Source organism: Eulemur rufifrons, chromosome 7, assembly GCF_041146395.1.
Source record: "Eulemur rufifrons isolate Redbay chromosome 7, OSU_ERuf_1, whole genome shotgun sequence".
NCBI lineage: Eukaryota > Metazoa > Chordata > Mammalia > Primates > Lemuridae > Eulemur > Eulemur rufifrons.
In genome coordinates this window covers 36,151,528-36,295,706 of record NC_090989.1, presented here as the reverse complement: position 1 = coordinate 36,295,706, position 144,179 = coordinate 36,151,528, and positions in this window count along the sequence as shown.

Here is a 144,179-nt window from a genome sequence, read left to right as displayed (position 1 = left end):
CTCCAAATAAGAACGCAATATGATTCTGATGGAAAATAAAACTTAAGGACTACTAACTTAGGAGTTTATAGGGATGATAAGGAAAGAGAACAGAGAATGTAGGTGAAAGAAAAACAGGAAATGACCATTCAATTTTAAGATTATCCTTCCCATTGGTCTATCAATTTGACAGAGCAGACAGTGAGAAAATCACAATGAGGGGGGCGAAGAATCATTGTTATGAGAGAAAATTTGCTAATTACTACTATACATACAATCAAAGGCACACATACCAAAAACTCTTTAAAACCCAGCTGGGGCACCACACAAAGGTACTGGCATACTGTTAGCATTTTAAAAGTCCTTCTTATCACTCCAAACATAAAAGGTAAAACTAATAGTAGAAAAAAAAATTTAGCAGTCCAGATTCCCTGATGATTAAACAAAGACAATAAAGTCAATGTGAAATGAATGGTAAGTAGACATTAACTATCTAGGAGAAATCATGGATTAGTAAACCTTATATATCGCTACAGAGTGGACTATACTATAAGGAAGAAAAAATTCACTGAAATGTTTAAGGATCTATATCAACACATTTACCTATACCTGGAAATAGTTCACATGGATATGTGGCAGAAATATTATGCTGTTCTAATGTAATAAGTATATAACATTATTTTTCAAAAACATAACAATTACACTCACTGCACTAACACTTTAATAGATACATGGGTATTCTGACATGTTAAATATAGGTAAATTAACATCGAACCCAAATTTAAAAATCAAATACATTCTTACCTGATATCCTAGAATGCCCAGAAATATTTAAGAAGAATCTGTCTTTCTGTACAACAAACTTAATTAGACAGACATCAAACAATTCACATTGATCTCTCCCCTCTCAGATCTATCTCACTAATAGCAGCATAGAGTTTACTACTCAATGTCCGATTGAAATCACAGAGATTTGGAGCTTGAGGATCCTCTAGAGAGCATCTGTCCCGACTACACAACATATTGCAAATGGAGACAGTAAGGCTGAAACGTTAAATGACTGTTGTGCAATTTTGTAATTGGGCCTGTGCGTTAATGCCTACTACTCACCTGCCAGGACCAGGGCTTCCCAGATGTGCTCGAGAAACTCCAGTGCTGCATAGTAAGGCAAAAAGAGTATGGAGAAAAACAAATGTGTTCACAGTTGGAATAATTTTGCTAAACTGAATTAAACAAATTTGAGTAAGTTTCTATAGCACGAGTTTTCAAACAAATATGATGGACCAAAGAAGTATTAAGTTAATAAATATAAACTAACATGTATTTGTGAAAAATATGCTTATATGAGTTTGGTTTCTCTAGGTAGACGATAAGCTCCTTTTAAGATGAGGTCTATTCATTCTCCATAATACCGAGTAACCTGTGTCAGAAGTATTTATGGATCACTGTATATCATTAAGCACATATCCAATCATGCAAATAAGCCAGGTGTCTTGGTGCCTAAAAACAAAGCAATGAGAGAATGTCATATAGTTTCTTTGTGAGCCTATGAGACAAATTTGACCCATCAAAGCCAACCTAGGAATGTGACTGTCTAGCTCTAAATAATTGGACCATACCATGGAATACATACTTGAAGAGAGGTCCTACTTTAGATTATTTTCTCTCAATCTCCTCAAGTCCCATTAATGTGCTTTTTAAATGATTGCAAGGACCATATTTTGATGTTCATTCACATACCTAGACTTTACAAGACCATAAAGGAGTAAAATTCCATCTTTCCTGCCTTTACATTTATAAATAAAATGTTTTTAATGATTACTTTGAAAACCACATGTAATTTTTAAAGTTATTAATAGCCATTTATTAAGTATGAGTTTCCATAGTCTCTCAGTAATCTACTGAGTAAGAATAAATATATTTCAAGGAGGCATCAAGATATTGTTGTCCAGTAAGTCAAGAATTCAGATATATGGTCCTTTAACAGTCTGGCACATATTAATGCTTAATTTATTTTGGAAGCTAATCTACTTTTAAAAACATTCTCCCATGAATATTGGTACCTCATTTTTTTTTAATAGTGAATAAGTAGCTATTATACATTCTGGATAACACATTTGATACAGTAGTTAATATGAATGGCATTCTGACCTTGTGCCACTAGGGATAGTCTTATCATTTAAATGTATCTTTGAGCAAAGTATGCCCTTTTGCACAAAGTTCTGAAAGTCAAATTATAATTCCCTAAAAGTTAGTGATTGCATGCAAAATATGAATTTCATAATAAAATTGCTGATCAATATTTGTGTGTTATTGTTTTATATTTCCCAAGCTGATATTTAAAGTTACCATCATATTAATGGAAATTCAATGACACTACAAACCTATAATCAGCAAGAAAATGTCCTTTGCAGTATTTTTTTACATTTCCCCTGCAATAAACCACAGCAATGTTGATCTCTACTATCTCGCATTTCTGCTTCATATATGTAGCTATATAATGATGTGTGTAGATGTATGTGTATACATATATATAAATAAATATACATTTATAAAATTATTGACCAGCAGAAAGGGAATAATTTATTCTCATGACAGAACAATATTACTAGGTGAATATAAGCTTTGAACTCATTAAAAATTATGTATTAGGTAATTATTTTTGTACAGGTATAATGATTGCATATGTCCCTGAAAGGAACTTATTTATAAAAGAGTTTTTCAATACATACATATTTGTTTACTGTTAGAATTGAGAGATTAAATATGAGCATACTCTAGTCTTCTCACATTTCTACATTGTATCAGCTCGGGTGAGAAGTGTGAGTAAATGTAGGACTCTACTTTAACAAACTTGGCAGACATCAAATTTGCTTCATTATATTTCAATTTCTTTTTAAATGGAAACCTATTACACCAGTGTACAAATGGGGATATCACTTACAGATTCATCTCAGGAACTGCCCTAGAAGCACCTCTCCTCCCACCTAGCTTTGCTAATTACCTTACCTTCAATCTTGTACCTGTCAGCCATCCCTCAGGAAAGAACTGGTTCCCATCCTCCCCCAATCATCAACTTCTCTCCCAGCACACTTACCCTCCCGAAGGAAAATGACTTTCTGGAAAACCTGTCAAAATTTTAAAATAATAACACTTTTCCTCTCATAGAGCACAGTGGAAGTAGGACTTAATATAGGTATTTGATATGCAGGATTTTTCATCTAATGGAATTTGTAATAGCCATAAGGGCAATATGTTTGGGCCAGTGCTTGAAAATAACATTATTTTATATTTGACTATTTGATTTTCCTTTCATTCATAGCTTACTATCTTCACATAAATCTATAATGGAATCATCACAAAACTTAACAGTCCATGTGAAGACATACTTTCTTGTATAGATATATCTTAACCTGGACATCTGGCTTATCATGAAAGAATCAAACTCCATTTTGTATCAGCACAAGTGACATCATTAGTTACTACTATAAAAATACAGCACTGTGATTTATATGGTAGAAATGTTGGACCTATAAATATTGTCTGGGGACAGCTGGGCATGTAGCAAATTTTAAATTGATAGCATAAGTAGATGTTAGACAAAGAAAAGGGAAGAATGTTCCAGAAAGAAGAAAAGTTTATGCAAAGTTTTGGTGTAACAAAAGGCATGCAGTTCACATAAAACAGGACAATGAAGCCTGACACAACTGAAGTTTCAAGGAGGAGAATGATAGGCAAACTTGAAGCAGTAAGGAAACATAAGAATATGCACCATGTTGTAAAGTCTGCATTAATTTTAAAGGCAAAAGAATCCCACTGGAGATTTTTAAACAGTGGCATGACATGATAAATATTGTGGCTGTACGTAGGATAAATATTTGGTGGTGATAGTGGAGAAGAAATGATTTGGAAAGAAGGAAATCAAACTGTTGGAATAATGTGTACAAGAGGTGAGAGAAGTCACATTTGCAATGAAAAGGAAGCTGAGTCACAATATTAAAATGCCAAACTGATGGAACTAAACTGATGTGGAGTCTAAAGCTCTGTCTATAATCATCTGCACATCTAAAGCAATAATTTTTACATTCCTTCATCCATGTTTATTGGACACCTGCCAGATGGGCTACTTCCATCCATCAGTAGCTGTGCTAGATTCTAAGGATGTGGTTGTGGCTGGATATGTATAAAAGAAATTGTTTCTCTTTTGGCCATGATTTGAGCTCTACATCAGTTCAACTCAAACTTGATAATGACTTAAATTTTTATGTATATAATTCCAATGAATTATATAAATCTGCTATTCTTCTTACACAGAAGAAGTCACAAAACCTGCTTCCTGAAAATTCATTGAGGATAAATGCTATATTTTTCATAAAAGGACTTACATAAACTTAAGAATGGTTGTCATATTTATTATATCTCTCTAACTTCCACTTTCCACCAAAATACAAAAATGGTTTCATGCACATGGTGCATTGTTTGCATTATTTAAGAGTGAATTCTTTATAAAGCTACAAACAAAAGAGCTAAAAACAATTCATGTCTATAAATATTAAACATGATTAAAACAAAAACAATTTATTTCAAATGTTAAAATGCTAAATTTAACTAAAATCAGGCCAGATTTTGAAAATCTGGTCATATTTATAACTATTTACTAAGTTACAAGTTTTTAGGATGAAGAGATCCATTAAATTATTTGAATTAATGTTTAAATATCTTTTCTCATATTTATGAGATATAACTCAGTGGCTAAAATAAAAGCTATAACCATATTTCATGAAGAAAAATTTACAATGCATTTATTATATGTTATTTATAAGAAATATAGAGATGGGTCATTCCAAATTGTTTAGGTATTTCCAGAACAAATATTCCTTCATTTTGAAAAGAATTTTCAGCAGGTATTTATTAATTTAAATAGTTAAGAAACTTAGGCCAGTATGTTTTACAATAAATCTATTTTTAATATACAAATACAAAAGCAATTTAGATGTTATATTCTAAAAATGTATAGAATTTGGAATTTTATTTTATTCTCAATATTTTCAGATTGTAGAGAATTCTTTTTATATTCATGAGTGTTCAATATTTGAAATATTTTCTGCATAAGTCTTAACTATAGCTTTGAGTTATTATTCCTATTAATGTTTAACATATAAAACATTATTATATTTATATATAACATATAGTCCCAAACTGCAGAGATGCTATTAATATTAATATAAAGCTACAGAGTTTTTTCACAAATTATGTGTAACTTGATTATTTAGGCACCATTGAAGACCTTTCCAGATTGGTACATACAGAATATTTGACCTGAGATATTCATGGTGCCTTTGACAAGGCATTGAGGTCCTGACTATTTCTCAAGCCCCCGTGTTTCCCCATTAACAAATTTTATTTCTCAGCCATTGACACCTGTAGACTATTTTAAAATCTAATATGTATAAGAATAGCCTGTAGATTTAACAGAGTTATGGTTTGAGTAGGTCTGTGTTGTATCCCTGCAATTTGCCTTTTACCAGGCACCCCGGGTTAACTGGCTGCCAGTGATCCTTACTCACATTGTATTTTTTTATTTATATGAATATATGGGGTACAAGTGCAATTTTGTTACATGCATAGTGGCCAAGTTAGGGTTTTTGAGGTATTCTTTACCCTAATAACGTACATTATAATGACTAAGTAATTTCTCATCCTTGCCCCACCATGCTGAATCTAGAGCATATAGATCAAATGGAAACTCTTCTCTAGTTATAGAGCACAGAAATTACTACAGTTGAAGGTAGATGTTAGACAAATTAAATGTGCTCATAGACTTAAAAAATATTATTTTTTATCTTTTCTGTTTTTATTAGTGGGTAGGGGAATCCACTATTAATTTATGAACTTAATATTTCCTAATAAAGCAAAAATTAAAAAAAACAAAACCTAAGAAACATGAAAATATATTTCTATACAAATTCACTTCTGTAAATAATCATTGTCAATTTCAATGCTTATCTGGAATCACGTCAAATATTCTATATATTGCCAAATTGAGAAATAAAGTTGAAAAATACATAATGTAGGCATGTTATAATTTGCACATGTCTATTAGGTGAACATTTCTATTATAACTATTATAAATATTTTAATATTCATATAGATTATTTGGCAAAAATAAAAAGTAAAACAGAAAATTTTTAAATCAAGTAAGACAAATTTTTTATATAAACTCATATTCAAAATGTGCTAGGTATTTTGTATATAAATGTATTAGAGGTAAGTTCCTCTCTTATTCCATTTAAATATCAGCTCAATATATGTCTGGAGAAAATCTGAGATAAACTAAATGAAGGTTAAAATGGTAACATTTAGAAATGCTGAGCCATTTCACAGGACAAAAATGCATTGATAAGCAACAAGAAAATCCAGAGAAACTTCCAGTCCCAGCCAATAAAGATTTGGTAGGAAAGAGAAATTCAATTTGTTTGGTACATCAACATTTCAATGCAGGAAAAGGAACATTTTTCAATATATGAAGATAAACATAGTAAAAAATAGAAAAGAACTGTGGGCAAGAACAACTCCTGCTGTCCTATTTCACTCTGTTTTCTTTGGGGAATTAAAAATTCAAACCCAAAGCTTGTTTTTAGTACGGACAGTCTGGAAGCCTAAAAGTAAATAGATCTACTCTAATTAAGACAAAAAATGTTCTAGTTAAAGGATGGAAATAGTGTGCAATCCTTGGACCTGAAATATTATTTTCTGATAATTGAAATGGAAATCTCTCTGACCAGGTCTAATCCTTTAATATAAATTTAATTACATTTATTGAAAATCATTTATGTGAGTCAAAAGTTCAGTTGATACTGAGCTTTTGGACTAAACTGCTGAACTTGGACACAATCTGGTGGAAAACAGGCACTGAGGAAAGAATTTAAATGACTTGGATGTGAGGAATGAGGCATTGTATCAAGTTCTTAAATACCCAAATTACTTCATTGTAGTTCTGTGGCAAAATATGCCAGAGGGAAAAAATGGGGCAATTTTCCAGGGAATCAAGACTGGTCATTAGTTTGCTAGAGGAGAGAATTTAATGTCAAAATTTACTGAAAGTTATTTTTTAACAAAAAAAAAAATGCTTGAAGAACTATTTTCAAATTACAAGATTCTGCATCATCAGATTTCTTCAGAATACAGACAATCATAGATCCACAGATCAGATGAGGCAGAGGACTGTCTAAATATTGCTGCTAATGTTTCAATTAATAACTATTAAATTTAATTATACAGAAAATATAAAGCTTTAAGACTGACATTTCAGATAGTCTAGAGCTTTATATTATAAATCATCATTTAAAGTCAACAACAAATTCCCATCTCCTAATAAGTTTCTCTAGTTGTCTTATGCAACTCCCATGCTTACTAAATACTACTGATAATGACAACTCTGGGATTAAAGTGTTATAGAAGCACACATTTAATGTCAGTTGAGAGTACCAATTAAAATACTTTCTAATCATGAAATCCTCAATAGAGAGAATAATTAACTGTCAATTTTATCTCTTAATAGCCAAGTAAGTGTAGTATTATGCAGTGCTATCTTTCTTTATAAAGAAAATTTTTATGTCAAATCAGTGTCTTAGTAATGCATAATATGCCTTCTTAAAGTAATTTGATTATGACTAGGTGAGCCTTAGCTATAATCTCAAAATCTTTTTTTGTCCCTTTCTATTTATTTAATCCAAATAAAGGCCCATTTGCAGTTGTTTTCAGGAACCTATTTCCTAATCAGGACCAGTTATTCTGATCTTCCTTCTTGTGACTCTCAGGGTATCACCATATGTGCCAATATAAATAAATGGTGATTTAAGACAAACTTCAATAATAATGGCCAAAAAAGTACTTTTTTCAAATTTGTGAAAACTTCATCTACTTTTTTTGTTTTGCTTATTACAAATACTATGTTTACCACACCAAAATGCAGTAGGTGTTAACCCACAGCTTTGAAATTTGTACAGTTGGTGTTCTAAAGCATTTTATAATTAGAGGTTTCCAAAGGTTTTCATTCTTTAGATACATATGCCCCAGCTGGTTTTAGGACCTGGGCCATTATTTTTTGTGTATGGAAAATGGCAGGAACCAATATGAATTCAGTGTTTGGGCCAGCAAGCAGAATTAATCAAATTGAAAAAGTGTATAGAATCTATAGACAAAGTTGTCACAATGGAAGACTAGGTAGCAAGACCTTCACTCAGAAGTAGACAGAAAATTCGGTTTCATCTATTCAGTTCTCAGCCTTCTGTTTCCTTATGGAATAATCATCCTTCAACAAGCAAATATTTACTGAACACCATGGTATGCAGGTAGATGTGAAAAGAAATAAAATAGTTTCTGCAGTCAAACAGGCATTAACAGTAAATAAAATAATTTAAGTGTTATAGCAGAAATATATAAAAAGTAGTAAGGAAATCTTGGAAAAAATACAGAAAACTTAGTTGGTATTTGTGGTTGGGTTTCCTTTTAGGGTATGTAAGAATATATGAGACAATGTTATGCAGACACATATAATTTTTCCCTTTGACAATGGTGAATAGCTTTATTATAAAGATGTGCCCACTCATCAAATAATCACAAAAATATATGAGAACTTTTTAATATTAAGAGAGATATAAAGATCATTTATCAAAAAAAAAAAAACACAAATTAATTAGCTGTAGTCAGAAGAATGTCTTCAATATGAAGACTACTTTTTAATACTTACTTTATTTATCAAAAGAATCCTTTGTAGTAAAAATCCAAAATGAACCGAATGGGCAAAAAGAAACTGCCATTCTAATTCTATAATCTATGTGTAAGGGTGATCCTATATGATTAATAACTAAAATTTATAAACCTCACTAAATCTCCTGAAGTTTTAAAATTTGAAGTGGAATAATTTTATTTGCTTGCAAAGTCATGAGTGGAATAACTTACGGTATAAGCATGTCTATTATATAACATTTGTTTACATGATGCCAAATATCCAGATGGGAAGAAAAGAATCTATAATTAATCAGAAAATTGCTCCTATTCTATATCAACTCTATAAATATCTAGAAACATGTGGATGTCTGGCATCATGTAGCTAAAACCCTTGAGACAGTCAGTAAACTACTCACTGACCTTTCTGTTAACTGAGATTCATGGATGCAAGGATCATCTTTTAGATCTTACAAAAAGGATTACCTTTTTCTGCTGTCATCAGAAGTTTTTGACCTTTCTGTTTCTTCCCTCAAGAAACAGTTCTGGAATTCCAATTTTATCTTTATATTTTAAATGTACAAGCCACAAAACTCTTTTTTATTCTTTAACTGAAGCATCATCTCTCTGCTGGTTTGCAACGCTTTGCACTCTTATGAATCTCAGAAAACTGTACAAACATTTACAGTGTCCTCAAATACAGACTCAAATTTGCTATGAAAGCAAATTTTCCACATCAGATATAAAGTGCTTAAAAAGACCTGACTTTGGACATGCTCTGATAAAATGCAGATTCAAGATATTGTTAATAAAGTTCATCATGTTAAGTTTTGATATTTAGTCAAAGGAAATAAATATATATTTTCTTTAAATATAAATATCATCTAATGTACTACACTACAAAGCAAATGCCAAGTCCTCTTTTTCAATTATGGAAAGACTAAGGAGAGGGCAGGGAGAGGTGCAGAATTAATTCCATAAGCACCTCTGTTGACTTTCTTTTAGGCTCCTTACCAGAGTCTATATTGAAATATAGAATGCATTTTGCCTGCTGGAGAAAATAACATACATAAAAAGACATCAAACTTACTCTTTTTCCTATGTGAGCTACTTCTGGGATAGAAGGCCCCTTCTTGAGAATTTTTAATAGTAATGTCCAGTATCCCATCTTAATATTTTTTTTCCTATTTGGTACTACATTGAATTTTCCTTATTTTAAATCTTCCATTAAAATTTGGTTGCAGACAGCAGATTCTTCTTATTCTATTTGGGAAAAAGGAAAGCTATTGCCCTGCACATCTTTGTGATTTTTCAAAAAATAAAATGTAAGTCTAGACTTATTGCCATTGTGACAATGAACAGTTTCAACCCTTGCTTTCAAACACCATGCCCACCCTGACACGCTGTGAACAATTATACTTCAAATATTTCCAGGTGATCTGTATATACTGCTTATAGGTATACTGAGAAAAAGCAAGAAATAAAAGACATAACTAGGATGATGCAGTTTGGGGAATTAATTGCTGGTGCATTGAGAATGCTTAGGAGGAGGTCCCCTTTTGATATATGCTATCCCTGTTTTGTATAGTTTGTGTTTAAAACTATGGCACATGAATACGAAGAGTTCTGGAGGGTATAAGGAAGGATGAAATGGTTAATAAGAGAAAAGAAATAGATACTGGCAAAGAAAAAGTAACTGAAATATTATCTGAAGCAGCAATGTATTTCCTTTTCTAATAGTTATTATTTATTCCTAAAATTTTTTAAATATTTCAAGAATAAACCAAGAGAGATCAACCTAAGTGTCCATTAATGAAGAATGAATAAAGAAAATGTGATATAGAATGGAATGCTTACTATTCAGTCTTAAAAAAGAAGGAACTCCTGTCATTTACAGCAACATGGGTGAACCTAGAGGACATTATGTTCTATGAAATAGGACAGACACAGGAAAACAAATACTGTGTGATCTCACTCATATGTGGAATCTAAAATAGTCAGACTCATAGAGGCAGAAAGTAGAATGGTAGTTACCAGGGGTTGGGAGGTGGGGCTAAGTAGGGAAATGTTGGTCAGAGGTTACAAAATTTCAGTTAAGATGAGTAAGTTCCGGATTATATAGCATGATGACTATAGTTAATAATGTAATGTATACTTGAAAATTGCCAAGGGTAGATCTTAAATATTCTCACCATAAAAAAGGATAAATATGTAAGGTGATGGATATATTATTTATCTTGACTTAATCATTTCATACTGTATACACATATCAAAATATTACATTGTACACTATAACTATATACAATTTTTGTCAATTAAAACTTAACAAAGCTACAAATACATATTTTAAAAAACTGGAAATAATTCCAAGAGTCTTTCATCATTAAGAACCTAAATAATAAACAGCATTATAATGAAAAAAAGAATAAACCAAGAGCAACCTAATATTAAAAGATGTAACTAAAATATGTCACAGATTAGACTGCCTCTGAAAACAGGGCTGTGTAATTAAAATAGCATTCAAGCCACAAATGTAATTTTAAATTTTCTAGTAGCCACTTTTTAAAAATTAACAAAAACAGGGGAACTTACACTAAGTAATATATTTTATTTAACCCAATCTATTAAAATATTATAATTTTACCACATAATTAATATAAAAGTTATAAATGAGATATTTTACATTCTTTGTTTTGTGTTAAGTCTTCAAAATCTCAATTTTGACTAGCCACAACTGCATGGCTTGTGTAACTAGTACCTATTATATCAAACAATATGGGTTTAATATGTTCCTATCCTACTATACATAAAACAAAATATCACATGTACCCCATAAATATCTGCAAATACTATGTATCAATAAGAAAATAAGCTCCTATCCTGAAGTTCTTTTGCTGGTTTCTAAACAAATTGTTTAAGATGATAATCGGATAACAAGAGACCCTAAGATTAGGTGGTGATCATATGTCTTAAAGTGAACAAAGGTAATTCACACTTTTAAACAACAAAAACAAAATAAAATTTTCTTTTGACTAAAGACAAATTTTAGGGTAAGCATTTCAGATCTTCTATGGGGACAATAAAGAGAAATAAACTCTGGTATACAAAAAGAAAGACTTTGAAGAATTCTTTTGCTGTGTAAATGGTTTTAAAACCAAAATCATGGATCATGCTATTATATTAGCATTGACTTACAACTGCAGAAAAGCCTAAGGAAATCAGAAAGCATATCAGCTCAGCAGACCAGTCACAGAAAGAGTGACGCCTATCGTGTCAGGCAGCTTATTTCAAAACTGAAAACTGACAATCTGAAAGAGTTGAAAACAGCAGGGCATATACTAATTGGGTACTTCATTGCATGCTAATGGCTGAGGGTATATCAATAAAAGTATTTAAGGTGGGTAGAAATACAATTAATCATTATAGGTTTATTTTTTAATGGACTATTTCTTTCCATAGGAATTTCAATTCAATGCTAACACCCTTCTCTGTTTCTACAGAATGCATGTTGTGCCACTCTATGATAGAGAAACACATAAATCTGTGGAAGTTTGTGTTTACATGCCTTTATTTTGCTTGCCCAATATTCCAGCCACAATATTTAGGGACAAAAAAGAAAGACAATGAAAAAAATTACATAGGAAAATTTTTTAATATAGCTTTTGTGAAGGTAGAGAAAGACATTTTCATTATTTTCTTATTGTTGGCTTTGAGTTCTTCCAAAATTATACACCACAAGACACCCAATGGGGGATTCTAGAGTATTATTCCTTAACTGGATCTTCAGGAGTGAGAAAAGAATACACTTCATTAAGAACGGTTTCTCCTAAGGCTATGATCCCTTTATATTTAAGATCATTTATGTGAAAGGAGAAGACAGCATTTCAAAAGCAATTACAGTGTCCATAATCCTTACCCAAGTTTAAGTGAAAGATATAGGAGAAGGAAAGGTAAGGTTTGTTACATGGAATAAATTCATTCTTCATGTTATATTCTTGATTGAAATTGGATCAGAAGTTCCTCGAAGACAGACAGAAAAGTGAAGAATGGAGATTCCCGTTTTCGTTCTTTGGGCAACGTCATTTTCACCATCCTAATTTTATCCCTTTCTTGCCTTATCAAGGATAAGAATTGACACTTATATCGAACTTGTTTGAAAAATAAGCTTTCATATTTGAACGACAGACATTATATTTTATATACATATAAAATATCTATTTAAAATATGAATAAATATGTGTATGTATGAATGAATGATATGTAAACACGCAGATGGCTAGAATCAACCAAATACAGCATTCTTGAAGTTATAAAATGATACTTTAAACGTGAAAAAAACAACTTGGAAATTTTTCACGTAAACATCTTTAAAAAAAAATCTTTAGGACATATGCACTCAGTCGGATTCTGCTGAATAACTAGCATGTGTTTTAGGATGGGATGGAGAAGCTTTGTGTTTGCTGCCAACATTGCAACATACTTCCCCATAATCAAATATGCCTTTGTTCTTTCAGACTGTTTTTCAGACTACTCATAATGTGATGTGCCCTTGTTCTGTCTTTTACTGAAATGTTACCCACTGCACCTGTGCAAAAACACTGCTACCCATGTGGCTTCAATTCTACACATCTGCAAGAACACCTTCATTGTTATGTATTCAAGCACCCAGGCACCTAGTTATCAAGTCACTTCTATGTCACAGGTCAAGAAATGTGTTGAGTTTCAGAAAAGTTCAGCGATTTATGCCATTAACTGAGAGGAAAAATAACTATGAGGAGCAAAGGGCTTTGCATTTTTCAATCTGTAGTCACTGTTCTAAAGAAAGAGCATGGCCTTTAGAACTGTGAAATAACTTTGTCCTTCATAAAGAGTCGAATTATGTCCATGTATTGCAAAATAATACGCCCTGTGCATTGGAGTACAAACAAGAATCTCTCAAACTCTTTGTAAAGTGTACATGCTGTTAAATCTATCTTGCAAAATTGTAGGACATGATATTTAATAAGGCCCTAAGCAAAGTACATATTAATCTAATGAATATTACTATTTTTCCCTTTCCCACCTCACAATGTTTCTTCTCTGCCTTGAATCCCCAAGAGAGTAACCTAGTTTCAATGTTTATATAAACAAGAGCTAAATATTGACCAGATGATAGAAGACCTGGTTATGATCTGAATGTTATTTACTGATTGAGCAACGTTGAGCAAAAATTTAACTTTTTTATTTCTTATTTTCTCCTCTATTAAAAGCAGATAATATATGTGTCCCAATAAAATCTCAAAATCTTAAAATCGTTTGTGAGAAAAAAAATGTGGTGATATTTATGAAGGTTTTTGTGTAATATTCATTCTCACGAATCATTCACAATTGTTCTGCATTGAGAAACACTTAGCAATGATAGATATGAGAACTGAATTATTTTTGCCTGTTTACTCAGACTCCCTTTTGCCTTTTTTTTTTTTTTATATCTGAAAACAGTCCTTGTTTATACCAAGACAGATCTGCATCACAGACAGTGGTGTGTAATGTGTTGTGATCATTCCACGTGTCAGCTTTGTAGGCACAGGGGAGGACACTGGCCTCTTCCCCAGTGCTCTGGAGTGGAGCTATTGGACAGAAGCTGAGGAACTGGAAGAGGACCAGAAGCAGGCTTTCCTTTACCCTGTGCCTCATAGTGGAGCATAAATTATCTTCCCAAACACAAAAGGAATCACTGAGATGATTAAACCTGGAAGAGTCAGTTCACAATCCTGTTTTTTTTTTTTTTTTCCTGTTTAGAAAAGAAAGAAAATTGTTATCCACAACAATTAGAAAAATTGTATACTATTTTTTTAAATTAACTAGACTAAATTTGATAAATCTTATGCTTGGTATAAAGAAGGTATGTTTTCAGATTTTTCAACTATTCAAAATGAAGTCACAGACTGGAGGACATTATCACATTTATATCCCTACCAGGTGACATGCAGTCTGAACAGGGTTTTACATGAGGTAATTCATTTTAGATTTATCATAAGGAAACTAAGCTCAGGAAGTTCTGAAACTTGCTGATGGTCATATGGTAGGTAAATAGCTGGCAGATTTCAACTCACATATGCCTGATGCAACAGACACCAACTTAGCAGAAAAGTTAATGACTAAATATGAAATAAAACTAAAATAAAACACAGTCCAGTCAACATTATGAAGATTTTCACCAAACATAATATATGTTGCATTGTATTTTTTATGAAGAAAGGAAAAATTCTATAAGGTATTTGAGGTGACCAGAATTAAAATGATAGGTAAATAGATATCACATGTAAAATAAAGCACAGGTAAGTCACTCAGTTTCCTTAAGCTCAGAAATTTTCAATGTTTCCTCATTACTTCGAAATATTTCTAATTTCTCTGCCCTACACATATAATACACAGTCCCAAACAGTATTCTAATAATTAGTTTTACCATAAGAAGGTGAATGTTTAGGGTACGTTTTAGAAGTATATTTTAAAATATTTTTTAAAAATCTGTTTTATGATAGTAATTTAAATTACTTGAAAAAAATTTAATATAGGACTAAAACACCAGGACAAAGGGGCATAATACAATTAGAAGTTAACCCAAATTTAAGTGGATAAATCAGTGGTCATTTGAGAATTATTTAACACTCAAATATATGATAAAAATTCTTCTGTTTTTAAAGTGCCATCAGCATAAAGAGAGAGCTCAAATGATGATTTATGCTATTTCCTAAAATATTTGTATTGTATCCATTGAGAAAAAAAAAAACTGAGGTAACATCAAATTAAAATTATTATTTTGATATTTTTATTGACAATTCTGAACTTGATGTTATTAATCTCTCTGATTATGTGACATAATCTCTCTGATGTACATGACAATTGAAGCGCTATCCTTAGAATTGCCTGGACTGAAATATTATTCAGTTTTTTTGAGTTCCTACCCCTCTTTCAACACTTAAATCACTCTGACAGATCAGCTAAACAGAAAGGATATGTATTTGCTAGGATTTTGACCAAGCATGAATCCATGGTCTGCTAAAGTAACTATACAGTGAAATACTCACATAAAATAGGAGTTAAGAGGCATGTAATGAAATTTCTAAAGTTAGCCAACTTCCTATCTACGTGTAAGATTGTAAGGATTGGTCTGACCAACTACAGAACAGACCAAGGCATGAGGAAGTGTATCAGTCAAGCTAATTGATGTACTTGATTTCACATTCCATTCAGGAACTTGAAAACCCAACACTCTATAAAAATTGTATTACGATATTTGTTTGGGATATTTAAAAATTTTTTTCTTGATGCTCCAATAGTTACTATTACCTTTAAAACTTTAAAACTTGTTTTGTGTCCTCCTTTTTCATTTTTTGGTTTCCAACAGTGTATTAAAGAGTTGAAATGTAGTCTATGCATTCCTTATCATCCTTCATACTCAAGTTCATAATCTGAGAAGCTCCTGACTATGGTGATGATTTTTTTTTTTTTTTTTTTTTTTAAGAAACAGGGTCCTTCACTATGTTGCCTAGGCTGGTCTCAAACTCCTGGGCTCCAGCATTCCTCCGGCCTCATCTTCCCAAGCATCTAGGACTACAGTTACACATCCCCATGCCCAGTGGAAAAGTAAGCCTTTATATAACAAATATAAATAAAATTTGAGAATATTTTAATTAAAATTGGTGGCTTTACTATTATTCCCCAGGCTATTTTTATATAATATTTTTATTTTGGTACTTATGATAGCAAAAAAAACAGTGGGGGATGAAAGCTCCAGAAATTGCAATTTATTTATTTCAAAATATTAAGGGGGTACAAATGTTTTAGGATACATGGATCATTTTTGCAATGCTTGAGTCCTGGCTATAGGTGTGCCCATTATCCAAATAGTGTTCATAGTACCCATTAGGTTGGTTTATTTCCCTTCCTCCTCCCCTCTGGTTGTTTTCCACTGAGTTTTACTTCCCTCTGTGCACTTATGTGCCCATTGCTTAGTTCCAACTTAATAGTAAGTACATGTTTTTCAAGACTGTTTGTGTTTTACTTCACTTGGGAGAATGGTCTCCAGTTCCATCCAGATTGTTGCAAAAGGTAGCATAGCAGCGATTCATCATTTTTTATGGTTGAATGATACTCGGTAGTGTATATATACCACATTTTATTAATCCATTCATTAACTGATGGGCACTTGGGTTGATTCCTCATCTTTGCAATTGTGAATTGTGCTGCAGTAAACATTTGAGTGCAGATGTCTTTTTGATAAAATGACTTCTTTGCAATTATGTGCCCTAGGAATAATGACTATGTTCCAATCAGCAATCTCATTAAGATTTTTTCATACCAGTGTGGTTAAATACTTCTAGCATATATCTCTAATTTTTTACCTTGATATCTATTGCTTTATTTTTAACTGTGAACATAATATATAAAATATCCCTCATTAATAACCCTAGGGGAAAATACAGTATAGTTTCATGAATTTTAGGTAATCTACAACTAAGAGAATGAAGGCACATTCCCTTGGTATATATAGATATTTATATGACCATATAAATCTCATAAATCCATGTGCAAAACTTCATGTAAATGTAAGAGTTCCCTTTGTCCAGGAAAGACAGTCCACAAAATACCTCAGCCTTCCTATGCAAATGCCTGTTGTACATAAAATCAGTGTAATATATGCATTAAAATTATTTTATTTCATTAAATTATTAGATTATGGTTGTTTTATGTATATAAATGTCTGCTAATCCATGGAAATAGCTAGATTTACAAAAGACTAATTATCGGTAAAAATGGATTTTTTTTTCTTTTAGAGGATAAAAATTATACCTAAAAATCTAATTTAAGCTAAGCTTACTTGCATTTACTGTATTTTTTCAGTACTGTTAATAGTAAAATATAATCATTAAATAGACATCTATTGTGGTATAATCAGACCACTCAAAAATTCTTTTTCATATAGGTGGTTCTAACCATGATAATGCCAAAATACATTGCTAACATTTCTGTATTACATTAGATACCCTAGAAGTGCAGACTACCCAAAGTTTATTTATAAAGCCCTATGTCAAGAGTGAAAATAAAATAAATTCTTTTGATATGAAAGGAAAACATAAGGTTACAAATAGCATTAGGTGATGACCTGTATACACTTAAATATGCCAAGAGAGAAAACAGCTACATCTTTCTCTAATAGATTGTAAAAGGCTCATTTTAAGAAAGAAAGAAAGAATGGGGCATTTCAGAGAACATCTATTTATGATGCTCTTGTGAATGAAAGTTATGAATATAAAATGGGGAGACAGTTTCTGGGCTTTCTGCAGATAAGATATCTGCATATGAATACTCTTTGTTTCAGTAATTCCTGTAAAGCTTTACATTTATGATGTAATGCTACAAAAGAGTCCTTATTCTGGCTTTATATATAACTATATACAAATGTATTCCACAAGATGCTATGCTAATCCAAAATTGAACATCTTTGCTTTGTTCTTAGCTCTGAAAAGCTGGTGGGTGATCCTAAATCACAATCACAACCTTCTAGCTGTGGCAGAAACAGTGTATTTGTATTAATGCCATGTAGTTCAATATGATTTGTTTTCTGAGATATCCAGAAACACAAAGGAAGTTATATTGGTTGACTACTAAATATGGATTTTCTGTTCTTTCTTTTCCTGCAAGTCAACTTTTAAAAATAGGATCGTTTAAAGAAAAGCAGTGACACAAAGAGCTAAAAATGCTTAGAGGGGAGTTACTAGGCATTTATCCCTTGCTAAATGGATTTCTCCTACTAAGATCACTGGCAATGTTATTTTGAACCATATTTCCATATATATTCTAAATAAAATTTGATGCACATCAATTTTCATTAAAAAATTAAACAATGAAAACTGTCAATGGAGAAAAAAGTTCCAAAGATAATTTTGGGGTTTTTTTCTTAGTAGAGTTTGTATACACTAACCAAACAAGAAGCTAAGATTTTAATCCTACACAATAAAGAAAAATAGATTATATAATATGAAATAGCTTAATGGTGCTTGCCTAAAGAATAATATTTCATATGTAACTTTGTTTACTTTTAACTTTTGTTAGATAAGTTGCTTTTTTATTAACAAAACTACAGCATAGCAATTGACAAAAAGATTTTTTCTTTATAAGATTTTATGTTAAAATTGTATACATCCTCATTTAATTTGGAAAATATATTTTAAAATGTTTAAAAATATATTTAATTAGAAATTGTTAGATTATAATATATTAGAGATCTAGAGGTAAATTTAAAAAGACATAATAACTTTTTAATATATACTTATTAAATAAATTGATGGAAATTTTATAGTTTGGATTTATAAGAATATAGCCATCTGTAGCTTAAAATGAATGACCCACGATCATTAGGACAATAGTGCACATATAAAATTACAAACACTAAACAGGTTAATACCCCAACATAATGGTTATGGTAGGATTATATGAAAAATTGAGACATCTGGACCCAATATTGGTGTCCAAAGACAATTTATGACAGTAAGAAAAAGGAAATAAAAGTACTATCTCCTAATTATCTCTTACTATTAGCGCCTTAGTCACCCTTTCTCATAAAATGTTTTCATTATAATGAAATGCTTCATAATACAGGAATATTGCAAATGAACTTCAACTAGTATTCACTGAACATAAGGCAATAATTTTTAATTGCTTTTGATCTTGACCGGATGTAATAGCTAACCTCCTGGTAAAGAGTTCTTTGATCTATTAATACTTTTGAGATGTCTCCTAGCTTCCCTAACCAGAAACAACTTTAAAAGGTTTAGATTTGTTTTTCTCAAGGTATTTTAAAATACACACAATATATTATACAATTTTTGGTAAAATGAATATTTATTTCAACAGATTCTTTTTCTTTCTTTTTTTGTAGGTGGGTGGCTGCAATCAAATTTCCTAAGTTAAAATCCCACCTGCATCACTAAGGTGAACAAGTTATTATATTTAACTTCTTAGTATCTGAATTTTCTCTTTAGTTACTTGGGGAGGATAATAATAGAACATGCCCTCTATGATTTATATGAGGATTACATGAGGTAATGCATAGAAAACATCGGGAAAGCACTTGGCATATAGTAACTACTTAATTATTTTTGAAACTATTAATAGATAATCTTGACTTCTTCTTCTGAAATTTAGACCGTGTCTCATTTTGTTCTTTGCACGCTAACTGAACAATATATCCTGCCTTCACTGGTAAGCATTGCAACTATTATCATGGTAATTAAAGTCAATTCTAACATACTTTTTTATGCAACTACATTTGAAAATGTCTCTGTGTTGTTATCTAATGGAATGCATGGAAAAGTACTGCTGGTATGTAATAAGCTGTCAAGAATTTAATAAATTTTAATTCAATAGCTGGGTTGCATTTTAAGAGAATTAGCTTACTGTGCTCCAATGTGACATTTTTTCCTGAGAAATAATAATTACTTTTGGTGAGATCCATTTCTAACATGGATTTACATTCCTAATTTTAAGTATACTTTATATATGTGAATAAGCCACACTTGACTAAGTAATGTTAGTTTTAAATTGAAAGGTACCTAATTTCTTCCCCATGATGAAAAAATTGTAAAAAATTGTGCTTATTTTTAAAATTAGAACCCAGACCAAAAACGCTAGCAACCATAACAGCAACAAATATACCACAGCCTTGATAATAACTACTGTATTTTGGAAAATATTTTTTTTTCCTCAAATTCTTATTCTGGCTTCTGATGGAATGATGTTGATAAGAGTCTTAGTATTAAAAAATATATATATCCCCAGCACTTTGGAAGGCGGAGGTGGGAAGATTACTTTAGACCAGATTATGGAGACTATCCTACGCAACAGAACAATACCCCATCTCTACAAAAAATGAAATTAAAAAAAATTATTTGGATGTGGTGGTGCACACCTATAATCCCAGCTACGCAGGAGGCTGCGGCAGAAAGATTGCTTGAGCCCAGGAATTTGAGGTTGTGCAGTGAGCTGTAATGACACTCTAGCTTAAGCAACAGAGTGAGACCCTACCTCAAAAAAAAAAAAAAATCAACCATATTTCTTGGTTCTGTCATTCTGAAGTGCAAGCCTATAACTCTTTTGAATAAACTTAACCTGATGAGTATTACTACCAACATAGGTACTATTAATCATGAAATGGTTGGCAGGCAGAATGGCTCATGCCTGTAATCCTAGCACTTTGCGAAGACAAGGCAGTAGGATCCCTTGAGGCCAGGAGTTCGAGACCAGCCTGAATAAGAGCGAGACCTCATCTCTACAAAAAAATAGAAAAGTTAGTCGGTCATGGTGGCATGTGACTATAGTCCCAGCTACTTAAGAGGCTGAGGCAGGAGGATCACTTGAGCCCAGGAGTTTGAGGTTGCTGTGAGCTATGATGACACCACTGCACTCTAGCCAGGGTGATAGAGTGAGACTCTACCTCAAAAAGAAAAAAAAAAAAAAAAAAGAAAAGAAATGGCACTTCATTTTTTTAAAGTTTTTATTAATATTAATGAAAAAATTCTTTTAACAAGATCATCATGTGTCCCTAAAAGTAATTTTTAAAAGTCAGCTAATGAATAGCTTTATACTACCCTAGCATTTTTGAAATCAATAACTTTGGTTAATTAATCATCACTATTTCTCTCCATTTTCTTTTCAAGTATTCAACTATCACCTTTTGTTTAACAGAAGATGAGATACTGCTTTTTATTAGTTTCCATTGCATGGCTCATAATATATTATGAATGCAAATTATAAATGCATATAAAACAATTATATATATGTATATAAGCATGTGTATGTATAATATATATGAGAGAGAATTACAGTTATAAAGTCAGAAATTGCTTCTAGTTTCTCAATCTTAATATTTTACACATTCGTTTATTTAGTACCATATAAGGGAGAGAGTACAAGAAAAATAAGAACAAACTGGGCATATTAGGTAAATGTAACACAGGTATAAGTTAAAATGCTGTGACAACATCCCCCCAATGAAATTTTTTTCATCTTTTCTTTCATGAATAATCTCTTCTATCCATGAAATCCTGTACAAATTGTACATTTCATAAAGAAATTTCCACATTCTGCCTTGTATTACCAGTTAAAATATTTCCCTCTCAACTAAAGCTCCCTAATTGTAGGTAGTTACTTATTTTCACATCTTTCATGGCCTACAGACCTCAATTATTTATAGAAAAAAATCTAAATGTAGCAGATTATATCATTTCCAGGCTTTACTAAACTTCTGTTGGTTCAAATTATGTTTTATAGCCCCTTACAATATAAAAAATTGCTTGTGCCTGATCACCAAATTAGACACATTTAATGTATTTTACACCCATGTCTCTCAATACTGGAGCTCTTCATCATCTTAAATTCCCTATTCATTGTCTCCAATATTGTCTATGTCAATTTCTTCTCATTTATATATTCATTGTTTCCCCATTATGAAATCTGCTTTTACAGTGCTCTCTGGAGTGCAGAACCGTGCAAGTATGTACAGCAGCAGGTTGCTTACTGAGCTATGCTAAATTGCATTCTGCTCCCAGTGGATGGATTTATTCAAACTTTTTTGGAAATTTGTTTTTTGGGAGGAATCGCTCTCAATAGGATTTTTAGAAATGGAAGCAAACTCAGTGATGCTTATTCCAGTTTTCTCATAATATAGAGGAGAAAAATTTCAATCCTGAATGAATGACTTAGCTTACCTGGGGATATTAATGACAGAAGTGAGAACAGAAATTAGATTTCCTGGCTCCCTCTGCAATGCTCTCTAACACATTTTCTTTTCCCAATGGACATTTATTGTAGGAGATAGATAGCTGATTTAAACAGAATTATCCTTAAATAGCCCCTCTTCTTTGGGGTCCATTTTCCACCTGCCAGGTTGCTACCTCAGTAGGTTGCAAACCAAAACTGTATGAAGCTATTTAATTATTAATACAACAAAAACATATTGAACACCAATTACATACCAGACACTACTCTAGCTGCTCAGTATATTTTAGTGAAGAAAAGTGATTAAAAAAATGTGTTGTCATATTCAAGCTTATATTCTAGTTAGGGAAGAAAGAAAATAATCAACATTAGAGAGAGAAAGAGAGAAACAGAGAGAATCATTCATAATGTTGGCAAGAGATATGTTTTTCAAAAGATAAAGATAAGAGCTTGCCAAATGTAGAGGTGAGAGGGGAGTTATTTTTCAGTAATGGGGTCAGGGTAAGCCTTACTGAGAAGCTGATATTTGAGCAGGTTTATGGAGTTGTGGGAGTTAACCATGCCAGAATCTAGAGGAATAGCACTGCAGGCAAAGTAAAGGAAACAGACAGTGCAAAGGCCCCAAGGCACAAGAGTATATGGAGAGTTTAAGGCAGAGTTAAGGTAGCCAGTGAGGAGAGAAGTGGGAAAGAGAGTAGCGGAAAATGAGGTCAAAACAATAACAAGATCTCTATTAAATAGACTTACACTGTTCAATATGGCAGCCCTTAACCATAGGTAGCCACTGAGCACTCAAAATGTGACTAATGCAACTGAGGTATTCAATTTTTAATTGTACATTATGTTTGATTAATTTAAATATTAAAACTGAAACACTTTTGTCCCTGTGGATACAGATATTACACAGCAATTTTTGGTAGTCAATTCAGTTATTGAAAAAATTTTAAGGACGTTTGAAACATTGGTTTTGTGAATCTTATTCAAGTGTAAATTTTATAAGACTTAAATATGGATCAAGTATCCCTGCATAAAATTTTGCATCCAAATTGAGAAGTGCTGTGTGAAATACCCATTGGAATTCAAAGATAAGTATGAGAAAAATAATTTTCATTATTGATTGTGTATTGAGATGATAATATATTAGATATATTAGTTTAAATTAAACATATAATTAGGCATAATTTCATGTTTCTTTTTACCTATATTAATGTGACTACTAGAAAATGTACTATCACATGTGTCTTTCATTATATTTCTAGTAAATTACTACAGGCCATGGTAAGAAAACTGTCTTTTGCTCTGAATGAAATGGGGCTTTATTGGAAGGTTTTCAGAAAAAGAACAATAGGAGCTATGTTTTGGCTCTATTTTTTCAATAAATTATTTTGAATAGCTGTCATTTGTATCTTTGACATAAATTAATATTTAGATAGATTCATACTTTATGTACATTGCAGCATAAATAATGCATGCTTTGGTTACTTAGGGAAGTGCCTTTATTTCTTTTAAATTTTATTGCTTAGAGTTTTTATATTTATCTGAACATGACAGAGGAAGATAGACCACATAAAGGCTGTTTATTATCCCATTGTGACTCTCCTTAAAACTGCACAACACTAGCAAGTTGTGTTCACTATCTCAAGAAACAAAACTCAAAGCATCTTTAGGTCTCTACGCTAATTCCTAAGTATCCCATCAAATAAGTGCCCATACATTTTGTCTTTGCAATCCATCTGTCAGAGAAAGTAATCTGGACACATTGTCATCATAGTCTTAAATGTTCTCTACACTACAGTCAGATTGGACTTAAGAAATAAGATAGAGTCAAAATACAGTCTAAAAATGGAAAATAATTATTTACTGTATAACCTAACAAAAGGGAAGGGCTTAAGCTTAATATTATCTATACAAATAGAATACTTATCAATGTCAAGGTTTCAATGTCCTGCAACAATTCAGTAAGTAACATGCAAAATTATCACCAAATAATCACATTCAGGAAATAAAAACTCTCTGTATTTATAAAGCAATCATTCTTATAAGATTTTTTTTATTTTTTTTATTTCAGCATATTATGAGGGTACAAATGTTTCAGTTACATATATTGCCTTTGCCCCACCCAAGTCAGAGCTTCAAGTGTGTCCATCCCCCAGACAGTGCATACCACACCCATTAGGTGTGAATATACCCATCTCCTCCTCCCTGCTCACCTGCCTGACAGCCCTTGATTGTTACTACTATATGTGTGTGCACTTAAGTGTTGATCAGTTAAGTCAGTTAATAGCAATTGAATGGTGAGTACATATGGTGCTTGTTTTTCCATTCTTGTGATACTTCACTTAGTCGAATGGGCCCCAGCTCTATCCAGGATAATACAAGAGGTGCTAGATCACCATTGTTTTTTGTGGCTGAGTATACATATATACTCCATGGTATACATACACCACATTTTCTTAATCCACTCATGTATTGATGGGCACTTGGGTGTTTCCACATCTTTGCAATTGTGAATTGTGCTTCTATAAACATTCTAGTGCAGATGTCTTAAATGATGAAGACATCTCTCTCAAGTAACTGCCAATAATTTAAATGTTCTTATCATGCAGTTTTAAAATTTTTATTTAAATTCAAGTTTTTCCTTTAGAAAAGAAAGGGCATAGATAGTTAATAGATGGGAAAAGAGACTATTTCTTTTAAATGTATTTCTGTTTTATGCACTGAGCTACTATTAGTGTTAATGGCAATTAAACACATAAATCCATTGTGCATCAACCGAAGAGCGGAAACTGTAATCTATAAAATGCATGAATTAAATCATTATGAGTAATTCTTTGGCACATGACCTCTTCTAAGTTCTATCAAGTACATAGTTTGACTTTTTGAAATGGCACTTAAAAAGGTTTTATACCCTAATTGAACAGCCATTCATTGGGCTTATTTTTCACTTAGATCTCTCCTAATACCTGTGAAGTAGGGTTTTTAAAATAGGAGACTGGATAGTAAAAAAAGTTAATTTCTCATCAGGGAATATTTAATAAGTGGAAGCCATTAGCCTACTAAAGGACACAAAATACATTAGTCTTTCAAAGATACATCCTATTGGTGTTATAAATTGTTCAGTTTTCAGGGGAAAATAATCTCTGACAGTTATGTAAAGATGGATTTACATTTAATATATTTTCTTCATAATATATGGGAAAAGAATATCTCATTTTTTATAATTATTATGATTATTTGAAAATAATAATCAAGTAATTAAAGATCATCCAGTTTGGGTAATAACTTACTTCTTATAGATGGTTATATATTTTTGTTTGAGGATGATTCTATAAAAGCTAACTTTAGTACCATTATAGTATATCATTTTATTTATATATGTATATAATATTGTTATTATATAAAAGAAAATATAATCCCATATCCTATGGTTGTGATAAAAATAATAACCAGAAAATGATCTTATTTAGAGAGTGACAGTTTCTAATTAAACATGTCTTTTTCTCATACCAATGATCATACATCAACTTTTACAAAGAATCCTCCACAATACCTAATAAAAGCAAGTTAAATTTTGCTGCTGTTATTTTAAGTGTAACTTATTATACTGTAGGCTCAATTCATATTTATGTTTATAAATGTTATCAGTTATTTGGTTTAATTATCCACTACCCCTTTTCAAAATATAAATTGTCACTATTCAAAGATCTTAAAATCCAACGTACACAGGATTTTATATTCACCACAATGAAACACAATTAAGACCACCTATTGGGTAATCTATGAAAAACATTTTAATGGATCCTTGAGGACACATTTTTCAAGAGAATGTAGAGTGGAACACAGGGTTCCTGCTAGTTACAGGATAAAATTTGGGTACACTCCCGGTAATTTGATATTAATACTAGTCGTTTCCATCCTTTCATCATGAGCAAAACTGATTGTATACAAAATTTAGTTAAATGTACACACACAAAAAAAATATGTGAACTTGTCCTGGCAACTGTCCCTGAAAATCTCTTTTGTGATTTTCCCACTCTCTCATCATCCTCTCTCCTTCTCCTTTCCTTCCTTCCTTTTCTCTCATCCTGTTATACATATTTATTTTTTTAAATTATATAAATATATATTTTCTATTTTAAAAACAAAAGCTTTTAAAAGTATTTTAATATTTGTTAATCATTTAACATTCGTATAGAGAGCTTACTCCAGGGTAGTCACTGCATAAAACATTGTTAAGTATTTAAAAAATATTAACAAATATGAAACTGTATGAAGTAGGTTTACTAAAGTTATCTCCATTTTACACATGGTGACCCTGAGACACAGAGCTCTTAAGCACCTTGCTGAAGGTCAAGAAACCGAAGGGTGAGGAACATAATTCAAAGCAGTGTGACTTAGATCCATGTTATTAACCATTATGCTATGATGCTATCACAAATTTCATTGACCATGAAAAAATGAAAAAAAATATATCTTTTCAAAACCTATAATAAGGAAATTATAATTATTTTAAAATGTTAAATTATAAGTAAGATTGCTATATTAAGTAAGAGGCATGCTTGTTCCGTCCAGAAATATTTGGCTATCTTCCTGGTGTTAGCTTTAGAAGAGCCATTTATGATGTTGTGGTTTATAAATCTATTCAAAATTTTATAAATTAAATTATATTTCTTTTCTAAATCATACCTTGGGAGTATTGGTCTTAGGCATTTACTATCAATTACAGGTAGTAATACACTTCCTTTTTTATTTAACCTTACTTCATTCATTTGATAGCTCAGGATATAGTAACAAAAATTATTTTCCACTATTATAGAAGTAAATTTTATTTGAAAACTGAGCCCTTAAAAAGGTAACCTAAAATTTGTTTTACCTTAAGCTTAAGTGTTTAAAAGATAACAGATGAAACTAATTTTCCCATTTATTGCTCTAAGTAAATGGTTTCAAGCAACCTAGTGGAATAGAATCTAGTCTTTCCATAAGAATAATTTGATATAAAATACAGCCATGCGGTACATTTTGGAAGTTGTTCTAAATGAATAAAAGAGAATTTCACACTGATTTTCTGTAGTTTGTTCACATTTCACATTCAACCATTTAGGCATATGTTGAAAAAATCAATGATTTTAGCCCACACAATCACCACATTTTGAGATAAAGGGCATTTCTTAGCTGGGAAAAGAGAAAAGTGACAGTAGATAAAATCAAATAGGATGTATAATGAAAAAAATACAGTAAAATGTCAGTATTTAACATGTTATGAGCATTTATCTAACATAAAATACTTTCAGAAATAAATTTGCTTATTGGAAAATGGAAATGCAATAATTTTGAAGAAATTGAACAGCAAAAGGCATGTGATTATATTAGAACAGTATGAAATTATTTATTTTGTCAAAATAAACTGACCCCAAAACATAATGGTAAAAATCAAAATCCTGGCAAGAAATATCAGCACATAACCCAGGTTATAGCAGCCTTCTTAACATTTAGGATAATTACATCAACTTATTATTCAGATACACTCACAGTCAAAAAAATAAAATAGTGCTAACAGTTGTGTTATGTCTGGTCATTAAGAAAAATGATAGGTAGGTCACAATGAGGGTACTTTTTTACTCTCAGTCTTTACTGAGCTTTAATTTATCAAAGTTATTGATGTCTATTTCTTCGGTATCTCAGTTTACAGATAGTAAATACAGGGCAAATTACAAATAGAGATGACAATTAAAAAGTAAATATTCTAATTCAGGACTGATTTTCCAACTCATTCCTAAAAATTTCCATTAAAGGGAAATTTTGATGCTTCCTAGAAAGCTTAAAGCAGCTAAAAGAAAAAACATTTCATGTTTAACTTATGGTTTATGGGGCATCTTTATTCACGTACCAAAAAAAAAAAAGTTTGAGTTGATAATCATTTAAAATATATTTTTTTATAATTATACATGTATATTCTGAAAAATATACCTATGTGCTTTCTGGCAAAAATATATTAATTTTTGGCATAAATTAGTTTTAAATCAACAAATTCAATGTCCTAAAATTGCAGGCAAGTCACAAATTAATATCATAATTCCCTAAGTATAGTCAAGGGAATAATGATTAAGGCTAAAATACTGAACTCTAAATCTACAATATCAAATCTTTTTTTTTTCTTCTTTCATTATTCTTCCCCATGGGGAAAATCCAAGTTTTGCCCACAGTAATTTAGAAGCACTGGTCCTGAAACAGAGGGGAAAGACATCAACGACCATAATTGAGCCATTCACTCAGCTTTCCTTTGAGAGCATGTTTGATTGGCATATTATAAAAATAGAATACACATTTAGAAATAGACTTAAAACTGCTCTTGAAATGGAGACTAAATGGTTCATGAGATTGATGAGACAAAGATTCTATTACTCCAAATCACTGGCTTGAGTCCAGCTTACATGAAAGCGACTAATTCATTACCATAGAACAATCTTCAGAAAATGATGTGGTATACTAAGTTAATGTCTCCTATATGAAGAGATCTTTCAACTAACACTAGATACACACACTCTCTCTCACACACACACAGAAAACAAAAAAGCAAAAAAATGTAAGTACATCTTCTGTATCTTAGGTATTTTATAGGAGTTCTTAAAACATTTTAAATATTCGTGATTAGAAAATCATTTTTCTCTGAGCACTTGTACAAATGGTTCCTGAGCCTCTTTTATATTAGGGATGGTGTGGAAGATTATGGATAGGACTAAGTTAGATCATACAATGCCTGAGGAACTGATAGGGAGCATTATTCTTAACACGTTTTCTGACTAAATAACACATTGGGATTATTTCTTATTTTCTTAGTCTTCTAAATCCTAACTTTCTCTTTCCCAGCTTAAACATCAATCTCCAGACCCAATTTAACATATGGAGCTTTCCAAGTGATGTGAACTGATACTATACCTTACAGAGTCTCAGGTGTGTGTGCACGAAGTATAGTCTTGCTGCTGCTGTGCTCTCCAGTTCTTTCAGCTTCAAGGTGAATTTTTGACCCTTTGTTGGGGATTTGATAGACAGATAGATATATGGTGGGATAGATGGACTGATGGGTAGATTGATGAATATTAGTCTAGGTTTGTGTAGAGAGGGAATCAATGTGTAAAGAAATATTCCTGCTACAATTTCTTCATTGTTAAACTGCCAGAGAAATATTATCATTGAAGTCCTGCTCAATATTTAGCCAGGAAAACAGTTCTCTAAAGTCTGCTTTAAAAATGGTATCTAAATAAATAAAATAATATATTTTATTTTGAAGAACTTCTATAATTCTTTACTTTGTGAATTTGCTGACCTGAATCACCTCTCCCTATGCCTACCCACACTTCCTTAAAAAAGAAGAAAAGAAAAAGAAACACATAGACACACAATAACTAAGAAGACATTTGATGGTAAAAATTGCTAAATAATAGTCCTTAACCATGTCACATTGCCTTGCACACAAAAATGGCCCACATATATTTTGTTTACTTCTCATTTTGTTGAAAACTATAATAAGTAAATGCCTTGAGAAAGAAACAATGTAAATAAGTATTTCAAAAATAAAAGACAGCTTAGACTAATTCTGTCCACAATGCAGAAACTTGTTGCACTAGATGGAAAATAATTAATTGGTACAAATGCCAGAAGAAAACAGTAAATGAAAATGGAGATCCACTGACAAGCTTGAAGAAGAAAAATAAAAGAACACTCCCTTGTGATTGGACATTAATGATGCTTCAATAGAGGTAACAACAGCTACCTAAAGTAAAATTAGGCCGGGCGCGATGGCTCACGCCTGTAATCCTAGCACTCTGGGAGGCCGAGGCGGGTGGATCGCTCGAGGTCAGGAGTTCGAGACCAGCCTGAGCAAGAGCGAGACCCCGTCTCTACTAAAAATAGAAAGACATTATATGGACAACTAAAAATCTATATAGAAAAAATTAGCCGGGCATGGTGGTGCATGCCTGTAGTCCCAGCTACTCGGGAGGCTGAGGCAGGAGGATCTCTTAAGCCGAGGAGTCTGAGGTTGCTGTGAGCTAAGCTGACGCCACGGCACTCACTCTAGCCTGGGCAACAAAGTGAGACTCTGTCTCAACAAAAAAAAAAATAAAATAAGAATAAAAATAAAAATAAAAATAAAGTAAAATTAAATGGCCTACTGTGTGGCTAGATGTCACATTGTTCCCACTTTTATGGGTAAAACAGTTAAGGGACTCCTTGTCTTTATATATATATATATTTTTTTTTATAAAAGCAGAGAATTATGAATATATTCAACAAACTTCCAAGCATAAATAAAATAAATGTTCCTATTAAAACGCTTACTACAAGAATTGTTCAGGAAGCTAATACTTCATATTATAATCAAAAGCCAACAGTTTTTTGTTTCTCATTTGAAAAATATGTGTTTAGAATATATCTCTCCAAGAATAGGCAACAAAACCAAACAAACACTCACCCACACACACTTAATTAGATGCACATTGCTCCCAGACAACCATAGGCAGCACCAATAATATTAGCTGTACTTTCCTAAAAGAAGTGACACTTTTATAAAATATTGAATATGTGAAAATTCAGATATGAGCTGCTGTTAGGAAAATTCAAGCGAATACATACAATCAGTAAATAAAATTTAAAAAATGTACATAGCCAACATATAAATTAGAAAAGAAATAGAATGTTTTTAAATGAAATTTTTCTTAAACTTACTGATACTAGCCTAGATCAAATAGTTAATACCTTAAATATCTAAGTAATACTAATATAGCACTATGAAAATAAAAAAAAAAAACCTCCCTCATAGCACTGCAAGATATCAAGAAAATGAAAGGAATAAGAAAAAACAGGATAAACGAGAAGGGACAACTGTGGAATGTCATACGAGCAAGTAGTCATCTGTAAAATATACGTCAAGGTAAAACTAAATTAAGGAAGTTTACAGAACATTTACAAAGAGGATATACCTTGAAAGCAGTAAATAAGTATCAATATTTTTAAAAAATTCAATAAGCAAATGTATCTAATTCAGTTTAACTGGATTGGGATGAAAATCTTGGCTGTAACATTGGACTGTATGTGAGGTTAATTTTCAGGAGGCACAGCTGGTTCTGGTTCACAAAACAGTACAGCAAAGGAATCTAGTGCAAAGTAAAGTATGAAATATGGGCCTGTTACGTTGAAGACAGGTAATACAAAGGTAGCTATTATTATGTTAGGAAAAACTATTCAACAATTCAACATATGGTAAATAGCTGAGAATAGGAAATCTCATAAAGCATCTTAAATTCAAATAAAATATCAAGGAAACATTTCATCTAATGGTAAAACAGATGATATACAAATGGTGAGTCAAATTTTCAAAAAAATTAAATTGCTCATGTTTTAGAAAATATATTCACTATGTTCTGTTTTCTAAAAATTATTTACTAGCAGTGCAGTTTTTGCTCATCCAACCCCAGTTATGAAGCAGATGGGAGGAAACTATTAAGAAGAAATTAGATGTAGTTATGACTGAGGTGTATCATAATTTTTAGTTAGCAAAATAAATAGCCCTTATTGTACCAGAATTCCCTTATGTTATCTTATTTCTTTTAGATTGCTGCCCTCAAGCCATACCAGAGCGAAATTTCTCTGGCTAATATTTATATTCTCTAATTTGGTAGGCTTACCTACTTGAATTAAAAAGTTACTTAATCCTACTTTAACAAACACTGAATTAAAATAACATGGACTAAATGTTCTAATAAAGACATACAAAGAATGCTATGGGAATATAAATGACTTTGAACTCCTGTGCCGCTGCATAAGACATAACAAAGGAAATAAAAATTAATTGGTCTTTGGCCGGGCGCGGTGGCTCACGCCTGTAATCCTAGCACTCTGGGAGGCCGAGGCGGGTGGATCGCTGGAGGTCAGGAGTTCGAGACCAGCCTGAGCAAGAGCGAGACCCCGTCTCTACTAAAAATAGAAAGAAATTATATGGACAACTAAAATATATATATACAAAAAATTAGCCGGGCATGGTGGCGCATGCCTGTAGTCCCAGCTACTTGGGAGGCTGAGGCAGTAGGATCGCTTAAGCCCAGGAGTTTGAGGTTGCTGTGAGCTAGGCTGACGCCACGGCACTCACTCTAGCCCGGGCAACAGAGTGAGACTCTGTCTCAAAAAAAAAAAAAAAAAAAAAAAAAAAATTGGTCTTTGAAGAAACAATGAGGTTTGACCAGGGGCACGGTGAGATAGTTTGAGGTGGAAGAGCAGACACCAGGGAAAGAAGAAAAAGTGTTTCTGCCAGGGTAGCAGTCCAATCAGAAGAGCATTCCACAGCCTGCTGATGATCCATGCATATCAGCATGCTTGCATCACTATTATATATGCACATATCGTTGGGTGGTTATTATATAAAGGCTGAAAAGCTTGATGGTGCCAGATTATAAAACCAAAACATTATTCAACAGATTGAACCCCAGAGAGTTCCCAAATGTGGTTGAACGTCATATCACTTTGGGAATTTTTAAAAAATACAGATTCCAGGGTTTTATCCCTAGTTGAGGCATCCAATAGTTTTGGTCCACCCACCATCTCGGATGGCCAGCTTTGGGAGCAACTAATGGAGCTAACAGAAAGCTAAATATTTTTTTGACGTGGTTCTTTCCTGATTACTCTCTCTCCTGTGCCTCAGGAACGGTGACAATTCTCTTTGTCTCCCAGCATTCAAATACTATGATGAAGGCCCCTCCCAGACTACTCTATCTGAACTAGTCTGCCAGTTACTCCATGTCTAAGTTGTTTGTCTTTTCTTTAATTTATTCTAGTATTTTACCCAGTTCAATTACCTGCTTCATGTCTTGTCTCACATCTACTTTCATCCATATATATTAATACACATTCACGGAAACCTCAAAGAGAAAAATACATAGCTGATTTTTTTATTGCTTATTTACCCTCCTCTTAGAACATTGCATGGCACCAAAGTAGGTGCTAAATAAATTGTTGCAGTTTAATGAAAATAATGTCATTTTTGAAAGTAAATCATTGTATCATTTTATATACACCAAATCTGGACCAAAATTAAGTTTTTTGTCTGATGATGTAGGATACAAAATTGAAGTTGATTGCTAAGTAAATAAATTTCTTTGGGAAGATAGCCAGAACGAATTATACATACATTCTGTGGCCTACGTTACCTGCTAACAAAAAGAAAACGGATGTGTAACAAAAGAACTTTAAGATCAGTTTTTAATCATTCAACCTTCAGCAAATATGGATTTTGAAGGGAATGGAAAAGAAATAATCTTATTTAGATCTTTAAATACTTTGAAACCATTCTTTGAGAGAGCAAATGTTAATTATGAGCTTGATACAGTTTATAAGCACAGTTATAAATCAAGGAAGTTTAGAGCATGAAGGTGCATTTGAGATTTTCTATTCAATCTATTTATTTTATAAATGAGAAATCTAGGGACCAGAAAGAAAAATGATTAAAAGAGTGAGAAACAGTTAATTAATAGTAGTTAAGCCTCGATTATCAAGTGCTAATTAATGTGATTTTAAATTGAAATGGAATATTAACCTAATATTTTAAAATGAAACAGTCTCGCTCATAGACTAAAATTGTAGTATTTTTAGGAGATATAGAGTCAAGTTGATTTGCTTCAGTAGATCTATATGATATAAATTTAGAATACCTAAGTTTAATGCAAATTATTCAAACAGAAATATCAGAGAAAGTTGTTTCAGATTACAACCAATATTGTCCTATTTATTTTCATGATAAATTAAATTGCTAATTTGCAAGGTAAGGAAAATTAGTATTGTCTATTAAAAAGGAACTTTACAATCCCTGTACGTGGTACAATTTTATTTTAAAACTCCGTGTCTGCCGTAAGAAGGATAATTTTCTAAATCTCTCTTTAATTATGTTCTATAGATATTGTGATAAAATATTTTGAAAAGATAACTACTTTTAAAAACAAATCCAGTTAGTAATATGCAACACATGAGGCACATTGATGAAGGAAAAATGTGTACAGTGCCTGTTAAATTCTTAAAAGACAATCTTAATTAAACCAGTAGAACCTGTATTCCACCTTGCTAGGAGAGCAGTGGTCATCTATTATTCAATCAGCCAGCAGAAAAGAGAGAATTATCAAACTATTACAACTCGGTGGAGTCTGAGCAATGAGCAATCAACTATATATTATTGACATTACGTTTAAATATTCCCTAAAAAGTATCATTTCTCTAAAGTTCCTGAATAGAAAGCAGTTCTCAAAGAACAATAGCCCTTCCTCTTTACAAACAAAATAAGACCAAAATTAAGGCAAGAATAAGGCAAGATTAAGAAAAATGGTGTCTATGATCCCACGCTTATGAAAATCTATATCTGTATTTAGAAATTACATATTATAGTTCAGGGTAAAAACATCTCAAAGTATCCTGTATTACTTTGTATACATAAGATTCCATTTATCTTCTCTAAAAGATAAGTTAAAAAGTTCCTATCTGGGAAAAGAATAGATGAGCACAAAAAGGGAAAAGTAGATCATTTGATCATTCTTGGGCAAAAACATAAACAAGAGAAGAAAGCCTATTGAGAATTATGTAAATTGTTCATTTTTAGAATTTGTCCTCTCCAATATTCCTGTTTAAAAAATATCTCAAAATCTTAATTCTAATGGTATGAAACAAAGCACTCTTTGGAGAATGAGTGACAGTAGCAATATTTGTCTGACTAGATCTCTCACTGCAAACAGAATGTATAACAATTGATACAGATTTGCTTCCTAGAACAAGGTTTAGCAAAGCCAAGAAACTCTGAGAATTCCTTGGGGACAAAAAGCAACCATACCAAAAACAATTGAACAGATTATGTCTACCATCCAAAGTAATCGGTTTTCCTTCGGTATCTTGTCATTTCTCTCCACAGCACGAGATGTAGAAAATCATAGGTATCTTGAAGAACGAGTGTGGAAACCTACAGAGGAGGGGACCTGTAACGTACTAGATATATTTGTGGCAGAATTAATTCCAACACCCAGGAGGAAGCTGCTAATGCGTTAGAGTGAGCTGTCAAGTGAAACAGGAAATTTCTTCCATGCATTTTCTAATGAGTTTTAATACACTCCAGTATTTATTTTAAGACATTCTGCTTGTCAAGGTGGAACTCCTGTTCTCATTTTCAGATAATTGACGAGTTTAAAAAAATCTTTACTCCATTTCAAAATATTAATAAAATAGTCCACTTCAAATACAGTCCCCTTTATCCCAAGGCACCTCATTAATTTCTTTTTAAAGCCAACTAAAATAAGAGTGCTCACTGAAAGTTTGTACTCAATGTTTGGACCATCCCCAGTTCTCTTTTCTTTCATTCTAATTCACGATTCAAATTTTATATGTTAATCTTATTCCAAATACTTGGAAGTTTCCAGATATATACATTTGATAGTCAGTAAGACTTATGTCATCTCACATGTGTCTGTATCTATAACATTTAGTATGTGGCATTAGCTCTGTATTTCTAAAATCTGCTCTATTTGCAGATCATCACACTAAAGACTTTTCTTTGATTTTCTTGCTTTAGATCATTGGATATTAAATTCAGAAAATATATATCCCCATTTAGAGTGAATTTGATTTAAATCAAGGCACGTAAAAATAAATTATTAGTTAAGAATCTTCAATTTAACTAAAATTCCATCAAAACCTTATTGAAGTTTGATAAAAATATAATATGTATTCTCCATGACTCACAGATTAAATTTGTTTCATTTTAGAAAGTATAAAACATTTTAAAGTTTTTTTCTGATATACATTGTATTTTAATATAAAAATTAAAAATCGTTATTTAATAGTACAGTATTAAAGTCAATTTTAGTTTATGCTCATAAATCCATTTGGAGTTTAAATCAGGTCAACAAGAGATTTCTGAATACTGTGTTATTTATTCAACTTCCTCTTGTTTTAATTTTTAGACTCTGCAATTTCTTTTTTTTTTTTTTTTTTTTTGTTGAGACAGAGTCTCACTTTGTTGCCCAGGCTAGAGTGAGTGCCGTGGCGTCAGCTTAGCTCACAGCAACCTCAGACTCCTCGGCTTAAGCGATCCTACTGCCTCAGCCTCCCGAGTAGCTGGGACTACAGGCATGCGCCACCATGCCCGGCTAATTTTTTCTATATAGATTTTTAGTTGACCATATAATGTCTTTCTATTTTTTTAGTAGAGACGGGGTCTCGCTCAGGCTGGTCTCGAACTCCTGACCTTGAGCGATCCACCCGCCTCGGCCTCCCAGAGTGCTAGGATTACAGGCGTGAGCCACCACGCCCGGCCGAGACTCTGCAATTTCTAAATGATATCTTACTTTAAATCAAATAGTCCATAATACTTAATCCATTCACAGAAAATGAAAAGTAAATACTGTACTTAAATAATATCTTGTATTTCTGATATGACTCATGAGGTTGGGATTTAATTTTAAAACAATTCCATAATGAACACCAGTCTGATGATTATTAGGGATGAGAACTTTCTGAATTTCATGTCACAGTAACCTCCCTCAGTTGTCACATTTAAACTAAAATTCTGAGTATTCCAAACTGAATAGAAAACAAGAAAATGATATATTTCTATTTTTAAAATTTAAAATATATTAATGTACTTTATTCCTTTATTAATGTTATTTACAGAATTATATCACTTATGAGCTTTTTAAATAATTAAGTTTTTAAATAAAATAATAAAATTACATTAAACACCAAATAATAATTGGAAATTATTAGCCTGTCCTTTAAGTCTTTCCAGTTTATTTTGAATGGAGTATTTTTATTTGAAATCTGTTAGAACTGGGGTCCCCAACCGCTGGGCTGTGGACTGGTACCAGCCATTGCCTATTAGGAACAGGCAGCAGAGCAGGAGGTGAGCATCTCTGGAGTGAAGAAAGCTTCATCTACATTTACAGGTGCTCCCCATGGCTCACATCACTGCCTGAGCACTGCCCCCTCTCAGATTAGCAGCAGCATTAGATTCTGCATTATGGTGAGTTGTCTGATTATTTCATTATATATTACAATGTAACAATAATAGAAATAAAGTGCACAATAAATGTAATGTGCTTGAATGATCCGTAACCATGAGATGATCCCGAAATCACTTGTCCCCCCGTCTGTGGAAAAATTGTCTTCCATGAAACAGGTCCCTGGTGCCAAAAAGGTTGGGGACCACTGAGTGAGAATAAAAATTATGCAAAATGATTTGAAAGATCACATATGCTTAATTACTGATTTTATTGTCAATGGCAAAAAACAATGTTGGAAAATGTTGGTCAGATTTTCATTTATCTATTTTTTCTTGTTTGAATTTGCTTAGATCTACCATGCTCTGCCACAAAAGTATTTGTGAGTGAGCTTTCTCCCCCCAAATTTTAAAGACAGAATATTAAAGCACAATGTATTTTTGTTCAAGATTCTTTTACTTTGAAAATATTAGAAATTAATTATCATATCAATGGAATAGAAGTTTGGAAATAAGATGCATACTGAAAACAGGGGCCTGGATATGTGGGGGCCTGTGGTGGGTAGAGGGAAAGAGGGAGATGGAGGGAGGGTGAAAGGAGGGAGGGAGAGAGAGAATGTGTATATATAAGCTCTTAGACACCTTAGACAAGAACTGGAATTTTCTACTCTCTACTGATACTGATACATCTTGAAAGGTTGTTTTTTTCTTAAAACTCATCTTTAAAAATTTTACTAAAAGATATTTAATGCTATCATTTGCAGCCTATAATTTTTAAGGGAAGGAAAAGCTATGCAAATCAACAAACAATAAATCAAAAATATATTTTTAAAAAATCTTTTATATTCCAGTGCCAAATACAAATAGACTGTATTTTATCCCACATAATATCCATTTATATTATTCACAGATTCATCAGTGTGCTTAAGATGTAGTAGGAGGTAGTACTTACACTTAGAATGGATGAATATAAAGAAAATCCTCTTTAGTGATGTTCAATTAGTTTGTCAACTGTGACTGGTTCATATGCTATAAGCTATTGCTACTCAGATACATTCTTAAATAGACCTTAAGTAAAGAGTGCAGTTAGGAATACTCCAAACTTGGTGAAATGTCTGTCCTGTTTTGTCTTTAATGACAAACTAATCATTTTTGATCAAATGTTATATAAACTATATCCTTCCTTTATTTAAATAAGAAAATGTATGCATATCTAATACTGCCAGTTGATATCATCAATATGAGGCTCTGGGGTTACACACACACACACACACACACACACACACACACATAAAACTTTAGGTACATGTCAACCATTTGTATGCATCCCTGACATGTATTGTGCTGTTGAGTATAACTCTTCATAAATAATCTCTCTTGGATGGTCCATGACTAGCAAAGAGCATTCCAACTTTTTATTGACAAGGATATTTTTCCATCAAGAGAAACATTTTAATAGTTAAAACTATGCTGGAGAAATAGTTTCCTGTAGAAACTGCACCTCTTACATTGCTATGAAAGTCAAGAAAAGTATGATCTAATTTAGAAATGTTCGATTTAAAGGAACATTTCATTAACAAATATCTGTCATTTTTGGTAGTGAGTCTTTGTTATCATCATTAAAGGTTAATAGTTCTTCAGTATCTGCTCCTGGTTCAGTAACTATTTTTTGTGCATTTCTTCTTAGAATTACTTTCATGTATTGCCATTTTTGATGAGATTATTTCCCTATTTTGTTTGAACTGGTTATTGTTGATATAAGTAAGAGTACTGACTTGAGTATACTGATTCACTTTATGGATTCTCTAATTCCAATAGTTTGTTCATTGATGCTCTTGGAATTTTGAGGCTACCATATCATCTGCAAATAATGAATACTTTTTTGTCTCCTTTCTAATAGTTAAGATTTTATATCTTTTTATTGTGTTTGTGCATTATACAGAGCCTAAAAAAAGTTGAGACAGCAGCAATAGCACATTTGTGTTGTTCAAGACATAGTGGAAATTCCATTACATTTCAGACTAATTTTGTTTTATTTATTGCATTCTTGTAAATATTATTTATTTTAATATTGTTTATTCTAAGTTACTAAGATATTTTAATATGTATTTATCAAATGTATAAAATAAAATAATCCTTTGTTAAATCTACAAATTTAAAATTATTTCCCATAAAATTATTCTTACATTATAAAAAGAGAATTCCCATATAAAATGAAAATGGACATTTTTGGCTACAATGAAAAATCTAAACACTAGAATCTGTATTGGTGTGCTTGGCTTGAAATTTCAGCAAAATAGGAATTGTGGGAATGATAAATATTTTCAAGTGATGATTTTGATAAAAACATAAAAGGTTTAAAATAGAATAAAAAAAAAACACTTTTACTTACCACAAGATAACACCAAAGTAAATATGTTCTTAATTTTCTTGATTAGGACATATTTCAGGATGCTTTAAGCAGTAATAAAACCAATATTTGTTTTTGGCACCAATAAAATCCTGAAGTTTACAAAAATGTATCATGCATATTGAACTGTGATCTTTGGGGATGTGACACAGGACATAAGAAAGACTGAAATAGAGAATTATTAAAATTAAAGAGGTATGGTGAGATAGGAAGGCAAAGAACTGACTTTTATCCCTGGCTCTCTTTTTAACTGTCTATATATTTATGGATTCATAATTTCTCTTCTGTGGCCTATAATTAGCCTGTCTATAAAATAAGAGCTGGAACACATGATTCTATTTGTCATCAGGAAGGGAGTCTTTGTTTGATTTATTTTGTTGACACCATAGTGTCAGTTATCATTCTTTAAACAATAAATTAAAGTATTCACAGAGGACAAAATTCACACAAAAATTAATCATTCTATGATATCCTTCATTTCCTTTGTAAAGGTGAATCCATAGACTTTACAGAGATGCACAGTTTTTAAAAACATTTTCTTCATCCTTAGCTTTAAATACTACTTACATAAAAATATCAGTTAATGAAGCTTAATCAAGAATGGAATGAAATTCTAATTGTATATATAGAGGAAGAATATGTTCATTCCATTTAAAGATTATATAAGAAATATTGGTGCACCAATATAAGACTAATCAGTCCATCTATATTTGAAGAGTGAGAAAGAAGCCTTTTGAAAAATGTTTAATATCTACTTTGGGGAAAAAATCCTATAGTAAAAATATTACTTAAAAAAACACAGATTTGTGGGGAAATTCCAAATGTATTGCATTAAAAAGTCCCACACGTTAAGGCTTCTGCAATAAAATGATCCATCTTTACAACACCTGTTAATCATCAGTTTTCTAAAAACAAGATATGAATCATGCAGCAAAGGAGGTATTCGGTTATTTTGTATTGGAAAGCATGGTGAGAACAATTTACTATAGCAAAACTGTTTTATTTGTATTTTGATTACATCATGGTACGTTTTCTGAGTCTTACTTATATGTAAACAAACAACTACATTCTGCCCAACTTTGGACATTTAGGTATGGACAATTATGGACACTGAAACGCATGTTAACAACAAAAAAATCCAAATTACAAATGGTATTAAATCTTGAAAAGCGAAATGCGTATTTAAATAGTAACTAAAATTAAAGTTAATATTGTTAATATATTCTAATATAATCATTTAGTTAATAATTTTATGACTGTCCTGATGTGGATCATGAATGTATGTAAGATTAAAGATTACATAAAATATTTGTTTAAAATTGATGGGCACACTTATAACTTTGACTCAAGTAGCACAAAAGCAATTCATGTAACCAAAACGTTTGTACCCCTGTAATATTCTGAAATAAAAAAAATGAAAATAAATAAAAATGAAGTGTCTATAATATCCCAAGAACCAATAGCAAGGTCCCATAACAATCAACATTTCAGAAAATAATAAGTTTCCAAAGAATGATTATCCTTAGATGACTTTTTCTGCTGTTGTTTAGATATTTTTTCACTGCAAATATGCTGTTTGGATTTTACTAAGTATTTCCTTAGATTTGATGGGTGAGCATGTTTGTGCATAATAAGTGTACTCACATACAAGTTGTTGACAGGGTTTCATCTGTTTAAGAAATCTGTCAATATATTCCGCTCATTTATAGCATTTGCCAACAATGAATTCAAGAGCTTATCTGTACCAGAGATTCTCAACTTCAGTTGCACATTAGAATTACATAGAAATTTTTAAAAATCTAATGCTTGAGATGTACCCCCAGACCAATTTATCCTGAAACTCGGCAAGTACCACCTGGGTATGGGTAATTTTTAAAACCTTCACAGGTGATTATACAGAGTAGTTCGTATTTAAAACCACATCTCTATACATTTTATTTACTTCCTTCAGCATCCAGGTGAACTAATATCAACTTACAACCATAAACTTCTCTAGTATCTAGAAAATATTAAATGAATGTACTCAGTTTAAAAAATCTTGTAATTAGAGATATGTTTTATTATCTGTCGGATACTCCTCAAAGCTATGAAAATATTTTAAAGTTAGTCACGCATCATATATTGCAGATACCAATGCTAGGGAGAATAATGAGTATTCATTCAAGTCTAAGTGTAAGGTCCTCCAAAGCACTCTCAATAAATACATGTTCACTGTTTTGCTATTTTAGTCATAGAGGATGAAAAGTAATTATAATAGCCAATTCTTAATGACTTTTTATATTAGGCACTGTACTGGTGGATATTGTATATATTATTTTATTTAATTCTCACAACAGCCCTATGGGGTTATTAAGTGCAAAAGTAATTTACTTAGTGCCAAACAATTTTTTTGTAAATGGCAGGGCTTGGATTTATGACTAGGTATACCTGAATCCAAAACTCATACTTTTAACTTAAGCCCCTCATCTTTTTATATCTGCAAAACCCTGTTAACATCACGATTTCAATATGTACTTATAATTAAGCTGAATAAAAAATTCTCATTGTGAATATTATCCTTAAAATTTTATAATTGAGAACATTAGATACAAGATAATTCAAACCCATTCCCTTACCTTAAGCAAGGAGAAACTAAGACTCTGAAATTCTAAAGTGTTTAAATGATTTGCCTAAGAGCATATATCTAATGCAAAATAGAGCTAAGACTATAAAACATTTCTTGTCACCACCCCTCCTGTGTTCTTTCTGCTGTCTCACACTGGCCACTCTCATTTGTGATGAATTAGTCCAGCATTTCCTTAATAGCTGACACTATTTAAAAAATTACCTTGCAAAGGTGAAAGCATCAGTGGATATTAAGGAGAGAAAGTGCTAGATATACACCCAGGAACTATCACTTAAGGAATAATTAATTTATACAATAACTTTCACCTAAGTGGTTCAGCAACCTCATGGATAAAAACATTAATGTTCATATTGATATAGTTATATTTTATATTCACAGAGAAGTGCAGAGGCCCCAATGGATCTTTTGCTACCAAACCTGGTTACTATAATTTGGTTTCAAAACAAGAGTACAATGAAAATTAAATACAGTGGTGCTTCTCAAACCTTACAAAGCATATGGATCACATAGAGATCCAGTTAACGTGTAGCTTCCAACTCAGTAGCTCTGGGTTAGGGCCTGAGATACTGCCTTTTGAAAAAGATTCCAGGTAATGCCAGTGCTACTCAAAGTGTGGTTCATGTATCACACTTTGACTCTCAAGTAACAGAAATATATTAGTCCATTCTATAGTATCATTAACTAGAACTCCTATTAAAATTATTTCTAACATAGAAAAAGGTAATAGGAGGCAAACAGGTATTTGCAATGAAAGAAGTTGTACTGCTCTGCTGCAATGGACACCCAGTGATAAGAAGCAAACCATTCAGGAAATATTTCAGACTCCAGAAACTGTCATAAAAGCTCAATAATGGACATACTGCCCAAAAATGCATATAAAATATGTAAGAGAACCATCACTTGAATTTAAAATGAAAGCACTTAGTGCATGCAAGCTTTTAATAAATCCTACTTGATGGTGACACCAACTTTCTAATAATGTGGATGATGATAGGGGAAAAGTAAGGCATGCATGCAATTTCATTTTATTAACTTGATGATATGTCTGAAAACAGATTTTTCATGACTTGGAAAAGAAAGTTTCCAAGGACTGCATTAGAATAACAAGCATGCCACATGAATAATTTTGTGTCCTTGATCCATATGCTGTCATTAAGCCTTAAAACATGTTTTTATATGAACAGTCAATTGAACTCACAGTTTTAAGACTACATAGTCCTTTCTCATTTATCCAAACTTTGGATGGCTCTGCTTGGCTTTTAGTTCATTATTATAAGTAAGAATGTATTGAATGAAAATGAACAGAATCATGGTCCTGTGGGGTCACGGCAGAGGTACAGTGACATGACACATCAAATGCAGTAGTTTAAAACACTTTCAGTGCATTAGGGACAAAATGAAAACCCTTTCAGCACTTGATATTAAGTGCATTAAACATTCTATTTATGAGGCCCCATCTACTGCTTGCTGTGGTAGTCATAATCATTTTTCACAGCAGTGAAGCCTCTCAAATATTTAATAAATATTTCTTTCTCAAGATCCATATTGACTTGGGGCTATTTACACAAGCACATCAAGCATCACAAAGAGAAGCAATTGTTTTATGGTTTTAAATAGTGTTTCTAAGCAAGTGTCATTTATCATCGAGAGTATTTACACATCCTTCCCAAGTTAAAGTCTCTGTGTACACATTTAGTGGTCAGAATGGTTATAAGAACTTTTCTAGCTGGGTTCTAACCGAAGTATTCAAGGATCTCCAAACATGACTTAGGAACAAAGATCACGTTTCTCTTTTTCAACCATCACCAACTCAGTTTCAAACTGCTTAGTCAAAAAATTTTAATAATCTCATAACTGGTTACACTGAAGTCAGGCTTTCCCCCTTTTAATCCATGCCACATAATTCGTAAGATTAACCTTCCTAATGAGTAATTCTATGACTCACCTACTCAAAGCCCTTAATCATTTTTTTGTTGCCTATGGAATTAAGTACAAAATGTCTAAGCCTTAACAAAGTCATATCCTAGATCCTCCAATCATATCTCCACAATTTTGTCTCAGTTTATTGAAGTCACAATTTACTATAAGCCTTATATTCTTCCATCTCTCCATGTCCTCCAGCTCTTCGCTATACTTAAAGTTTTGTCTCTGTCAATTCAAATAATCCCCATCTCCCACACCTATTTTAAATACCGTCTCCTCCATCATCCCCCTGAAGACTTTTCTGATCCTCCAATTAGATAAGATTTTACATTTTTCTTTATTTTTTTAACTTCTTGCATCCTTATGACAAGGTTTTTAATTCAAAAAACCTTTATTATATCTGCCTTACATATAATAGGCTCCCGGTAAATACTGATGACAACAAATTTAACTATGCACTTCTTATAGTAGATGATTAGTGTAATAATTAAATAAAGCATTTTGAAATTACTTAGCTCTTTTAACAAGAAATATCACAGAAGGTTCATTGCAATCATGAGGACGACAGGAATCTGTTCTGTTAAAATAAGAAATTCAATTAACTAAAAACATTTCCATCTGAAAAGAGACCTAAGCTTTTGATTGGCTGTACTAATTAAACATGAGGGTGGCAGCCATTCCAGATGGTAAAGACATATTTATAAAAAGTTTTACATAGTGGGAGAACTTCAGTGTAAGAAGGGACATTTAAGTTCATCTAGTTTAAGCCAGTATCTGAATCATTTCTTCTATAAACAATTATCTGATTCCAAACTCTAGTTATCCCCTTCGCAGACTGGGAATTTTCTACTTGTAGAATGAGCCTGTTTATTTGAGGAACAGGTCTAATTTCTAGAATATTCTTTTTTATACCATGTTACTGTGACTCATACGCCCAACATCATCCTCTTATATGAGAGTCATTCATCTGTTTTTCACAATAGAGCCTTCAAATGTTCAAAAGCTATGATTTTTGTTATCAAAATGTTTTGTCAACTTCTAACTTAACGTTTCCAGTTCCTCTAATTAATCTGTCATGTTTTATTTCCTTCAACTTCTTGGTCAGTTTTCCTGTATGTGTTTCTGGTTTATTAATAGAATTTTTAAGTACAGTACCAAGACTGCAGGGATGGGCCAAAGAGAACAAAGTAGAAATAGCAACATATTGTATTTTTATTCATCCAAATTCCCTTAATATTTTGGATAGTCTCGTGATATAGTTAACTACTTTTGAGCTTATATTAAGTCCAAACTTTTGCTTTAGTTCTGAAAATTGAGGGCTTTATTATATAAATTAAATCATTTTTTACCAGCTTGGCAAATACTCTTTTTGTGATTAGCAATTGTGAATCCTATTTGGTATCCCACTGAAAAATCTCTGATACCTGTATTTGTCTTCCAGGATCTTAAAAATGTGATTTTGTTTCTTTAATACAGTACTGGCTTCTTTACACTAACCAAAGTTTTTGCATTAAGAGCCAAATGAGCTATTCTAAGTTGTGCCAAGGAAGCTTACTGTAGCTATTCAGTGAAATTAGAACAAACAAGAAAATTTGTCCCCACTTATAATGCAACACTAATTCATTTCTCATGTCTGAAAATGTAATTATATGTTTTTTGTAATATAAAAGACATTGCTGTATATACTTAACATAAACATTTTACAAATCTAAACTAATTGAAATACATGTTTTAAAAGTAGAATGGTTTTAAAATTACAAGTTATACAAATTAGAAATTCAAGAGAAAGATTGAAAAATCCAGTTTTGTTTACTTCAAGGGCAAACTGCCTTATAAAAATAACTTCTCTGTTCCTTAGAATTGTGAGTTAATTCTTCATTAAAAGAAAATGGCATTGGATTAGACGAATATATTGTAAAATTAGTGTACTGTTAGGTGGGGAAATTGGTTATCTAAAAGTGTGGTATATTTCAAAACAGAAAATTAATCAATATGGCTAGAATCAAAAGGACCTCCCAGAGTTTGAGAATCATTTGATATAATTTTGTCAAGCAAATATTTATGGAACTCCTATTCAAAACCCTATTGTAAATTTTGTGGAGTTGGGTAACAATTCAAGTCAATGCTAATACTTGATTTATGTCAGTTGTTACTGGATAAAGAGGGTTGAGTACTTTCTGCAGCCTGATCCATATTACCAAAGATTTTTTTTTTCAATCCATGTACAACGTTAAAGCTTCAATGGCATATTTACCCTCATCATTATCCAGTTGGGAGAAATATCTTCAATCATAACTGAATCCCAAATACATTTCCATAGTTGCATCTGACAATAATAAGCTTATTTTTTAATAATGTATAATTTGAAATGAGGGAAAGTTTATCAAGTCATGACTTCTCTCCTCTAGATCTTATATTCAGATGACAAGCCCTAGGCATGAAACATGCTAGGCAGTTACGGTGAAATTCCAGATTTGGTTTACCTATCCCAATTTCATGGGAATTTCCAGAAAACTGGTTCCCTAATCCCCATTTTTAGACTGTGGAAAACAAATGGTGCAATTAGAGGAAAAATTCCCTTTATTTGTAGTATCTCAAGGAGGAGTTTTCATACCAGCTAGTCCACAAAAATTATTTTATTGGCTTCACTTCTCCCCAGTCCCAAGTACCTGTTTCTTTATCTTTTTAATAATTAGATCAAAATAAAACAAATATTTAGGGCACTCTGGAATAGAAACAAATTGACAAAATAATTGAAGTGTGCCTCAAGGAGAGATAGATGGAAATGTCTAGAAAGGTGTGGACAGCATGTCTGCCATTTTGCATTCAGGAGTGGCTGAAAGTTATTCCTGGGTAATTTAGATACATATTGGCACGTTGAAAGTTCATTGGTAATGATATGACCATCAGTGGTCTTCCTAAGATGTTGCCAACTCACCAGCAACAGACACCCTCAAAAAATGAGATCTTGGACATTCATCTCAGTGAGCTATACTTTGAGAATGATTTTGACCTTGATTAAAAGGAGATTTCTGAAACTCTTCCCTATTCCAACTAAAGTACCTATATGCATGTATCCTAAGATTTCTACATTTAATATAATTGCAAGGTATTCATGACTGATAAGGAAAAAATGATCTAGAGTTAAATGGTGAAGACCTCTGTTCTTACAGATATAGTTGAATAGCCTTCATAAGCTTATTCAAAAATGCTCCCAGCCATGATAAAATCTTTTGGGGGAGGTAATTGAGGCCGGTCTTAAATTTTTCCCAGCTATATTTAGAGTTACTCTATGACCTTAAATTTATACTTGAAGGACTTGTACAAAGTTTTCGAATGTCAGGGTAGCTCAAGTGACAGATGCAGAAGTCATCAAGCCATTCTGAATCCCAGAAGTCTGGCCAGTCTCCACATAAGCTTTGGAAAGGCCTAGAGCTTTTTTTGCTCTTCCCTTTAAGAATAGCATGGAGCGGGCTGGCAGGCTTTTCGGCAGCCGTCCTTGTATGATCCCTCACGCCAAGTCTAAACTGACATGAGAAAGGAGTATATCCCTGCCACCTTGGTCCTGTGTTCTTGGAATATGTAACTTGGAGAATTGCTAGCTTCTTGTCCTTTCTCTTCAGAAAGCAATTATACATCACAGTTATAATTTTTAAAGGGTTTGAAGTAAGAAGAAAGGGAAATTAAAGGTATTTTCCACAATTTGAATACCTTATTACTAAAATTTTAAGCCTATAAAATTAGATGTAGATATAGTTTGTGGCAGAATTTTCCATAATTATTTTGAATAACTGAGATTCCTTGAATAGGTATCTGCTGCCTATAGACCTTTTTTTAATGTTTGGGCAAGTCATTTAATTTTGAAATCTCTAATTTCTCTGCTTCCTCAATTGTAAAATGCTTGTAAAACCTCCTTTCCTACTTAATGGGGTTTGTTTTTAGTATAAAATGAGATCAAATAGGCTTAGAAAACTATAGATCTCCCTTTTATAATTAATCAATAAATTCCTTGTTTATTATTATAAGTCATGGAAAATCATCAAATTAGTAGCATTTCGTTTGAGTTCATACCAAATTTCTGGTCATATTTCCATAATTTTAGTTCTCTTGATATATTTTAATTTATTTTATTGTATTTCCTATGTACTCTAGGTTATATCTGCCCAACTTACCTTCTGTATGTGCAGTAGAGGTGTACTTCAAGATACTGATCCCTTTACTTCTTGGTGCTAAGGCAGATAGAGCCCCCTACCTGGTCATCTTCAGCCTTAAACAGCCTCTGAACTCCTGCAAGAATTATCAGAGGCCAGCAGATTCCTGGTCAGCGAGCATGATGAGCAACATACACTAATTCATAGCCCTCTACACCACAGTGAGTGTGGCCTTGGAGTTGCTCTGTTTCCTCAACATCGCCGTATAGAGTATACTGATTTTCAAGAGGGCTGGTGGAGTGAATGAAGAATTTTATTTTCCTGGTGGTTAACAGGAAGGAGCCAGAGCCAAGGTGTGGTTTAGTAGGGAGATGGAGAGATGAGCAGGGAACTCCTATTAAATGTAGCAGCCCTGAGGCTCTGTCTTCAAACAAAGCAGGAGATTTTTTTTCTGCTTGCCACTGACATATTGCTTTTGTGATGTCCAACATAATGACAGAGGGACAGTTCTAACATTGCATTTAAATTCTGGAAATAATTGGTTAATATTTTCAATATTTGATACTAGTTTTTTATTGGATTATAATTTTGAAGTCTAAAAACAAACACTTTGGAATTTTAAACAATCTATATTATCTTCCAATTTTTTTTTTATTTCCATGTCTATTTTTATCATAGTACTTGAAGATTTGTAAAAAAAAAATTACCAAGACTCATATTTAGCCCAACTCCCTCAATTATTCACCGGTATACATACAAAAAAAATAGTATACGTTTTTAAGTGTTCTTTCATGTGAAAAAGATTGGGCAGTACTGCTTTAAAATTATTCAAGAGTTTTATGATATAAAGAATTTAGTTGTGCAAAAATATTTTTTAGGAGTCATTTTTAAAGACATATTTCTATCTTTGAAATGTATACTTTGCATAACTGGAAACTGGAAAAAACATAGTTTTCTTTCTAAGGCTCTGTAAGTAACATTGACCTTTAAGATATTCTTTTTTTAAGAAAAAAAGTTGTTTTTTTTTTTTTAAAAAAATGAGTAGTTGCTTGAAATTCAGGTACTCTGCAGTGGTAGAAAAGTAAAAACATAAATAAAAGTAATTTATTGAGTCTATATTATATTCTGGAAACTATGCAAAATATTTACAAAAATTATTTAATACAAGTGTGTTTGAAATCAATATTTCATTTTGTCACAAAGAAACTGAGGCTAAGTAACCTGATGAAGATTGTGTGTTAATTCTTGGAATAACCAGGATTCAAATCCTGGGACTTCGGAATCTAATAGTATGTGATCTTCAACTTTCAACTATAAAAGATAACTTATACTATTAACATTATAAATATGTTGCAATATATGAACATTATTATACCCACCAGAAACTTAAGACATACTTCTTAGTTCCCATCAAAGAAAACATTTTCTAATTAGAAGATATATAATAGCTTAAGATAGTGAAGTGGCAAAGCAAAACTATATTATAGAAACATGCTGTCTAAATTGCATTTTTTGAAATGCTTAAGTATAATGGGGAGAAATTGTAATGTGAAATCACTGAAAATTATGTTACTAAAAAAGTTGGATGAGGATTTAATTATCTACATTTCACCATATGATTAGTTGTTAGGAACTGAATACCACATCATCTAGGTGTTAATATATATTTTTAAAAGCTGTTTTCTCTAATAAAAATATAAATTCTATGCAGAATTCCAAACAATATATTCACATCACGGGGAAACAATTAAATTAAATTAAACATTAAATATGCAACCTGTGTAGGTTTAATTATCTTTATCACTTCTCACACTCAAGTTTTTGAAAAAGTAGTGTATACTCATTTCTCTATGATATGTTTTCAATTAATGAGACCCAGAGAAGCTGATTTCCATCCTTACTACTTCATTGAAACTGTTTCCACTAAGATCTCCAATAATTTAATTGCTGAACCAGTGGGTCACTTATCTATTATCCTCATCAAAATCAATCACTGTACTACTTGACACAATTAATCACTTCCTCCTCCCTGAAACTTTTTCATCCTCTACTTCATTCTCATTAAGACCATGTGGTTCTCTTCCTGCTAGTTACTATTTTTATTATTTTCTAATAACTCTTAAATTCTATATTTTCATATATTCAATTCTTGGCCATCTGTCCTTTCCATTTTCCCTCTGAAAACTCCTCACTGCTGATTTTATTTATGCCCAAGACTCAGCCATCCTAGGGGATTCTGTATTTTCTTTTTTCAATCTAGACCACATTTTGAACCTCATTTGTGGCTGGTTGCTAGATATCTCTTTATATGCTTCACAGAATCTCAAACTCAACATCTTCAAATGGAACTCATCATCCAGACTTCTATAGTATCTGGAATTTGGTGAACTCTCTCAACAACTACCTTTTCCTCAGGCTACATGTAATTGGTCACCAAGTCCTCTCAATTATACGTCTTCCATTTATCTTGAGAACTTTTGAGTTCTGCTTCTGTATTCTTGCTGCAATTGTCCCAATTCATGCCCTAAGGGTACCTAGTCTTGATCATAGCAACACTCAAACTGACTTCCTCTTCTCAAGTTTGATCCTTTCTATGATATTTTATTTCTGCTCCCTGAATAGTCTTTCTCAGTTGCAACTATAATCATTTTATTTCTGTTCCTATAGTTCAAACTCTTCACTATGGGATATAAGCTGAAGGCAGGTTTGTCCTTGCCCATTTTGCGTACTTAAATTTCATAAATTGTGAAATATAGTTTTAGATACCATATTTTATAGTATCTCTTGAATCTGAACACATCTATCAGAAATACCTTTGTCCATCCCTTTTGTCCATCAACTCTTATTCATCCTTCAAGAAAGATGTCAAAATTTGTCCATTATTAAACTAAATCAAATGTCTCCTCCTATCTATAATATGATGTACTTCATTTGTGAAAAAAAACAACTGTTTTTCCATACACTCTCTTAGCATTTAACATGTTGATTCTGAACCATCACTCCAATAAGTTGAGAGTTCTTTTAAGGAAGTATTTGGATTTTTGTCTTTATTTTCCCTGCAAGTATATAACAGTGCCGAGCATATTATGTGCCCTGTAAGTATCTGCATAGTAGATATATGTGAGTTAAAAGTTGGAGAATGGACATTAAAAATTCTCACTTTTCTCAAAATTCAATTTGAATTTCATATTCTTCTTGATAATTCAAAAATAATTATTAGTAAGTTATGAGTGACTATATGTAAATTCATTTATAAGTATTGAATATGTGTGTTCAAGTAAACCATTGGATAAAGTTTCTCATACACTTTACCAAATTACATAGCCTCAGTTTTCATATATGTAAAAAGAAATTTTAATAATTTTCATATGTGTAAAAAGAATTTTTTCATATATGTAAAGAGAAATTTTAATAATAAAACCATTGGTAAAGATTAAATAAAACTTTATATAATAATATTAGCATTGTTTCTAGCATACAATATGTATTCAATACATTTACTCCCTTTTGTAATTTTCTTTCTCATCACAATACCCCGACTAAAAACTCCTGCTTCTTAATTTTCTTCCATTTTTTTTAGAAAAAGAGCAATATACACATTTCTCTAAGGATTTCCCATTATAAGAAAGATCATTGGCAAATTGAAATAGCCTTGGGGAACCACTTATTATAACATCTATTGTTGAGGAACCTTTATTATATATGACCAGAATTGTAGAACCCACCATTAGGATTTAAAATGCAATTTCCATTTTAAGATATATGGAACACATAGTGGTTTGTAAATTAAGAGTATAAAACTGATTATCATCTCATCGTAATAATGGATTTTTTGTGTGCTCTTTGTATGAAAAATTGGAGATCATGAAGGACAAAAAAGTGGTGTATGAGTGGGCAGTAAGGACAACCTTGCTCTATGACAGAAGCAAATGCAGTATCTTAGGTGACAGATACAAAGAAAAAGGGATGAAGCCAAAGAATATGGTGACAGAACATTGGATGGGATTTATTGCACAAGAGAATGTGATATAAAAAGAAAATTTAACTTATGGGATATGTTGCAAAATCCTTTTCGATGTCACTTATCAGATGGCTTATTGAATACCTCACTTTATTCAATTGATTCCATGTTATAAAAATAAATCTGTAGAACCTCTCATGTCTTCTTATTTTTCAGGACATACTAAGCTATTGTTCAGTATTTTAGGTACTTGGTAAGATATTTTGGAGGTGATGGAAAAATTCTTACCCAGATATGTAATATGCTGACCACTGAATGCAAATATACATCTTAGCCACTATATATGCTAATATAAGAATAGTCTTTACATGTAATTGAAAGTATTTTAAAAATTATATTTTTATCATTTAATCTTTTGTTAGGTAATCTTTTGAAAATGTTTTAAATACATTAGTCTGTCCATGAGGAACACTGTAGCTAAAATGTAATTGCATAAAAGTTTTATATTAATTTCATAATTTTTCTAAGTTATATTTAGTCATTTTTAATTGTCACATAACGTGAGGATTTTAAGATGCTATTCTAAAATTATAGTTCTCTGCAAAATCATCCTTTGATTTGATTTATTCTTTTAGAGATAAAGCAAATTTGCATTTGTCGACTAATTAGTAGATGCTTACATGCTGAAAAATATAATTATAACTGAGTATTGGCAACTGATATACTGTATTTTCCACTTTAGAAGATACAATCAACAAAACAAACCGATAACTATAATTGACCCCATGGGTTTTTGCTGTTGGTTGTGGAAATTGGAGTTTAATTCCATGCTTAGGGTCACAATGAATTAATGTATCTGTCTCTTAAAAAAACAAAATAAATTTGTAAAGGATTTTGGGTATATGGCAGCTGAAGGAAAAGTGATGTCTTGGTTCACTGAATCTTTGTACATATTTTGGAATAATGCAATATGATAAGGTCCTTTGGCTATTTTAAACAAATCACCACCAGAGGCCAATTGAATGAATATGACTTACGACTGACAGTATAGTCAGAATTATTAAACTTCCTTAAAAATAATTAGACCTCTCAGGAATGGGATTTGTGCACTTTGTTTGCTAGTTCTCCAATGCATAAACCACTACTTATAATCAAAATACAGAAAATACAGTTTTAATTAACATAACCACCTGTCCTGGCTTCTATCCTTCCATTTTTCAATCTTTTGGGACATTCTTTCAACTGGAAAAGACATTGTCAGATGTTCCTAAGACGGTTATTTAGGAAAGCTGATGAATGGACCAATACTAAAAAAAAATAAGATATTACGGAATATGATTTTTAGCTAAATTATATAAACCTTTTCCCAACATATACTTTTCAAGAAAAAATATTCAAGTCATGTTCCACAAAACTGATACTACATATCTTCTTACATCAGGGGAGTGTTAGACTTTTATCAATATATGCCTGTGTGAAACAGTTCTGAAAGATGCCATCAACTTTGTTTCTTAGCTTTATTTGATTGCACACTCATAGTAAAAACAAAAACTCTGCATATCCCCACACATGCATATTTTTATTTGTAAAATATTAACATATACTACCATATTGACTTATTGGAACATTATAAAGTATGCATAAAAACTATTTTACAATGAATTGATATTAAATAAATAGAAATAAAATTTCTAATAATTTTCTCCACACTAGAACAAATTGTCTTGTATATAGTACACATTTATTATAAAATACAAGATACCTATATCAAGAAGCATGAAAACAAGGAGAGAAATGTATAAACAAGCTAGACCAAAAACAGCACATATATTTAAGGCTTATGTGACTATGTAAGCTATCTAGTCTAACGGTCAAAACTGAGGTAGCTTTTAAAAAGAAGATCCTATGCACACCTGGTCATGTAGAGGCAGGGTGACATTTCAGAGAGTGCCAGGCACTGTATCCAGTGACAGCTGTAATGAACCGAAGGACATTCTTTGTATGGGTCCACCTTTGAACAGTGTTGGAAACATATCAGTTTGAGGGATTATTTTTTCTAATCCATATCCATTCACTAGCTGGGTCTCTATTAGTTGATATTTTTTTTCAAAAAAACAGAAAGATACTAAAACTTTTTTTAAAAAATGGGATTTCTTAGCTGGGATGCCAAATATCCACCCAAGAATTTCACTGATTTTTCTTGGCAACAGACTTTCCCTGTCTGATTGGTAAGTCTTTCCTAAAAGGTAAAAACAGTGTACAATATCTTGGGCCAGAAAAGACTTGGCAGAAAGTACAAGAAAGAAATATAACCTATATCAAAGAATATCCTCACTACAGAGAGGAAGCAATTTGAGAAAGTTGATAAACCAACCCCAGCTAATTTCTTCTGGAACGTATCCCTTCATAATGTAGAGAGGATAGGCCCTTCCAACTGACCTGAAATCCTTTGCCAAAAGCAAGTTTCATCACTCAGTGCTAAAACAAGTCATCACCAAGCAGAAAAGCCAAACTGCTTTGGGGATTATATTTTAAATCTCACATTCCCCAGCTTTCCTTTGGAGATTAATTTCATTTACCACTGAATAGATATGATCCTGTATTCAGCATGTGTTTGGTCAGTCGCTACTAGTAAGAAACACTCTTCTACTCACCCATATGAAACACATAAATTCCAGAATATATTCATCTGGAGTCATAGGTACAGACTTTGTAGTATTATGTAAAAGGGCAGAAGTTTTGGTTATCAATAAGCTAAGGTGAAGCAAGGTGGTGGATGGAATAGTACCTGTTCTTACTTAGTCCACAAAAATTTTGAGGGAGACCTTACGAACCCTGACGAACCACTGTGTGTTCCCATTCTGAGTCTCTACACAAAGAAATTTAGAGGCCCAGGTCCATGGTATAGTATAAAGTTGGGGAGAAAGTACTCTGCCTGTTTATGACTGGAGCAAGAGTTAATTTCTGGTACTTAAAGAATTAGACGTTTGGTAGCATCTATATGTAGCCCTATTGTATGTATATTGATTTTTTCACATCAGATAATGGCAGAGGTAGGGTTTCTTCTGGTGGCTTTGTGTAACCCAGATGAAGATACGTGTAAAATTGACCAGGAAAGAAAGATATGGGGACATGGGGGTAACCACATGATGCCTGAAGTTGACAGACATGTTTATGGACATGTATGGTCACACACATCTGAAGGAGTTAAGGACATACCACCCCTAAATATGCCAATTTGGCGTACTGATTATTTCAAGCTGAATTCACCTGAGAAGTGGTAGTTGCAGAAAGGGCTATCTGATGTGTCCTTTCTTACCTGTAACGTGCCATAAAAATTCCTGCGAAAAAGGTGTCTTCCTTGTACCAGGATGAGAAAATAACCCTTACCACTACAGACTGGGAATTGATGCTGCAATGGATCTGTACGGGTAAAGTTACTAAAATAACCCTTACCTCCCACTAGCTTCATATCCCACCCCCATATATCTCCTAGTGACTTCTCCACAATACATTGCCCCTAGCCCAAACCGCTTCGTCTTGTCATTCCATTACAAATTTATCGTTAAGCTGTCTAAAACTTACTAATGCTCTCTGCTTTGACTGTATCTTCAGGTCTTCACTCTGAGAGAATCCTCATGTATGTGTAAAAAATTAATAAAATTTGTATGCTTTTTTATCCTGTTAAGTCTGTCTTGTGTCAATTTGGTTCCTAGACCCAGCTGAAGATCCCAACTAAGAACTAAGATGGGTAGAGGTAATCTCCACCCTCCTCTAAACATCCTTTTAGGCTGCATGACTCAAATCACTAGGAGGGCAGTTTAGAGTAGAACTGACGCTGCTGCTACCCACAGGCATCTATTAAGCTTAGTGGCGTTTAGGCTGCACAACACTGTTCTTCTGTAATGGACATAGAGACACTTTCATATCTATTTATTTTTAAAATAACAGATACGAAACTATTCCCTTGAAATTTCGCAAGTGACAGATATGCAGAAGAAATGAAGCCTAGTCAAAAAAAATCTTAATCATATATTCCAGAGCATCTAAAAAAAAGATATAAAAATATAAAAAAATTTAAAAAGCAAAAAAGAAAGAAAAACAGAGTGAAAAACACAAAAATGTCAAAAAACCCTAAAACTTCTATAAACAGAAACTAAAATTAATTTAGCATTCACTAAAACATATACTGCCATTTCTTTATGTAAACTCGATCCCCAATCTAAAACACAAATAAATAAATAAGTGAATAACGTTGAAACCAACAATTCACAGTTTTAAGCTTGAAGATTGCTTTCATGCCTAAGACAAATAATAGCTGGGTTGAAGCAGTTCTGAAAAAGAAAGCACAAAATTAATAGGCCCTCACTTTCCCCATTGCCATTTGTTTTCCTGATTTGTAAGCAACACACCTCTGAATATGCATTTATGAGAGTGGGTACGCAAGAATGGAGAGACGCTAGAGAAATTATTTTTGGACCCTGATGAAGAAGAGTGACTGATAGGGTAATATAGGGCAATTACATTCTGAAGGAATGTACACCAATATTTAAAGCTCATTTCCTTTCAATATTATGCATGTGTGAAACAAATCTTTTTTCTCCTTCAAATGTTCTTTTATAGTTTGGTGCCTATTACAGCAAATAGCAGAAAATAAGCAAAGTGACAACTGTCACTTACTCTAAGAGTTTTTTTTCTTTAAATTCTGACACTTTCCATCATTTCTACAATTAGCTTATGGACCTGGCTGAAAAGTCACTGCCTGTCTGCCACCGCACAATGAAAGTACGAAATAGTAACACCATTTTCTTCCTGCCAAAGATGACAAACCTCCCAAAGGGATAATTTCTCTCTGGGGATAAAGCCACACAAGGCTCTGAATCAGATCTGTTTTAAGAGTCTTCTGAGCCTGAATGCCAATTATGCATGAAATTGCGCAGGAACTGGTATAGATAACTAAATCCCCACTCCTTAAGGTTAGAAACAAGAGTCTTGGTATCTGGAAGACAAAACAGAACATGTGAACCACATATAGAAGGTGGAAAAACAGTAAGATTTAAGAGCCTAAAAGATACAAGACTCGGATGTGATAAATTTTCTCTTTTTTCGACTCCCACTTCTATCTCTTGTTCTCTCTCCTTCTCTCCCCTTCGCCCCCTCCCCACACAAACATACCACTACAAACTCAATGGAGAACAAACTGTTCACTGTGTAATAAAGAAAATCTGAATAAATATAGATATACTCCTAAAGTTACACCCTGATAAAAATTTAGAGATTAAAGAGCAAGCAAAAAAGATAAAATATAAGGCAGATTTAAGTTGCTAAGCAACTTGGCGTTCACATGAAATCAGATATAGCAATTTGCTTTGGCAAGACTACACAATAAGTTTAAAGAAACAAAACCAGTTATTAGTTTTAGCTACTAAGTAATTAAAGGAAGAAGAATTAAAAGATTGAACTGAATTAAGTCAGTGTTTAACATATAAGAATACAACCAATTTGTCTCAGAGGCCTGAGGGTCCAAACTGATATTTAATTACAAGACAAAAGATGACTGTCAATTTGACAGAGGCAAAAATAGATTAAAATATGATGCTATATTTAAATCTGATCTTGTGCGATGAGTTTGACTTCATGCCAAACTCTTGTAATATTATTTCTTACCTCATGTAATAAAATGTTCATGTAATAAAGTTTCTCTGCACATAGACTCTGATTTATATATTCCTTCTTCTGGGTCTAAAAGTATGCCATCTCAGCAGAGATTAAAGTGCTGAATGTAGTGAAAATGTATCACTTTGTCTCTGAAAGAATTAAAACATGCCTTATTATTAAGTTTTGGGATCGTGCTTGTGTTGTTGTCATCAGCTACCATAATCAGAATGCAAAGTAGCAGAACATCTTTTCCAACTATGGGTAATCTGCTCTTTTATAAACACCAGAGTAAAAAAGGATTAAAACTATTGTTTGTTTGAGATGGCTTAATTCTCCTCTAGCAACTAGCCCCTTGGCTTTTCTACACTCAAGAGAATATTTGGAAAAGGAAAACAGGAATTGCTATCTATAAGTGTTGCTCACTTTCAGACACTAATCTACATTAATGAGCCTCTATCACTTCAGTTGCAGGTAACAGCAGCAGCTGAACAAGGATAGACTCCTTGATTTAAACAAACAAATAAACAAACAAGCTAACAAAAGGGAGAAAAAAAATAAATTATTTAAAGGATGTTCCAAGTATGGAACATTTAATTCCCTGATCAGCTTAAGAGCCTGAAATCTGCATTGGCTCAAAGCCTTTATACATGCAGTGATTTTAGTTTCTCGAATCTAGATTCAAAGTTTGGAAAGAACGCAAAACTATAATGTCATTTTAACTGCACAGAGGTCACCCATCCTTTGTATTTTTGAAAATCTTTGCACAAAATGTTCTTTTACTCTCAGGCTTATTGTTAGGCTCTGAATACTCAACAATCGTGTGCTCATATTTCTCATTATGTGAAAACTCATGGAATTTTATCCTCAGTGAACTGAGAATCCTGGAACTACATTCCCACTTCCTCAAGGTTTGATCTTATTGAAATCAGCTTAAGGTTTAAAACCTATGCTTTTTATTAAGTATAAAGGAGGTATTGACTCTTGGCTGTCAAGGCTATTGCTGGTGCCACCATTTTTTTTTTCGTCCTCACTATTATGACTACTCTGTTAAGACAAGTAACAGTAAGTGACAGGACCACACTGGACTTCTTGATGTTGTGTGGAGGACAAGGTAGTTGATATCTCCTTCAGTATTTAAAGTAACTAGGAGCTGCCAACATTAGAGATAGTGCATCCTCTCCTACTAGTTTCTTCATTTGTCACTTGCCTTTGTAATTTTCTTTCAAGAGAGATAGTATTGTTGGGACTAAAAAAGAAAATTTAGATTAATACGAAGGCAGGGGAAGATAGAAACTAAAATTTACGTTGTTGTAGGTCATTAAAATATTGTTAAAATATATTTGTCCTTATTGAGTATACTGTAGATTTAAGAAAATATATGCAATTCATGATTATTTGGAAATAATACCAGAACTTGGGGTAGGGAGGTGCAGTAGGTGAATTGTAAGTCTGAACTAAGATACTTTCTCCCTACTAATAATCAATTTAAGCCAAAAAAATCCCATTATCTAAGAAATCATAGAAAAATATTCCATTCTTTGATATATGTTTTGTCCCAGTCTTAAGAATCTTATTATAAATGTACCCAATTTCTTCATTTATTTAAGATAAATTCTTGGCCTCTTTCCTCTCTCTCTCTTTTTGTCCTTTTGTGGAAAATAGAGAACACAACAAACAACATAAAGTCTACAAAATTGTGGAGGAGTTTTGAAAATAATTATAGAAGCATATCTTTGACACAAACTCCTCCACTAGGTATGGATTTATAATGACAAGGGGGTGGAAAAGTTGCTATATTTGCATTTATTTATAATACAGATAATCCCAGGTCAGAACATTATTTTTTCTTTAATCTTGGGATTATAGTCACCTCTGGGGAGGTCATAAAATTATTTCTTTATGTGGAAATATTCCCATTAGATTGTAATTGTGTGATTTGCTGATTGTTTACTACATGTTAAGTAAACATCTCATTTATCCCCACTAAAATAAGCTTGAAGTGTTTAAATAACTAAATCAAGGTCACATGTGAGTAAAGGTCAAAGACTAAATTGAGCTCAGGATTGTATAAAACTCTCATCTCTGTTCCTAATCACTGAGGTCTTTCACCAGCATCAGAAACACCTGGTGAGCTTGATATAAAAAATGTGTATGCCTATGTCCTACATCAAACCTAACGAGTTTGTCGTTTGTAACAAGTATATTTGATAATTCCTAAACACAGTACTATCTCTCGGTATCCCTTGAAACACATAGCATACTACAGTTATAAGACACAATAAAGTAAGCCAAACTACCTATATATTGAGTGCTTATTATGGTCTATGATGTGAACTAAGCTGTACACATAGCTTATATTTTCTTATTTAATTTCACTGAACACTCTATAGTGTGCATAAATATCTTTCACTTTGAAAGTGAAGAAACTACTGTGAAAAAATGTGTCTCAGGTCTCACAAATTAGAAATGATGATCAGTCTCTGCTCTTTTTGCTGTTCAGCACTCAGGTTTAATATCTGTGGCTCTGAAATTGAACTGCATTTTCAAAAATTCAGAGGAAATTATGAAATGACCACTTAACAAAGTACTAAGAAAAGACTGCAAACTATACCAGGCCTTTTTTGTTCTTTTTACTTTGCTTATTTTAAAAAGTTTTCTCTACTCCTCACTTTAACCTCCAACTAAGAACTGAATAACTTTTTTTTTTTCTTAAGTTTTTAACCCACCAGTGGGACTAACATTAGCCGTGGTTAGCCTTTTTAATTAAAAATGAGATGAAATGGCAAAAGAAAAAAAATGAAGAATGGAGATTTAACAGAAAAAATAAAGGAAGGAGCAGAGAGAAGAAAGTGATATAACACAAAGAGTCACTTCTAAATAAGACAGCAGCTTTCTTAAATGCAGAGACTGCAGATTGACTTGTGTTTTAAATTGTTAAGTAGCCACGTTCCTAGGCAAGACTCCATCCCAAGGCATATATAATGCAATAAGATAAGGAGGACAAACATAAACAAAAGCCCTTCTTAGTGAGAGAAAAGGGTCTACCATTCAGTCAGGCTGGATGATATTCTTTTAAAGAGAAAGGGCTGAAGCCTCCCACCCTCCATGCCCCTGTAGAGATAGGAGGCATTTGCAGAGATCATTTGATAGACATAGCAAAAGATCATTGCAGCTCCTGTAGTACCTGAATAGGAATAAAAAAAAAAAAACATTTTTTGTACAAAGCAACTAAAAACAGAAATAGAAAAGGCAAGAGCGGCCGGGCGCGGTGGTTCACGCCTGTAATCCTAGCACTCTGGGAGGCCGAGGCGGGTGGATCGCTCGAGGTCAGGAGTTCGAGACCAGCCTGAGCAAGAGGGAGACCCTGTCTCTACTAAAAATAGAAAGAAATTATATGGACAACTGAAATATATATATATACAAAAAATTAGCCGGGCCTGGTGGCGCATGCCTGTAGTCCCAGCTACTCGGGAGGCTGAGGCAGGAGGATCGCTTAAGTCCAGGAGTTTGAGGTTGCTGTGAGCTAGACTGACGCCACGGCACTCACTCTAGCCCGGGCAACAAAGCAAGACTCTGTCTCAAAAAAAAAAAATTAAAAAAAAAAAAAAAGAAAAGGCAAGAGCAACATACAGTTGGTGATCTCTAATTTAGGCCTAGGGCTTGTATTTTCAAGAGTGAACTTTGGACAATGCCACGTAGAAATAATGAGTATCCTTGCATTGGCATTCACCTGACAAATCTGCATGCCCACTGCCTAAAGTGGAAAATGTGAATCAGAGAACCAGGAGCAAAGAAATGCAAGAAGACTGCTAACAGGGACCATTCCTATATGTCACTGTAACTACATTTGGCTATAACCAACACTACAATGACAGTAAAGCAGAAATGTGTCTTAATACCAGGAACATCACAATAAATTCCACAGTGTAGGTTTAATGTTTTTGAACTTATTTACTCCTAAATTAAAAGAATTTTTAAAAATATTGTTTTATGAGCAATACCCCCACTAGGCCAGAGAATCCAAATGGCCTTTTAGCAATTATTCTGGTGTCCCAACTGGGTGGCAAAGTTCATCACAAACTTCATACTTGTCAACAGCTCCAAGATCCTTAAGTTAATTTTTTCCTCCTTACCCATGAATCAATTGCTTATTTAAAATTTACCTTGTTTATTTCACACATTCTTCTTAATTTTTTTTCCACACGGGCCTCTAGTTTAAATTCTAATACTGTTCTCCAGGTTGTTTTGAGGAGTGCTATGCATTACGCTGGGACCATCAACAGCGCTTCAGAACCACAGAAGGAAATATCCAGAAAGAACAGAATGAAAAACAAACAAACAAACAAACAAACAAAAACCAAGTATAGATCAGGAACAACATATAACAATCAAAACTTAACATTTTTATATATCTATTATTTGAAGGTGTATTTCTCTTTTTTGCATGGTTTTTAAATTAGGTATAGTGATACTTGGCTCTAAAAATTAATGTAATGGATAACACCTGTCAGGTAGAATGCTTAGCACTCTGCTTTGCATGTAGTAAACAGATAAAAGTGGTAGTTATTTTTTTAAAGTAGTAGTTATTATTATTTATTCCATAACTTCAGATTGCTGAAAGCAATGAATACAGATTTACATGGAAAACATCTTTAGAGGAAAAATATTGAAAAGTTATAGTTACTACTTAAAAAATAGATTACATAAATAGAATGACCAAAAAATATTGTAGAAACCAATATTAGCATATTAAAAATAGACACATACAAATGAAGACATGGATACACATGCCTCCTGGTCAGGCAATAAAAGGAAGTTCAGAAGTGGGTTTCATAACTTCTCTGGGCATGGATAATCTACACGTGCTTTTGATTCCTAATCACTTAAGCCATTTCACCTTTTGATTTAGATATGTTATATTTACCATTCTCTTTCCCCACACACAAGCTACGTGTATTCACAAACTTTTAATTGTTCTGAAAACACTTCCATAAATCCTCAAACTGTCATTTTTTACCTGATTTTGTGTCTCACTTCCTTCTCTATTACACATACTTTCCCTTTCTAGATAATTTCCTCCCTATCATTTATTTCCTCTAGTACTCTAATGCCCGGCATCATAACTCCATAATGAAATGAAGAGAATATAATCAGAATACAAAGAATAATAGGATTTTACATTAAATATTTGTGAAGAGTGTGTACAGAAAGGGAATAATACTTGTCTCGGGTATATTTCAACAAACCTAACAACTTTATTCAGTGTTGACAACTCTCTACATTGGCATTTAGTTATAGCTGTCTCTAAGAATTTGAGAGTAAATGGTGTAAACAGGAAGAAACCACCTAAAAATAAACTTTAAATTCCCATTCAATGAGCACCTTGGGATTAAAATTCCAGTTGGGGAAGTGTGAAATGTAGTGTGTGGTTTAGGAATAAAATCACCTTTTAATTACAGCTAGAGAATATTGTACACACAACTAGTTAATTTCACTATTTTGTGAAAACAACATGACTTTATCACCTGAAAAAGCAAAAATGATAGCACAGAAGAGTAGAGATATATCTTTCAATTTGGCTTACATAAAAACAAAAGCAAAACATATCAGCAACATCTCTTTATCTGCAAATTTAAATAAAGCAGAATTTTTCCTTATCCTTTCTTTTCTGATAGCTATGACAAAAAGATATGTAGAAAAAACACATACTGAAAATCTCTCAGCATAAGAGAACAAAAATAAGGTTTACTAAAAAAAAGAAATGTTATTTTCTCTTAATTGCCATGACAAGTTTAACATGGAGTTTTTTGTTAAATGGGCAGCAAGGAGGACCACTGATGTCACAGCACATATATTTAGTTCATTTCATTCTCTTTGTCAAGTCAAGTCATGCAGGAATGCTCATATAGCATGTGAACAATGAAATCATGTGAGAGATCTATTCCTGAAAGTCAAAGGATGATATTTCACATGATCAATTTGACAAACCCTACTATGGCACAATAGAAGAATACAGACTTCTCAGGTGATTAAAGGGAAGGGCAGGTACACATTTCATTGTAATGCATGACTGATTGATAACATTGAAGAGAAAAATGCAGAGTAGACTAAATATGTATATTTAAATTCAAAACTATTATGTGAGGTAGATCATTTCTTCTTTCATGTTTTTTTTTTTTTTTCTTAAAAATAAACCCCACAATTTCAGTATATTCTGCATGTGACTTTAGTGGTAAATTTGTCTCTTTTGATTCTTTGTGTCCCTACATAACTTTCCCTGTCTGTGCTTGTGCAATAACAACATTGAAGAAAGAAAGGCTTTTTTGCCAAAATAGCAGTGTAGTCTTCTGCCCATAAGTTTCCTTGAATTGTCTTTCATGCTAATGTTATCTTTGTGAACTTGTTTCCAGGTCGCCCTTTCCAATTTATGTAACTTAAGATAAAAGACAGTACTGAAACTATCAAACCTTCTAGAAAGTGATTTTCACTTCAAATATAGCCACTTATTTATACTCCAAAGAGATTACTCTTGACAACTATATTCAATATATAGATGGCCATGGCATAGTTGTTATAATAAGAGAAATCAGTACTGGTAGAAAGATAGATGACATGCAAATTAATAAAACACATAATTACTGAGTATCTAACATGGACCAAGCAACAATAAATACAGAAAATATAAAGACAAATGAGTTAGTCTTTGCTACAATTCCTATCTGAAGATATGTAAAGATTTTTATGGGAAAGTAGGAGAGGGGATAATTAACTACCTGGTGAAAATGATAAAATTATATTAGAAAGTAAGCATCTGAGTTGGCTAATGGAGATGGATTTCAGCAGCTTGAGAAGAAAAGGAAAATCAATCTGAGTAGGAGAAACACAGCTGCCCAGACAGCCGCCCAAAAGATTATCCTATGTTCTGGGATTAAGAAGTTGCTCAGAAGAGCTGAAAACGTAAATAAAATCAAGATATAATAAATATCTTTCATTTGCCCAACTAGATTGATCTTCCATCTTTCTCTTACCTGCTCTATGCCACCAAAGGCTGACATACTAGCTCATCGGCTCCCTTGTCTTCTGACTGCCTGTTGGGTTAAGTCAATGGAAACACTGATAGGAGATCAAAGGAAAAAAAGTGTGTAAAATCTGAGTTCTGGGTATTCATTGCCCTCTCCACAACTATGAGTGGGCCAGTGGCTGTATCTACCAACCACAGGTCACAGCCACCGCCTGGCAGTTCTTCCCTTAGGGCTTTCTCTGCCTCTGCATCCAGTAACCACACCATCTCCTCACACCTTCACTTCACAAGGTGGGTTGGTAAAGTACCCCACCATTACTAGTCCTTGGTACTTCACTGTCCCTTATGCTTCCCCTACACCATGCCTACACCTCTGTAAATAGTCTCTTTATAAAATTCTACTCAAGTTAAACTAATTTTAGTATACCATCTGTTTTCTGTTGCAACAATGACTGATACAGGGTGGAAAGTTACTTAGATTTTTAGGGTGGGAGCTTCTTAAGGGGTGACAGAAAGAGTTTCAAAAAGAGAAAATAACTCACAAACCAAGGTAATCTAGAAGTCAGGTAAGCCAAGATTGAAGACCTGGCTGAGAGAGAAAGGTGTGGGCTATAAATGGAGTTCTCTTCCTCTAAATATGAATAAAATGGAGGATTACAGGAAGTCAAAGAAGATCATATTTGGAAAGTCTTATTAGTTCTGTTAAATAAATGGCATGGTAATTTCTTACCTATTGAGAGAGTAGAAGACAGACTCAAAAATGCATGAGAATGAGGATGATTTTGATTAGCAGTGGGAAAGCAAGTCAATTATTGATAACAATAAGATTAGTAAGCAGTTGAGATTGAAAATTATCCATGAATAAATATGCTGGTCTGTATAACCTTGCCATTTTCTCTAACAGTGCCTTACAGATGATGTCAGGATCCATACATTGAGACTGGAGTGAGGGATGAGAATAACAAATGAAAGTTCCTGATGAGAGCACAGTGGTATTGTTTCACCATTTGACCTAGGTTACATACCAAAGAAATTAAAGTAGGAAAAGTTGAGTGACTAGAATATGGGGGAACAGTCAATTGTAATTGTTTTAAGAGGTGAAACAAGAGGAGAAATGATATTAAGAAGTTGAGAAGTGGTCAGAGTGTGAATCTTGGAGTTTAAGATACTTAGTGCAGAGTAGTTATAGAAACAATAATGTTCTGGGGACCACAGGAGTGGACTGCTGAAGTGGACTGTAGCAGAATAAGTGAGAACAAAACAAATCTGTGAGAGTTAAGAAATTTACATATTCAGTTTATTGCAATACTTTAGCATGATGCCCAGTTTTGAACTTAAAAGAATAAATGAGAGTGAGTGAAGAAGTGCTGTTAAAATATCAGCCCTGCCACCTGCATAAGACACTAAAAGGGAAAGAGCACAACAAATGTCTTATTGAAAGTCTTTTATGAGAACAAGTGTCACTAGTCAAATACAAGGTGAGGATTCAGTTTGATGGCAACAGAAGGTTTTCAGAGTACCAAGAGTTTGAAGAGAGATGAGTAGGTTGAGAACGGATCTAAAGAGTTAGGCCTAGAGTGAATAAGGATGACAACTCCAAAGATAAAAGCCCACTGAACTTTAGCATTGAATGAATACTCCATTTCAAGATCACTGTGGTGAGAAACCCACTGCCCACTGTTTTAACAGAGAGAGTCACTACATGAATGGCCCTGGCCACCTCTCATATATATTCCTTTCAAGATCCATATAGCCCAAGATAAACCCTTTCTTCTTTGTAAAATTTAACAAAGTAAATCAAACTGATACAAAGAACAACTAGCAACTAGTTTTATCAAATGGACATCATTTAAGAGAAAGAACCTTAAGAAAGAGACTCTCATCCCATCTCAAGAAATAACTACCACCAGACCATAGAAAAGCCAATGTATTATTTACACTTAGAATTGTCATTGGATTGATGAAATGTCAAACATGAATAATTCAGTCAATAAATTTCTAAGATACTCAAACTGCAGTTGATTTGTTGCTAGTCCATGTATAGAATACCAATAAAATAATAAACTTTTCAATACCAAATTTAATTCAAATCAAAAAACAAAAGCACAATTTTTTATATTCTTAAAAAACACTTCTAAAATAATATCTGTTCTTCAAACAGAAATAGAATTGTAGAGTATAATTCTACTTAATAAATAGAGCTGATAAGTACCCAAATTTGGGTCTAAAATTTGTAAGTAGGGAAGGAAATAGATCTTATAAAAGTATTGAAACACATTTAAATTGCTATATTTCAGTAAAACTGTATGTGAATAAATTTGAATGTTCAATGAATAAGCTACATATATTCTAGGAATTATGGATAATAATTAGGAAATTTTTTAAAAAGTTGAGATGACAAATTTATGATAGTCCTGGGACGGGGAGTTAGTGATAGAAGAATCATTTTACCTTGTTTCCTGATTTCCTGAGTTTTTACTGTTACTAGAATAATTCAGACCTCTCTAATAGGGAAATGGGATTCTTAGTCATTATATAACAAGTATACCAGTCTTGTGTATGCTGAGATCAAATATTAGATTTCTATTCTCTCTCTTGCATCTACTGTAATATATTTGCTTTTCTCTACATTCACAAAGGAGACCAAAGATCTCCAGAGAGTTTGGTCTTTACAGATTCTGAAATCAGATATGTTTGTATTTAAGTCTGATTGACACTGTAAAGATCTTAGGTAAACTGTATCAATTTTTTGATCCACAGTTTTCTTAGTTGTAAAATAGAAATAATAACTTCTATATCACATAGCTTTTGTGAAATTAAATGAGATAATCTAATAAAAATGTCTATTTCAAGCCTGACACCTGTCATGCATTTATTAGCCATTATTGACCCCTCCCCATGTTGAGAAAAACAGTTTAGGGAGAAGATCACATTCATATGTGGATGGTTCAATATAAAGAACAAAGCTATTGATGTTTTTTCTTCACTGAGTCTAAATCCTGCCTCTATAATATGTCACTGATGTCAATTTGACAAGATGTTTAACTTCTTTGATATTAGAGTTCGTCATCTATAAAGTGAAAATAACAATACCCAGCTCAGATTCTTCTACTGAGGATCCAATGGGAAATCTATGTAAGAAACTGACATAGTATGTTACATATACTATGAATTCAAGGAGTTATTTGTTTTACTCCATCTCTGTCTCCTTTTAAAAACTTGTATTATTTTAATAGTGAAATAGCAACATGATCTGAAAAGGAAATTAAAACGATCTCGTATTTTTTTTTTTTTTTTTTTAGAGACACGGTATTGCTCAGTCTCCCAGGGTAGATTGCAGCAGAGTCATCAAAGCTCACTGCAAGCTAGAACTTGTGGGCTCAAGTGATAGAATCTTTTATAAAAAATAAAACTATAAGGAGCTACTTTTATGATTGAGATTTATGTTAAACTTAAGACTGGTTTGGGCAAATATGTCAGTGCACCTGGATTCAAAACCTCTTTGTCACTAACGATATTACTGAGTTCATTGTTTTGATATACACAGCATAGATACCTCAAATGTTCAATTCGAGGATTAAATAAATTATTTTATGTAAACCCCTTTATACAATGTCTGGCTTTAGGTAAGTTATCTGAAAATATTTGATTTTATTATTCTAACAACATTTTGATTTACAAATCAAAATAAGTCAATTTTTACAAAGAATACTTTTACACATTTTAAAATTTAAGAACATTAAAAATAAAATATACTATAAAATATAAAAGAACATAAGTTAAGTATAAAACATGATTATTAGAAGACAATTATATATTTATAGCATAATATATATTATTCCACTGAAACTTCTCACTTATTCTGCCTACTTACCTAAAGAGATTTTTAAAAGGAGCTAATAATAGTGTCATAAAAGCATCATATGAATAAATATTAAGAGCACAAAGTAGAAAAAAGACATTCTAGGAGAAAGACACCTTGCAAAGAATTAATGCCTAAATTTCATTTGTCTTTAATTACCATAAGTCAGGTAAAGATAGGTCATAAGATATTTGCTTACAATAAGCTTTTTTATAGGGTACATACTCCAACATCTTTAAAATATGGCAAAATATCTCCTTTTTCAACGAAGCAGATTAATGCAGAGCATATAGTTGTATCCTTATCATTAATTCAGCCCCATATTAAAAACAATGCTTTCTAAAAAGTGTTGCCAGCTCTGACAATGAGGAACTTGTTCAATTCCCCCTGTGACAGTTCTGTATTCAATTAAGGATGTTTTCAAGAACTGTTAAAATTTTCAGTACATTGTCTTTTGGGATGAAGTTTAGAAGATATGCTTCACCAATACATTTTATTTCAATTTCTCTTAAAATTTACTGTACTCAATTATGATGGTAGTACATACATAAAGGAAAACTACCATAATTTGGACAAAATACAAAATTACTAGGAGGATTAACTTAATGTTTCATAAGCTATCACGTTTAGTATTAAATAAAATAACTAGTAACTTGCTTTATTCAGCTAAATTGAAATATTTCTGAATAGCGATGAAAACTATGCACTTATTTGCCTTTAAATATATTTGCAAAATGTTTTAATTTTTAAGTAAAATAGTCATTATACATTTCATTTAGCAACAGGTTTGCTATTAGATAATACTTAGTAGCAATTTGCCCATATAAGTGAAGCAACATGGAATCTTCATGTCATACAATGGGCATTAGTACAAAAAATTAAAATATTTTTGGAAGTCAATATAATATTCACAAAGAAATTTTAATCTGCTATGAAAACTCATTCAAAAATAATGTAAATTTTTTGAAAGAAAATGTTTACTGTTAAATTCTGACTTTTACAACTCTGAGATTGACATAAAATGAGTTTGATCTGCAATTTATTTAGTGTTTAGTCACTCACTGGCCTGACCATAAAGCCCTGGAGCACTACCTTTGAAAAATGTGTTGGCAAGGTGAGAAGAAGGTAGAGAGGTTTAGAGCCAGAAAATCTTTATATCTTTGAGCAAGGCACTTCACTTTTATGGACCTAATTTTTCTCACCCATTAAAAGAATAGTTTGGGGCAATGAACCAAAAGCTCTCTGCCATCTCTGAAATTCTAAAAACTGTGTTTTTTAAAGCATGATATAGTGAAAACATTTAGAATCATGATTTTTCTATGATTTTTTTGTTTGAATTGACAAATTTCATGATTATAACTGCTTCAACATGGCCTCAGATAACCTGCCAAGAACCCTAAGAATACAGTTAGAACATAGATTATGAATAATATAAACCAAAAATAATTTTAACTGACTCATCTGGAACGTGAAAGAACTTTGTTTCACTTGGACCCAAATTACCTCATGGTTTTACAGATCACTGAATTTCTGTACTTGGAAAAGATGAACTGAATAATGAATGTTAAGTAGTGTAATTATTTTTTTCAGTCTCATCTGACAAAGAGTAAGTTAGTTTTAATTAGCAATAGAACAACCTGGCTTAAATACTGTTGTTTTAAGGCTGAATGACATTTATCTAGGTTTATACTTAATGAAACAAAAAAGAAAAAGAAAATTTGAACTAAAACATATTGATGCCTTAACACAATCACAGGATTTCATATTTCCTAAGAATTAAGAAGCTTATCTTTTTCAATATTTATGATTCTTTGAATAAGCCTATTGCATATCGTATATTAAACATATGTTTTCCTTCTGAATCAAATGAAAATTTATGTAACCACAAATTCAGAAGTTGCTTCTTTACATAGTTGTTTTAGTTTAAGGGCTTAGTTTTTTTCTAAATAATGTATAAATTAGGTAATGTATTTGCCATGGCCATTCTCTATATTACTAAACAGTAAAAAATAGGAAAAAAAGAAAAGAACCACTATAATATTATAACGTACTGTCTTTTCCAATAACTGACTATAAATCTGTATTATGTTAACATCTCATAAATGGCTTTATAATTTGGTTTATATTATATATTGTATGTGGACAAGGGTACACAACCAATTTATGTTTGAACAGACAGTAATGTGGACTATGTGTGTATAAGCTGTCATTGTTCCATGCTCAATCATAAGTTTTTATAATTTACTAATAGTCATTTCATAGGCAATATAAGATAATGGTTAAGGAGACAGGCTTTGGAATCAGATCTACCTGGATTTTGAATTCTGACTCCAACATTCAATATTCAATATTTACATAATTTTGGACAACTGAGTTTAAATTTCCTGAGCTTCGCTTTCCTGTATATAAAATTGGAAATAATACAACCCACCTCAAATAATCTATCTGAAAATGAAATGAGGGAAAGCACAGGCTAGTGTTGGGCTCTTAGGGCTCACCATTAAATGGAAATTATTGTTATTTACATTTTTCCTTTGATGACATATAATTTGTAAGATAGTTGTGGCTCTCTCAGATGAGAGGACAATTTTTTTTTTTTTTACTAGTGTTAATTTCAGCTCTGTATTTTTCAATCACTGAAGTTTAAACATGCTGTGGCTGGTGAAAATGAATATATATTTGGTACCTTTATATTTAGCCCACATAAAATGTAATAAAGACAAGTTTGTTTCTTATGTTTGATATAAAAAACTTCTGTAAGTATTACTATGTATGTATAATATGACTAGAGGAATAAGCCTCAAACTCATGTTAATATGAATAATAAACTATCTCTCCCAATAATGAAAATATTCTTAAGCACATAGAAAAATAGATATAATAGATATAATGAAATAGACAGAATTCAACTATTCAACCTTCTAATTTTAAAGCACTGAACACTAAATTTTATTTATTTATTTTGTTTGTTTGTTTGTTTTCGGTTTTTTTTTTTTTTTTTTTGAGACAGAGTCCTGCTCTGTCACCCTGGCTAGAGTGCCGTGGCGTCAGCCTAGCTCACAGCAACCTCAAACTCCTGGGCTCAAGCGATCCTACTGCCTCAGCCTCCCGAGTAGCTGGGACTACAGGCATGTGCCACCATGCCCGGCTAATTTTTTCGATATATATATTTTTAGCTTTCCATATAATTTCTTTCTATTTTTAGTAGAGACGGGGGTCTAGCTCTTGCTCAGGCTGGTCTCAAACTCCTGAGCTCAAACAATCCGCCCACCTTGGCCTCCCAGAGTGCTAGGATTACAGGCATGAGCCACCGCGCCCGGCCTGAACATTAAATTTTAAAAAAAGACAGTGATAAAAATAGGTAACTAAAAGAGCATGGATATTCATGTATGTATTTTATTTAGGAGAAACAGCTACTTATTTTATGTTGAAACATTACTGTAAACAACGACTTCTATTCTGAATGTTTAAAACTGTAAGTTATTGTTCTAAATAATAACATGCTTCATATAGTCTTGGTTTGAATAGAATGGTGCTTTGAATCTTAAAAATTCCAATTCAAGTAAAGGGAGAAAGGCTGAGATCTTTTTCCTCTAGAATCATGAAACAAGAAATCCAATCTATACCACTAGTAATAAACCTACTGAGAAAACTGATAGGGCAGACAGAGAAAAACATAAAATTGGTGCAATCTATACAGCCCTGTTTCAGTAAGAAAGGAAAGAGAAAAATTGCCTGAGAAATCGCAAATAAAAAGCATGTTTCATAAGATAGAAGACATATTAAAGGAAAAAAAATACCCCTCAAACCAATCCTACTGAGGTAATAGATACAAATGATAGAGAGGATTTCTTAGCGGAAGCAGAACCAAAAAACACAAAACAAAACAAACCAAAACAAAAGCAACAACAGAAAACAGTATAAGTAAAATCTTTGGCATGTCTGTCTTCCTAACATCTGATCTGAACCCATTTTAAAATTGAATAGGTCTGCAATTCTCTTCCATGTAATATAACTTAACTCAAAACTTTTTTTAGTAGAAATACTCGCTTTCCTTATAGTACTATAACTTATTCTGAGAGCATTTCAGCAATTGAATGGCCTTTGCTATTTCATATAGACTAAAATGCTCATTTTATAAATAGGAAGTTAAAAGCATAACCATTCAGATGCCTTCTATAATATATGTTTGCAGAAATTAAGGGTTCAAGTAGCTTCTGTACAATACAAGAAAAGGGTCTAATATAACAACATTTCAGGAGTCTTAATGAATGTACTGTATTTAGGATTAAGATAACACTAGATGAACGTACTCTTTTGTTTGTGTACTCATTTTTTCTATAGTGTTTATTGACTATTACATAGTGTGGAACAGGTGAATATATATTGATGAATAAGACATGGCCTCTGCCTTAATGGAATTCAAAGAGCAGTGGGGGAAGCACACTAGAATAATTTCAATGCTGTGAGGCAAGAGTTACAAAAGTGGTACATACAACAGGCAATGCTAAAACAAGGAAGGAAAGTGATTTGGAAACTCAACCAATAGAGAAAAGGAAAAGCAGAAAAGCATTTTAGGGCAAAGAGCTAGTAAGAGATGACATGTGAAAGCAATTTGTTAGTAGAGCTTGAGAATAAAATAACTAAGAATCCTGAAACACTTCTCGAGGGAAGGAGAATTGCTACCTTTGTTCTTGAATACAGACTGCTAGGAAAATAAGAAAGACCCAGAAAGGAACAATCCTCTTGCTGCTGCTCCATAAATCAAGAATATTCTATAGTCACCCTAGGCCCCCAAGTTGAAAGTATAAACCTGAATAACCAGGGTAAAATATGTAATAAAGACCAGAGATGCTTAGAACATTTGCATATAGGAAATTTGAGAAGCTGTGTATTCTCAGGGGAATTCCTACCAACAAATTTAGAAGATAATATTACTATGATGCTGTTCCAGATGCTCTCATGTCAGCCTACCCCTCCTCTTTTAGTCCAATGAAATCTGTAAGCCCTTGGTTCTTAGGCCATTTCATTCCCATGCCATTATGCTCCCTTCGTCAGTAGTTTAGCAACACTGGCAGAAGCACACGATGTCATTAGGAGAGTGGTATGCATGTTAAAATGCATCAGTCCCTCTGTGGTGAGCCACAGTGCGAAAGACATGTGTGCTATGGATCTATCAGGACAACATATTCCAACAGCTAAATTAGCAATCCCAAAGTAAGCTCTGTAAGATCATAATAGGTGTTTCACAAACATAATACAGAGAGCCGTTAGCAATACTTTCCTTTATGTATAATTTTTAAATATGGGAAGGAAAAAAAAAACTCTAGGCATATTTCAGTAAGTCAGGTTTATTCCATAATGTCTATCCCTTTCAGAAAAATGTCATTCTTGATAAATTCCAAGATGTGGCCTGAAAAATCACCTACACTAACTTGTTCATTTTGTTCATTGATGTATCAGAAGCATTTACCAACTAAACTTGGCAATGCATGTCAGAAACGAAATGCAGGATTCTGTGCTCTTCAAACTGTTTTAGAAACAGAAAAGACAAAATGTAGACTATTTCACTGTGAAGATGATATAGCAGCTTTGTTTCTAAAGAGAAAAAGTGTAATGCAATATAAGATGAACCCTTTAATTATTTGAAAAGTACCCAAAATATGTAGCTATAAAATTTTTCCCTCTCCTACAAAATACCTTTAGAAATGGCGTTTTTTTCTATTATGCCACAATGACAATAAAATGTACAAAGACACACACACACAGAAATATATATATACATATATAATTTGTTTATCTATCTGATTTATGGCTTCCTATCTGATTTGTCAACTTCATGCCTAATATTAAGCTGATATGTAATAGAGACATAGAGTGATGGTCTCATTTTAAAAGTAGCATTTTTTAAACAGTATTATTACCAAAATATATAATGAAAGATGTTTCATGTTATCTTCATTATTTTTGCTTTTCATCAGATTGTATTATTATCTGTTTCATTCATTTTTAAAGTATAAATCATGAATAAAGTGAGATCGTTCACTCTAGCTATGAATGTATTTTGACACTATTTTTATTTCAAATTTGATGGATATGTTCATTAAACCTCATGACTTGCTACTGATATTTGGGTTCCTATCATAATTTTAAAATCGTTGCATGATCATAAAGTTTGGAAAATTCTGATCTTGGCAGCCAAAGCATTCCTTACCTAATCCTAAAGCAAATGTCAGTTAAATACTTAACTATATTAAAGGGATACAACGGGATGGCATTTTTTTCTGATATTTTCAACAGGAATTCAAAATGTTTCTCACTGAAACCACCAGGCAACATGAATAGGGCTCAACTATCATAGCAATTAAACCCCATTCCAATTCAATATTAAGGGAAGAAAATAAGTAAATAAACTACCCTAGAAAATAAATTTTATAACATTTCAAAACTCACTGGGTAGTCAGTGAGTTTTTCTATTTCTATTTGGAAGATAATTACATTTGTACACACACATTTAAAACAGTATTGTTAGGAATTCATGTAATTTCAAATATACATCTCAGTGTCTGTGTGTGTGTGTGTGTGTGTGTGTGTGTGTGTGATCACCTAATATCGGTGACCTGGAAGAAAGAGGAGTCTGGCATTTGCAGGTGTTTTAGAACCTCTTACCAGAGTATGATTTTTGGACTGGTTGGTTAATTCTTCTGAACCTCAAGTTTTACAACTGTAAATGGAGTATTTTACCTACTTTACAAGGCTATTCTCCTAGTGATACAATTAATTGGCTTGGCGCACTGTAGGCTCTCAATTAATGATGATTATAATAATAGTGGCTTCTGTTACTTCCTATTCCCTGAGCTAGTTTCAGATTTAAATTGTAATGCCTGGATAATATCTTGGAATTCTTGTTGCTGTCTTTGTTTCTCTGTTTTGAAATGTAAACATATATTCATACAGCATCTAATTCAAGCCTGCAGCATGGGTGGTGACTGCTAGAGTGGCCAATTGTCCTGGTTTGCTCAGGACTGAGGGGATTCATAATGTTTTCAGTGCTGAAACTGGGAAGAGTTTAGGTACATCAGAATGGCTGGTCACTTTATAGTGACCACCTAAATTTTGTCCTCCTTGTCCATACTATATTTTAGCCAGAAACTATATTTCTAACACCTCTTCTCTTAGACCATGGGACTGGTTCTGGCCGGTAGAATGATGTGTGCACTTTTTAATTAGGTAAAGTGTCTTATGTACTTCTTAATGCTCTTTTCCTTTAATCAGTTGGCTGATGACAACAGGTGTGCTGATCCTAAAGCCACAAAATTATTGAGTCACTAGGTAAAAGCAGCCTGGGGTCCTGAATCGCTGTGTAGAGGAACATTCCCCCTGTTTCATCAGACTGTGAAATGAACTTCATTGTGTTAATTCATCAATATTTTTTAATTGTTTGCTACATCAGTTAGCCTACACTAATTAAATAACAGAACTTATTTTTAAATAATATTGGAAGCAAATGTAATTTGTCAATTGTTCTTTCCATAGGAGTTGGCATACATGGCAGTTACAAAAGGCCAGTTAGTGTCCATAAATTATACTGTGTTCTAAGAAAAGTTCCCCTAACAACTTCAAATTATCTGTGGGTTATTTACTACTCCCACCAGTCTTAACAGGCAAATAGTATCATTTCCTCCATCTTAGAGGATAAAAATAGGGTTCAGAATGGTCATTCATTTTCTCCTAATTTGAACAGAGATAAATGCTGAACCTAAGAATAAGTTCATGACTTCTGATACCAAACTCCAAGTTCTTCTGGAAATTAAGCTGTGTTTCCTTTATATATTCTATAATCATGGGTACATACACATATACATGCATACATACTGAAAAGCAGTAACAATAGGAAGGACTAGATATATGTTCACTTTAGGTAAAAACGTCTATTTCTATCCAACAATTAATAGAAAATTGTCAGGAATTGCAAAAACTTATAGAGAATCTGAGCAGTCTATTTGTCATATATGGCCATTCTGGGAACAGGTATTGACCACACCTTAGGGAACACTGTTAAGAATCTTTTCTTGTTTTTCTGATCTGTCTTAAGTGGTATTTTTTTTTTCCATTTTCTAATGATAGTTCTCTGTCTTTCAATGACCTTTAACTCAGGTTATAGTAACACAATAAAATTCTCTAGTTAAATAATCTAATATTCCCTTCTTCCATGTCATGGAGACAGGCCTGAAACAAGTAAAAAAATATTTTCTTAAGATTAAGACTTGACTTTACAGAGAGTTTTATTACATTCTTAACTTTTTGTTTAATTTTAGCTATAGGGGCAATAATAATAGGTTTTAAAATCAATACAGGGTGAGAAAAGCTATATGAAAACTTGTTTGGCAGGATTTTGTCAAAACAAAGCAAGAAAAATATGGAATTCAATCTGGGCTTTTAAAACTTAACATTTAGACAAATTACATCAGTATAAGAATTTTTTTCCTATGGCTGAAATGAGAACTGGGGAAACATTTATTTTGGCATGAAGATAAAAGAAAGAAAGAATGTCACAGTATATTGCTGCATCAGATCATAGTTTCAATCTCATGGAAAAGTTCCGTGGGTTAGAAATATTTTTTAAAATTTCATTCTTCCTCCAACATTTAATCTGTTGGAGACTTCAAAAGATATCCAAAGTAATTTCAACTTTTATATTTCTCTATACTATCATATTTTCTCTTCCTCTTACCTTTACTGCTCAAAAGAGTGGGATATTATCAAGTAGATTCCATCTACTTGACAGTCAATAATCATTAAATCTATACACTGTGAGTTTTTCCTCCATTACTTCTTCCCAACTGATTTCCTATAATTATATCTTGTGTCTTTTAAAAAATTTTATTAATCTTTTAAAATTTGCTGTAGCATCAGAGATTGTTGATTACCTGTTCCTTCAAATGTTTGGATCTTAGGCACATCACAAAGATCCTATTTCTCCAAATGCTTCAACTTACTCTTTGGGGGGGTTTCATTTATTTTAGCCATCCTCATGATCTAGACAGTCCTTAGAGGTTGCGTCTTTATATTGCCCTTTCACTCAAGTACCATATTTACTTCCATTCCTATACACTGTCCTTTACTGCTATTCAAAATGTGGTCTTTGGCTCTAGTTTCAACATTTTCTTGAAATACAAATTGACAGTTATTTATTTGTGTTTAAAATATCCAAAGGAGAATCTACTGAATCCTACATCTGCTGGGCCAAAATGCAAACTTACAATTACATCCCCAAAACCAACTTCTCTCCTTGTTTCCCTTTACTTTGATTTTCTCAATCATTTCCATCTGATGGAAATGACTTCTTTTCATTTATTTTTTAAAATATTTATTTATATAATTAATGCCTCCACATGTTTCTCACTTCAGCTCTCTTCTTCCCGTTCTCACTGTGAACACTCTAGTAAGCTCTCACTGTACTATACTTATAGTATAGGAACACATCTACTCTACTTATAGTTACTTTATATCCTTATGGACTGCTCTCTGCGCCTAAAGAATTTTCACCCATCTTTTCCTATTATAATTCATTCAGATATATGCTGCTAGATTAACCTAAGCACAGATCTGTTCCTTTCTTCATTGCTCAAATGGAACTCCATTTCCTTCCAAATCAAGTATTCACTTCTTAAACTAGCATTTAAAATCATTCTGAATACTACTCAGAGATGCTTTTATAATCACATCACACCTACTCATTAAGTTTCAGCCAAGCATGACAATTGTGCATTCCCCAAATATGCTCTACACCTTCCTATTCCTGTTAGATTCATATCCTCCACCTGGAATACTCCATTCTAGTTCACCCCTTTGGAAACTTTCATCATCCTTTAAGACCAAGCTCAAAGGAGCTTTAATCCATAAGTACACGCTTTCTTTCCCTGCCAGAGACCATTTGATGATCTTCTTTCTTGAATTCACAAAGCACTTTCTTTGTACTTCCCTTTTGATGCTTATCTTACCTCAGTGAAATAATGTAATATCCTATACATTTATTTTTCCCAAACAAGATCACGATTTCTTATTGATGGGCATTATGTTAATCATCTTTGTATCCCTAAAGTGCTTAGCATAATATTCTTCATTTTCTCAAAAAATAATTCATTTACATGGAAGGGCATTCAATATAAGGCATAGATTAAGAAAAAACTGAAATGTCAAAGTGTCTAAATATATGTGCTTGAGAGTATATATAGGGCTGATTGAAATGCACTAAAACTTGAATGGAGTTACATAATCATGAGGCAAATATATTCTGAAGAAGTATCATATGATGATTAAATAACAACTTTTTAACTAGTAAAAAAATAAGGAGGTAAAATTTCAGGAAAGTATAACTTGTCAACTTCATTTTCAGCAGTGTCACAGATTCCCAATGCACAGTTCAACAATAGAAACTAACTTCTAAACATTTTTTTGTCTGGTTTGAGTAAAACAATATTAAAAACTGCATAAAATTACATATCCATTATATATATTTATTAGATGTATGTTTGTATGTATACTTTTTATGATATAATATAAAAAGGTAATACCTGATAAGATATAAAAAAAATTCACAAGTTTTGGACTTTTAAAAACCAACGTGATCTTAAAGAAAGCATGTTTAGGGTCTGGTTCAAGATGGCTGCCTAAATTCAACTAGTGTACGCTTTTCCCATGGAGAAGAATCAAAATTAGTGAGCAGATATTCACATTTCGAGTAGGTAGTCTAAGAGAGAACACTGGAATTCAACAGAGAAGCAATAGGAATCAGGAAAGCAGAGGAGAGGAAAGCCAGATACCCTGCTAAGCTGAGATCAGCGGAAGAAGGGAGAAACTTCCTGATGTGGGGAGAGCATGAGTGAGAGATCCTTGGGGTTTCACACTTCTACCAGGGACTTTTAAAATCCTAGCTACAGGAGAGCCCCTAGAACCTTGTGGGCCCCAGACTAATGCCAAAGAGCTGCCTAAAGAGTGCGCAAAAGCATTGCTGGAACTCACATGAAGTCCCACAGGCTTTGAGGCTTGAGCAGCTGCAGAGAGTCCCACAGGCTTTTGATGAGCCCATCCTGCAGAGGTCTCTGTCCTATTCCGGGGTAGTACCATCATCATCACCACCACAGCAGCAGGGTCACCACGGGAGCAGGGAGGCTGGGCACTTTTGTGCACCCCGAGGACAAATACCGCTGCCACTGCCGAGGGCAGGCAGTACAAACAGCTGCCCACCTTTAGAGAGGAACCTGCCCTCCCTCCAGCGTGGCAAGTCTGCAGAACAATTGCCCTTTCCCTTTCGCCACCTGAGCATTCTAGATGTGGACCACAAGCTTTCGGGGCCACAGCCCAGCACCCAGCCATTGGAGCCACCACAGGCCAGGAAAAGAGCTAGAAATTTGGGTACTTTCATGTACGGCAGGGACAGAAACCACCATTGCTGCTGCTGAAAGAGGGAGGTGTGATTGGCCTACAGGCCCACAGCTGCCTGCCTCCACTGAGGGGCCCGCCATCCCTGGGACAAGTCTGCAGCACACTGCCCTTCCCCCGCCTGAGCTGGCCAGCTGCAGCCCACTTCCTTTCTGCAAGCCCAGTCCTGTGAGGATTGAGCTGCCAATACTGCCACCACTGCCACCAGGCCAGGGAGGGAACAGGGAAACTGGGTGCATTTCAGAGCACAAAGGAAAGAGATCACTGCTGCTGCTAAGGAATAGGGATGCAAGAAGATCATGTACCACACAGCTGCCTGCCTCCACTGACTGGGGGCCACGCTTCCCGGTGGCAGGCTCGAGGCCCCAGCACCCTGCCCCTGCCTGAGCATTCCAGCTAAACCTGGTAGCACCATTCTGGGAGCCCAAGCCCCAGAGGTCTGTGTCCTATGTGCCCTGCACTGTGGCCGTGAGCCCCGCAGCTGCCTGTCTCCACTAATCCCATTGAAAGTGTCCCACGCTCTTTAGTGGCAGACCTGCAACACAGCCACCATGCCCCTGCTTGAGCATTTTGCTGGCAACCACGAAATCACCCTGCCCCTTATCAGTACTTGAACCCAAGGGGTCCTGATGACAAATTCACCAGCCCAGTCCCAGTCTGGTACCCCCAGGACTCAAGAATGACATCCAGGGGCCTGGGGATTAGGGATTATCTAACCTAGTCCACCACCACTGGAACCTGAACACTCTCCTAAGGGCTTGAGCTTAGACCTACCTAAATTGCCAATAGGAACAAAACCAGTACCCACCCACACATGCCTAAGAGTGGGCCCCTCTCCCTCTTTACACAGCCTGCTCATATACTACGTCTCTGCTACAGTCAGCATTCGACAAAGCCACTATACAAAGGCTAACCATAACCAAGGAACTCATACAGAGCCTTGGCCCCCTAAAAACAACCAAAATGAAAACCAAACAACCTAAGGTAACATACAGTATGGCCACACCCCCAAGGGTGTAAAAACATAATAAAAAATTAAAAAAATTAAAATCCCATCCAAATGAAAGTAATTTCAAAAATAAGAAGTAACAGCTTCTCCACATGAGAAGGAACCATTGTAAGAACTCTGGTTGTATGAGAAAGCAAAACATTCTGACATTCCCAAAGGATCACACTAACTCTCTAGCAAAGGATCCCAACCAAAGTGAAAATTCTGAAATGACAGATAAATAAGCAAAAGTATAAATTGTAAGGAAGTTCAATGAGACCTAAAGAGAAAGTTGAAAACCAACACAAACAAACCAAAACCTTAATTCAGGACATGAATGAAAAATTTATTAAAAGAGAGATATTAAAACAAAAACAATCAGAACTTCTAGAAATGAAAGATTCATTGATGGAATTACAAAACCAGTTAAAAGCTCAAACAATAGAATAGATCAAGATGAAGAAAGAATTTTAGAGCTCAAAACTAGGTCTGTGAGTTAACCTACTCAGAAAAAATAAAGAAACAAGAATTAAAATACATGACAAAAAAAAAAACCATGAGAAATATAAATAGTCTTTAAGAGTATATAAAACATCCAAAACTATGAACCATAGGTATCCCTGAGGGAGAAGAAGCAAAAGTAAAAAGTGTAGAAAACCTATTTGAGGGAATAATTTAAGAAAACTTACTTGATCTTGCAATGGACTCGGTGAATAATAGGGAGATAAAATGTAAGAAAGTCTTTAGGAAGGCACTTAGTCATCAGACTATCTAAAGTCAACACAACGGAAAAATATTTAAAAGCATCAAAACAAAAACATCTAATTACCTATAAAGGAAAGCCCATCAGACTAAAAGCAGACTTCTCAGCAAAAACCTTACAAACCAGGAGAGATTGGGATCCTATCTTCAATATTATCACAGGAAAAACTGTTGGCCATAAATTTTGTATCCTGCCGAAATAACCTTCATAAGTGAAGGAGAAATAGTCTTTTCCAGACAGGCAAACACTAAGGGAATTCGTCACCACTAGTGCTCTACAAGAAATGCTCAAGAGAGTAGTAAACATGGAAATAAAAGGTCAATACTCACCATCATAAAAACACAGGAAACCATAAAGTTCACAGGTTCTCTAAAAACAATTTAACAATTGAGAATACAAAGTAATTAGGTAACAAATTAACATTATGACAGGAACAGAACTGCACATACCAATATTAACTTTAAACATAAATGTATAAAATGCACTACCTAGAAGAAATAGATTGGCAGAATGGATAAAAAGCAGAATCCAAATATTTTGTGCCTTTAAGAGACTCACTTAACTGGTAAAAATGTTGTATAGACTCAATGTAAAGAGCTGGAAAATTTTTCCACACAAATGGAAATCAAAAGCAAGCAGGAGTAGCTATACCGATAAATGATAAAATTGACTTACATCAACAATAGTAAAAAAAGGCAAAGAAAGCCATTATATAATGGTAAAGGTATCAATTCAACAAAAAACATGTAATATACTAAATATTAACATATATGCACCCAACAGTGCAGACCCAGATTCAAAAAACAAATACTACTATAGCTAAGAAAAGAGATAGATAACAATACAGTAATAGTGGGGACTTTAACACCCCACTCACAACACTAGATCACCAATGAAGGGAAATCAATAAGGAAACACTGGACATGAAACAGATTCTAAAACAAAGGGCTTAACAGACAGTTACAGAACATTCTACTCAACAACTGCAAAATATACATTCTTCTCATTAGCACATGGAACATCTTCCAAGATAGACTATATGTTAGGCCACAAAACAAGTCTCAGTAAATTTTAAAAATCTCAATATCATATCAAGTATCTTCTCACTCCACAGAGGAATAAACTAGAAATAATTTCCAAGAGAAACTCTCAAAACTATACAAATACATGGAAAGTAAACAACCTGCTTATGAATGATCTTTGGGTAAAGGATGAAATCAAGATGGAAATTAAAAAGTTTTTTGAAATGAATGAAACTAGTGAAATAAGTATTCAAAACCTCCAGGACACAGAAAAAGCAGTGCTGAGAGGGACCTTTATAGCAGGAAATGCCTACAGCAAAAAAAATTAGAAGATCATAAATTAGAGTTGTACCTCAAGGAATATGAAAAACAATACCAAACCCAATCCAAAATTAGCAGAAGAAAAGAAATAACAAAGATCAGAGCAGAACTAAAAAAAAAAAAAAATGAAACTAAAAAACACAAAAGATTATCAAAATGAAATATTGGTTCTTTAAGAAGATATACAAAATTGATAGACCACTAGCTAGATTAACCCAGAAAAGAAGAGCAAAAATTCAAATAAGCTCAATTTAAAATGAAAAAGGAGAGATTACAACTGAAAACCTGGAGGAAATAGATAAATTCCTGGAAACACTTAAACTTCCACATGTGAATCAGGAAGAAATAGAAATCCTGAACAGCTAAAAATGAGTAGTTAAATTGAACAGCAATAAAAAATCTCCCAACAATAACAACAACAAAAAATGCCAAGAACAGATGGATTCATAGTCAAATTCTATTAGATATACAAAGAAGAGATGGTATCAATCCTACTGAAACTGTTCTAAAAGATTGAGAAGGAGGCAATACTCTTTAATTCATTCTCTGAATCCATTATCACCCTGATACCGAACCCAGGAAAGGACACAATAAAAAAAAGAAAGAAAGAAAAGAAAAGAAAAGAAAACTACAGACAAATATCCCTGATGAGCATATATGTAAAGATCTTCAGCAATACTCTAGCAAATTGAATCCATCAGTACATTAAAAAGATAATTATAATTCACCATGATCAAGTTGGTTTTATCCCAAAGATGCAAGGATAATATCTTCAATAAATAAATATTCAATAAATGTGATTTAGTACATAAACAGAATTAAAAACAAAAAAATATATTATCATCTCTATAGATACAGAAAAAGCATTCTGAGACTCTCAACAAACTAGACAGTAAAGGACTATATCTCAAAATAATAAAAGCTATATATGACAATCCCACAGCTAGCATTATACTGAATGGAGTAAAGCTGAAAGCATTTCCCCTATGAACTGGAAAAAGACAAGGGTGCCCACTTTCACCATTTCAATTCAGCTTAGTTCTGGAAGACTTAGCCAGAGCAATCAGGCAAGAAAGAGAAATAAAGTGCATCAAAATTGGAAAAGAAAAAGTCAAATTGTCTTGTTTGCTGATTATATGATCTTATACCTAGAAAACCCTAAGGACACCTGCAAAAGACCCCTAGTTTTGTTAAATGAACTCACTAAAATCTTGGTTACAAAATCAATGTGCACAAATCAGTAGCATTTCTATACACCAAAAATTACTAAGCTGAGAATCAAATCAAGAACTCAATCCCATTTATAATAGCTGCAAAAAAATTTAAATACCTCATAATATATTTAACCAAACAGGTAATAATCTCTACAAGGAAAACTACAAAACACTGATGGAATAAATCATAGATGACACAAACAAATGGAAAATATCCCATGCTCACGAATTGAAAGAGTCAATATTGTTAAAATTATCATATTGCCCAAAGCAATCTATAGATTCAATGCAATTCCTATCAAAATACCAATGTAATTTTCCACAGAATTAGAGAAACCAATCCTAGCGTTTATATGGAACCAAAAAAGTGCCTGAATATTCCAAGTAATACTAAGAACAAAACTGGAGGTATCATATTATCTGACTTCAAATTATACTATTAATATACGACTGTAGTGACCAAAACAGCATAGTACTGGTATAAAAACAGACACATAGATCAATGGAACATAATAGAAAATGCAGAAGTAAAGCAATATGTATACACCCAACTTATCTTCAACAAAGCAGAAAAAAGCATAACCTGGGGAAAGGACAACCTATTCAATAAATGGTGCTGGGAAAATTGGATAGCCATATGCAAAAGAATGAAACTGGATCCCTATCTCTTACCATATACAAAAATTAACTCAAGATGAATTAAATAATTAAATGTAAGGCCTGAAATCATGAAAATTATAGAATAAAAAGTAGGAAAAATTTATTCTGGACATTGGCTTAGGCATGGAATTTATGATTATGACCCCAAAAACAAATGCAACAAGAACAAAAATACATATATGAGACTTAATTAAACTAAAAAACTTCTGCACAGCAAAATAAATAATCAGCAGAGGAAATAGACAACCTACAGAATGGGAGAAAATATTTGCAAAGTATACATCTGATAAAGAGCTAATATCCAGAATCTACAAAGAACTCAAATAAATCAGCAAGAAAAAATAATCCAAATCCCATTAAAATGTGGGCAAAAGAAATGAACAGAAGTTTTTCAAAAGAAGATAGACAAATGGCCAAGAAACAGATGAGAAAATCACTCGACATCACTAATCAACAGGTGCAATGCAAGTTAAAATGACAATGAGATACCACCTTACTTCAATCAAAATGGCCATTATTAAAAGGTCAAAAAACAATAGATGGTGCAGATGCAGTGAAAAGTAAATGCTTATACACTGCTAGTGGGAATATAAATTAGTACAGCTTCTATGGAAAACAATATGGAGATTTCTCAAAGAACTAAAAATAGATCTACTATTCAATCTAGCAATTCCGCTAGATCTACCCAAAGGAAAAGAAGTCATTATATAAAAAAGATACCTGCACAAATATGTTTATCACAGCACAATTATAGCAAAGATATGGAATCAACCTAGATGTCCACCAACTGATGAATGGATAAAGAAAATGTGCTGTGTATACATATACACACACACACACAATCCCCCACAGAATACTACTCAGTAATAAAAAAAAAAAAAGAACTAATGTCTTTTGCAGCAACCTAGATGAAACTGGGGGCCATTATCCTAAGTGAAGTAACACAGGAACAGAAAATCAAATACCACATGTTCTCACTCATAAGCAGGAGCTAAACTGTGGGTATGTATGGACATACGGAGTGGAATAATAGACCCTGTAAGCTGAATAGGGTGGAGGGTAGGAGAGGGGTGAGGAATGAAAAAATACCTATTAGGTACAATGTACACTATTTGGGTAATGAGTACATTAAAAGTTCAGATCTTACCACTATATCATATCATATATCCATGTAACAAAACTGCACTTGTACTCCCTAAATAAGATGAAATAATAATTTTAAACACCAGAAATTATTAACAAACTGTTAAAACCTCTGTACTAGCAGTGTTAGAAGATAATTGTGTTTTTCTAGAAAGTAAGCATAAAAAGAAGTAGAAAGTGATAGGTAAGCTCCAAAATGTTTCCCAAAATCTCCAAACTCTTGGGAGTCATGATCTATCTATTTCCTTCCCAAATGCTACCAGAGCTGTTCTGCATGACTAATAGCTTACAGCAGAATCGTTGTTATATGAATTCCTAGATTAAGTTATAAAAGACAATGACTTTAATTTTAGACATTTTAATATAAATTTTATTGTACATATTTAAGGTTTATCACATCTTTAGCATTTTTATTCCCTCTCACCCTCTCTCTCTGCTTCTCCCCTCCACCTCTCATCTCTTACTCTGGGGGAAGCAAGCTGAAGCCTTCATGGCTAGGAACTGAAACCTCTGGTCAAAATGCAGTGAGAAACTGAGGTCTGTGACAAACCGAACCCTGTCAAAAAACATGTGAGAAAGTTTGGAAACTCCTGTTGAGGCCAGATATGACTGTAGCCTCTGCAACCTTCGGAAAGACCCTGAGTCAAAACCATCCCACAATCATATGCCTGAAACCAGAGGATAAGGGAGGAACCACTCTTCTTTGTTATGTAGCAATAGGTAACTACACAGAATACATAGATACATAGAAACATTGCCATTAAGCATATTTATAATGAAATTAGTAATGTATATCTTACAAAGAATTTTGTTAACTACAATTTTTGTTGATTACATTATGAAATGCAATATTCTCAAGATAAACATTTACATTAGAAGAATTTGAATCATATCTAATAAAAGTGATTACAGCCCTTTACCTCTACAGATGTGATTTCTCTCTGGGTCTTATAAAATCATAACATCTGACAGTTATTTTTCTTTTCCTTTCAAATAAAATGTTTTAAAAATTCGGTTCTATTTACTCTAGTGCTTCTCAAAATAAGGATTCTAGTTAAGTTTTAATGTCTAGGAGAAGATCAGAAATACAGAATTTTCAACAGCTGTTTGGGCATAGCAGGAAAGAACCACAGGTCAAACAAAAAAGATAAAATAAAATTCTTTTTCGTAGATCCCTTTCTTGTTCTATCTTGAACCTAGCCTTTGGATTTGCTACAGGCCAAAGACTGACTAAATTTTTCTTCTGTATGATTTTGTGAATCTTGGTTTTTTGTTTTTTTTTTTTTCTTTCCAGTACAGGTTATAGGAATCCACTGACTGGATCAGATCATAGAATGAAAAAATGTCATTTGTGAATAAATATTTATATATAAATTAACATCGTGACATATGCATTATTATGTCAAAGCTTATTCTTAAAAAAAAAAATCTGTTAGAAAACTTAAAAGCACATTTAATTTATTTTAACCTTGAATTTTTTGGATATCTTTAAAATTTTATATTCTTACTAGTAAAACACCAATGGAAAATAAGACAAATGCATACTATATATCAAAGAAATAACTCTCAGTATTTTTTGTCCTGTAGCAATGTAGATAATTGGCTCCATCCATCTAAATGATACTATGATACTGAGATTTTATTAATAAGGTCAATATCAGATGATGTATATTTTGTATAATATAGAAATAAATTGTAACTGAATTCATTATATATAATATTATTGTCTTTTTATAAATATGGAATATTGTACTAAAAGAAAGCTGGGATTTTTTATACTTTATGTAAATTCATATAAAATCTTTAAATGGTTCTATATTGTCTTATTCCTGAAAACAAAATGAATTATCTAAATTTTGTCCCATTTTCATATTTTCATTCCTAATTTGTTTTAAATAATTAAACATGAGTCTTTTGCATGTTGTAAACAAAGAATATAAAGATACATGTATATTTAAATGTCATATAAACTATTTTGTATTGTCAGAAAATGAAAGCCTTAAGAGGCTGAAAAAATGGGAACAATTGATGATGGTAAAGTAAACATTTCAGAAATGAATGTTAGCCCATATTGGAAATGCAGCATTTGCACAGCGTTTAAAGTGCCACGAGAAGGAAAAAGTCTCTTGCAAAATGTTGAACACAGTATGAGCAATCTGGAAAAGCTTTCAAGTTTTCTACAGGAGATACTCCATTAATGCTGTCAGAGCCAAAGTATCCATCAACCACCATCTTTTTTAAAAGTCGATTGCAGCAAAGATAGAGAAGCACAGCCTCAATGTTTTCTTGCTTTGCATTCAAACTACCCATAATTAAGTCAGGAGAGAAAAATAATTTTTATATTTCTCCCTTTAAAATATCAAGATAAACATACCTTTGCCGTTGTATCTCAACGGCTAACTCTTCTGCTTAGCAGAGTTTAAATCGAGTTGAATCGATAGTTTAATCATAGCTTAATCTTTTTCAGCTGAATATATTTTACATATAAGCAGTTCCACTCAAAACAACAAACACGTGTCAGACTTTCACACATTTAAAATTCTCTGCAGCTCTTCTTCTGATAGTCAGAAGATTGCTAAATTCTACTGACTCTTTGGAAAGCAAACATAGTGTTTATGCTTTGTTTTTTGCATATTTTACATCAAAAATAAATTACTAAATTGTACAGGCTATATGGGATTGATATGGCCATTACTTTTGTAAAATCATAGAATTATTTCTGTGTTGCTATATGTGACTTCACACTAAGAAGCTTAATCATATTCTAGGATTAACTCTGAAGTTTGTGCAGTAAAAATTTCCTATAAAAAGCTTCCTACACACATGGAATGCATCCCCTAAGGATAAGGTAGGATTACTATACTTGTATTGCCATTATTTCCATTTTAAAGATGAAAAAAAGCTGCTACAAGCAAATCATAACTGGACAACATACTTAAGTAAAAATAAATATATTTTTTGAATAAAATACCCTCCGATGTGGTGCAGGGAACAAAGAGATGGGAAGAAACACAAATTTTATAGATTATAATGATTGATAAATTAAATAGATTAGAAACTATACTATAGATGAAAGTAAGAATGCCAAAAAAAAAGACAGTGATTTCAGAAAATTTTTTTAAGAAGTTTCATGGCCAGGCACGGTGGCTCACGCCTGTAATCCTAGCACTCTGGGAGGCCGAGGTGGGAGGATCCCTTGAGCTCAGGAGTTCGAGACCAGCCTGAGCAAGAGCAAGACCCCGTCTCTACTAAAAATAGAAAGACATTATCTGGACAACTAAAAATATATATAGAAAAAAATTAGCCAGGCATGTTGGTGCATGCCTGTAGTCCCAGCTACTTGGGAGGCCAAGGCAGAAGGATTGCTTGAGCCCAGGAGCTTGAGGTTGCTGTGAGCTAGACTGACGCCACGGCACTCTAGCCCGGGCAACAGAGCAAGACTCTGTCTCAAAAAAAAAAAAAAAAAAAAAATGTTTCATGAAGATTTCAAGAACACCCTGAAATAATTTTCACAATGTCCACTACAATATGAATTAGCTAGTACACATCTATGGAGAAAAAATGTATCACCTATTTAAGAAACACATCTCAGTCTTTAAATACCTGCCATAGGAAGGGAGAAACAAGGCCAAGTTTTAGTAAAGCCCAAGCAAAAAGTTTTAAAAAGTGTAATAAAGATTGTTTTTAATCTTAAAGACAAATTTAATGCCAGGAGCTTGGTAGATTCATAAGTGCTCAGAATCAGGAGTTACAAGGTTGTTTTATTTCAGCTTCAATGTCAATGATAGGATGTTAGGAGTAGAAGTGCTGTTGGCTCTTAACATGATTTGATAGCTTAAGTTATTCTGTTCTTTTTATAGGGCTAACATCTGTGTACAAAATTCAAGTCTTTGGTATTCCTGAACCATGCAGTCTAATTACTGTATCAAACATCCTCTTAGGTTTCAGTTTTCTTGTTGTCTTGTTAAGTTGGTTTAATAGTTTTTGTGATATCTTCATGTTTTATAATTTATGTTCTTTTTGGGGGGATGATTATCATTGAAACTTTTGTATAATAATATATTGAGATGTTAAGTTGTTTTAATAAAAGTTCTACTCGTTATTCAACTTCCCAAAACACTTAACACTGTTTTCAGATTTTTGCATTTTGAAAAAGGCTTTCCATTTCTTCAACAGCCTTGTTGGGGTACCCTCTATTCACTAATGTGGTAAGGAGCTCCTGCCAAAAAAACAAACAAACAAACAAACAAACATGTAACTGAGTTAGTTTACATTTGTCAATGGTGAACAGCTCACTTTATGACATTTTGGGGGTAGAAATAGTGAATATAATATCCTTTCATATTATTTACCTGATAATGAATGTTATATTTTCAGGGAAAAAATCAGATATTACTGAGGGCCAAGAATTGATATTTACTCAAAAATACAATAAAAAAAGGTGACTTCAATCAAATGTCATCTGGTCTATCTCTCCTGTTTTACATATAAAGATTAGAGAATTTACATGAATTATCCAAAGCTATATATTTAGGTAGTTATAATTCTGAAATTAGAACCCAGGACTTCTGACTCTTTGAGCTGTAACTTAAGTAGATCCACCAAATCATCTGTGTGTCTCAATTTCTATCTTTCACTCACATGTTGTCACTCACAGATAATTCTTATATATTAATCTCTATTAATTTTTGAATCTTCTTCTCCCTTTAGATCTCTGAGTCTGCAGGGAGGGATTAAAACTGCCAGAGAAGAGAAGCACTGTTTAGGTCTTCTCATTCTCAGCCTCTTCCATTGGTCCGCAAGCTCAAAAGCCCTATCCTAAAATGTTCCTGACATCTGGCTGTAGATACATTTCTCACTGTGAATACACCAATAACATTTACACAATCGGTGGAAACCAGAACTATGGGCATCCAAAGAACAAATTTCACTACCTTTACATTCACTTTTCCCAAATCCTTGCTATACTATGATCCTTGTTCTTTTTCTTGCTATCCTTTCTCTAAGATGCAGACTAAAGATTTCATTTGTTATCTCTCATCTAAGCTCATCTCCATTGTAAAAGTACAGAGATGGAAAACATGAGTCACAAGTCTACCTTTCTTGGTACTTTTGAGAAAAAAAGAGAACAAAAATGACATGTATGTAAGGCCACAGCAGTGAATATCTCTATATCTATATATCTGTATCTATATCTATATATTCCTGATTCTTTAATCTTCTTTAGTTCCTTCTGTTTTCTTTTTCAGCCCCTAAAGTCAATCAATTATCCTCTCTCTTTTTGTGTGTATGTTCTCTTTTCTTTTTCCCTTTGATTTCTACTTCTGTCTCTGCTCTTACTTTTCCTGTATTTTTTTCTCCTTACTTATATAATGAAAAGTAAACCCTTGAGAGTTTCCAATGAAGTTTAAAACTGTCAGGCAATAAGACCCCAAGAATAAGTAACCCCAGTTTGCAAGTGAATAAGAAGCACCCTGACAATTAGCACCAAGTCATGGAAAGTTAAATGCAAAAAGTAAGATAATTCAAAATCCAACTGAAAATTGAATGGGTGTATCACTATCCAATGAGACCATATATGACTGGAAATAAAGTGGATATGTTCTTCTTTTACACTTAAGTTTTGAAATATTTTTTTAAAAAAATTCAACTTCATATAATATATATATTTATATATATATATAAAACACATATATATATGAAGTCATAGGAAAAAAATCACACACAGATAGCTAGGAATTATTTAAGGGATCCCCTACCCCATTCCATTGTTTGAAAACTAAGAAGTAAATTCTGGAGTTGGTGCCATTTGCAAACATAATTTGCATGCACCAGTGGCAGTGATTTAGGTAGCAGAACCAGCTGATCTCAGAGACATTGATTCTTGCCAGACTAAGTCCTTTCCAAAAAGCATATGGGAATATATATCCATTATAAAATCTCCTAGAAATCCAACCCTACTCCAAAATTCCTAGAAATTCTGCATTTCCATTAACTCTTCTGACTAAGCCAGCTAGAGCAAAGACTGGCTCCAGTATCTTCCTATCTCAATTCTTACCAGAAGTGTTTTCCTTTCACAGAATTGTCATCTGACTCCCTTGATATTAACACCACTAATTACTACTTCATAAATACCAAATTCATTAAGAATCCATACAAGGCACCAACAGTATTACCAGCCTCATCCCATGGCACACACACTATGATCCAATTACAATTTAAGAACCATAGTAAATACATTATGGCCTTTTTTGTGCGTTTGTGTTCAGGACTTTTCACTTGCTATTCTCTATTTTCTCTAGCTAGTTAATTGCTACACATTATTTATACCCATTTAAAATGCCACCTTCTGTGTAAAGTATTCCTTCAAAGTTAAACTCTGCATCCTTTGGACACCTCTACTTTATTACTATCACATTTAAATTTAATGATTTTTTTATATGTCTCTATTATCAGGGGTTGATTGAGAAACTTTGGACAATGGCCCATGTATGGCTCTCTCTTTTTGATTTATTTGTCCAATAAAGTTTTATTGGAACACAGACATAATCATTTATTCACTTTTTTTGTGCGTGTGCAATAATGAGTAGTTGCCACAGGGACTGTATGTTTCACAATCCTGAAATATTCGCTATGTGTCATCTACACAGAAAAGATACGCTGAATTCACACTAGACTATGGAATTCTTAAATAAGATAGGTTGTGTCATATTCAACTTTGTGGATCCACAAGCTTTCATACTATCTGAGTAGGGGATAAAAATTGTTTATGAATGTATATGTCTTCACATGTTTCCATATTTATTAGTATTTTATTTATGCCCCTCTTTCCTACAAAAGAGATGGCTTTCATGAGGAAATTGAATGATTTCAATAACTGTAATGTATAGGTTGCACTATTTATGTACACAATAAATAAGTAATAAGAATGAATTCGATGAAGCTTTAAAATCTAGGCAACACCTTATTGGAGACTAATTAGCAGATGGAAAAAACCTTAAGGGACAGTCAATGCAGGAATATGTGATGGTCAACATAAAGTAAAAAAAAAAAAATTAGTTTGCCAATTTCGGAAACACTAGAGGACGTAAGAATTTAAACAAAGTAGACAAATTAAAACAGCGGCATGGGTGATTTCTTTTTTATATTTTATCTTTTAAATTTGATATTATCATCACAGGCTCTTTAAAAGTATTAATAATTTATCAATACTGACTTTGAAATGTAGTGGTGAAAATAAGATTATATGTCTCAATATGTATATATTAGCTGGCATTCAGTAAATATTATTGCTACCTTACACAAAGTTTAATCAAACTAAGGATAACAAACCAGACATGCTTTTCTATTTTTGACCATGTTCCTGGCATTTATGATGAAGATAGAGCCAGAAACCTAGGTATAGGAATTACATTTCAGAAAATCACATTTATAGTATTTTAATTTTTATCCAAAATAGAATAGGTCATATACTTAATTGTGATGCAAAGAAAAACATTTCCAACCTTTTATATATTTCTTTTTTCACATGCCACTAGAGAAAAAGAACTATTTTGATGTTTTCCTCCAGGTTTGCAGACAATCTCTCTGACAGTGAATGTGATCTAAGGTTGTGTGGTTCAAACATTCAACGTAGTTTCCAAAGCATTTTCCCCACTGGGTACACACAAAATATGCCCTTTGATTATAATCTTCAGCCTCCTTCTTTACAGCCTGTCCCTGTTCATAACTCTTTTGGGCTCAGAGTCAGTTCTAAGTTTGTTTTTAAGCAGAGAGTATCCCTTAAAGCTGCACGCAATGTTGATCTGCTAGCTGCTTCGATTTCACAGCTGTCCAGCTATGCCACATTGTTTGTGTCTGTGTTTTGGTAAAATCTTAAAAGCATTTCTTTCCCTGTGACTGTTTGCAATTATTTCTGCTGGCCTTACATCCATACATACTAGTAGGAGACCATTCTCTTTCTTATTTATTAATAGAGCTGCAATTAGAATTAATATTAGACTCCTACTCAGTTAAAATCCCATAAGAAAAGACTTTTAATGGTAAAATCATAATTGAATCCCATTTGAAGTTGAGAAATTAAAAATTCATTGCTAAACCACTCAGAGTTGATAATTGAAAAATAAAGCATACAATTCCATTAAGAAAGACTGAAAAATAATAAGAGCAACCACGTCCAAAGCCTAATCCAAAGCAGGCCAGTGAAAATCAGATCTGTATAGAAGGAAAAAAAACTGCATATTTTTATTGGATCCGATTCTCGGTAAAACAACTCATGTTATTCTATCTCTGGACTTCATATCCGCAGACAATGATACTGGCTCATCATAACGTAAAATGCTCTTATTTTAATTGTCTAGTGGGTTTATCCTTATTTATTTACCCTGCAGTCTGGTCTTCTGTCTGTGACCTGTGGCATAAACAAATGATATAACAAAGAGAACTAGGGGGGACATTATTTTTTTCCCAATCAGTATGGGCTGATGTCAAAGGTCCATTCTGTCCACTGAATGCAGTCAAACTAATGTACCATTTGTTTTCTTTTTCTTTTTTTATAATTTTTATTTCAAAATATTAAGGGGATACAAATGTTTTTGTTGCACAGACGAATTACATAACACTGAACTCAAGACTTTTAGTGTGCCCATCACCAGAATAGCACACATTGTACCAGTAGGTAAACTTTTATCCCTCAACCCCCACCTTCCCCCTTCTTAGTTTCCAATATCCTTTATACAACTTTATGACCATGTGTACCCATCCTTTAGCTCCCATTTATTAGTGAGAACATGTGGTGTTTGTTTTTCCATTCCTGAGATACTTCACTTAGGATAATGTTCTCCAGTTATAACCACATTGCTGCAAATGACATTATTTCATTCCTTTTTATGGTTGAGTAGTACTTCGTAATGTTCCATGTTGTTTTAATTCCGTTGGCCATGCGCCATGAGGCAGTGTACAGACAGAGGCCCAGTTGCTTCTTTTTGTAAATAAAGTTTTATATGAACACAGCTATATCCATCATTTTACATATTTTAATGTAATTATTCTCTTAATTATATTTGAATTTTATTTTCAATTACAGGCATTTAACCTAGAGACTAGAAGAAAATAAGAGGAAATAAGAATGGCTAGTAGAAAATAGATAAAATACATAAATCAAAATAGGACAAATAAAAACATAGTAAAATAATTGTAATTCTGTTCATTCATATATTGAAAAAAATATTTAAAGCTCAATGGAAATCATGCAGGTGTGGGGAGAGGAAGGGTGAAATCATACAGGTACAATGTACACTATCTCGGTGATGAGCACACTTACAACTTTGACTCAAGCAGTACAAAAGCAACTCATGTAACCAAAACATTTGTACACCTGTAATATTCTGAAATAAAAAAATTAATGAGGTGATGAGGATAACAAGGTGACACTTTAGAAAGATTTTAAGCCTGGAAAGCAAATTCCTGTAGAGGTTTCAAATTCTGAATTTCAATTGAAAAACGTGATAATTCAAATGTATATTAATATAAAGCCACCAGACAATAGTTTATTTACAGTCATATTTCTAATAAACATTTAAAAAGATTAGACTGGGGAAACACTGTGGAAAGACATCAATGTCATCCTAGAGAATTTATACTTAATTTCCAAAAAAATACCAAAGATATTAGTGAAGCTACTTCTAAAAATATTCACAACTGACACTTTATAGGACTACTTTGGGTCAGGCAATATTCCAAGGTCTCCACATGTATTAACTGATTTTATTGTCACATTTACCAAGATTGTTATTATTCTTACTTCTATTACTGATGAGGAAACTAAGGCACAGAGAGACTAAGTAATTTGGCCAACTACATAACAGCTAGGAAATGGCAACACTGGAATTCAAACCAAGGTTGTCTGGTGTAGTGTATGCTGTCTCTCTTTGTAAGATATCATATCCTTCCATACCATAATCTATTCCATGACATCCCATATCCCTCTCCAGTAGACTATCCCAGGTCGCCTACAGAAGGTGTTTTATAATTGGAGATTTAAGTACAGGAAATTATGATAGTTGAAAAATATTTTCAGTTTTGTAGGAGTTTGAGGATAATTTTCATATTAAAGCATAATCAGTTGATCTGGTAAAACAGATTTATTGTCATAATATGATGAGAAAAAAAAGAAAAAAAATTCTTAGTTTCTTAGTTCTACCTTTTTTTCAATAATTACATTTTACATATTTTTTTGTGGCTGGCTGCTTTCCTGCTAAAATAGCAGTGCTCAGTATTTTAAAAAAAGATTGTAAGGCTAGGATGCCTAAAATATTTACCAAGTGGCCTCTTAAGAAAAAGTTTGACAACTTCTGCTTCAGAATCTGAGAATGGTACAAATCAGATGTTCTGGTATCTCTGATTACCAAGGGCATTAGAAATATAAGTAGTCCAGATACTTATTCTAGGACCTATAAATCTATCACTTACATGGATTATTGTTTCCCATGATATTAGACTAGCAGAATTTTGAGCTTTTGACCAGAGTATTCAAGTGCCTGTTGGTAATTGCCGCTTGGCTGTACCAAGTCATCAAATTCTCTTTTTCACCCTATCATCAGTCTACATTGCTGCCAGAGAAATCTTTTGAAAAGACAAAATTAATCATGGATATCTTAGAACTACTTCATATCTATGAACACCATCCCATATCTTTCAAGGCAAAATCAAAGTACTTAACAAAACTTAAAATAATCATCATTAGATGAATCAAATCTTGACTCCAACTGGCTAACTGAGATTCCTCTCTTGCTTTAAGGCCTTCAAGTAGGTTGCCCACTTCCTCAACCTTTGCCTGGCTAGAAGACCACTCATCCAAAGTGCCAGCTCAGATATTGGCGTAACCAGGAAAATGCCCTTCTTTTCCCTGGACCCCTAATCTAGGTTAAGTGGCCCACGTATATGCTTCAGAAGGACCTTGTGTTTACCCTTATCGTGGCAATGTGACTTTACATTGGAATTGCTTATTTACTTTTTTCAATGACTTTCTTAAAGCTTCTTGAAAACAAGTGCCTTATTTTATTTTGCATTTCCAGTTTCTAAGTGCTTAAAACAAACAAACAAACAAAAGTATTCCTTGAATATTGAATAAACAAAGAATGCTGAGTTTGCTTTGGTGAGAACCTGAGACTAGTGGAAAGTAACACAGAGTATATTCACACCTAATGGGTGTGGTGAGCATCATCTAGGGGATGGACACATTTGGAGCCTGACTCGGAAGAGGTAAAGGCAATATATGTAACCTAAACATTTGTACCCCTGTAATGTGCTGAAATAAAAAAAATTAAAAATTAAATTAAAAAAATACTAGAAAGAAGTGTGAAATGAGAAAAAGTTATTTTTTTATATTATGTATTAATTAACAAAAGTCTCTTTGCCTTCCCTCTTCTACAACCAGAACTCTAAATAGTTTAGGAAAATTTTAAAAGAATTTAAATAAAAAACAATGACAAATTGAAATTTTTTTTATAATTATCAGTAATCAATAATTTCATTATGTAAGATAGTCTGCTACCACAACAAAATTTTGTGGACGAAGGGCAACTGGCAGCTCAACAGCTTCTTAAAAAGTTTGTGAACCAAAAATACATTTTATCCTGCCTACAAATATTATTAATATGGTTACTGGAGACCTCTATTTTTATAATTTTGAAGGTATAATTATAGTTTACACATTCAAATTAACTTATTATCTACGTTTTACAGATGAGAAAACTTACATACACAGGTAAATTAAATCACCTATTTCAAGGCCATAAGGTAAGTAATAAAATTGTAAATACATAAATCCCCATCTCCTTTCCAGGGTTAATGCTTAAAAATAGGATTTTAGTTACCATTTTTTTACAAAGTTTTCAACAGTTAGGTAGTAATTGTTTGTATAATATACTAAAGAATTGCATAATACTGTGTTAGAAATGTGTACATCATAGCAGAAAATTCACAAAAAAAACTTTTTTTTTCAGTTTAAGTAGTCACATTTGTGACAGATTGGTAATAATAAAACGTGCTAACTCTTGCTGCCTAACAGATTGCAACAAAAGACTGCTTCCAAAAATAGATTCCATTTTTACTATCTGATTCTTATCTTTTACCAAATATGGTAAATTTTCTATCTTAGCCATCTAATATTTTTAATGGCTTCAGGTTCTTTTCTATCTTTCTCGTAGAATTTATAGCCTAAAAGATGTAACATCTTTAAGAAAAGCATCTCATTTTTGAGAAATCCAAGTAGCCTAGATCATGGTGGCAAAACACATTAATACTTGCCTCTTAACAAGTAACAAAATGCAGTATGTTTTTCATTAACTCTTAGAATCATGTAATTTCATATCTAATAATCTATGAATAAAGGAAAATTGAGACTGAAAAGGAATCATTTTAATGAAAAATTAAAGCAGTGTTTTTAATATTTTTTTCCTGTACTTCTAGCTACTGAGAGTTGTAGGTAACAGGTGCATTCTTGTCATGATAAATGTCCTCAAAGAAAAGTCAAGTAAAAAGGCATTTCTTACAAATTCCGCTTAGTGAGTCTGCACATAGACACTTGAAACTTTCACTCGTTCACTGGCTTGTTGTTAGAAAACCCGAGTTGAAAAGAAATAATAAGCAAAGACAAAAAAAAAATAAGAAGTATATACTCTAACAAGTTGTTCTCTAAATAACCTGTAGTTCTAGAAACACAGGACTTTTTAAAAAGGTGTCTGATAGCTGGTCAGTCAATGCTTCTTTAGAAGGAATCTTCATGCCTCTATAGTTGCTTCTCATTGTGATGGGTAGTGAGGTAAAACTGTCTCTAATTCTGATCTTTGTAAGACTGACTTTATAAGTTTTAGGGTGTAGGAAATTTCTCTTTGCTGTCACTCACAGGTGGAAATGCATATCATAGTTCACAGCAAGAGATGCAACCTGGAGAAACACCAAGAGTCATAACAATAAGAATCTTTCAGCAAAGAGATATCTCTGGGGAAAGAATAGCATACACATAGAGCAGAAACAGAGGAAAAGGGGGGAAAAGAGCATGGCCAGAAAAAAATATTATTGATGTACACAATAATTAGAACAAAAGTTCATCACAAATATTTAGAAATGAATTTGCTGTTAATACAAATATCAGATCAGCAATTCATACTACGAAAAAAGAATGTGTGGTCCTAACAACACAAAATACCATCATAATGCAGAATAAAATTTAAAAAGTATTGGTTCACCTAACAAATAACTATTAAACACAAAAGTCACCCCCAGTTTCCTTGGCTAGATTAAAGTACCAGCAATATGTTTAGCAGTTTCGATTCGATTCATTTTTCTGCAGCTGTTAAACAAATATTTGAAGGCATTTGACTATTTCAAATCTCTGTGTGTGTGTCAAAGAGGGAGTGGGATTGAAAGTATGTAAGTATCTTTTTAATATCATATAAAATAATTTGTGTTTAAAGTGAAAATAGTCCAAAGGTCTCAGGAATATTAATGTTTTAAGTTATTTAATGTTTCCTTTCTGTACAAAGCTGTAACAACAGCACTTTCTCTTAGAAGGTAGTTCATGTCTTCGATCTTATTACCATAAGATCATACCATACTTTATCTCTTTTATCTTTAAAACACTTCTGTGAGATAAATAGTTGGTATTGTCTGTAAAGATAGGAAAAGAGACATTCAGATTAACAAATGACCATCTCTAGGTGAGCAAGAATAATAACTTGCCTTCCTAATCTGTGGACCTATTTTTTATTATCTTAAGAAATAAAATAAGCTTGTCAAAAATAAGTTCATGTATTTGAGATATTATAAGCTGTTATAGTTAAGCTCGGAGAGAGAGAGAGAGAATGGATAGATAAGATAAAATAAAACAGATAATACAGAAATAAAATTAGGTTAAGATAAAATATTAATAAATAGGGTCGCAGAAAACACAGAAGTTTTGATGTGAACTTAAAAAATCCAAAAAAGTCATAACTCAAAAGAAATTAGATACTTAAATAGACAAGGGAGATTTTGTGTGTGTGTGTGTGTGTAAAGAGAGAGAGAGAGAGAGCAGGAGGGAGAGAGGGAGAGAATGCCAAATGGCCAGTTACGAGACATAGAAATACAAATACATCATCTTAAAGAATGATTTTTTGATTCACCTCAATTTGTTAATTAAATTCTAAAACTACAAGGACTGAATAAAAAGTGATCTAGGTTGATAAAATTTGACAACAAATATATCCACAATGTCTCTTATTTTGTGGAAAGAAGATAAAAAGAAGTTCATTGTCTGTGAAATATAGCAAAATCATTATAAAATTAATCCTTTGTAAAACCAAATTTCATCAGCGAAGCAATTTATTTTGATTTTCCATTGACAAAACACCAGAGTGGCTAACCATGAGTACAAAGTTATATATATATATATTTATATATATTCACACACATATACACACAGGTATATATGTATATGTGTATATATACACAAACACACACACATAAACAAAAAAGAATGCATTTGGACTAAACAACTAAAGATTTTTTAAAAAGTGAATTTATATCAACAAATTGATATGCAGAATGTTGAAACAAAAATTATATTCAATCATGGCAGAAGGCTTTAAAATTTTCTATTTTGAGATTGTCCTTTTCAGCTTTTATTTTTTTATTCAACAATTTGTATGAAAGTATACAAAACAAATATTAAAACATCATCTTAAGAAGATACTTCACTTAGAGAGTATCAGCATATTAGCCACCTTGGAATTTGCAAAAGATTGTGTGTTATGTGAACAAAGGAAAGGGGTTGTGCTCTGTAGTTTTAAAATATGAGAAATGGAAGTAACTGATAGAAGTTATATTAAAACAGCCGAAGTACTCATCAGTGTCTTTGAAATTTGTAAGATCCTAATCATGGTAAATGTCAACGCTTAAGTTTGATGTGAATATTTCAGAAATATTTTACAGGAAATTTGAGCATGCTATAGGAGTTGTGACTATTTGGCTCCTAAGATCTCTTCTAATTTTAAAATGTTATCATTACATTGTATGGAGTTAAGACGAAGCTCCACACAATCATCCCATATACACACATATTTCAGAATCACTCTTGTTCAAATACGTGATAGAGTCATTCTTTATTCTTCCCAGATTCCGTATTTGCAAATTTGCCTACTGGCTAAAATTTATTTTCTAACCCTAAAATCAATCCTCTCGAGCTCTCATGGTCATTTGCAGACGTGCAGAACGCTACAAAATTTGAGTTGCCTGATATGCACATTCCCAGCTGGGGTCAAACGAGGCAACACTCTGCCTTCTTGTTTTAAGCTTTCATACTTTAAATAAACGTCCTTTTCAAGGTCTCCTTAGTGTTCCATTTTATTTTCATTTTGGTGCTTTATGCAGATAATTTCACTCTTTAAAATAGCCCCCAAGCCTAGTGCCTATGTACTTTCTAGTACTCCTAAGGACAAGAAGGCTGTGATATACATCAAGGAGAAAATACCTGTGCTAGATAAGCTCTGTTCAGGTAAGAGTTATACTGGTTTGGGCATGAGTTCAATGTTAATGAGTCAACAATATATTAATATATTAAATATGGTGTCTGAAAATGGAAACATACATAAAACAAGATCATATATTGAATGGTTGGCAAAAATGTTGTGATCAGAGTGGTTCATAGGATTCTAATCCTGTATTTTGCCAAGGAGAAAAAGTTCAGTATTTGTCAAGTCAGTGTTTCTGAGACTTTATAGAACATGACAAGAATTGACCATATTTCCCTACATTGAACTAATACTGCTTTCATAAATCTCTCCAAAGGTGTTTACAGTTAGGAAGAGGAAAGGCTCTAGTTTAAAATCAGCTTCACAAATGAATATCTTATGGCTTGGTATTCTTACTGCATTCATTGTGAATCTGTGATAATGTGATCATGTTTACAGAAAGTTTTCTAGCTATGTGATGGAAAATATTGCCTTTCTGCACCTAAATTTCTATATCTCATCCCACAGTATTAGATCAAATAGCTGGGAGAATATCTAGAAAAAATATTGTAATAAATAAAGCATTTTTTTTTGCATTCACTTCTTTTTAATGAAAGCTATAACTAGCAGTCAACCAGGTGGCTATATATTAGTGCCAAATTGAGATCAGCAAATCTGAGCCTCTGGCTGCCTGCCCCTCATCACAGAAGAAAACATGCACTGCTCTCTGTTTGTAAACCTTCAAGCCAAACTTTTTATAAGGCTGTTACCAAGCCTGAGAAATCCAAAGAGTTACTGAACAATTGTTAGCACTAGTTGCAATACTAAAAATTTACTGTAAATGTGTACAGAGCTGCATGATAGTCAAATCCACTCTTTTGCTCAATTATAAACATTAAAAAAATAAAATTTCACTCTGCATTTTGAGCAATAGTTGTGTAGCTTCTGAGGTTTGTTTCTCAGTATCTGTCGCTTCTTGTTAAATGTTTTATTTTAGTTCTATACTTCAGGCATTAAAACAAGAACATCAGGACCTTAAAATTGGATGGGAATTTTTTGCTCTGGAGAAAATATTTGCTATATTAAACTGGCAGCAAAACCTTTTATGAAATTAAACTAGGGGTTTAAAATATGAATGCAAAATTATCTCTAAGTTTATAAAGCCATTCTAATCAAAAGATAACTTTTGAAAGATCATGCTCTGAGACCAGCTATCACAAATAATTTTTATTAGATTCTCCAAACCTCATAAAAAATAGCTTACTATACCTCAAGTGGATTCAAAATGAACCTTCATGGAAAACAACAGATAAGGAAGGCTTGGTTAGATTTCATTTTTGTTGTAATATCTATATATTGTCTTTTCATATAATAAACAAATTAAGAAGATATAGCTTGTCTGCAAAAACAGAGAGCCCAACAAAATCAAGTAAAATGCTGCTTGCAATTTTACTTGGGAAAAAATTAACTCCTTAGACAAATAACATGTGGTTCATCAGGATGACAGTCAAAGACATGATTTTCAGAATAGCCTTTCCTCAACAGTCAGCAACAACTTTCTCATATTGATGGTACCACTATCTTTAGCCATTGCTTAGATGCTTGGATTAAAATAAAATGGAGCAAAATAAAAATGAACCGAAATCACCCATGTCATTATTATCTAAGAGAACCATGTTTTTATTCTAAATTTCAATATATCCACTTGGGGGAAACTTGTGGGTTTGTTTTTTGTATATATGTATATATGTTTTATGTATATACATACATATATAACAGTAAGTTTGAGAATATTTAAAACCATAAGATATGATAAATACAAGTTTAATATGTTAATAATCTCCAGATATTTTCAAACAATGATGTATAAAATACATATGAAATCAAAACAACATATAGAAGAGAAAAATTCATTTATTTAAAATCATTTTACTTATCTTCCTCTTTTCTTAAGAAATAACCAAAGTTTTTCTCAAAATTCACAAAAAAATGAGAAAAATAAGCTTATATTTTCTATGTTGTAAAATACTTGCTCTGGCTTTTAAATAAATTCCAAAAGGAATCACAATTTTTAGTAATTCAAGTAATATGTAAACTAGTGGAAAAATCATTCCAAAAGTTATTTATAAACTTATATAATCGGAGAGATTTAGAGTCTCTGTCATCTAAAAATGCCTAATATGAATCGTGGGATGACAATGAGAGTGACACTCTTTAACAAAGCAGAGGATTCCAAACATAAGTACTATGTTTCAACTCAATGCAAAATGTGGAAACCTGTCCCAAGAGGCAGTAAAATAATTTCAACTTTTATTGAACAAATCAGAGAAAATAATTGGCATAGAGCATCTCCTAAATACTGTTGAGATACAGAGAATTTTTAAATGCCATTTCCTTAATTTGATTCCAAGACAGAGTTCTGCTACATAGTTCTGATACAGAGTCCCGCTGTGATCCAAATAATGCTTATGACAACTCTCTTATTATCTGTAGAAGACACAAGGGTTCAGAAGCAGATAACACTTTTTTCAGTGTCTTTCTACAGGAATTTCATCTAAACATTTTCTTAAAGCTAATTGTTCCCCTCTATTTTCTTTCCTTCTCAATTAATTCAAAATATTTGTAAGGAAACCTTGAGCACCATACATTTATTCAAACCTATTGAATGAAACTGGTGCAAAGGACATTGTTAGAGTATTTTTAATGATGTTGATTTTATAAATTATCTCATTAATTTAGAAGACAATGATATTAGACAAATTGGCTATATTCTAAAATAAATTCATAAATAAAGTCAAAAGAAAGTATGGGGTAATGTGTCTTTCATTAAAAAAGCATATAAATACATGGATAAATTACACAAAGCATGATTTTAATTAATAAGGGAAAATGCATAATAATTTTTACTATTAAAGCCATTGCACTAGTAACCTAGTTTTTAAAAGCATATAAAAGAGTAAAGGGTGTAAATAATTGGATAGAGCTGTTAAAATATAGTTCCTATTTTCATAGTAGAATTAAGACAAGTCCAGAATAGTTGATAGTATAGTATATACTATAATAAAATACTTCTATACAAGTAAATTAAATACAAGGTGAAGCACAGATTATGAGAATTAAGCACACCAGTATTTTTGAACCATATCATTGTTTCCTCATAGGCATAATTTGAGCATTAATGAGGCAATTTAACTTAATATTAGTAACCTGTTCTTTGCTACTATTTCATTCCAATGAAAACAAGTTCTATATCTAATTTATATTTTGACTATAGAGATGCTTCATTTTTTTACATGTTTTAATTCTTTTTAATTTAAATAAACTTTGTGCAATCCATGTTTTATCTGAAACCCTGGACACATAAAGTAAACAATACCAGCAGACAGCAGGATTGGGAAGGTGGAAGTGTCAGATTTTGTTTGAACTGAAAGATCCATACATGTATTTGTCCACATTACTAGTAATTAACTGAGACCATAGCTTATAGTCTGTCTTGTCACCAAAGTTTTATTAGTTTCCTCAGTTTCCCTCCTGATAACCAACAGGCATGGAAAATCCATCCCCATCCTTTAATCAGTCCAAGCACAAATGCCATAAAACAGAAATCTCGTCACGGAATAAACCAGTGATCAGGCGTTTGTTCTCAATATCTCTAAACTTTCAGCCATCTCTGGCTAACCCTAAATAACATGTATGGAAGTTACTTCTATAGTTACTAATATAGAAGAAACAAAGTCCAACAACATGTTTAAAAGCCAATTGTGGAAACAAGAAGCCAGAGGAGTGATCAGATACTGTTAGCAATCATGGAAAGAAATAGAATAACATTAATCTCTTTTATAGGCCAAATGCTTCGGCACTACATATAATGTCCAGCAATTGCCTGAGGTGTGTATTAATCCCTCCTTTTATAGAAGCAGCAACTGAGGCTTGAAAGAATTGAGCAACTTTCCTAAATTTACGCATCGTTAGGATTCAAATCCAGATCTCATCAAATCCAAATTCAAATTTCTTTCCACTATTGTGCAGTCACATTTGAATTATAAATCTCAATTAGTAAAAATTCTCTCTTAATTCACAAATTTTAAAATTGTATTAATCTCAGAATTGATAAAATTTGACAAAAATCACATAATCTCAGTGGTAGTGGACTGAGTTAATTGTAAACTGTATTTGCTTTCTCTTTCCGCTTTATCTGGTTAACAAATACGCAGTCCATCCTCCGTCAGAATCAATTTTGGGTTGCGTTACCTTGAAATTGTGGCAGGTCTTCTGCAAAATAGCACTTTTTTGGAATGTGACTAGCCCATATAACATTCTGCTTCAGACATTTTAGTAAAAATTAGTTTCTGGAGGTTATTTACACTCTCCATTTAGAAAGATTAAAAAGTTATGACAGAATGAACGTTTGTGAATGTATGGACTCTTCTACATTCTAAATTGGTTAACAAAAAGTTTTACATATATTCAAAAATAATAATAAACTTTTTAAAGGCCAGTTTATTAAGCTATCCTCTACATATTTTAAAATTTTAGTATTGCTGTAGTAGCAAAGAAGAATATAATATTTAATGTAATTTATGATATCAACTAAGCCAAAAAAGGAATTAAAAAAGACAATGAAAAATATTCAATTTTGGGCCTAAATTATAGGGTTTGGGAGAATTTTACCATTTTACCTACCTTGCTACTTACCTGAGGACACAGAAATCTTGACTGAAATTAAACTTTTAAATGTGTATCTTAATGAGTGATCACATACAAATCATGCTGTCTTTATCATTTGCAAATATTGATGTTTGTTATAAATATAGCCTAAATAGACTTATCAAAATATCAGCAAAAATCATAACTAATTAAACTGCTCTTATAACACATACAATATTGACACTTGAAGTAAGGGAATTTTAAAAATTGGTGAAAATATATTTATTAGGATGTATTTATAATGATGTTTGCAGGCACTCTTCCAACTTAGAGAGTTAGAAGTGGAAAAGTGATTTTTGTGCCAAATTCCTTCAAAAATGTTACACACTCTAATATAGTGTACATGACAAGCTTGAAGTGTTGAAAGGAAGCCATTTGAATTATCTGAGCACAAAAAAAGGCATCTGGAAAATTACCTAACAACTGAAACATCCTATTCACATTTTCTGGAATCTCATAATGCTGAAAGGATGTCGGCAGGTCCTGAGTTTACACTAATTTGCAAGCTTTTGAGCAAGCATAACAATTTCAAAGAATAGGTACCATTTTGTGGATGTATCACTAATGAAATATGATTTTAACAGAAGAAAAAGAATTTTAACCTTAATTTTGTTACTTTTGTGTTATAAGTCCTGTTACAGCATTAATATTTAGTGTCACATTAAAATGGATTTAGAGATAATAGCAGGAAACAAGGGTCTTTGTGTATTCTTTGTTCTGGTTTCTAAGGTTATCAACCACCACGGAATGAGCTAAATAAAGCATCCTTACTCTTTTTAGAACATTTCTAAAAGCAAAAACAAGTCTCTATCAGCCAGTGTGCTTCTGATAATGACTTTCAGATTTTAACTTCAGGAAGCTGAAGTCAAGGTGTTTTCCATGGAAAACCCACACCTTTGTGACTTTCTGCTCATCCTTCCCTAATGGTGCACCACTGACCGACCACCAGAGTATCATTCAAAACCTACTCTTCAAAGTTGACCCTGTAATAGCCACAACTAGGACCTGCAGTAACTTGATCTTAACTTTTACCCCCACTTGTTCCCCCACATTGTACTATCTCTTGCTCTCAGTGTTCCTTTCTCCCTGTCCAAACAAACCACACCATATGATTCTAAAGCCAGTGTCTCTTTAGTAATTAATGTGGCTTCTGTTACTTGACCATAGCAACTGGACATCAAAATATTTTAGTTAATATGCTAAATCCTGTATATCACTGTAGTTGACTATAGTAGCTACGCACATTCCTATCTTTCTTTTGCTAGCAAACCCCCTTTCTTTTAGGAATTTCCTCGCCAAGTCCCTGGGTCCCCACATGGGGCTGACAGACCCACCCCTAGAAATGTGATAGTATTTTGAATCAATCTGGGCTCACCAAGGGACTCCTTCCTTACATGTGCCAGTACGTATTTTCCTCCTAAACTAATTTGTTTTAGATTTCTGTCACTTGCAAATAAATAGTAACAGAATTGAAGTTCCTAGGGTCACTGAGATTATCAAACCCTACTTCCAAGATCGACAAGATTCAACGTTCAATCTAAGAATGGAAATGAACTTTAATTTCAGGAGCATGAAATCCACTACCTGAAAAGGCTGCTGTTCTCTGCCTCCACCTCTGGCATAAATTCTCATATTCTTCCTAAGTGTTGTCATGACAGAGCAAATTTGGGGTGTGCTTTTTTTTTTTTTTTTTTTTACCACTTCTGAGGTATTAGTGGCTATTGTGTTGAAACTGTGGGTCTCGGATAACTGAGTTAGTCTCACAGATTAGCAACAGCCATTATAATATAATATGAGGTACAAAAAGTTCCCAACTATTGGCTCAATGCAGGTGCCAAACAGGAAAATTACTTTCGCTAAAGATCCATATGTATATATATTAAGTAGCATTTTCTAAAGGCTCTATTTTAATGCAAATTCTATAAACAAAGGTAAAACCTCAAGACTAGTTTTAATAAATTTTATTTTTAGAACAGTTTTAAGTTCACAGCAATACTGAGCAGAAGGTATAGATGTTTCCTATTTACCCTCTGCCCCAACACATGTATAGTCTTTCCCATTATCAACATCCTTAACCAGAGTGATACATTTGTTAAAACTGATGAACCTACTTTGATACATCATTACCCATAGTCTATAGGATACATTAGGTTTCACTCCCAGTGTTGTACATTCTATGGGCTTAGATAAATGTATAATGACAAATATCCGCCATTATATATCATACATAGTAGTTCACTGCATTAAAAATCTTCTATGCTCTGCATATTCATCCTTCCCTTTTCCCTAATCCCTGACAGCCACTGACCTTTTTACTGTCTTTATGGTTTTACCTTTTCCAGAATGTCATATAATTGGAATCATACAATGTGTAGCTTTTTCAGATTGGCTTCTTTCACTTGATAATATGCATTTAAGTTTCCTCCATATCTTTTCATATCTTGGTAGCTCATTTCTTTTTAAATACTGAATAATATGCCATTATCTGTATGGACCAGAGTATATCCATTCACCTACTAAAAGACATTGTGATTGCTTCCAAATTTTGATAATTATGAATAAAGCTGCTATAAATATCCATGTGTAGGTTTCTGTGTGGACATAAGTTTTCGAGTCCTTTGGGTAAATGCCAAGGCGTGTGATTGCAGGATTGTATGGTAAGAGTATGCTTAGCTTTTTAAGAAACTGCCAAACAGTCTTGCAAAGTGGCTGTACCATTTCATATTCCCTCAAGCAATGAATGAGAGTTAGTTCCTATTACACCATACCCTTGTCAGCATTCGGTGGTGTCAGTGTTCTGGATTTTGGCCATTCTAATAGGTAGGTAGAAGACTATTTTTTTTCCTCCCTAGGATTTGTTATTGATTTTGTTTTTCAAGTTGCTTTATGATATGGCAGAGACCATGACAGCCTCAAAGAGACAGAGAGCCATACAGGAGGCTAACAAATACTGCAAATGTACTTTGCTATTTCATACTTTTGCTTCCAGCTCATTTCCAGGACACGCCTAGTGTGTAAATGGTGCAACCTAGGCAGGGCTATGGACCTACAATGTAGGTCATGTCCCAGAATGGCTTTCTGAGTCAATGAATTTTTCAGTAAAATTTAGAGTCCTCTAGGTTTATAATTTCTCAAGTATAAAAACTCCTAAAAAATCTCTATAGAGATTTGAAATACTGGAAAGATCCCTGTAGGTCCTGGGGCTAACACATAAATGCAGAACTACGAAATAGTTTTAAAATAAAATAACATATGGCAGAAATTATCTTGGGATAATTAATCTTGACTCATTCAACAGAGTGAAAGTCAGTAATATGTAGCTCTGGTATGGTCCTTTTGGCATTTACCAAAATGGAAAGTTAATGAAGAGAGTTGTAACCCATTTTACATGTCTATATATTATTTTACCTTATTTGTTAAAGAAAACAATCAAAATTATCCAATAGCATTTATGAAATACCTAATCAAAACAATGTCAGACGATTTTCCTATTTGTGATTTGTCATCTTAGAAAACAGGATTAAGAATCAGTAAGCTTATATAAATTAATGAATGAATGATTTGTGAACTTGGTTTTTCTCTTTGAACAGAGTTACTACTTGGAAAACTGTTTAATTAATGTTAGACTAAGTGTAAATTACAAATCACTTTGATTCCTGGGAAGAGATACTATCTCTTAGTCATTTTCATTAAATACTTATTTAAAAATTATAAAATGTATCTTAATTTAGTACTGTAAAAATAATTTTAGTAAATAAACCAAGCAACCACCAAGCTTCTTTGTCACTTAAGGGCAAAAGGGAACTATATTTTTAAGATAATACTATAGAACTAAATCAATTAAAATTATAAATTGATTTTTTTAATGCAGGAAAGAAATCTTTAAACTACTTCAAAATCAATAAGTATACATTAATATTGAAATATAATATTTAATGATATCCCAGTTATTGTAGCTACTTTAGATTTCATCAAAACAGTGCTTCTAATGCAAAATTATCTAAAATTATATGGGATCAAGTGCTGAAATAAAAAATATATAAAAATTATTTTAGTAAAACATTTTGTTGAATTACCTAAAATACTACACAATTCAGAAATGGTTTTTACAGGTCTCTTTAATATACTGTAAATATGGCTAGACTTTAAGGACAATTATACAGACACTCATTTACATGAAATCTTCCTGTTAATGGATAGAATTATTTTCTTGAAATCCATACCCTCTCATGTTTTATTAAATATAATGAGATCATTAAATATTAATTTCCTTTTTCAGTAGAATATTGTCAGCATATATAATATTCAATGAATTAAGTACTGCACTTAAGTATTCATCAATTGTCTTCATAAGAATCTGTAACCCTATTAAATTTTGTTTTTAGTTTATTTCTCTTAATTTTAAATGATTAGACTTCTTTTACTGCCGTTCTATTTTTTATATATATATATATATATATATTTAAGTAAGTAGAAGAATGACATAGGACAGGGAAGAAAATAATCATAATATTTCACATTTATACAGTCTTTATCAGGTGACAGGCAAGGTGCAAGGTTAAAATTATTTTAGTTATTCCACATTTTAACACTATGAGGTTGATAGTTTTATTAAATCCAACTTTATAGCTCTGCAGCTGAAGAAACTAAGATGTATACACAAAACCACATGCAATTTAGTGAGAAGCAGCTGAGGTTAATTAAGAGTTTTAATTTTAAATAAAATCTGGAAATGAACAACTAAAAATGTATTGGTTCTTATAATATACATTAGCTAACAAGTATATACATGTACATAAGCACTATAGAAAAACATAAACAGAAAAATATATTCTCCTGAAATGTAAGATGAAACTCTCATCTGACCATTAGCAACAGGGATAACTTGCTTATTATAAACGCACAATGGCATCTACTACTGTTTGCAGAATATGTTAATTTTAACTGCTATTATCAATCACATCAATATAAATAACTACATATTTTAACATGTTAAGCTGATAAATCTGGTAGGAAACTAACTAACACAGGTTTACGGTCAAACATAATGAAATATGTCCCAAAGGGCAAGAAGGGAAACTAGGTAAAAACTCTGTAGAATACTTTGATCAACCGTGTTTCAAATTATTATACATAAGTGATTTTTTAAAATCTTCTGCCATTTAACACAGAGATAACTAAATTTTAAAACCCCAAGAGACTTCAGATGTGGTGTAATGTACTTCTGTTTCATATGAACAAACTCATATCAAAACAGTTAATTGGCCTCCAAACTTGCATGGATAGCAAAGGCAGAATAGAAATTCTAAATCAGCCATGAATGGCAGCTTAACCATGATACTGTTCTGTCTTTACACTGTCTCTTGTTCCTGTCTATACCCACAAACCTACAATTATATCTAGAACATAACAGGTGTTCAAAAAAATTTTCTAAATTAATATTTTTTTTAAATAAAAATTTTAGTAGTACCATCATTTAGGCAGAGTACAGCTCAGGGCAGGAGAGGGAGAGATACATTAATTGTATCTTTTATTTAGGTAAGGAAACAATTTATAAGTAATATAAGATTTCAAGATTAAATTTAAAGAAATATGGGAAAAGGCTGTTGAGTTAAAGATAGGATAAGCACCAAGTAGGATAAAGCACTAAAAGGCTACATAATACATCCGGTTGGATGATCACATTAATTCAATTAAACATAAGTTTGAGAGCAATAGATAGATAAATGGGAAAAAAGCTAAAGAAAACTAAGTGGCCAATGAGGGTTTGAAAGCAAAGGAGCCTATGACAAACTGTAAAATGATACTGTGTGATCCTAAGAATGGAATCAAAGTGAAAAGAGAGCTAAATTTATTGAGTTTAATTTGTTGATGACAACAAGTATTTACTGAAAATTTACTATATGATAGGACTGTGCTAGGAGTCATGGATGGAGCAATGAATAAAACAGCTAAAACCCCTGGTCCCCAATGAGATTAGAGAGAGAGAAGCATTCTGTGACTAGGAAGTTACAAAAATAACACAGGTGAGCACTGGCTAGAACTTGGCCTAAGGCCAATGTCACCAAAGATGCTATAAAGGAAAAGGAAACAGAAGTAGTAGGTAAAATGTGCACCATGGAGGCCGGTGCCAAATCAAAAGAATACTAAGATCTGATATCTAACAAAAATGTCCTTTAGGGTAAGGAAATGCTCCTCTCCCTGTGTTTCCCAGACACTCCAAAACAAGCAGGCAGAGAACATGCAAAAGCAGCATCCAGTCTGTCTCTGGCTGGATGATGGTCAAAAATGGATGGGAGTATGAAAATGTCACTACATTTTACATAAAGTAAACCAGAAGTTCTCATTTTTCCCCCCATGTCTGTGACCACAGCTCCAAATTAGGACACTCCTTAGAGGTAATTCTCATCCTTCCACCACTTGATAAGGGCTGTATTCAGTGAGCTTATGATAGCATACACACCCCTGCAGGGGGAGAACTGGGCTCATTTATCCTTATCAGTTCCACCAATTAGGAAAACATGCATCATCGAACAGTTGTGTCACATTAGTAGATGTCAAGGCACTGCATGGGGAGTTGGGGAGACAGCTGGGCTTCCCGTAAACAAATATGAGTTGCTGACTGCTTGGGAAGTTCTATATACACAATAACTTTTAATAAACACACACTAATAATCACAGTTCATACTACTGTGGTTACATAATCTATACAATCAGGCCAGGTTAGCCAATTTTAATTCAGTTCACACCACTGACTGAAGTCCTAGTAAATTTGAATAGATTATGTAGCAATAGAAAAGAAGTAAAATTGAAAAACTTTCTAGAAGGTCTATCTGGTGGGCAAGACATTCGTATTACTCATAGAGAAAAGACTATTACGCAGTATACTCAAAGCCCTATAGAAGAGGAATTCAGGGTGTCAGAGAAAATTTCCTGAAAGAGAATTGGAGCTGAACTTTAGTTCTCCTTTACAGCTAGTAAAGAAAATCCTTCATACTCAGCAATTTGCCTTCGATTGCACAAAAAAGCAGAGACTAGCAGTTTAAAATGGCATCTGGCTGGCAGAGTTCCTTGTGTAGTCTCTCCCGTCTTCTTAGTAAAATACTAACAGAAGACACCACCTAAAAGAGGGCATCTGGTGAGTCAGCCAGGCTACACATACACATCCCCGTTGCCAAAATCTGGGAAGACTGCTATACTCCCTACAAATCCAATTGAACTGGAATATAAATGCAGTTAGGGACCCAACCGTATCCTTTTTAAAGTGAGAAGCAAGGCCAGGCACAGTGGCTCATGCCTGTAATCCTAGCACTCTGGGAGGCCGAGGCCGGTGGATCGCTCAAGATCAGGAGTTTGAGACCAGCCTGAGCAAGAGTGAGACCCCTGTCTCTACTAAAAATAGAAAGAAGTTATATGGAGAACTAAAAACATATATATAGAAAAAAATTAGCTGGGCATAGTGGCGCATGCCTGTAGTCCCAGCTACTCAGGAGGCTGAGGCAAAAGGATTGCTTGAGCCCAGGAGTTTGAGGTTGCTGTGAGCTAGGCTGATGCCACGGCACTCTAGCCCAGGCAACAGAGCAAGACTCTGTCTCAAAAAAAAAAAACAAAAAAAAAAGTGAGAAGGAAGTTTTTCACTTTTCTCCTGATGTCTGCACTCTAATTTAGAAATGCAAGGTCCATTCCAAACAGAAAATTAGAAGTGACATTTTACCCTTTAGTTTCCCATTGGCACACCATTAATATTCTTCTTTCTACATTCATTTGAGAATTGCATTTCCCATAATAGTAGTGGGAGGTGGAGTGGGACAACTGCCCTACATTCAGAAAGACATAATCCCCACAAATTAAGCTCTGTAGTCAGGTATACAAAAGTATCAGTCACTAAATTAATGACAAGAGGAAAACTAAAAAATTCTAATTATTCAGCAAGTCAGGTCACAAATGACTGATAAAATTTAAACGTCTTACAGGAAAAAAAGTTATTATCAAGTAAAAGGTTAATATCAAGTTAGTCACTTCAAATGCAATAACTATTGTTGCGTGATAAATTCTTATCCCTCACTTCAATCTAGATTTTCCCTGAATCTCCATGTTAAATATCTTGATTGCTTTTTATTCAGTGTTGCCTTCTCAAAATTAGGCAACGTCAGTTGTCTGCTGAAGTTCATTCAGAGGCTTTCAGAAATGCTTACTCAGTAATAACTGGCTATGCCAAAGGAGAGTTGTATCCCACTAATGGGGTCAGCTAAGCCATGGGCCATTTTAAAAATATGAAATCATAGTCTGAATTTTAAGTGGTCAATATGAACAAGATCTCTTCTTTGGTTAGATTAGAATCTTTTAATTGCATTGAAGGTACTTCACTTACTGATGCATTAACTGAAGTACATCCAATTTAGACCCACTAGCAATTATAGGGTCAGGAATGCTACTAAAATAGCTGCTTTTATTAAAGAGGAAAAAATATTACAAAATAGTTTGCTTTTAGTGACATTATGGCTCATTTCCTATACATCTGGAATAGTGAAGAATATATCAAAATATCTTAAATAGAATATGTGCAATCATTTAGTATCAAAGAAACAAACATCGATGGATGTGCATTTTTCCTCTCCTCTCATTTAATTATTATTAATGAGCCATGATTAAAAATTAATCTCTAGAGTGATTCAAGTCCCTTTGATAAAGTACAAACTAAAACTCTTTATATTATCTCTATTAGCTTAACTTAAGAAAAGCTATACTTTAACAGTCCTTGTGATATTACCTAAATATTATTATACTATACATAAATATACCTAAAAGTTATATTTGTTAAAATTTTGTAATATTGTTTTAATCAACCTGATTTTGATTCATAATTAATAAATCTGATTAGAATTAAAATATCTGCTGACCAGAATGTGCATCCTTTTTAGAATATTAGCTTCAAATACTGAATTATAATTATGGTATAGTTCATAAGGTTATAATAGAATATTATTGATAATCTACTGTAATATTAGAACCATATCCATATACGCAGACCCATAAAAATTATCACAATTTGGAGTCTAAGTACCTGAGTTATATAATTAAATCAAAATTAATCATATTTAGAGCAGTCCCATGAGCCCAAAACACGAATGAATCAATGTAGAACAAATTTGTTTAAATCCGTTTCCTTTGGTTTCATTTTGTTTTATTCTTCTGGTGTCTATAAAGAACTGGATTCACAATCTTATTACCTATTAAGTTTCACCATTAGAAACACTCTCATAAAGCTCTGCATATTAAATATGGCTAATTTCCAAGATTATTTCATGTTACACCTGAAATCATTAGTACACTCTTATACCCATTAATGTTTGGCATGTGTAAAGGCATAAAGTCATATTAAGATTTGTGTGCTTTCAGAGATGCTGCAAGTTCAAAGGAAACAGGACTCTCACAGAGAATGAGTGGAGTAGTTAGCATTAAGTGGCTAGCATTTGGGGGCAGAATGAGAATGTCTTTTATGTCAAACTAAATAGTTTGTGCTTTAATTAGTGTTGAAAAGAGTGATCTTGTAGAGAGCTTTTCACAGAGGAGAAAAGTAACCTGACCTTTTTTTTTTTTTTTTTTTTTGGAATATAAAGCTGGAGACTTGTGGAGACAGTGGGACAGACTGTCACACAATGAGTGCATTGCACACCGCTTGGGGAGTGGTAACGCTTGAAGGTGCTGACTCGGGAAGGGGGGTTGGGGAAGAGAGGGATATATACCTACATGATGGGTGCAACGCGCACTATCTGGGGATCAGGCACGCCTGGAGCTCTGACTTGGGGGGAAAGGCGGTACATGGACAACGTATGTAACCTGCAATTCTGTATCCCCCATAACAATAAGATGAAATAAAAAAAAATACAAAAAAAAAAAAGAATGAATATATAACAGCAATATGGACGAAAGATTGCAAGGATCCATCCAAACAAGGTTGTGGCTATGAAGGTGAAAGGAAAGGGCCACACGGAGATTGTGGATTAAGTTAAAGTGGAAGGTAAGAGAGATGGAGGAGTTAAGGACAACATCTGGTGTTTTTTTTTGTTTGTTTGTTTGTTTGTTTATTTTAGCTTAGATGTTTGGATGGCTAAGACAGCATTAACTGAGCCAGGGAATTGCAAAGACGCAGAAGACCAGGAGAGGAGCAAGCTGACTGGAAAAGATGATTTCAGTCTTTGGACATGTTATATTTTTGTGTGGTTACCTATCTTTTGGTGAAGAGATCCAGAAGACAGTTCAAAATAAGAGGTTATAACATGGAGACAGTTCAGATCTAAATATCTAGGTTTGTTGGATTGGACTGGACGGGCACAGTGGCTCACGCCTGTAATCCTAGCACTCTGGGAGGCCGAGGCTGGAGGATCGCTTGAGTTCAGGAGTTTGAGACCAGCCTGAGCAAGACCGAGATCCCGTCTCCACTAAAAATAGAAAAATTAGCCGAGCGTCAAAGTGGCAGACACCTGTAATCCCAGCTACTTGGGAGGCTGAGGCAAGAGGGTAGCTTGAGCCCAGGAGTCTGAGGTTGCAGTGAGCTAGGCTGATGCCAGGGCACTCAGCAACAGAGTGAGACTTAGATTTGTTGGATTAATCAGCACTGGCCATGTGGCTCTCGTTTGTGCCTCATTAAATAAACCAATAAATAAATATATTTTTTCAGGGAATTTGTAACACTTTTTTTCTTTTTAACCTGTAGTCTTAACATCCAATTGTAAAAAGAAGTCATTGAAGTGGCTGTAAACAGCAAGCATAACACACAACTAGGTGAGGGGCGGAAAAGCTCAAAAGCATTTGCAGAACTCTGTTGTCTAGTGTAGCAGATATCAGACAATATGTTGCTGAGACACTGAGAAAAGCTTAAATTATTTTTAGCATTTTCCACCAAAGAAGGCATAATACATTATAGAAAGGTTTCCATCAAAAGTGATAAAAAGAATTTTCCAGTTTCCTTTAAAGCTTAAATGTGTCGCAAATCATTTCCCCAAGATCCTGGATATGCTATGTTGCTGTAACGTCAAAGGTTAACTAATATAATGTTTACATTCCTATCATAAATAGAAAAATAGATTAAAAACTGTGTTCTAACATGTCTAAGTGAACTGATTTCTCAGGTTATAACGTTGGAAGCCTACCATGTATTAAGGAGTCGGACCCAGGCACGGGAGATATAAAGATTTCTGCACTGGAGGAACTCACTGTCTCCACCGCTTGAAAATATGTGATTCAGCCTGTTCTCTGGAAAAAAATATTGTGTTCATTTCCTTTTAAAAGATCCTTCAAAACAAATACGAACAAAATCAATTCTTAGTGTTGCATTAGTAACAGGTGATGATTAACCACAATGATTCAAGCATTTGTAAAGAGAGAAGGTCCAAAATGATTTAACATACTAGGCATTTTTATCTATAAAAATAATATTTTGAAGTTGATAATTTGCACATATGTATATCTCACTCTCTGAATGTTTTGATATTCAGAGAGTATATTTTTTCCAGTTCATCTTCATACAGTTAAAAACATTTGTATTATTTAAAGCGCCACTCGTGTTGTATATTGAACTTGCAAGAATGAAAAATAAAAATTGTAATGCAATGCAAAGGCTAATGTTTGACAGAAAACTCTTTTGGCGGCCATGTCTGAGTTGACAAGTTAAAAGGGAAAATAATATGGATTAAATGCCTTTACATCCTAGCAGGTGTCTAGTCATCAATAATATTCACTGAAGGCCATTGTGTGTAGAGCACTTCTCTTCCTTTCCTAATTCTCTGCTTGGCTCTAGGCAGAAAGAAAGGGGAGGTAGACAATGATTTCTGACACCTCTAAGGACTTTGAACAGAAAAAAGCTTTTCCTGCAATGTGCAGGTATTATTTCATCAGCACTCTCTTAAAAGATATCCATTGGAGTTCTCATAAAATTTGTTTTATTAAAAATGGACTTCTTTGGAAATCCAGACATAATAGTAAAATTCCAAACTACTACACAGGAATAACAAAATCTGTATTTTCATTGTAAAATAAAAGATGTACATAGGAAACCTCTAGGAGAAGAAACAAACGGACTTTATTGGGATTTATTTTTAGCATTACACAGATTAGAAGACAAGGTTCTCTCCAAAGTATTTGGTGCAAAATAAGAAACTGATGAAAAACAATTTAATATCTATCTGTTTTAGTGGTCTTTCACTCATGGCACAAAAATGATATATAGCAGAATACAATATCAAGGTTTTAATATTCAAATAGGATATAAGGAAATGTAAATATTCCATTTCAAAAGGGATACAATAAAAAGCCTACTTAACTAAGTTTACAACATTTTTTTAAAGTGTATGCTTTTCAGTTTCTAATTTATATTTCAGTAAAATCTATTACCATTTCATATTTTAGTGTTCAATACAGTTTTCATAGTATATAATTAATGAATTTCATTTTTAGCAGAGAAAAGTAATTTTGTATTGTCTATTAAGGAATTAATTTCATATCTCCAGACTAGTATTATTTTTAAAATCCCAGCTCAAATCCTAAATAATTCTGTGAAAGAATAAAGATATTTTATATTATACATATATAAGGTGCTCACATATAAAAAAGTAACATTCCCCAAATCCTAATTCTTTCCTTTGTGTAAACACACACCTATTTGTCTTCTCTATAATATTCACTCAGTTAAAAATATTATGTTTGTATATACTAATAACAAAAACCTAGATACACTATTAGTTTATGTGCTTTGTAGAAATACCTATCTTGGATTTTTAGACTTATATCCAGATATGTAGTTCATGTTGATACAGACTACGTACATAAATCATCACAAAAAATAATATGTGTTTATAACACTTTTTAAAAATTTGTAGACATATTAATTTTGAAATACTAAAAAGGGAGTCCATTTTATATCTACATCTAGAAACACAAATGAAGATTTCATTTAGTAAAAAACAATAGGCCAGTGTGCATATTCTATGACCTTGACAATGATGAATCCTAAAATGAGTTATTTTCTCACTGGGAAAGTGTCCTACTAGAGTGACATCAGAAGGACAAACAAATCCACACTCTTCAAAAGTCATGAGTGAGGGGAGATATCAAATGTTGGTATCTCATATGTGTACATATCTTGTTAGCTACAAAATACCAGCCTGGCCATTTTAAAACTTGATTAGATTATTTGAATGACACAGTTTAAAAGTTGTGGGTTTTCTATGAACCTCACTTAAAACAGGAATGTGGAGACAATACAAGCTGGGTTTTGTTTGCTGCCTAAAATAAGTGCCTTTCACTAAAATGTAATTGTACTTGAAACCAGAAAAGCAAGAGAATGCGATCACCCCATAGACCTTGACAACAGTTCTCATTTGAATAGTACATTTTTTGGCTATGTTGTTGGTATTTGATTTCATTTAGTTTCTGAGATCCAATCTATACAAAAATAAGATAACTCTTTCCAGGAATATATTTAATACTTTTTCAACACAGTAAAAGACTTTGCAGTATATTCTAATTTATGTTTAAAGAAGACAGAACAGAAGGAAGGAAGAGAAGGATGATGGGAGGGAAGGGAGAGGAAGGGAGGGGGAGGAAAGGGAAGAAAATGAAGGGAGCATGAGAAAAATAAGCAAGTGGAAGCTGTCTGTGCTCAAATACAGAAGTGCTCTTCAAGTTGTCTTCATAGCCTAAAATGTAAATAATGAAGTAATGTATTTACAGATTTATAAACAGTAATATACTACATTAAGATTCATTTCTTTTCTTCCTTCTATGTCTCTTCTTTGGCATTCCAGCCCAGAATATGATGTTAATCCTTTAAAAATGTTCTACTTTTATTCTCAGGTTCTCCAATCTTTCACATTTGATTGTCTTTTTTAAACAAAGTCCTCTCATATGCTATTAAGAAGCTTTTTATTTTTTTAAATTTTTATTTAAATAGGTTTAAGGAGTACAAAGGGCTTTTTGTTACATGATGAATTGCACAGAGGAGAAGTCTAGGCTTTTAATATATCTGTTACCTCAATAGTGTTCATTGTACTCAGTAGGTAATTTTTCAAAAGTACTACTGAGCAATGTGCATCCAGAATTCTGAGGACCTAATACAAATAATGAATTTATCATTTTTCTTATTTTCTCTCACAATATCGCTATAATTTACTGAGGGCCCATAATTTTCTGGACATGATAGGAGGCCTTTTACTATATTAAATAATTGGCCCTCCCCATAGCCTTTGAGATTTACATCACAATTATCATTTTTTAGGTGAAATATCTTAAGCTCAGAGAAGTAAAATCTCTTGTTCAAAGTTACACACAGCACAGGAAGATAAGACACCAAGGTTTGATTTCAAAACCACACCATACTAGCTCCCTCTACACTAGTAACCTGTGGGTATGTTTTTCCAACTGCAGATAACAGTACAACATGAAATGGTAGCTATTATTATTATTCTCATATCAAGAATTCAAAAAATGAGTAAGATAGAATCTGAAACTGGAAGGCAATCTCACCAGATTACTTTCCAAAATGTGACTAAATGGATTATTTGAGAACAGGCACATGTGCAAAAACTCTTATCTGTTTATATTTTCCTGTTCATAATAAATTACTTTGAAACCCATTAATAGGGTAAGTGAGGTGATCATCACCCTGAATTACATTTTCTAATTCTGTTCTTTTCGTGGCAATTGTAAAATCCACAGGCTTAGCAATGGGTAGGAAAGAAAAAAAAATGTTCCCTGCAGCTGCAGCTGACTCTCTGGCAGACTGGGAAAGCAACTGTGCTGGCAGCTTAGCCAGGCATCTGGGGCTGTCGGTGAATTAGTCTGAGGACTGACCTTCTAGATCGCCTATAAACACTCTGCATTTGCCTTGCTCCATAATGAAGGGAATTTAACTCTTTGTATGATTAGGATTCGGGTTATCATGAAATCCACTCTAAATTAATCAATAAAACCTTTATTTAATGACATACTTACACAGGAAATAATAAGCATTAGGCTTTCTTAACAACAAATTCTATTTGACAAAAGTAAAATTTTGGATCAGTTACAAATTGTGTAAACTAGTTTCTTGAGGAGCTATCTCATGATTTGTGGCGCTTCAGTTCTCTTACTTCATCTTGAAGATGGCATACTTTTAAATATTCCAAAAATGAAAAGATGAAAAAAATAATCTATCCTTTTAAATACCGAGAAAGCATTTCATGACTTCCCATTTTAAAGTCTAGGAGTCCTGTCTGAAAATTATTTCTGAATAAAAATCTAAAGTATTCTTAGAGTAGTTTAAGAACAATATCTTTGTTTAGAACATTAATGAATATAAATATCATTGTTTATGGCACTTAGTATAAAATAATCTTCATTTATTGACGTCTTCCTGGAATCCCCATTTTTCCCTCACTTAAGGGTGATAATCTCTAATAATTTAAGATTTTTCTTAGAAATGTTTTACAAAATGAAAATTCCTTCAAAGATATCTCTTCTAGTTACTCATGGCTCTCTTTATAGAGGGCAGGCTAAAAAGTCAGAAATGTAATAAAGTACCTACACAGCCACACATATTTTTAAGACAAATGGAATCACGTAAAAATAAGATTTATTGATTTATATACTTATATATCAATAAATATGCCAGTAGACCAATATATACATTAATATATACACACATAAAAATTTTAAAACACATGAAATTGTGCATCAGAATTTTATAAACACTACTATTAATAATATATTTCATCATTTTATAACACTTTTGTCTGATTAAAACTTTTTCATTTAACGACAAAGACATAATCACATTCTAACCTTTGCAAAGCATATCCATTTATTTAATTTCATCTGCTGAATTGGAGTCAGTCTTCAAGTTGAAAAGGGACCTTGGAGATGATCCAAGCCTAACACCCTCTGAGTAACTGACCTCTAGAGAGATGAGCTGTTTCCCCAGGTGATGGAGAGAGCCAATGGCACAGGCATAATCAGAACTTTAATTCTTGATGCCCTATCCCTTGTACTTTCCATTTACACTATGCTGCCTCTGAAATAAGATTTAAATAGGGTTGAAATGAGATCATGTTTAAATCTAAAGTGCAGTAGAGCTTATTTTAAACTTACATCCAATTTTGCTAAAACATATTTCTTATGTGAAATTTTCCCTATGGCCTATTATGATCTTTAGTTTTATTGTTTTCATATAATTCATTTACAATAGCATGACTTCAGACAAATTTCTGATATAAAGAACACACACACATACACACACACATACACACACACACACAAACCCACCCTGAACTCCTAGCAATGGCAAACAACTAATGTAGGAAATACATTAATACTTTGAAAAGTGTTCTATGGCATCCAGCAAGTAAATTCTCTGCTCTGTTTTCCCTTTTATTGTTTTAAAAGAGCAACAGCAGCATTGTGCTTTAAGTCTTATGCCATAAACACAGTTACAAATGTTCTCACATAACAAATGATATATAATCAAAATGTGCATGATATATCTAAGAAAAGACATAAAGAACTCTATTCAATTATAACTAATGTTCATTAAGTGTATTTTAAATACTAGTGTTAGAATATGATTTCTGTTCACTATAGGAAGTTGCTCAAAAGGTAAAGAATCTTTTATTTAAAAATAAGTGAAGAGCATTATATTCATTCAGGCAACAAAAACTTTTTGAACAACTATGTGCCACATAATATTCTAAAAGTAGAAGATTAAAACAGTATATGGTATCTCTGCACTCACACAGAGCTTACCAGCTAGTAGGGAAAAGGCAGAAAATACACAGAAGTTGGCAAGACAACAATATATAATTCCTGATAGTGACACTAATGTCTTAGATAATGTCAAGGGGACTATTTAAGATTATTGGGACATTTAGATTAATTTCTTGATGTTTAGGTTAGCAAATATACTTTTTACATTTCTAAATGTTTGCCATACATCTCAATTTACACTATATATTTTGTTTGCTCATGTGCAATGAGAAGACAAACTTTTTCACAAATGCCTTTATTCTCTTTCAAAAATCTTTTGGGTAAGGAAGGTAGCTTCCCAAAATGTCAAGTTCTCTCCAGATTTAAAGATTTCAGTTTCAAGTAAGCAGTGTTCCCTTTGAAACACCTACTGATTGACACATTAAGAATTAAATGTACAAACTGCTTTTGTAAGTTTTGTTTCCTGTTGAAGTCAATAGCTATTGAAAACAAATCAGTGGTGAAGGTATTGCTGTTTTTAAGAACTGTTCTTTTGTGGTGTTTTTCCCACTTTTATATCTGAATATATGTAGCTAACAATAAGATACTTTTTGAAAACTTGACAATTTGTAAACTGCAAAGCCATAATAAAATAAACTTCTCCTAGACTGACCTACAAAACACAAGCCTGTGCTAATTATTGCATCCCATCACTTCCATGAATATTAATGCCAATATAGAGAGACTAGAGTACTAATTTTAAGACAAATTAAATCTTGACATAATCAAATCCAACCAGGGAAGATATATTTAGAAAGTTCTCAGTTTGATATAAGTTGTATATGAGATTATATTAAGTCTGTGGAAATATTTTCTCCAAAGGTTATCATTGTATTTTTGGTCATATGTGGTTAATATCATTTAAACCTACCTGTTAAATGGCATTAAGCTTCTTCATGATCAGTGGTCTTTCGCTACAATTAGTTCAGGACATGCTGCACCAAATATAATACTAAATTCTTATTTAGTTCTATTCAAAACTCTCTCACCATGTATGGCTGATATCAGTATCCATTTGGTCCATCAAACTTCCATTTGCTCATATCAGCTATAATTCTAGGTCAGTCTTTCTTTGGAGATTCTATTTTTTATCAGTATAATAAAGAAGGATATACTTAAAAGTATAAAAGATCTATATCCATCCTCTTCATTGCACTATTGCTTTTATTCTCTTAATTACCATCATTCCTTTTTCTGGCATTTTCACCTATTTTGCTATCTGACTTTGATCTCAAAAGAAATCCAGAAATCTCTTACTTATTATTGCTTCTGGGGTTTATTTTTTGTTTACTCTATCTTTTAAAGTAAAAACACCTTTAGATCCATGAGATATAAATCTTTGATCATTGATAAAACATGACAAGATGAAAGGAAACCTCTATAGAAGTTTCCAAAGGTGAAAGTTTCCAAAGTTTCCAATATAAGATGACATGCTAGAGTGATCTGTTTGCTACCATTGATTACTAATAGTTAATGGCTTTGCTATATTGCCTGGGATTCATTTTCAACAAAAATAATTGTGAAGAGAGCCTCTTCTTATTCTAATGAAAGCTCTCCAAGAAACAATTACCATAAAATATTGTAAAAAAATGTATATTGATGTGAATTCTAGAGCCTCAGTCCAAGCAGAAACTTACTTCCAGAGATGTGTTTCGTGCCTTCCTGCCTAATTTTACCTCTACAACAATAAGTAATCACCAGATTATCACCAAATATAAGGCTTATTTCCCTGTAATTTTGATACTTAAGAAATGAAATAAAATAACAAATAGACTTACTATACTTTTGAAGAAAAAATAATTTTGAAATATATTCATTTTTGACTTAGATTTTCTTCCACCAAATATCATGCTTTATTTAGTGTATTTTAAAAATAAGCCACCAGAAAAATCATTGGTCCTGATGATAAGTCTTATTTAACTAAGTAAATCTAGTACCTAATATATCAAAGTTGAATAATTTCTTGTTAGCATTTCTGCCAAAATGTCAAGTTTCAAAGAGGGAATCAAATCTTTATCATAAACACATAGTTTTGAGCATGTAGACATGGAAAATCTATGAATACTTTTCATAATTTCTTTGTCTAATCCAAGCTTTACTAACATCTCTATAGCATCTAAAAGCTAAAAAAGTATTCTTTCATGCAAATAATTATCAGTCAAAACATAATACTTACTTTTTATATAATCTTAATTTAAAAAATCTATTTACCATTAGGTTTCTTCACATTTGAAGGCTATGGCAATAAAAAAAATAAATAAATAAATAAATGGGAGTTACCTAATCCATTCCGGAAAATTTTCATTCAGTAGAAAATGAAGGCATATCTTATGAATAAAAAATGCTAATTCCCTTATGCAGTTCCCTCATTCTAAACTCATGACTTTTATTTTATTTGGGGAGGCCAGACATGAGCACAGAAGTCTAGCAATACTTTCACTTACGTTTATTAGTTAGAAGATGTTCATCTCTGAGATTATCTCTCTGCACTGTAAGATGATATCCTGTGGAACCATTTTGAAATTTGTATTGATTCTGTCTTCCACAGATAAAAGACTTGGAAGATAACAGAAAACACAAAGAGTTTTCGATATAACATTCACTTTTCTATTAAGGTAAAACTTAAAGGTTTTATGATCTAAATAGCAGCAAGGTGGATTTATTATATCAGAAATAAGGGACACGAATTATTTCTCTCCACTCAAAATGATACATATGCAGAATTGCAATTCTACAAGGAGGCACATGGGTAGAACTCTTGAAGTAGCTCTTCGTTATTTTATATCTAGGTTTTCATTAAAGAATAAATTATATGATATACTCTTCACAATGATACTGAAAAATCATTAAGAAACATAGAATTGCTTATATAGAACACAGGACGATTTTTGATAGAAAAAAATTACAATTCTTTTTAGGTTTTCTCTTATCTACATTCCCAAAATGTAAAGGTATCTGAAAGAAGCTATAGTTTTTACCAAGAAAACACACCTCAGAGATACCAGTTTACTAAATATAGGTAGAGTGGAGTAACTTTGTTCTTTATTTATTTAGGTTTAAATAAGTGTTTTACTTCAGACTATTAGGTACTACCAAGATTATGGGAAGGCACAATTATCTTAATGACATCCTGAAACATGAAAAGAATAACAGACGGACTAATTGAGGTCACTTTTCTTGACAGAGAAGTAAATTAGACAAACAGAATTTCCTTTCAAGAGATAGGTTTCTCTTTTCTTTTGTTTAAAGATTTAATACAATTGGTAATATTGCAAATACTCGTTATAAATAAGTGTTTTTCTTGAGCTTAGGTATTTGTGGCATTTTATATTAAATCAACTCAAACTGTACAAAAACGTTACCATTTCAAATTCTGATTCAAATAATAATAAAAGTTTTGTCAAATAAAAAGCCAAACACAAGGTTTTAAAAAGACATAGTAACATAAAAATTTAAAGATTTCAGAATTTAATATATTATTTTAAGTGTTAAAGAAATGAGGTAAGTAGTAAATTGTGATATATTTTGCTGCTTAGGAAGAAAGTTTTATCTGTTGCACAAAAAAAATAGTGCTGAAAACAAAGATACAAAATCAATATAAACTTAGTAGGTTAATAAAAATAATGCCACTCGGAGGCATAAGCTGTACCTTACCGAATGTCCTTATTGTATGAAAGTGTTTTATGAACAGAATAGGACCAAAGAAACCACTAAGACACAAAGATGACAGAACAGCACCACCTAGTTCCCTCTATAAAAGTTTCCAAATACGTACGCATCTCTGACTTTGGAAAACTGAATGTATTTTCAAAATAAATCATTTGGTATAAAACTACACTCTAGCAAATTATCACCTGCAACACAGCATTTACTTGAATGGCTTTAAAGTTTCGTTTAAAATAAAAAGAAATTAAAATTCAAGTTAATGGTAAGCTGAAATTTTTTAAACTGCATTGTACTGTTATGTATAATCCAAACACACAAATCTCTACAGAATAATTATATATGCTCGACCACCCCCATTGTGATTTTCAAATTATATATCAAAAAAATCTGAGCAGAAGTACATTACCTACTACAACATGTATGTCATGTATTCCAGGGATAACACTTCAATATGACATCATTTCCACCTCGCGATCATCAAAGTTAAATACTAAAAGAAGGAATGTAGTGATGCCAAGAATATTTTAGCCTGTTCATGTGATGCTGTATCTTCTCTATAATGTTTTAAATAATTATACATAAAATTCATTTTATTTTTAAAGTTCTTAAATGGTATCCCCATCTATTCTTCAGCGTCGTTTACCAAGTGGTTAATATTTCAATCATATTCAGAGCATATTGAGCAGGAAGAAAGGTTTCAAGAACAACATTTAATCGGCCTTCTCAAAAAGCCCTATTATAGTAGTACAGGTTTTAATCAGGCACAATGTATTGTAATATAAGCAAGGGATGGAGTTTTAATATATATGACACAGTACAAGTAACATTGTTCCTAGATAGGACACTTTAAAAATGTTTTCCCTGAGGCATCAGCAGCTCTTTAAATGACTGTCGCTGGTAACATCAGAATTGCTCAAGCAGAACTCTAGCTCTAAAAAACTAAATATTGTTGCTTGTTACATAGATCCTTCTCACAGACCTCTTCTCCCCTACATTCCCTCTGCTGACCTGGTCATCTACTGTTCTGGCCCACTGAGCCTTTATGAAATTAAATGAATCATCCTCTCGAACAAATCAGTTAGAATATAGCATGCTTGAATATTTCTTGTTCACTTGTCAGCTTCTTGCAAGTTGTATTTAAAAAAAAAAGAAACTGGCATCATACTGAGAATGTTTTCAGGATAAACGACTGGAGGAAATGAGAGCTTTTTAATCTAAGCTTAAATAAAAAATGTTAAAAGCCCAGTGAAGTTTATAGCATTATTGTTAAATCAGTGATTTCACATCTTCATTGATATATCCACATTCTGTTGCTGTTGAAAAGATATTACTACAAAAATTAAATTTCTATTTTCAATTCAGAAAAAAATAATTAAGGCATATGTATTTTGATTTATATATTATATGACCACCACTAGACTCTAAACTCCCTAAGGGCAGAGACCATTTCCATTTTGTTCATTTGTATATCCAGCATTTATAACACTGACTTCAAATAGGTTATTTGTTAAAAAAAAAATAATCAATGAATGAATAAGTTATGCTTAAGAAAACTAAAGGCTAGGAAGAATAAAATGATCATAGAAATTTTTACACAGACATTAAATGTACAGAAAAATCAGCATGAACTCAAAATTGAAAAACCTAATCCAGTCCACTTCATAATAATAAAAATGACTAACATAGCAACAGTTTCCTAATTTTCAGAGTTGATATAGGGATGTAATTTCATAAGCAAAGTATATATGGCCCAAATTCAGGCTGATGGCTACAAAATTAATTTATAAAACTCATTGACAGAGAAAGAATAGCTTTGAAATTTATACAGACATATATATCAGAATAAAAATCTGTTTACATATGTAAAAACTTTAAGCACTGAATAATGCATGGGATGGATGTAAAAAATTAAATTTAGTAAATGTTATTTTAAGAGCACACAGTTAATGTTATACTGACTGTGTTATAAAACATGTTTAGGTGGAAAGAAAAAAGAAAAACGCCATTTCTACAGTTTGCAATCATCCATAAGTTCCCTCTACAACACATCGCCAAAGAACGAATGTGGTTCCAATCTCTCAGTCTACAGAGGAAGACACTAAGCTGCAACAAGAGGAACCTGCTCAAGGCCTCTGAGACAGTGGCATGGCTTGGATGAGAACATAGGTCTCTTGATTTCCACCATTACGTCTTGCTGCTGCAAGGCACTTCCAAAATCAAAGACTTCATTAGCCCAAAAAGATATCTCCTCCCTCTACAGAATAAAGAACTCCCACTACAAAATAAAGAACACCCACCATGCCAACCTCACTATCACTTCCACATTCACAGCAGATAGGCTGTGTGCCCTGCTTGTGTTCCACCCAAGGATCAGAGACATCACTTTTTACCTCATTCCTCTATTACCAGCCCACTCCTATGCTTCATCATGGTACAGCGAGGTGATGAGAAGATCTTAGGAGGAAATATCCCTAATGCCTGATGAGGTTTACTTTTATCTTATAATAAGACCATCATTATATGATAAAAAGATTAGTCTCCCCACTCTGTCCATACCCATCAAATATATTTGTTTTATTACAACATGTACTCTTATGAGGTTATATCCTTCAGGGATAATATGTTCTGCTTTGTTGATAGTTTATACTTTACAATCAATAAAATTGGTTAAAGCGAGACAAAATTTAAAGTAAATATGAATTTAGTGACCTCCATCAGACCTCTAAAAAACTAGGAACTTCTTATCTCTCTAGCAATACCTTCATCTTAGCTATTTTGTGGAAGTGAAATGGTATGGAGAATCGAAGTTTCACAACACCATTAGTCTTACCTCATCCATACAACATCTATGTTAATTTACAAAAAGAAGCGAGCCAGTGGACATAAAACTATCCTCTATAAATTTTACTTAATCTTTAAAAGTATGCTTATAAATGTTATTAAGCATACAACTGCTTTTTCATGCTAGTTAGCATCACATCTTTCTATTATATAAAGACAATGTTCTTAATACAATATTCTTTGGATGAATATTATATATATAGTTTTTAACTTAGCAACTCTGGACAAGAATGTTGTTTTGATATGCTTTAGCATTTGAGGTAAGAGATAAAGGTCCTTCCTTCTTACATTAAACTAAAATTCAATTTCTGAGTGGGTCATTATGACTAAAAGTGTTGAGAAATGGGAAGGTATAGCTCTTCCTCACTTTCCCAGTGTTTCATATATTATGTGGTTACACATAAAAAATTAAAATGTCATACCCAACCATAGATTTATAGGAATATGTTCAAGAAAATAAATGAAATTCAGTAATATATTAAAATAATTTTTCATCAAAACAGTGAAATAGTCAACGAAAATTGCTTCCCAAATTACCTTCCGGTTTATTCACTAGTTTTTGGAAAGTCAATCAGCAAGGGCCAAACAGAAGCCACATTAGAGAAGAAAGTAATTCTTCTTCAGCTATCACATCGTAGAGATACACTTTAACATAAAGCAAGACCAAGTACTAATAGAAGCTATGGGAGAATATAATTCTTCATATCAAATCTATAGACTGGCAATAACCCTTAATAAATTGAGCTAGTTCAATCTACCTTGGACATTTATTTATTGAATGTATATTTCTCCATGAGGATGAGAGAGTGATTTCAGCACCTGGCATCAGGTAAACCTTACTTAATAATATCTTTTCAAGTGCTGAGTCAAAACAGTCAAAAATCTAAAAGACTTCAGGGAAATTGATTTTTTAAATGTGAAGAAAAACTATATGACTTTTAAGAAAAGCTACATTTCACTGAAACATTTTAGGAAAAGCATACTTAAAACACTTTATGTGTATAGGAACTACAAATCGTAGAGTCCTCCCTTGGTGTTCAGCTCCCAGTAACTATATTTAAATTCTCTTCAAAAGCAGTTAATATTCCCACCCTACCTCCCTCTGTCTTTCAAATGCAAAAGGCAAAATAAATCAAATTCAACCATAGCAAACGTGTGTCCTGAATTGCAGAAGTATACATAACTAAACATTATTAAAAAAAAAAACAAAACAGACCAATATTTAGAATGCTTTTAAAAGGCCTTGTAAATAAAATCGACAGAATCTCTTCCCGTTAACTGAGAAGAATGTACCCTGATCCCTACTTCAGGGATTAATCAGAGAAGCTCTACACTATAGCTTGGCAATAACAAAAGCAGGTCAGTCTATACTCATAATCTGGTGGATCAAGGTCAGCTGGCACTTCCTCTTTGTTTATACATTTATCCAGAGATGCTAACTACTCCAAGTAGAAGAATAAGGTGATGTGGCTTCATACTTAACCAAAGTCATAATAAGAAATATTTTTGGAGGTAGAGATAAAATCTTTAGAAAGTAGAAAAAAGATAAGGGGCCATGATACTCAAAAGAAATCAGATTCAAAGAGTCAAAGCTTTGAGACAAATGTTTACAGTACAAATATGAACTGACTGTTCTGACAAAGCAATGAATCCACATTTTTGTGAAGTACATCATTACTTTGATTTTTTTGTTTGTTTCTTGGGATCCATTTTTGCCTTCTCCCTATATATTACACAGAAGTGAAAAGTCACTGCAAAGATTTATTCTATTTAGAATACTGTATTGGCATTTTGGCAATTATAACATAAATACTTAAATGTTATCTGGATCCAATTAAAGAGCTGTGTCAAGATTAAATGTATTGTAAGAAAACTAATCAATCAGTGGAATGAAAACATTATGAAAAGACACAGACAGTTGAGTAGGCAATTGATATAAAGGAAGTCTAAGGCCCTGCACTCTAGGGGCTTATAGTCTACTAGAGCAGACAGATAGATAAATACATAACCTTAAAAATACTATAATAAAAATATATGAAAGGGTTATATAGATCATAGAATAGATAAAATGCTTAGTTCTCTCATGAACTAAGACATAAAAGTTGAAAATAATCAATAAAGGGCAGATGTCATTCTTTTGTCTACTAAAACAAACAGACCAGTTTCTAGTCAAAAACCCTATGGGTTCCAAGCACTGCAAAAATGTTTTAAGCACCAATAATAACATAGGTTCCAAAATGATGCAATTGTGTAAAATGATAAAACAAAAATTGTTTTAAATAGTTATTATATCAATTTATAAAATGCTTTTTATTGCTGTAGCCATAAATAAAAGAAAAAAACATGAATTTTATTTAAAAATTAAACCCAAATTTTCTTATTATATAAGTTACAGAGGAATACATGTAAGTCAAATGGTATAATTAATATAAATGCACCCTCAAACTCATTAACATAGGAAAATATCCTCCTTATAAATGACATGTACTAAACAAGCCAATTCTTATAGCAATTCCTTTACATATGAAGTGTTTAAAACAAAAAGATTTTTTTTCTCTCTTTCCCTCTCAGTTAAGTTCAATACTCCTCTATACTTTCACAGTTCAAATTACATCTGAATCAAAACCTGAAAATATAATGTCTAAAATTTGGCAATGCACTGACATTTGGCAGTTCATGAAGATTTTAGGCAATTAATACTATCTAAAAATCTGTAGCCTCATATAATAACCAGCAAAACTTCAAGATCTCACTATAGCAAAGTGTGTTATTGGACTAGTTAGGGAATAGAGTATTGATATCAGAACAATTTCTGATTCTTCGTTTTGTTTGGGAGAGTGAAAGGAACAATCCCCATTCAGGGTAAGGAATACACATTTTCACTCATTATTTTATTTCATTCCCAGAGCAGTATCTGTTATTTAGAAATCTGTTATTTAGAAATAACAGATACTGTATTATGTATCACAATGGTGAATTTAATTCTGCCTTGGCAGGGTAACTAGTAAGTGTAGAATGTGAGTAACTGCTTGCTATATTGGAGTCATAGATATATAATTGCCTTTAGAAACATCCTTCTCTGAATACCACCTACACATTAATACATGACAGTAAACTTACAGCCAGACCCCTGTTCTATCCCACATGATCCCTGAAAAGGCTTGGAAATGAGGACACGTGCATAATTAAGGCACACTGAATATCACAGTACATGTAACAAACTAGAGTATTATGAATCCTTAGGGGAACCTCATAGAACTAATACATTTTCAAAAGAAAGCTGCACGTGAGTAAAGGGAGACTAAAATGCTAATTAGATCCTCTCAGTGAAAGCTATAGAAAAGTTGATTCTTGAATCCCGAAGTTGGACACAGAATGGAACATTTGTATACAGAAAGACTGAAGAAGGAAAAAAAGAACTTGACATAAAAGCCCTTCAATAGATGATTTACACAATTCATGAGAAAATAAATGAAGCAAAATAAAAATATATCAGGGGGAGAATTCCAAACCTCCTGAAAGGGTTAAGTATGAGAACTGATTTCCTATTAGAAAGGGATTATGTAACAACAGAGGGAAATACTCAGCCTAGCATATGCTAATTTAGTCGGCTTTGCCAGCCGTTTTCTCTGCGAGTTTGGCTGGCTGACTCACATTCCTATCCTCCTCTTTTTGTCATTTTTATTAAGAGACTAAGGAGGTGGAACTCCAAAAAATGCAATAATAACAAAAACAGCAATAACTAAACACACATCGTACATGTTTTATTCTTGCTAAAACATTGGGGTGTGCCCCTTGGGGGTCAAAAGGAAAAACAATCGATCTGCACAAATTCAGTACATATCCTCCAGCAAAACTCCCTTTTTTCAACTATTCTTCATTTCCTATTAATTTTTTAATGGGTCTTTCCAGTCAGTAACATGGTCAGAGAATGGGGAGATATTATATTCCTGGAGAGTGTGAAGGAAGCTGAGTTACTAGTAAGACTTCAGCACATAAAATAGAGAGCAGTAAAGAAATGGCAATTAAATAAGAATCTTATTGTATATTTTTATTTGCTTTTAAATATAAATATTCTAATTAGTAATACATTATCTCTCATTTCAGTCTAAGTCTACAAATTCAGATTGAAAAGCAGAGGACATATAAGGTATGAGAATGAACTGAAGGAATAGGCATCAGGGACATTTTCCTCCACAGGGGATATGGGAGAAACTAATGTAAAATATAAATTTATTAAGAAAATAAAGACATATTTTACACACTACAAACTTAAGGCCTCCATGTTTAAATAAGCATTATGGAAGGCACCTGCATTTTTAAATGCAAACAATTTTAGTTCAGAAGCTAAAAACATACATTTCTTTACAAGAACAAATTAATTGGCTTTATAAATTATACCAAATCAATATAACAGCTATACACTTAGCAGTCTGCAGCACATCCTTGTCAGGAAAGGTGCTTTTCTCACTCTGTTCCCAAGGATGACTTTAGAGAAACAAAGCATGCTTACTGTAAAATTAGCCATCATAACATATATAAACTTATTAGGGACTCAATTTGAACTTTTTTCCCTCATAATGTGAAATTACTTGCACTATTTGGTCACACTTAGCTTTGAGATTTTATGTTATTCAAAGCAAAAGAACGCTTATTTTTATTTTCTAAGTAATCCCTAATGACGTCAGTATCTAGCCCCCAGTATACTCTTTCATTATGACTAGAGAGGGACTTCCTCCTCAGCGCTGAAATGGTTGAAAGAGAATTTAAACATCCAAGTGAAAACTATTTGCTGACTCAGAAAGAGTTATCCCCAAAGTTGAATAATGCCTGTTTTAATATTTACTTCAAAGAACTCTGAAATATATTGTGAATAATTAATGGCCAGCTCTCTCTGTGGCAGATCTTACAACTTTAGCTCTGTATCTCTTCAGGTTGTAATAGCTTCTTATCACTCAGTTTCATAAGCAGAAAAGAAGATTCAGAATAAATGCTTAACTCTATTCCAATTTTAGAAATTGTAAACGTTGTCTGTGTTTTTAAGTGAAAAAGTGAATCATTGTTGCAGCCTAAAAAAATTTATTCGAACAATGTATTTCCTCACCTTAGTTAAAAGGGTAAAAGAAAATAATGAGTGCAAACAAAACCAATTCTTACCTTTTTCCTTACACTGCGTCCCTGAAAACCCCAAATTCTGATTACTTATAAAATTGATAAAGATGTCCTTCAGTCTTAAAAATAATCTTAAAAATGGTGATATACTTTAAATGTGTATATATACATATGTAAAAATAAGAAACTCAGGAATATTTCCTTCCTTAATAATTATATCTTTGATTTTAGCATTGATATTTAACTGATTACTAATTAGGAAGAATATTTATTCCTTAATTTTCAAGTAGATTACATACTTCCAAGATGAAAACAATTTTGTATCCGTTTAAGAAAATCTATGGAACATATTAACAGGACCAACTGGGCTCATTCCTTGAATAAAAATCAGTAAGTATAATATGTTCAATTATTTTGTTTTGTGGCAAATAGATTCAAAATACACAAAACTACATTAGTTACTATTATCTGATAGGCTTTCATGGTATGCTGTACATAACAGTAGGTCTACAACTCTTTTTAAGGAAACTATATGTGATAAATAATATTGTTCAGAGAAGAAACATTCTCTACTGATGTCATAACACAAATTCCACTTAATGGAACTAAATAAGCTCTCTGAACATACACTGAACAGTTAATTCCTATTTCTTTTAAAACTACTGTATTCTCATGCAAAATACTCTAATGAGACCAAGAGACTGACTCCTTACTCAGTGAAGGAAGAGAAGGATAACAGAATATTTCCCAGCCCAATACTTATTGGGGCACATGTAAAAAACTGCATAGAAATTCTATTTTAACTTTGCTATTCATCTTCATTAAACTGACCCATGTTCCTAATAGTCTGCAAGAAAATAAAGTGTTTACCATTCATTTGGTGAAAATGTTGATAATTTCATTAGGATCTATTTATTAATCTCTAAACAAAATATATGTTCTTTCCTTTGCTTTGTCATGAGCTCATGTGATTACAAATACCCTGGATCATTCCCCTTTATAAAAAGCTAAAGGATGTTTTATGTCCACTACAAGCTATGAAAAGCCTTCCCATTTCACTCTCATACCACATGACTGCTTTCCTGTGTGTTTGCCGCTGCTGCAGAGCGCATTAGGCCAGAGATGCCATTTGCATCATCACACAGCAGGGGGCTTCAGCTGCCACAGCTCTAGGTTAATCCTCACCCACCTCTTTACACAAGGAATTTGCAGAAGATGGCTTTTTTTGATATTACAGAATTGCACTCCAAAAATGCTTGACATTTTCAAATAAAATGTTGGCAATGAACTAGTCCTTTTAAATATTTTAGGTTAAATCAGTAAATTTAAATTATGCCTTTCATTTTTTCATGAAATGAGTTTATGACCTAATCTAACGTAAAATACCTGGTATTTTTAATCAACGAAAAGAAAAAAGGGTAGGCAAGCATGGTAAGAACTGATCAGACTGAATTCACTGAAAGATATATGTCAAGAACTATTTATATGATACTTTTCTATAGGAAAAGTGTTTTATAAACCAATATAGCTTATAAAATGTCAAAATTAGCTTTTACATACATGACTTAACAAAGTATGAGTGCTGACATATTATGAAGAGCCCATTTAACTCTACCAGAACTAATTAGGACATACCTATTATTCAATCCAACATGATTTATTAAGCATCTACTAAAATAAGGATAAGAAAATAGCAAGGATATGTAGGGCTTGCCCTCAGGAAACTTATGTTTAACAATCTTTGGGTACTAGCACTACCTTAAGAGGGTAAACCAGACCAATATCCGCCAATTCAATACACAGCTTCTGACTTCAAATTCTGCTTCTTTGGTTTGTGGTTTTCCTTCTTTTTGCTTCCTCAACCTACTCTGCCCCCTGGTACAGAATGAGTGGTTTTGCCAGTGGGTTTAATAAAGTCTAATAAATGAGGACTATTTCTCAATAAATATAGATCACAAGTCAGGACAATCAAATAAACCATCAATATGACAGAAGGTCTAATGTTATGAGTGTACCTTCAAATCCTTCATAATAAATAAATCTTACTTGTCTCTAACCATTGGTATCTCATAGACTCCTTATTTCGAAGACAAAACTGACTGTGAGTTGATGTTGATTCCAGGCCACTTTCTAATGCATGCTTAGGATGTCTTCCAACATTTTTACACTTCCGTTTGCCCTTTAAGTGATTTAAGAATTTTTTTCTTTAAGAAAAATGACATTATCTCACTATTTAAATGTGGGACAAATAGTTTTCAAGTATTGGATCTTCCAGTGGAGGACACAGAATCAGGTGATCTCAGTTGATGCTTAGCTTTGTCATATTATTTTCCCAGAGTTCTAACAGTTATAGAAACAGGAAAATACAATAAAGTAAGCTTCCATATCTTGATACAGAATTAGTCTAGAAACTCCTCATGCTCGCAAAGGAGATAGTCTTAATTATTAATTGTCTGGTGTTTGTTTAAGTCATAGTCATTGGCTTTTATGTTCAGAAACTTTTCAAAGTTTCTGTTAATCAAAAGAGGAAAGAGAGTGAACTGTACCTCAAGAATTGCATTCAGCATAAAAAGTGAGCTTAACAAGCTACTATATGTAGAAGTAAAATATTGGACAGACATGCTTTTAGAAAGCATAGGTATTCAATGGTGTATTTAAGCATGTATTATAATGTGCTTTCTAAAAATGTAAGGTGAGGTTCATGACACATACTGAGAAAAGTAAGATGTATGTCCAATGGAGCTTTAATTTGAGTATCTTTCTTACTAAATATAACCAGTCAATAATCAGAATATTCCATTGCAAAAAATAATAAAGCCCCAGTATATGTGTTGGATGTGTTTTTATATAAGATCAACTCCTACCCCCGTCCCAGCAAAATAAGGTTCTCTACAAAATCAGGTCTCTCTATGCCTGTTTTATGTTATATTTTGCCCATCTTTCTTTTTTGCCCTTTCCAGGATTGTTTCCTGTGCTGCACAGGACACTCTTCATCTTTGCAGTGCCCCCTCAGGCATGGAAAGGGAAAAGGCTTCAGCAATGGTTAGCAATTGAGCTGGATCCACTCTTTTGGCAAGAGAAGACTTAGTTACAGGTGGCAAGCTTTTTCACTCATTTTAAAGAAATTCATTTCTCTAATGCATCATCACCTGCCCTTACTCCAGATCTTCCTCTTTCTATGATGGGTCAAAATAATAAGCAAAGATGCCTCGTAGCTTAACACTGAATTGAATTGTGTTAGCTAACAGTCTACATTACAATTTATAGTTTGGTTAGAAACAAATGTTTGGTCAGAAGTATATGCTTATTTTCAATCTAACTATTCATTTTCTAAAAACCTGATGAGGACAAACTGTGAGATGTTATAGAATAGAATTAAGTAAGCCTCCTTTTTTTTTTGCTTTTAGTTTTTGTTTTGTGTTTTTATTTTTACTCATTTTACCGTTGACTTGATTCTCACCACTGGTTTATCACTCCACATACCAACAAGCCAGAAAATTGATTTTGCTTCCCAGAAAAAGTAAAAAATATTGGTGACAATGTAAAACGCCGTGAATTAAAACACAAAAACATAGAGCAAATATGTTCAAACAAGACTTCTTGTCTAAAATAATGCATACTGCAAGAAAGGGAATAATAATACAAGAGATGAATAAATTGATTAGTATTATTTATGTGACAGAATACCAGTATAATGCTGATGAAGCTAAAAATAAGAAGCTTTTGACTGACTATAATATTTGCCTAGTCATAACTACTTGCAGGCAGAGCAGACTCCCCCTAGCCAAAATCAGTCTCTCACTAGTTCCCCTGCCACCTTTCTTTCCCTGCACATAGAAAGGAAAGACATGCTAAGTATTTAATCTATGTCCAGGAAATAAAGCCTTCATTTTACAACCTAACCAAGTCCTAATAAAGCAGTAGGGTAGTGGGAGAAACATAAATCTGAACCCTGAAGCAATGTTTTCAGCCAAGACTAAGACAAGGAAGGCATGAGCAATTTGTCTGAACAAAAACTGACAATATCAACAAAGTGTGATGTGTCTGTGCAGCAGTGTTTGATAAATGTGAGGCAGCCATAAACATGAGAAGACAATCCAGTGGTGCTTTGTGCCCTCTCACCCTTCTTTTTTTTTTTTTTTTTTTTTTTTTTTCCTCTTCTCTTTTTAGTGTATTAAAATGGTCTGATCTAAGATGCTCATAAGTACACACACATGGTTGGACGGGTGCTCTTTCCCTGGTTGCTGTATAGGACGCCTATTTATTTATTTATTTATTTGGACCTAATGCTGGTGCTGGTTGCAGTGGTGCATTTTTTCTGCCATACTCACACCCCTTTTCCGCCCCCCGACCCCCCAGTCTGCTTTGAAAAGCAGCACTGTCTTAATCATTGGTTTACAGACTCAATAAAATAGACCCATGCCTGAATGCTGCTGATGGAGTCTCTCTGGGTAGGGAAAGAGTAAATCCTCCTCCAGGCTGAGAAAGCGGCACCAGCAAACTGTTATTTTGCACTGCACTGAATAGACAATTCACAGGGAAATGTTGAAGGAAGAGAGGAGGCGACCCCAAGTGCAGTCCATGGCCCACATGCTCTATAATAAATAATCTCGCACCAGCCCAGCAGTGTGTGCAGTGACCAGCCGGGGCCAGCACACACAGATTGGCAGGAAAAACACATCTAGCCGTGTTGAATTTTCATCGCAATCACCAAATATAACTGATTTCCTCACATCACACTGCCCCTACCCGGCGCACGCCGGCGCGCGCGCGCACGTACACACACACACACTCACACACACACACACACACACACAGAGCAGAGCTGAGAAATGCAAGTTACTGAGAGGTGAAGTAGGGTCTCTGAGAGGCTGTTTTGGCACCGACTAGGAACCCAAGTAATGTGTCAGCCACCCGGGTTACTTGTGAGAAGATGGGGGTGTGAGCGGTGAGAAATGGGACGAGGCGGCATAAGCAGGGAGAATGTGCTGCTGTCTGCCTTCACGGGGATTCTGGCACATGTGACATATCTGAAATTTACATCCAATGTAAAATACACAAAATTACCGCAAATATATTCCAAGAAATATATCTGCAAAGTCAGTTAGTTAATTCAGGAAAATTCTACCCACTGCCCCTTCTTTCACATTCATAAATATGCATAAATAAAATACGGTCCCCAGTCTATATCCCGGAGGAGGGCAGGAGAGAGGATGCATTCCAAGAACTTGCTGAAAGACGGTTCATTGACCTCATTTAAATCCTCCAAAGGCCGATTGGGTTTTGCACGCCTATGGGTCTACGTGTGTCTTACTTTCAGATGCCTTTTACCCAGGGAAAAATAAATTTGATCAACTTATCCTTCCTGTGACTACCCAAATGATAACCGAAGGGTCAGAGGTGGGCAAAGATTTATGAAGAAATCAAGAGTCACATAGCTTAAAAATATTCTATCAACCATTTCACATCCATCCTCCCTGTATCTACACTCAAGCCACATCCCTATACTACTCTCTTCAAAGCAACAATCTTCCGCCTTGCAGCCCCTGCCCACCCAGCCCTAGCACGCCGCCTCTGCCGCCTCCACCACCCAAGAGTGTCCTCTTCCCATGCACTCCTACTCCAGGCATTGCCATTTATTTCATAACCGGCATCGTCCTCTCATTCAACACAGCCCCCTCCCACCACCAAAAGAGAGGGTCTGGGGAAAAGTGAACCCAGATTCCCCAGCCACCCCGCACCCAAACCCAGTGATTTGCATAACAGTGTTTTGTGCTGTTTCCCTGTACTGCGGTCGCAGGGGTTCTTACATTTCACGTGAAAGGATAATACTAATTACGGAAAGAAGCGGCAGAGAGAGGACGGAGAGGTAGAGAATCTAAGCGAAAATCCCTTAGCAGTAAAGTAACTGCTAGGGAGCATATATTTATTTGCTTTAAAAAAAAAAATGAAATGACACAGACTGAATAATAAAAAGTAGATGTGTTAATAAAGTGGGTTTGGGTCTCTTAATTTTTCCCTTTTCCTCCCCTTTTATATTTCTTGGTTTATTCGTTCATTTATTCTTTTCTTTTTTCCCTTTTTTCAATTCTTTTTTTTTTTTTTCTTTTCTTTCTAGTCCCAGACAGAGTCCCTCTCTCTTTCTAGGTGAATGACACGTCTCACAACACATTTCCCCCCCGGGGATGTTATTGCAATGCACACGGTGCCGCCGCTGCTGCTGTTCTCGCCGTCTCGATAGCTCGCTCCCAGGCTCTCACACACTTTTTAAAGACACACGGATACGATCATGGTGGGAAGAGGGGGAAAGGGAAAGGCGACTTGAAAAGGGGGAGGTTAAAGCGACGACAAGAGATGGAGAGGGTCGGTCATGAGCGTGATGTGGGAGGTGGCTGGTGGGGGTTGTCGGGATGGTGGAATGTTCAGAGAGGCACAAGTTGCCAGCCAAAAGGCGTGGGAGGGGGGATGCTGGCGGGGAGGGAGTGAGATGAAGGCAGCTCAGGTGAATGAAAAGGCGAAAGGTGCCGCGCAAGGGGCTGACTGCTGGGAGGGCAGGGCTGAGACAGCGCTAGAGATTCGAGGGGCTGGTGCAAACTGCCACTGCCCCCTGCCGCACCGGGGAGTAGGGGGAGGGGGTGGAAATCGCCGGGGACTGGGGAACTGTAAAGGGGAGAGTGGAAATATGGGGTGGAATGGGGATGATGGGGAATGGGCGTCAAGTTGATGCTCCCCGCGGCGGGGCGGGGATTACCTTGTAGCAGGAGCCCGCAGACACTGTAGAAGCGGAGAACGGCGCTGCGTTTCCAAATCATGGTCCCTTCTCTAAAGGGCTGGGGAAGGAACGAGGGGGCAAGGAGATGCTGGTGAGCGGGGCACACAAGTGCAGGGCTCCGCTGGTGTCCTCCTCCCGGCGCCCGCCGGACCCACCGTCCCCGCCGCTGCGGTGTTCGAACCCGCGGACGCGGATCAGCGGCAGTAGAAGCAGCAGCGGCGAAGCACCCGCAGAATGGGATTTCGGTGGGTGAAATAGTTTCTTCTCCTCCTCCTCCTCCTCCTGCTGGTGGTGCAGCCGCGACAGCCCGTCTGCCAGGCACGGGTTTGGAGCTTGCCTTCCTCTCGGCGCGCACAGCAAGTCCCAGAGCCCGCCGGGGCTGCCCGAGCAGGTGGTGCAGGGATGTCGGGGTGTCGGAGAAGGTGCGGGCGAGGGCTGCAAGGAGTGGGTAGGTCACGGAGGGGAGGAGCCGGGGGAGAGGAAGAGCAAGCAAGCAGCACCGCCGCTCGCGCCCGGGGTGTCTCGGGGTCCTGGGAGGGGAGGTAGCAGCGGTGGAAGCAGCGCTAGTGGCGGTAGCGGCGGCAGCGGCGGCGGCGGCTCCCGGATGCTCCGGCTGCACCAGCGGCAGTGGCAGCGGCGGCGGCGGCGGCGGCGGCGGCGGCGGCAGCAGCAGCGGCGGCGGCAGCTCTACCCAGTACCAGACACAAGGGCAAGCTCAGCGCGGCGGAGGCCCCGCCCCCACCCTGGCCAGGGACAGACACCGCCCCCCGGCCAATAGAAACACACCCGCCCACCAGGTCTGGCCAATGAGAGAAAGGGATGGGTGGAGACAAGCGCCGGGAAAAACAAACAGGCTTCTCAAGGACCCTTCGGGCAGGAGGAACTGACGCCCCCATTCACGCGTCCCCGGCGGGTCTCACGTCCTTAGAGCAGTCTCGTCTTAACTTGCAAAAGAGACAAACACCTTCATTAATCAGTGCTTTGCACTCAAGAAGGGTTCAGCCAATCGCCGCCGCGAGGGGGCGGGGTTAGCCGTGTCCCCAGCAGGTTCTGGAATTCGTGGTGCCTGGGCCAGGTTCTGGGTGCGAAATTCTTGCGCACATTTGGACTCCTAGAGCAGATGGTGGCTGCACCTGCCCACTCACCAGCTGCAGCAGCAATCTCTGACGCTCCCAGCAGCAAAAGGGAAAGATTGCAGAGGGCGTGGGAGAGGCTAAGTATAGGGAGTGGAACACCTACCTGCCTGCAAGAACTTGTGTGGCAGAGAAAGAAAGAGAAGTGGAAGAAAATTTTTTGTTGTTGTTCTTCAGGGTTTTTACATCGTCTAGGTATAAATCTCATTAGAACTTGGTGGGTGACACTATTGGCACTGGTAACAGGCTGGCCCCTAGTTCAAATGCCGTATCTGTCATTTTCTGTTTTATAATGGCTGATGATTTACTTGAATGTTTAAATCTAAAACCTCCTCAACTGCAAAGCAGGGATAATAATATTTGTAGAGTTATAAGGATTAAGTGAGAATGCAATCATGTTAGTGCAGGGCATTCAATGTGTAAGTGCTTTACAAATGGTGGCTCTAGCTGTTTAGTGGGATTTTTCTAATTCAGGATAGCAGGAAATCTTAGGCAAGCCTCTTTAAAATGTTTTATCAATAGCCTTAGGAATAGAAAGAAGCAGAACTGTACTTTCTTTATGGATACAACCAAAGGTGTCATCAAAAGTGTCTGAGGAACCTGGAAAGAACCACTTCTATAAATCAGCACCCTGAAATGTGTCCTTTAGAAGAGGAGATACGCATGAACAAGACATAAATTAATCAGAAGTCGCGTTTCTAAATGAGCTTAATTCCCAGGGTTTTTCCTATGACCAGTTTTTAATTGGACCAAATTAGAAGATGATGGACTAGTTCAGTAGTGTTAAATCAGTCACACCATAAATAAAGTAGGCTTTGTTTGAGAGACTACACAATAGAAACCTGCAAGCAAGAAGACAGAGAGGCAAGATCAATATCGATGCCCTTCACTCTTTCCCATTTGTTGCTTCCTTTGCCACAACCTTTTACAAATTCAACCCTTGCCTTTTAACTAATGACCCATTCATTTATTTGCCCACCTTTCTCCCCAGGTTCTCAAAATTAAGGAGAAAATGTCCATAATAAAA